At 41.1% G+C, this 144,179-nt stretch overlaps 1 protein-coding gene and 1 pseudogene across 1 annotated transcript; both read left to right on the forward strand.

Annotated features, from left to right (window-relative positions):
* The first annotated feature begins 16,433 nt into the window (after positions 1 to 16,433).
* On the forward strand, positions 16,434 to 17,724 carry LOC115803313 (uncharacterized; annotated as a pseudogene).
* Positions 17,725 to 28,043: 10,319 nt separating this feature from the next.
* Positions 28,044 to 102,684, forward strand: SNCAIP (synuclein alpha interacting protein). Its single transcript, XM_089909227.1, is given in 13 exon segments — positions 28,044 to 28,257; position 29,119; positions 39,679 to 39,818; positions 42,491 to 42,563; positions 62,008 to 62,876; positions 64,537 to 64,716; positions 70,319 to 70,432; positions 77,938 to 78,063; positions 83,033 to 83,202; positions 88,177 to 88,269; positions 88,906 to 89,974; positions 91,231 to 91,301; positions 102,055 to 102,684. Coding segments are annotated over 13 exon segments (3,051 nt in total). The 5' UTR covers positions 28,044 to 28,197; the 3' UTR covers positions 102,140 to 102,684.
* The last annotated feature ends 41,495 nt before the right edge of the window (positions 102,685 to 144,179 follow it).

Raw genomic sequence — 144,179 nt, forward strand, 5'->3', positions numbered from 1 at the left:
AAAGACATTATCAGACTTCCAGGAGAAAAGCACACTTTTCCTGGCCTCTGTCTAACACGATAAACCATTTTCCTCCCTTTATCTCTAGGATGTATGCACAATGTTTTTTTTTTTCTCTAAGGCTGCACTTTCCAAAAGTTAGAAATATGGAATGTGTGTACCTGCAGGTTATTTGTGTAACCTTTCTGCATTTGCCCTGTGGAAACCACACTTTTTAGAAGTGTCTTGGCAGTGTAAGAACTCACAGCACTCTACATCACACAGATTGGAGAGATGTTTTAGCATAAGGATTATAGCTGAGTGTTGATTAAAACCAGCACTTTCCTTCTGGCTTGCTTCAGAGCTAAGACCCTTATAAGTTGTCGCTGTGAACTTTTGAACTCCGAGAAACTTCTAGATATATGTAATAAGAAGTAAGGTAATCCCGAGCTAAGAATTTGTGTCTTCCTTGTAACAACTCACATCTATTAAAAATAAGTCTGATTCTTGGCTTTTTAAAGTTTTCTTCTAACTTAATATTTTAAAAATTATCTGAAACCTTTAAATACACTCTCTAAAGGGTTTTTAAGAAACAGTTCTTAATATACAATTGTCTAGATAGGAAATCATTCCATGTAGTTGATATGAAAATTATTTTCAAATAAGAATGGTTTTAAAAACAGTGATTTGTCACTTTTGTTTGGTTTTAAGCCAGAGAAATATATCATTTAAGCCCAGAATAATTTACTAAATTACGTTCTGAAGTCTAGATTCTAGGAACTCATTAGATTTGAACTATCAAAATAATGTCAGAACATTTAAATTTTGGAATAGCTTTCATGTTGAATGTTCTGTTGCCGTGAGTAACAACGTAGGACGTTTAAATCTTGAACAAAACAAATACACTTTGCAGATTCACTATGCCTTCCTCCAGAAAGCTTAATGAATTAGTGAATACCTTTATTTAATAAGATCTTATGAGAGAACTATAATAGCTATTAGCGGAAAGTCATACTAATTTTTATTGGAAAAAAGTAGAACATAATATGTCCTTAAAAGCTAAGTGCTCAGCGCCCCATGAATCTGTAGTTTTAGAGATAAAGATCTAGGTTTCTAGCATGCGTTGCTATTATTTGTTTTTGTTATTTGTAGCCACAAATAATAATGTCTTCAGCTTCTCAAGAGGAGGATCTATACTGCAAGAATTCCTGTGTATGGAACATGCTACATCTTGGAAAACCTACTGGATTTTAAGGACCTCTTTATGCAGTCAAGGTTGATTATTTGTACTTGCGGCCAGGCTGTTTCATGCAGAAGTGGGAAAACATTGTTCCCGGGAGCACCTGTAACCACTTTCCCACAGTTCTTTTTGGATTTTAACATTTTGGTGTCAGAATTGCTTTTGGCTCCTTGAGACTAAATATTTAGTAACATAGCCAGCTTTTCCCCTCAAAAGAGTATCCCACAACAAGCAAATACGTAAGAATGCCTGGAAGCGCTTCAGCTGTCTATAGCAGCACCAGTTGAACAGAATTCCTGGAGCCACTTTGGAACTCTGGATCTTCTGTCTTCCTGACAGGCTGGATGTACACCCATCCCCAGCAACTACATCGCAGTTTCCTTCTTGTGAAGACTGGTAATGAATAGGGTTGCATTAGCGACTGAACTGGAAACTACTGGTTCCCACCAACTCCAGCATCCAGCCCCCTGTATACTGTCTCCTCAGAACATTAGGAATCTTATTCACTGTGGATTGCAATCCTTTCTCCACCAATGACCTGCTCTGTGAACTAATGACTGGTACTTACCCCGTGTCTCAGTTTTCCTTTCTCTAAAATGGGGATGGTTATAACAACTTTGCAGGGTGGTTGTAAGTTTTAGAAGTTAGGCATGTAAAGTGCCTGGCATGTGGTAGCTGCTTAAAGAGCAGTACTGTCTCTTTAGCTTCATGAAATTCATTAGCTGGAACTCTACTTGGAGAAGAGAAATGTTTTTTTGGATAGCTTTCACTTAGCACTTAAGTTTTATTTTGTAATGTCTCCAAGTATTCTCCATGAAAAAAAGTATGATTATGTGTACCAGAGGTCCTCATTATCTGAGAGTAATCAGGAGAGGAATAAAAGCCTGCTTAAAGGGCTTCCCTGGTGGCGCAGTGGTTGAGAGTCTGCCTGCCGATGCAGGGGACACGGGTTCGTGCCCCGGTCCGGGAAGATCCCACATGCCACGGAGTGGCTGGGCCCGTGAGCCATGGCCGCTGAGCCTGCACGTCTGGAGCCTGTACTCTGCAACGGGAGAGGCCACAGCAGTGAGAGGCCTGCGTACAGAAAAAAAAAAAAAAAAAAAAGCCTGCTTAAAAAGTCAAGTCACTAAACACTAGAACATGTTTTCATAGTAGACAGTAAAACACACAAACAAAATTCATGTCATTGGAATTTGTCTTGAAAAGTTAAATTGAAATTATGAAAATAAGTGCATCTATGCCTATATTTAATGAGATTTAGGTTAGATCTTTAGAATGAATTGGCCGTTAATTCTCTCAACAAAAGTATACATTCATACGACATCCTTTATTTTGTGTTCGTCTTTGCAGTACATAATGATGGTCATTTTTGCAAAAAAAACAAATGTCCTTGTGCTTCATCAAGTTATCTAAAGCCTTGTCTTTTTCCTTTAATAGTCAAGTCATTCTCTTATGAAACATCTGTTACACCATCATCCTTGTTGATATGTTTCTGAAATTACTAACTGCTCCAACTTTTTCCAGTGACCTGATCTGTATTTTAAGCAGTTAATCAACATCACTATTTCTGACTTCATGGATCCTGCATCTTTTGCAAGCTTTGCAATTTTGCTTCCAATCCACTTGCATTGTATTTGTGTTGCATTGAAGGAAGATTTGAAACATCCCACAGTCAGTGTGGGACTCATTTCCACAGATGTTGATTTAATGGATACAGAGAGATGCTACTTGTAAGCAGGGTGGGATGTTGGGGGCCGAGGGGCTAAAACAGCCAATTCATGAAAATTTTCATATTATGATGACTTTTCTATCCCTATGCAACCTTGAAACTGTGGGAAGTTGGATAACCGGGCCTCCCTGAGTAGAATTATTTTCATCCCTTGATGAAGAGCTGTACCACTGACCTTAAGGTCCTCAGCATGATCTTTTTCAGCATGTTTGCTCATGCTGTCCCCTGGGTTTTCCACATCAGCTTTTCCATCAGTATCATTTGATCTTCTGCTTCCACATAATCAGTTTCTAATGACAAACTGGACACAGAAAAGGGGGGGGGGGGAAGATCTTTCATGCTTCCTCAGACCTGTGTCAGCACAATCAACTTTTAACCATCCATAAAACTGGCCAGTAATGATTTTGAAAGAGTGACCCTTGTAATTTTCTACTACTGGAATATGGATGCAGTTTGGGAACAACTAAAAATGGAAGAAAACGTGTGAATGTTTTAAATTCCAGCTGCAGAGTCCTGATTCCCTAATCGTCACTGACCTTGGTACATTGAGTAATTTTTGATTATCATTGGGGATATTGTAGTAGATATGTAGTGAAAATAATAATAAAAGCAGTAACAACTAACATCTATTGAGCGCTCTTCTAAGGACTTTGCCTACATGAACTCATTTAATCTCCATAAAACCCTCAGGGTTACCATATGATCCAGCAGTCCCACTCCTGGGCATGTATCTGGAGAAAACTCTAATCTGAAAAGATGCACGCACCCCAGTGTTCATAGCAGCACTGATTACAATAGCCAAGACATGGAAGCAGCCTAAACGTCCATGAATAGATGAATGGATAAAGGAGATGTGGCACATATATTCATATATACAATGGAATATTACTCCGCCATGAAAGGAGTGAAATAATGCCATTTGCGGCAACATGGATGGACCTAGAGATTACCATACTAAGTGAAGTAAGTCAGGCAGAGAAAGAAAAATATCATATGACATCACTTACATGTGGAATATTCAAAAAAAGATACAAACGAACTTATAAACCAGAAATAGACGCACAGATTTCGAGTTACTAAACAAATTTACGGTTACCAAAGCGGGAAGGGGGGAGGGATAAATTAGGAGTTTGGGATTAAGATGTACACACTACTATATATAAAATAGATAAACAGCAAGGACCTACTATATAGTGCAGGGAACTATATTCAATATTTTGTAATAACCTATAATAGAAAAGAATCTGAAAAGGAATATCTCTGTATATTCAGATACAGGTATATAGAACTGAATCACTTTGCTGTACACCTAAATCAATTATACTTCAATAAAAAAAAATTTTAAACAACACTCAGAGGTCAAATGTTCCTATTTGATAGATGAAGATTCTGAGTCTCTATCACTTAAATGCCTGTGATCATTGGATGATAGAGATTTGTCAGGAGTGTGAGATGAATACAGATATCATTGCCCACTGAGGTACAAAGATCACCAGTATAAATCACCACCGGGTGTGTGTTGGAAATTCAGGAATCTGGGTGTTTTTTGACCCCAGGAATGGAGCAAATGAAAAGAATAATGGTGGAGAGCCAGGTTTGTCCTCTTTTAAGCTCAAAGATGTGCAGGAAAACTACAGTATTGACTTGAAGAGAACTATAGTGGATTAGAACAGAGAAATTTTAAGGCTTATCAGTAGAAATGGAATGTTTGAAGTCAGAGCACTCATAGGAATGTGTACTGGTTAGCAAGCGCAAGATCAGATTAAATGGAGGAGGAAACTGGAGAATGTCTACATTTCACTAGATAACAAGAGTGGAGTAAGCCAAGAACTCAATTGGAGTTTGACAAATGAAGCAGAGGGCCAACTGAGGCTGAACTGAGCATGAGCCACACTCAGAGGCCTTGACAATGCCCATCCCGCCCAATAATGATATAATGATAACAAACACATGCAAGTGAATTGAATAATGTAGCAACATGTGCTCCAGCTAGCTTCCCCTTGGAGGATGGAGTTTGAAAAGTTTGATAAGGTTTGAGGCACAGACGAAACATATGGTCAAAAGGGAAAGAATCTATGTTTAAAACATTGAGTTTCCAGGCACCGTGGCTTCTGCTGTCTCACTGACTTTGTTGCACTTAATGCCGAGAGTTCAAGGAGTTGAACTCCTGTTCTACAAGTTGGCATTGCTTCCCAGGAGGGACTTGGTCTGAAGTGACAGAGTTCCTTCTCTGGGAAACCCTGTGTAAGGTGGCTGAGATTGACCAGGGCCCCGATGGTTGAGATTTGCTCCCTTTGCCATACATCATCTGAAACAGTTAGGTCCAGGAAAAGGGGAAATGAATGTAGAACTAGAAGTAAACCTGAGTGTTTAAAATGTGGACCCAACATGACTTAAATACAAAGGGAAAAAGGAAGAAAGAAAACATAATCCCCATTTGCCCTAGCACCTAGAACAGTGCTAGAAACTGGTGAGGACTTGTAAAGCATCTCTTGGTTGATTTTAAATGGTTCAAAGCTGAAAAATATCTTAAAACAAGCCACCACACGTAATTCCTCTGAAAAAATAAGCGTCTGTGTTCAGCTGCTTATTCAGTTATTTGACATAGTTGTGAGACTCATTTTTTTCATTGAAGTATTGGTGACTTACAATGTTGTGTTAGTTTCTGGTGTACAGACTTTGGTGCATATTCTTAAAATGTTGTATTTAAGACAGATGTATCATTTGTACCACCATGACCTTTGCCTGCTTACAGTAAAAGTGTGGCACCCTGTGTTTATGCATGTCTCACTAGTGAAGTCATTTGGACTGGGTGCTTCGGTATGAATGCGTAGGCAGTGGCCCACCCGAGGTCAAGTTGCCTTCATGTCAAAAAAAAAAGTATTTTTTCACTAATTTCATTTATTTTTAGTACTATTATTTATTTATATTTTTTATTTTTTAACAAATTTGAAAAGTGTCGCAGACAGAACAACTCAGGAGACTTGTGTCCTCTTCCCAGCTCTGCAGTTGGAAAACCATGCAGCCTTAAGCAAGTCACTTGTCCCCCCTAGATTTAATTTCCTTAATTTGCACACAGATAGGATTTTGCTAGATAATCAGTATTTTTTAAGGACTTTATTTTAATAGGAAGTTTTAGGTTCACAGCAAAATTGAGAGGAAAGTACAGAGACTTCCTGTAGACCTCCTGTCCCCACATGTGCACAGCCTCCCCCATTATCAAGATCCCCCAGCAGAGTGGTACATTTGTTACAGCTGATGCGTCTACATTTGCACATCATTATCACTCAAAGCCCATAGTTTACTTTAGGGTTCACTCTTGGTGTTGTATAGTTTATGGTTTCGGACAAATGTATAATGACACATATCCAACATTATAGTATTGTACAGAGTATTTTCACTGCCCTGTAAATCATCTATGTTATGCCTATTCATCCCTCTCCCTCCTCCTCCAAACCCCTGGCAACCACTGATCCCATTTTACTCTTCCTCTAGTTCTGCCTTTCCCAGAATGTCACGTAGTTGGAATCACTACAGTATGTAGCCTTTTCAGATTGACTTCTTTCATTTAGTAATATGACTTGAAGGTTCTCATATCTTTTGATGGTTTTATAGCTGATTTCTTTTTAGCGCTGAATTATACTCCATTATCTGGATGTACTCCAGCTTATTTTTATCCATTCACCTACTGAAGGTCATCTTCACTGCTTCCAAGGTTGGGCAGTTATGAATAAAGCTGCTGTAAACATGTGTGTGCAGATTTTCATGTGGGTGTAAGTTTTCAGCTCCTTTTGGTAAATACCAAGAAGCACAATTTCTGGATTGCATGCTAAGTGTATGTTTACTTCTGTAAGGAGCTGCCAAACTGTCTTCCAGTACGGCTGTCCCATTTTACATTCCCAGTGGCAGTGAGTGAAAGTTCCTTCCGCTCCACATTTTTGTCAGCATTTGGTGTTGTCAGTGTTCTGGATTTTGGTCATTCTAGTAGATGTGTGGTGGTATCTTATTGTTTTAATATCAATTTCTATCAGTTTCTCTGATAACATATGATATGGAACATCTTTTCATATGCTTATTCGCCACTTGTATTTCTTATTTGGTGAGGTGTCTGTTAAGATCTTTGGTTCATTTTTCTAATCGGTTGTTCACTTTTTTATTGTTGAGTTTTAAGAGTTCTTTGTATATTTTGGATGACAGTCTTTGAGCATATGTGTCTTTCATAACTATTTTCTCACAGCCTATGGCTTGTCTTCTCATTCTTTTGACATTGCCTTTCACAGAGTAGAAGTTTTTGATTTTAATGAAGTCCAGTTTATCAATTATTTATTTCACGATTGTGCCTTTGGTGTTAGCTAAAAAGTCATCACCATACCCAAGGTCATCTAGGTTTCCCCTATGCTATCATCTAGGGGTTTTATAGTTTTGCATTTTACATTTAGATCTATGATCAATTTTGCATTAATTTTTATGAAGGGTGTACGGTCTATATCAAGATTGGTTTTTTTTGCATGTGGATGTTCCGGCTCCATCTGTTGAAAAGACTGTCTTTGCTCCATTGTCAAATATCAGGTGAGTATATTTAGATGAACCTGTTTCTGAGCTCCCTATTCTGTTCCATTGATCTGTTTATTTTTTCACCAATACTCCTCTGTCTTATTACTATAGCTTTATAGTACGTATTAGGTAGTCCTCCAACTTTGCTGTTCTTTTCAATATTGTATTGGCTATTCTGGGTCTTTTGCCTTTCCATATAAATTTTAGAATCAGTTTGTTAGTATCCATGAAATAACTTGTTGGGGCTTTAGGACTGCATTGAATCTATAGATCAAGTTGGGAAGAACTGCTATCTTGGCAATATTGAGTTTTCCTAGCCATGAAAATGAAATCGCTCTCCATTTATCTAGTTCTTCCTTAATTTAATTCATCAGAGTTTTGTAATTTTCCTCATATAGATATTGTACATATTTTGTTAGATTTATATCTAAGCATTTCATTTTTTGGAGTATTAATGTAAATCATGGGCTTTTAGTATCAAACTCCACTTGTTAATTGCTGGTATATATGAAAGCAATTGATTTTTGTATATTAACGTTGTATCCTGGCAACCTTGCTGTAATCACTTACTAGTTCCAGGAGATTTTTGTCAATTTTTCAGATTTTCTAAATAGACAATCATGTCCTCTACAAACAAAGAGAGTTTTATTTCTTCTTTCTCAATATGTGTACCTTTTATTTCCATTTGTCTAACTGCATTATCTAAGACTTCCAGTACAATGTTGAAAATGAGCAGTGAGAGGGGACATCCTTTCCTTGTTTTTGATCTTAGTGGGAAGGCTTTGAGTTTCTCACCCTTAATTATGGTACTAGCTATAAGATTTTGTAAATATTCTCTATTTAGTTGAGGAAGTTCCCTTCTATTCAATAAGTTTTTAAATAGTAGCCTTCAATGGCTCTCCCTAGTGAAAGGAAACACAGAGGAGAATAGCAGTAAAAAGAGGTACATATAAGACATTTGGGTAAGGCTAGAGTTTGAACATGAAATCAGTTTGAACATAAAATCAATCTCAGAAGAACCTGTCATTTGTATTAGTGGTGGGTTTTTTTCCCCTTGGGTTCCTTCCTGCCTGCTTTGTTGCCCTCCCTGACCCTTGGTCAGTCTCGTTTGGAGTGTTCATGTTGTCAGATGTCCATCTTTTTCTAACTTTCCCCAATTCCCTGTCTGAACTTTTTGGAACTATGAACCCTAAATTTTATGGAGTTATGACTTTGATTTTATGATACACATCATTCCCCCAAATGCAGTATGTCCTATATTTATTTTAAAATATAAAAGTATGATTTGTTTTGTGGTAAGACTTTTCTACAGTACCAGTGTGGAAAATTTTGGATACCTTTTGTGGCTAAGCTGAAGTTAACTTCTTATAAAAAATCTTTGTTTGGTTCTCTTGTTTCATTCAGTGAGCTTTTTCATTCATTCAACAAATTCTTGAGTGCCTTCCATATGCCAGACTCTGCTGAGCACTGTGGATTATGGTGAACAAGACAAAGGATCTTATCATGGGGGAGGCAGATGTGTGAGCAGATAATAATATTAAGTTATGCTGTGTACACTGAATGTGATTTGCTCAGAAACTTTGCAGAGAAGGAAGGGGCAGGAAATAATCTAAACTCGAAGTCAGGTGTAGGTTTGAATGCTTCCTTAGGAGTTACTTCCTAAGTAACCCCTCAGTTGAGTCTTTAAAGAATAAGCTTAAAGAGTAAACAGAGTGAACTAGTCAGGGTCAAGTCAGAATAAACAGAAACCACTGTAGGTACTTCAAACAGTGGGAAATTAAAATAGGGCACTAGTTACTCTGGTGCTGGAAGAGTTGAGACACCAGACTAAGCACAATAAGGCAATCCTGAGATTAGCAAAAGCAGGAATGCCACTACCACCCCAAGGGCTGAGAGGATAAAGGAAAGAGGTCCATTACCACCCACAAATTAGGGCCTTCTAGCACAATTGAGAATAATAAGAATGATGCTAGTGGTGCTGCCTTGTGGGAGCTGATGATACGCAGGAGACACCGCCTGTAGCAGGGCAAGGGTGTGTGTGTGTGAGAAAGAGAAAGGGAGAGAGAGAGAGAGAGAGTGCTGCCCTCTAATCTTCTGCCCGAATCTGCCCTTAGCAAGACCTACCAGGAAGCCAGTCAGCTGGCAACGGTGCTTAGGAAGTCCAGTTACCTGAGAGAGTGGATCTATGGTAAATAGGCAAGTGATCGCACCACTGATTGGTAAATGAATAGCCAAAGGTAGGGGGTTGGAGGGTTTGGGGTGGTGGTCATGAGAGGAAAAGGGTGTAGACAGAGACATCGGCCTAAGCTGAAACCCGGGACAAGGAACAGCATGGAGTGTGCACAGGACGCCAGTGTCATGTCAGTTTCTGGTGTGAGTCAGACATCGGAGGAGCTGAACAGTAGGCAGGCACCCCCCACCCCCCACCCCGTGAGGGCCTTCAGTGTGCCTGGTGGAGGAACTGGCTCTCTGCCCTGTGGACTTTGGAAAGCACCAGAGCGTCTTCAGTAGGAAAGTGTCAAGGCCATTTTTGTGTTACAAGTTGTGTAGACTCAGAGAGTGATTTTGAAGAAGCCAAAATGTACCAGTTTCCCTGCCTTTAGTTTTGTCCTTCTCAAATTCATTCAAGCAAGAAACAATGGGAAGCTGTAAGTTAAAAAATGGTAAGAAGAATGGAAGGATAAAATTTTACTTGATGGGATGTTTGAATGTGCAGGCGAGGGAGAGGGGATGAGGGAGAGGGAAGGCTCAGGAATAATACCCAAGAGTGGAGGATGATGGTGTTGCCAAGTAAGGTCAAGTTTGAGGTGGGGAGCCTGCGGGCATCCAGGTAGTGATATCAAGGAACAGGTGGATACCTGTACAGGTGACCCCTGTGCAGGGGTCAGTGGTTGAATGGGAAGAGCAGTGGACCAAGACCTTTGACCTATAGGGAGGAAAAAATTAGACTCTTAAAGGAAAAAGAGAAAGAATGTCGGACAGGTTCAGGTGTTATTGGATTTAGTGGTAGGAGCTGATCTTGTTCTAAATAATTTTTAAAGGATACAGAAGTAGAAAATTGTGGTGGGTTAAGAAGTAAAAGGAGACATGAAAATGGCAACAGTGAATGTACGTAGATGTCCCTCTTGAGATGTTTGGGTAGAAGGAGAGAAAAGATGGGATGGAATCCAAAGCTGGGATGGGTTTTATTTGTAGGGTTGGTGAGACTTGAGGATGTGTGTGGTCAGGTGCAAAAAGCCAGAGATGGGTTTAATCTTTAGGGGATAGAGTAGAGATGGAGACCAAGGGGCTCAGGGCTGGAGTCAGGCCTGCAGAAGGCTGGGGGAATTTTCCACAACTGCCTGCCAAGGAACTGAGCTTATGCTGCAAAGACGGTGCGTTTAGAATTCCAGCCTTTGGCAAAGAGCCACGTAGCACCTTCCAGTTACAAGCAGAAAACACCTCTATGACTGTCTTACGATTTTAGGAACCAGTCACAGAAAACTAGCAGTTATATAACACTTTGCAGTCTTCCGACTGGGTTCACGATTTCGTTTGACCTGTGATCACCTTGTTACACACACCTTACATACACCTCACTGTGAGTGGATAAACATAAACATATACATGCATACAAACATATATGTGTGTACATATGTGTGTGCTTGTTTATACACACACACACACACACACACACACACACGTACATACATGCCTATATATATTTCATTGTCTCTGGGAAACCCCTTATTAGGCATCTGAGGCTCAGAGCAGATATGACCTGACAAACCTTTCACAATCCATACATGATTTAACCCAGGTCTTCTGGCTTCGGGTTCCTAGGGACAGACTTTGTCATTCTCATAGATTGGCCTAGAGAGTGTCATGTATAGGTACTGCCCTCTACTTTACTTCCTGGTTCCCCGGCCTTTCAGCCTCAGACATCCAGGGGCCACTCTTCTTCTTCCAGTGGCAGGTCTTTCCCTTCTGCCCTCCTGTATTCTAATGGAGAGGCTTCCCCAAATTCTGCCCACAAATCTACCCCATCCTGGGCCCTTCCTTTCCACATACAGCAAGGAAAGACACCACCAGGGCCCTCAAACTTGCAGACTTTTTCTTCATGGCCTCGTTGTCAGATTCTCTCAGCTTTCTCTGCTACCACATTTTTTCCAGTTTTGAATCCAGTATTTCTCCCCATTCTCGCTCAAGGCCCTGCCAACCCACTGCTCTTTGGAGCCACATAACCCTGGTGGGCCTCCTGATTCAGTCACGTACGACTGGAACCAGTGGGCAAGTTACTCAGCTTTATTGAAGCTAATAATTCCTCATAGCTTACTGTGAGGATTTCAGGAGAGAACGCGTATGTGAAGGGTCCAGCTCAGTGCCAGGCTTAATCAATCTTAGTTCCCTTTCCCCACCAGAGTGGCCTGGAGCTCTTATCCACATTTCCCAGCACTCAGCACACTAATATAATTAGCAACATTAGTATATCTAGAAGGCAATTACCGTTTAATTGCTCTGGCCGCAGCCAGCCTGACGTTCCTCGCTATTCACTTCTAATTTGGAGCTAGGGGGTTTTCAGTCCTACCCAGGCCAGTCACAAAATCACTGCCTTAAGGGAGAATTGAAAAAAACCTTCAGACAGCCATTGATTACAAGAGAAAAGATTTGGTAATTCCCTCCCTTTTGTTATATATAAAAATGCAAATATCAGTTTGTTCCTGGCCAGTGAACAAATCAGACAATTTCAAGCAGCATCTTTCTGTGACTTAGTGAATTATCCTGCTTGGTTAGAGCAGCGCTGCTCTCCAGAAGGCATGCCCTCCCCGATACGAGCTATACTGATCATTAAAATAAACTAGTGCCCTCGTGTAGATTCAGACTTAGAATCAAGTTTCAAGCATCTCTTCTTAAAAGATATTTATTTATATTACATACTCAATTTAAAGGAGTAAATGCCCTTCCCTCAGCCCGCAAGATTTGTTTATCTTAGCGCTACTGTGAGAACTTAATGCCCAAAGGAAGGCAGTGTGTTTTATTTCTTCTCCTCCGACCCAACGTTGCATAAAGTAACAGCAGCCTCTAATCAAGAGGAACCCGAAGTACTTTGAGATTTCGAATCCAAATCTTTACTATTAGAACTGCACACGTGCACTTGAGGAAACCTAGATTGCCTTAAGCCACACGGAAAGCATTTACATCTGTACCACTTGTGATTGCGAGTTAAAGTAAATTCTAAATAACTTTAGCTGTTTGCGACTTGGAAAACAGCCTGGGCCATATAAATTCTCCCTTAGTTCTTTTTCTGTCAAATCCTATGCCAAAGTAAATGGAAGCCATGGAGAACCTTTGAACGCCTCAGTTCTCAAATGACCCCAGTGAAGTTGGATTGGCAGAACCAAAGTTTAGTTTCCAAAGGAAGAATTTTTTTCTTTCCTTCTTGAAGTGTACACGTGACAGTTACCTTCCTTGGGGGAGGATGCAGTCCTTGGAGGAGGAGGACGCAGGAGGGCTTCCTGGGTCCCCCTGCCCTGGGCCGTGTTTGTGCCTCTCAGAAATGAGATTTCTGCCATCGGGAGCTCAGCACTGCCCTTCCTGGGGAGGCTTGGAGTCGGCATCCAGGTTTCTTAGCACCTCTGCTTCACAAGTCAGTCAGCTTCACTTTTCCCCTTCCCTTTCCCTTTCAAAAAGAGTTGTCGAAAGCAAGAGGTCTGGAGTTCAGTGCCACCTCTTCCTGCTGGTGAGGGCAAGTGGCTTAACTTCTCCAAGCTTCAGTTTCCTTTCCTGTGAACTGGAGGTTAAAAATAGTTCTGCCCACATGGGTCCCTCTTTTCTCTGAGTGTTTTATTCTTGTACTCGTGACCACACAGTTTATTACATTACATTGTATTCTTCACGATTGATTGATTATTAGGAAATAATTTATTTAAATATATCTTATAAGAAATGATATATACGTGTATGTATACATACATGTTACATAATATAATATATATAACATATGTATTATGCATCACTGTGTTCTTACAACTAGACCACACGCCTCTTGAAAGCAGGGACAGTGGCTGCCACCCCTGTGCATCATCCTTGGAGTCCAGTGCTGTGCTGAGCGCAAGATAGGTTCTCAGTAGACAACCAGTTGAGGCAGTCTTATGAAGGTTCATCTTTAGCCATACTGCGCCTTAGTTAACAAAAGTAGTATCCATCAGTCAAGCCAACATTCAGAAAAATTAATTTTACTCCCCTTATATTTTAATGTGTGCTGTTTTTCTAGTATATAAATAACCCTGAAGGAAAAGAGCGACATTTATATTTTACACTTTTGCTCTAATGCAAAGGAACATATTACATGTTTGCTAATCCTCTGAAAAACAAACGTTTATGTAAGCCTTTAGAGAGGGAAGTTTAACAAACGTTTTTTACCCTTAGCCGTCAGCTCTAAGTCAGTAGTATTTGCCACAAATTGTTACACTTAGGGCATGTTTAAGAAATAGCATCACATAATTTCTTAATTCATTACCCCGAATTAAATCTCACATTAAGGTGGGCTGTATGTTGTCTGCTATTTAGGGTTGTGTTTCACTCATCTACCCACTCACTCCAGGCAGTCACCGTGCCTCTGCTTAAACATAGTCAGGAATGGGGGTCTCACTACTGCTGCGAACAGCCCTTTCCTGTTTCAAGTAAGGCATCTTGAACTGGTATACAGAATCTTTAAAGATCTTTCTGAGATGCAGAAGTGTAAATGCCCATAATGGGTATTATTATTATTGAAGGAGAATGGAGAAGACTAATTGCTATCCAAAAATCTGCATGACTTGTGTATTATAAACCCGAGAAAACATTTCTCAAGAGAAGTGTATTATAGGCTCTATAGCCTCTACAATTGGGTGTACCAATTGTAAATGATTAGGGAAAGATCGAGAACGGTCAACAGAAAATCCACCATCTCCACAGCGTGGAGAGGCAGTAGTTTCGGAATCACTCATACCTGGCTTTGATTCCTGTCTCCATTACTTAGCAGCTTTGAGCAATTTACTTTTGTCTCTGGTCTTGTTTTCTCAGCAGTGACATAAAAATGATATTAAGGATTAAATGAGGTTACATTTATTAAAGAAAAACACCAACACAATGTCTGGTTCAAACTGGTGTTAAACAGTAACCAGTATGAGCATTATTATTGTGTTATCACTATATTATTATTACTGTTATTAGTATAAACTCAGGGGTGCCTGTTTGACTGACTGCAGCTGACAGTGAGGTAATGGATGTTTCTTAGGGAAGAAAAATGTGGTGTGGGGACTCTGAGTTGGCTACCTGTCTTAAGAGGCAACTGGGGATAAGGGGGTTAATAGGAAGTGTCAGCCCCCAAACTCCACCTCCCCTCAGTGGAATTGTAAGGTCCAGCTATCCTACTTGTTAACACTGCTGTAAACCTCTTACCCATACCCTTATTAAAAGGGCTGGTGGGTACCTAATACTGATCTCATCCTTATGTAGGTAAAATACCAGCTAATTTCTTATCACTCTAATCTGTATTTTTTGGTCAGGCCAGTATTGTCCAATTAAAACAACTCTTGCCCCACCAAAAGCCCTGAGGTGCAGCGTTTGCTAATTTCCATGGTATAAGTACTCTCAGCGTACCCAATTTCAAGCTTCCAACGTGCGGTCACTAAGCACAGAGTTGGGGAGAGATGTGCACAGTCGCTCAAGTCAGGGCAAGCTGGCTCCAGAGCACCACTGGGTCAGAGTGAAGCATGTGTTGTGACAGTACAGGATACGATGATTGACAGAGAAACTTACAAGCAAATAGAGTAGAGGGAAAATTGTTTGTCTTCAGAATGGGCAACAGAATTCATCCAGAAAGTGATTACTTGAGCAGCGTGTTTCAATGACGTTTTTCTGTCCTTGCTCTGTACTCTGCAGTCATACTTAGGACAGAAATCTTTTCCTAGCCTCTTGTGCCCAGCTGGCGGTTGGGTGGGGTCTCCCTAATGACTTCCAAATCATCAGACTGTTTCTTTAACCAGTAGTTTAAAGATTTGGTCTTGGGGCTTCCCTGGTGGCGCAGTGGTTGAGAGTCCGCCTGCCGATGCAGGGAATACGGGTTAGTGCCCCGGTCCGGGAAGATCCCACATGCCACGGAGCGGCTGGGCTCGTGAGCCATGGCCGCTGAGCCTGCGCGTCCGGAGCCTGTGCCCCGCAACGGGAGAGGCCACAACAGTGAGAGGCCCGTGTACCACAAAAAAAAAAAAAAAAAAAAAGATTTGGTCTTGGACGTAATGCCCATGTTTATAAAAATGTCTTCCTTCCCCCTTCCCTTTTCCCTCCCTTGCTTGCTTCCTTCCTTCTTTCCTTCCTCCCTCTCTCCCTCCCTGTCTTCTTTATTCCCTTCCCTGTGGTAGCACAGTATTTTCTATCATCTCTTTTGTAATCCTAACCCCAAGAGATCATCAGAACAGGTCATAGTATATCTGCTTTGCAAAAATGGTAGAGGAATTAGAAAACTGCTATACTTCATAAATCTCTATCATGTTATTAATGTCAAAATATATAATTTTGACATTAAAGAATGTCATATATAATAACAAAATATATTATAATAACAAAATATGTAATTTTGTTATTCGGAAATCTTCATTGTTATTCAGACACCCTCACTTCTTTAATATTTTTTATGAGTGGAGAGGGTCATTTCAGCCTCTGGCTACCTTTCTTTTGCTGTCACAAATTTAATTTTGTTCTCTCCCTCATTACAGTGCTATAAATACATTTCTGAGAACTTTTAATGAAGTGATGATACCTAGCACTTTCTCGTTATAGTTACATCCCCAGAGATGATAAAACAGAATCCTCTTGAGAAGCTGTTTTGTTTCCAGCAGCTCAGCACTGGAGCAAGCAGAATTCTGTTACAGACCATCTCCGAACTCTTAAGGTGAGGGTTGTGTCAACGTAGTGAATTACAAAAACCCAGGTCTTCTCACTAAAGTCTTCTTAAAAGTGTTTCAAGTGCCTAATGACTCAAACTGAAGAAGAAGACGTCTGAGCTCACTGATTTGCCATTTACCATGAAGCCCTCTGCAGATGTGCTTGAGATCATTGCTTGCCCCCTTCTAATCCTTGTGAGCTTTGCTGGAAACATGTGTTTATTTTATTCTACAAGGAAATGTATGACTGGGCGTTTAGAGACATCCTTTCTTCTGATTTTCAGTCTTATATTTGTCCACCTCGTTAAAAACTTGGTGGTGAATGTCATAAAAATACTTTATTCTTCTGGTTTCATGTCGGATTCAGCTGGCTGCCAAGTTCTACACTTCATGGCAGCCCTGATGACTTCCTGGCCATCTAGTTCATGTTACACTTTGCATTGCTCTACCACCAGAAGCTTTACCAGACTGTCCAGCCCTTTAGTGAGCCTCCAAACCCGGACCATCAGAAGCATTCCTTGAAGGTGGTTTCTGCACTTTGGATGGCTGGCATGGCAGTGTACCTCCCAGTTTTACCTTATACTAGAAAATCAGAATACCTGAATGTGGGAAATGATACAGACCCCTTGTCTACTAACAGGATTCACATGGATTGCCTAATTGACTTTGGAAACAAGCAAGTAGAGTTTTACTGTGGGAAAGTATTTTGGGTTCTGATTGATAGTCTTCCTTTAGCCGTCTTAGTCTTTGTTTCTGGATGTCTTTTCTGCTTTCGGAAAGAAAGGATGACATATGGTGACATCTGGATTGGAGATGGTGGTTCAGAAATTGAAATCCTAAGAGGGGCCAAGTTTAGTATTTTAGTAATGTGGCTGATCACTCCACTTTGGATTTCTCACTTTGTCTTAGTCTATTTCTTGAAAGACTTTGGCAGCCTGTGCCCTTTTTCCAGCCGTTCTCACAGCCCTCTCTTCAGGCTTCTCTGCTCTCAGTCCTTTCCTGCTTATGCTGGTGAATTACAAAATGAAGTTGATGTCCTTCTGTGATGCCAAAGAGGAAAAACCCACACCACAGCCTGCAAATGTTATTCTCTCTCCATATGCTTACTGGGAAAAAACTCTGTTTTAGTCTTTGGGAAACAGACCCTATCAATGGAAGGTTCAGCTGATGTCTACATAGGCCTCATCAATAGATATTATAGTTTCTGAAAGAGGGACTAGATGATTGACACCTCCTCAAAAAAAACTTCTGAGGGAAACTGCAAGAAGAAGATATATGAACACAAGGTTATCGTAAGTGGAAGAAAAAACAGTCATCTCAACGTTTGTTATTCTAGACAATACCACAGTTTTTAGTGTAGAAATTCTTGACTGACTCAACAGTGATCACAGTCTGGAAGTGAACTCAACAAACAATTGATTAAGTATTTACTCTGTGTAAGATACTGTGTTAAAAAATAGCATATTGTGGAAACTGAGGATCACACGTCCCAGCTGAATTCCTAAAGGTACTTAACAGTAATCTTGTGTTTTCATCTTATGTTTTTCTTGAAATGCTTTGACGCATATTGGAAATGTATTAGTTAAGTATACAATGTTCAGTTTTTGCACTGTCAATTGTGGTACCTCATCTAAGCCAGAAATAGATTTTGATCATTTTCCTTCCTCTAAGTATCTTTAGTAAATTCGGGCTAGATAAAAGAATTGGATGAAAGAATTAGTGCTTGCCAAATCATACCTGTGTGTATGTACAGATGTGCAAATATTTGGTTACTACAGACATTTAGCCTACGCTTCTTACTTAATCACCTAAATATCAAGCTATACTCCTCTTCAGAAAAAAAGGGATATTTATTTTACAGAGAGTTTGTTTCCTGTTTTGGTTATTAAATTGGTACATTTTAATTGGAAGAATTGATAAAATATCCATAATAATCTGTTTTCTGAATTTGGTTTTAATAAAAATAAGCACATTATAATTTAAAACACATGACCAGGATTTTATTTTTTAGTTAGCCAGTGTAGCCATTTGAACTGCTTCAAATTCAATGATTAATAAGTTTAAATATCTCATGATGCATACATATTGTATAAGCATTGGATTTTTAAGCTAATTCTTATTCAATTCTTGTATTTTTTCATTTTCCTTTTATTAGTAGACATAGGATTTACTATGTTGTAGTTCTAGTGAATGGATACTCCTAAATAGAGATTCTTGCTCTGAAAATGCTGCATCTAAAATTATAAACCTGGATCTCATTAACAGGAGAAACTTAGAACATCCATGTTGCCATGAAGTGCTACCGAGAAGGGAATTTTTAAAGTAACCAAGGCCCAAATTTTGTAGGGTTTGGTAGGCCAATGTCTGTCCCTTGTATAGCACTGGGAATCAAAATACACACGCACACACACACACACACACACACACACACACAGACTTAAGACCTGAGGTTTCTGGGTGGTCTTCATGGGAAATGCTTAGTTGAGTCCACTGAGGAAGTTTAATCAGAAGGGCACTAGGCATGGATCCTGTATAATGAAGTTAACATCTGTGGAGATGGAGGATGTGGGGAAGAGGTCACCATCTTTTAATTAAGTGCAGATGTAGCCAGGGCTGGGATCAGCCATTGATCTTAGGTAGTAGTTCTCAAATGGGGTTCTGAGACCAGCAGAATCAGCATCATCTGGGAACTTGTTAGACATGTAAATTCTCAGGCCCCAACCCATACCTACTGAACCAGAAACTCTCGGGGTTGGACCCAGCAATTTGTTTTAATAAGCCTTCTGGTTGATTCTTTTGCAGGCTGAACTTTGAGAACAACTGGTCTAGGTTACTCAGAAGTTTAATGCTCACAAACGATGAGAGGTATGAGAACGAAGCCAAGACAACTGACTCCTGATGTAGTCTTTAATGCTCCCATGCACAGTGCTGTTTTGTCTACTTCTCTCTAAAATGAGAATCAGGATTGTCATCTGTGCTGCATACATTCTCAATAATAATTGCCAAACAAATCCACTGTAGAAATCAAGCAATCTTTGCAAAATCAAGAGTAAAGCATGACCACTTCAGGTGCGCCAAAAATCTGGAACTTGAATTTGGAGAGTTTCCGGTACATAACTGGGTAAGGGATCCAGTTCCATAGTTCCTTTCCAGAAGCCAGTGCAGGACACGGTTGGCATACGCCCAGGCTCAACTTCCCAGTGCTAAAAATGTTTCCTTTTCCTTCCCAGATATTTTCTTTTTGCTTGGGCCTCATTAGGTCATAGTTTTGTCCTTGTGGAATTGATAAGTTTTCATCTACAACAGAGAGTAAATTGTATTCTCACTGAATGAACAACATTCCAGTTCGCTTTTTAAAATTATTCTCCCTTTAACTCTCTGGCTCTCTCTCTCTCTCTTTTCCTCTCCCTTAACCTCCATATTTCATTCGCATTCCTGGTGGGATCAGGATGGCAGCTGAAATAGGATAAAGGAAGTTCTACAAAGGTTGTCATGGTAGCACCTTGGAGAGGGGTCAGAGTTGGTCAGGATGGTCCTAAGGTCCTGGATCAGGACCGCACAGAATCTCTGACTTAGAAGGTCATCTGTTCCTCCTTTCCAATGCAGGATTCTCATCTTTCTCCCTCAGAATATCTCTCCAAACCTCTAAAGGAACAGTTTCTTGCTGGGGTGGTTGTGATCTTACCAAGGAGCCCATTCCATTTATGCCATTATTAAGAAGTATTTGCTGAGACTGGCATCCCTGAAACTTCCTCCAAAAAGTTTCCTACCTTGAAGGCAAATCCTCCTTTTACCTGATGGCTTTTTAGATTCTTAGAGAGGAGTGCTTTTCTCCAAGTTAGATATTTCCTTAGCTATGTCACATGAGGCAGAGTTTGCCAGCCACTGGCTGTCTTGACTTCCTTGCTCTGTCTCGGTATATTCTGGTTTGCCTGTGGCCTTCTTAAGTCGAGGCATCCAGAACTGAACACAATACATATTTCCTTGTATTTACATGTGTTTATATTTTTCTTCCATTCTACATTCTTTTATCTTCTTTTGTTCAGGTACTATGAGGAATCTTCGCTTCCTCTTCCAAAAAGAATTTTAAATATTAAACTCAGTTTAAATCACTCACACACACACACACACACACACACACACACACAAATACAAATTTAAAAGTACCTCTGCCTCAGAGCTTAAAAACTAAGGTCCTTTCAGTCTCTAAAGTTCTGGTATAAGTTAGTTCATTCTCAGTGACAGATTTTAGAAATAATGAAATAACCCCAAATCATTTGCAAGAATTTTAAACTACAAGCTAGGGCTCACAACGAAAAGGACCATATTTTAAACCAAATATACTTCAATTTTTTGGAAAACTACAAAAAGACCAACCTTTATAGGGTTTTGTCAGAACAATCCTCTAGAATGAGGCTCCCTAGTACAGTGGTATTTTACTTGCCTTTTCAATAAGACATAAGGAAAGATGGTCATAATCAAATTTTCTTTGAAGATGAAGTTGAGGTATTAAATCAATTGACTGTGGAATACAATGCTTTACTGGCCAGTTCAGGGACACCTGTGGATAAGGTATGTTAGGTTCACAAAGGTCTATACACTTTTCTTTAATGATCCTCATGCCTATACCATTCTCTTTAGACTCTGCTGGAGAGAGGAAAGAGCAATTTGGAGTTATGGTCTGTGAACACCCAAAACAGTACAATTCAGGACTGATGATGCCTATGGAATTCTGGCCTAGATGGTTCGGAGCCACGGCCATGTTTCAGAACAGTCTAGGGGGTAAATCAGAAGAGCTCTGGACTTGCTATCGGGAAGTGGTTTGTCTGAGCTGGCTTTGCCCCTATTTAGGAGTACATAACCTTGGCCGACACATTCCTGAGTTTTGATGTCTTCAAAATAGGAAAGATATGATTGCAAACTGTGATAGACACCCTCTGCCTCCCTCTCACAGAGTTGTACTCAAGAAAGGTAAAAAAAATATTTAAGGTGATTTGAAAAAAATAAAATGTTTGATACGGGCGAAGTGTTACCTTACCCCTGCGGTTTTGGCAAGCTGAAATAAGGGAGCAAGACAGACGTATCACCAGAAGCCCCGTGTGTGAGGCGATCACAGAACCTCACTGAGCCTTGGTTTCCTTACCTCCACAAAGGAGATTGTAAAGATATTTGTCTCCCAGTCTTCGTGAGACGCACAGGAGAGAGTATACGTAAAGGCGCCCAGACCTAGCCCCTGCTAAGAAGTTTTGCTTCACAAATGTTTGTGAGCATTCAAACAGGAAATGCAGCTCCCCTTGCCCCCAAGCTGGAGCAAGCTCAATATATTACTGTACATTGAAGTCTCCTGTTTGATAGCAAATACTCGCTTGTACTTTCTCCAAACATGCCAGAAAAGTTGGTATTCCAACACGTGCTCTGTTTACACTCTGGCTTTGGAAATACCTTCCTGACTGCTGTCCTTACCCATCCACCCTGGCCATCACCCTTTAAGACCCCTTTTTTGAAGCAAAAACAGCAACAGGTGTTAAATCAATGTTACCCATTCTTCTGGAAATCCTGCTTCAGAATTCTCCCCTCCAGGCCTTTGCCCGTGCTGTAACTCTACCTAGAACACTTCGTCCTGCCCCTTTGACTCCCTCACCATTTGTATCCTCACCCTTCAGCTTTCAGCTTAGACCTCACCTGTACCAGTCACACTTCCCTCCTCTCCAAGGTCTAGGTTAAGTGACTCAGGTTCCTGTGTATTTATTTGTCTCAGCAGGGACCACAGTATACATTTTTTTTTGAATTCCTAGAAAACATACATTGTATCTTTTATTATTTAAATATTGATTTCATTTTTCTCTTCACGGAGGCATTTTTTTAAACATCTTTATTGGTGTATAATTGCTTTACACTGTTGTGTTACTTGCTGCTGTATAGCAAAGTGAGTCAGCTATCCGTATACATATATCCCCATATCCCCTCCCTCTTGCATCTCCCTCCCACCCTCCCTATCCCACCCCTCTAGGTAGGACCACAGTATATTGTAACGGCTTGTTTTCTTGTCTATTTCCCCCTTGTACTGAATGCCGCATACTGGCGTGGAGAGTAGTGTTGGTCTTACCCAGCACGTACATGCGGGAATATTCCATAAATGAAGAAGGGGATGAAATCTACACAGCTTGTGCTTTTCCCTTTTCTCCTCATATGTACTTGTTGGCTCTCCTTCAGTTACCTCTTTCCAGTAGAAATTTCTTGCCTCTATCATTTTTCTGCTTCAAGACTAGGCATTTAGTGACTGCCATGCTTCTGGCCACTGTTGAATCAAAGAGTGAAAGAAACTGAGTCCAACATTTGGAATGAGTTGCTTTCTTGCCAGCCAAGCTACCGAGCCAACTGGGGACAACATTTCATATATTCCACTTTTTTCCACCCAAGCCTTCCAGTACGTAGTTTGTGATTTTTTTTTTTTTTTGAACTCTTGTTATATGAAAGGAAGTTCAGTATCTATGTGTAGGCTTCCAAACTGAAAATGTATCCCAGTACAAATCTGGCCAAGTGTGTGTGTGTGAGGGTGTAGGCAGCTGTTGTGTTTTCCCAAGTATTGGTGAATTAAAGAGTAAAGAAAGAAGTTGTAATGCAAATCAACCGAGGTTACCTCATCACCGAATGTACCCTGCTCATTTATTTTGACAAGCCCAACTTACTTTTAATTACCAGGCCTCCTAGTACACTGGTAAATGTAGCAATAGTGACTTTGGCAGAAGAGGAGAAATCTGTGTAACATGAGCCTTCAGAATGAGTCCATGCTGACTCTTTATAAATTGGAGTGAGGCAATTCATTTTAAGAAGAATTTCAGTAGAGCAATTTATGTGATCTGTGACTGTAGTTACAAATCAGTGAGCCTTTTATGAGCCAAGCACACCAGACTGTGTACATTAAACGAGGGCAGTTTCTCAAAGAAATTCTGTCGGCCACTCCAAGCCATTACCCAACAGATTTTTGTAAGTCTTCATTTGGAATTATTTTCAGAGTCAGTTTTCAAGTCACTATAAAATAAATTTTTAAATGTCGCCTGAAAATCCTAACACTAGAGGGGGGAGGCTATTTTTTAAATCGATGCCTACTTTTTATTATTCAGTTGGACTCCTAGTTACTTGGAGTTTTTCCCTAAATTGAATCTTCTCTTGAAGGAAGCAGTTGGGCCATCACTGAGGTCACCCATGAGAAGGTGACATGGTGTTGATAGACCTATTAGGGCCAGGGCCTCTACTGTACATTTTAATAGGCACTAGAGGAACTTCTGTTCTTGGCAATTTATCAAAACTCTGTGAGAGTAGGAAAAATCCTACAGGCATTATGCACAGTTGACGCTCGTTACTTCTTTGGTCTTTTCCTGCTCTAGCTGACCTCAATTTGGAGTTTGGGTAAAGTTTCTCCCAGTGCCTTGGGCACATCAAGAGAAGGGGTGTGATGTGTCAGCAATAGCTTCTACATGGCATTTGGGTCCTAGCCACCTAGGCCTGTGTCCTCACATTCTAATTTTTGTATTCTTTTCCTCCCTATAAGTTTTCCGACCCAAAGTAGTAGAGCTAAGCCATTGGAAAATGTTTCCTTTCCCTTTCTCTGCTTTCCCACCTCCTGCCCAATCTCTACCGTCACCTCTCCCCGCACTTAAAAACAGCTTAAACGCATGACATACCTACTCCAGTGCATAACACATTAAAACTTGCCAATGTCAATGAAGAGAAATTAAAAGCCCAACTGAGCTTGAAATGGAATGATTTCAACCAGTCAGCAGTACCTGAGGTGGACAGCTCTGTAAGAGGTGTGCTGAGGGGAGAGGTGTGGCAATACGGGAGAAAGTCCTCGGAGAACCTGGGACCAGTGACTGCAGCTTGCAGGCACAGGGCTGGTGGGATGAGGCTGCAGTACAAATTTATAAATGACTGTGCTCTGAGGTCCCAGAGGGGTCCAGGGCAACTATGATGTGTAGCAGTAAAAATCTCATGTAAAGGCTTTTAAGCTGGACTGCCCTTTCTGGGGAGGCTGAAAACTATTTTCCACTGAGGTGTCAACCCACTCTCACCGGCCTTGAGCAGGGTTGGCCTTCTTACATCCAAGCTTTCGGGCTGGCCACATGGAGGATGGTCTCGGTCTTTTTCTGGGCTTGTCATTGGCACAGCTTCCGCCCTCCCCCCAGTCACAATAGTGAAGTGGCACCGTGTAACTGCACAACGCCAATGACAACAAGGCAAGGACCTCTTCTTCCTCAGGCTGTAAAGTGAAGGAAATGTAATCCCCGCCTCGTAGCATTTTATTATGTTTGTGAAGGTTTTCTTTTTCTCATACTAAGAGATAAAATGGAGGTTGTAGAAAAGCACAAATTGTAACATGCTGGTAGTTTACTGGTAAGAAATTTCGTTTTACTGCTGTTGTGGTATGAGAATTTAAAACAATTGTAGAATACAAATCCAACGTTAGAATACAAATGAAGGAAATAGCATTTGGCAGAAGGCACCAATAAGGAAAGGGAGGAGGGTGGCACTTCATGTTTCATACTGGATTCCTTTGAAGGGTCAAAGACTCAAATGCCCCCAGAGCCAGGCAGGATGTGTGGATGAGGAGAGCCGATGGGGGGTGGGAGTGTGGGGGGAGCTGGGGAGCACATGCCCCGTAGACAGGGCAGCTACAGCTCAGCTATAGCCCATTGTTATCATGGGGAATGCAGACCTGTGCCCCCAGACCTCCAGATATTTTTTAAGTGAAGCCAGAAATCGAGACTCTTATGTGAAAGCACCAAAGGGCTACAAGTTGGCAACAGTCAATTTTTTGGAAACACTGCTAGGGCCAAACACATCACATCTGTGGACCAGACTTGGCCCCTGGGCCTCTGGTCTGTGCCCTCTGTAGCTGTGCATTCCATCGGTGCCTGTGTGTCAGTCAGAAATGGGGGCTCGCTGGGTCCCACTCGCTGGGTCCCACTGGGTGTGTGGGGTGAGGCAGTGCCTGACGAGCACAATGAGAAAAGCACCCACAGCCCAGCTCAGTTTCCTTATCATGTTGGATTATTTGCAACAGCTGCTCTAAACCTGACCTCATCCCCTCCAGTCACATCCCAATTCCTCAGAAGGGAGTGCTCGAGGGTGCTATGTGCTCAGTGGAAGGGCAGTTGGGGAAGGAAGAGGCAATATAATGATCCCTGGGACAACCATGGACTCACCCTCCAGTGAAAAGAAGCAATTGATGTTGGGAATGTGGCCAGGATCGGTGAACCACAGGGATTTCTGTACCTTATAAACGAGGATGTATTACTTTCCAAGTGGCACCTTGAAAGAAAGAAGCATTGAAACTAGACAAATGGAATTGTGTTGTAGATAGAATAAGGCATGTTAAAGGAGATGGCCACATATGGGAGTCCATCGGAAAGTAAAGGAGAATCCTGTATGCCTTGGACCACTTAGTCTGAGGCAGGACCATCCAACCCACTGAGATAAATATGACCTTCCTATAATGGGCTGGCACGGCTATAACTCTTATATGCTGTTCTGTAGAATAAACAATCTCACTACCAACCTCCAAATCCAAATATAAAGACTCTGTGCCTTGGTGTCATGATTTATATTATCCACTGGATATGTTCCATTAGAATGTCTATGCTCAAAGGGAAATTGCTCTTCATGTTGTTAAACACACCTCAAACAGGGACTCAACGATTACTTGTTAATATGCTTAGTTAAGATATGTCCATTTGCATTTTGTATTTAGTTTTGTATTTCTATATATTTAGAGATCCGCTTGGTCCCCAGATTTGACTTATGTTTTTCTACTTCATCTCGCGTTTCCATGTTTGTGGTGATACTGCACTTGTCTGTACCCCATCCCGACACCCAGAATCATCTTTGTGTTCACCAAAGCCTGGGGAACAGTCTGTAAATCAACAGTTCAATGTGGAGTACAGACTTAGTGCAAAGAAATTGGATTGGGAGAAAGTCTGTTAGTTGACAAGTTGGAATCCAGAGTCTGGATTGTCTCAGAATCTACCAGAATGGAAGAGAAAGTTATTCTGAGTAATTTGCAAGTATGAGTGTGTACGTTTTTCTCTGAAAAGCTTTGTGAGGCTTAGAGGAAAAGTGATATATTTTTGCACCAAGAAATTTGTTTAAGAACCAATTTTTATATTTCTATAAATAATAAAATTTAATTTAGGTATCAAAGACAAATTGGTTTTCATTTTATTTTAAACTTTACTGTGATTTCAGAAGAACGTTTAATATTTATTCTAAATGGATAATCACATTTGTACATGGTAGTAGCATCCTAATTGGTTTTATTTTAAACTTTACTGTGATTTCAGAAGAACGTTTAATATTTATTCTAAATGGATAATCACATTTGTATATGGTAGTAGCATCCTAATTCTTTTTTGGATCAACTCCGTATCCACTATAATTAAAAATATGTAAAAATGGTATATGCGTGTGGGAAGGGAAGGAAGGGGGAAGCACTGAAAATTGAGTCAAGTCATGGGTTTGAGGTATGGAACGGAGAGTGGTTCCCCCCTTTGCCGCAATTATGCTATTTCTGTAAATTTTTTAAAAACCTCAAAATGAGAAATCAGTGCCTTCAGAGTTAGTTTCCTTTTAAAAACTAGGTATTTTTACATTCTTGATCTTATATCGATAAGCTCATTTTCATCAGCCTAGATTTATTTTCCCTTTCCAATAATGTACTCCTTACTCTTTGGCAAGGTACGCCTTCCCCTTTGGCAAGGTACCCCTTCATTAGAGATCCGAAAGAGAAAAAAGTAAATTATTTCGGATACTCAAGTCTGAGTACATAAGACAGTTTTTATAATAAGAAAGACAAGTTACGGGAAATGGAATCTTTTTCGTTATCTGAGAGTTTGCTCTGCGGAAGATAACTGCACCCCAAGGCACTGCCAGGAGATCTATATTTCTGTTCCTGACATCTGTAGGTACCACTGCCACTGCCAATGGTGATGAGGATAAGTGGTGGGAAAATGAACTGGGAGGTGATATATCTTCCTTGACAGATTTAAAGAACTGCCACAGGCAGCCCCAAGGCAAGTGCTGACTGAGGACATTCTGGCGCCTGTGTCGGGTCACTCTGGCATCGGCAGGCAAAGCTGTTAGAAGCAGGGGGCGATGCAATAACTCTGTGGTTTAAATCTCTGCTTAGATCCTTTTTCTGAGGGGCTGAACTGGAGGTTGTACTACAAATTCTGAAATATCCATTATTGTTGGTAAGTTAGTATCTGCCTTGTCCTTGTGTTATTACCGTGGAGATCCAGTATTCATTACTCCATGCCCAGGATCCAAAGATATGCCCACATAAACATTTGAATATGGTTGTCCTAAGATTTCAAGGTTTGCTCCCCATCCTCGAAGCCCCTGCATTCACCCAAGGTGTAGTGGTGGATGTGGGCTGAGTCAATCTTAATATTGATCACAAGGGGAGAATCTGACCTGAGTTACTGCTCTGGCAAAGACAAACAGGCACAAATGCAATATGGCGAAGGACCATGGCTGCTCCCTAGGGAGCCTCCTGGGGAGCCTGGAGGAGCTGTGCTTACTGCTTCTGGAGAGCCAAGCTGGGGACATTCAAAGGGAGGAAGTGTGCTCAAAGGCAGCCCTTGCACCCAGTGACTTTTCTCACTTTGTTTGTCTAAATATAAATGTGCTTTTTGGTTATAAAACAGCTAACCGTTTTGCTTTTCTTTTGTGCTTCTGTCGGGTCCAGGACTTTATAAGGATTTGACCTTACTCAAAATGTGCAAAGAAGAATGATGGAAGCCCCTGAATACCTTGATTTGGATGAAATTGACTTCAGTGATGACATCTCTGTAAGTATTGCTACTTGCAAGCAATGCTTTCAGGAGATTCTGCCTTCATCTATATGGGCTCCTTTCTCTGTTGTAGTCTGTATATCCTAAACTCTTCCAACCACGTTTAGAAATTGACAGCAAAAATCCTGCCGTGGCAGACAAAGTGTGGCTTGGGGGCCTCCTGGACCAGGAGTGACTCCCACTTAATTTTGTGTGAGCTTGGGTGAGAAAGACATTTAACCTCACTGGGCCTCCCCTTCCTAATCTGTTTCATTGTTGTCAAAATTATTCATTGAGTAAATTTATAAAGTGCCTGCATATGGTAGGCACCTTCATAAATTTACTTATGTACATAATTAACCCTATCGATGTTAATCTCTTTTATATGACTGGCTGTGGCACAGCCAGCATGCTGTAGCGTTCACAAGGACACAGACTGAAGGATGGCCAAGTTATTAATTTATGAACAATAAGAGCTTCCAGTCACTGGAGCTTTCAAAACACAGGTTGGACACCTGTGGGTGGGAATACTGAGGAAGAGTCATGTGTTGATAAAGGACAGGACGGGCTGACCACTGAGGCCCTGCTTAATACTGTAATGCTGTGGGCTGATGAGCTTCTTAGTTCCCACAACACTCACAGACTTCCTGCTGCCTCCAGCCTAACTCCTGGCAGCTGTGAGTGGATGGTCTGCCTGCCCTTTGCTCAGAACTGCTTGTGACTTACCCTGGGCCATGTGATCTCTTCTGCCAAAGGCCAACCAGCAAACCTACTGGCCTCTCAAACCCTAGCCCAATTGCGCTGACTCACAAGACTATGTGATGAGAAGGTTGCTGTTTCTGAGCTAGCTATGTAACTTTTCTTCCCAGGACCTCCAAGGGTACGCTTTCTGACCTTACTTTCCATTGATTTCTCAGTTTTTGGTCACCACTGGCAATTGTCTCAAAAATATAAGCTTTAAGGCACCTCTGGCAGCAGTGTTATTCTCCTAATTTACTCCTTACCTTGAAGTAAAATATGCATACTCTATGCAAGAATTGGATTCCTGGGATGCATTTGAAGAATCACCTATTTAATGGATGAATCTTCCTACCTTTCCCTATTTGTGAATTCAGCCTTTCCCTCCTTCAGCTTCCAGACAACTTTTATTAGTCCTCATTAAGGCTAATGTGAAGTGAGTGTCATTAAGACTAATGTGAAATGAGTGGTATCTCCCTCTCTCTCTCCTTCTCTCTCTCTCTCTCTCTCTCTCCCCCTCCCTTTTTAAATCACTGTGCTTGGCTTAAATGTGGATCAGAGCATGGTTCTTTTATAACCACTCCCCTCCAGGTATTTTGAGCTGGCTGGGGAAAAGCAAGAAAAGTGAATGATGATGTGAGAGGTGGGGGTAGGGTGGAATGTGTTTCAGAAAGGGGCATATGTTATGATTATCAATTCAGGGTAGCTCTGTGAGCCTTGATAATGAAGTTGCATTTTAAGAGCATAGGCTGTGAAGGCACCAGTCCGGGCTCCAACCTCGTTCTGACCTTTGCTGGCTGGAACACAGTAACTTCGTCTCTCTGAGATACCCACCTCATTTTTAAGATTGTTTTGAGGATTGAGTGAAATAATAATATATGGAAAGCACTTATCTTGGCACACAGTAAGTTGCTCTTAAAAATGGTAGCTTTTGTTATTATTTCAATGAATACTACAATAATATTTATGTGACCAATGGTGAAGGAAGAACTCCAGGGAAAAGACCAGGCATCACGTCAAGACTTTCAGAACACACAATAGAGCAGTTATATTTACAGAAGAGTCATCTGGCAGCAGCCCTTAATTTAGATGAATTAGGAATCTCCACTTGCAAGATAATAAAATATGTTAAGCAATAACTGAAGCTGTTTAGCAAATTGGGATTCAAAATTATGCAATACTTGAGCTTCTATAACCTGACCACTCAAACATAAGTAAAGATCTCCATCTGTAATTGTGTAACTGCACTCAAACGTCCCCCCTTTAAATAGGTTCCCATTGTTTGTATCTTTAACCTGCATTGAAACTGAAATCAGAAAGGAAAAAAAATGAAATTGCATAGAATTGTTAAAATAATGATAATGGTTAACATTGAGCTCTTCCCAGGGGATAGGCATTATCTTATTTAATCCTGTGAAGTAGGGAATATTATTATCTTCCTTTTACAGATGAGGAAACTGAGGTGTGGAGATGTTACATAACTTGTCCGGGCTCACCCACCTACTTAGAAGCACTGTCTTCGGAATATCAACTTTTAGCCCCAGCACTTGGGTCGGCTTTACCCATCGCTGGGGAACATTTGGCAATACCTGGAGACATTTTTGATTGTCATACCTGGGGAGGTATTCCTGGCATCTGGTGGGTAGGGAGCAGAGATGCATCTAAACATCCTGCAATGCCCAAGAAAATCCCCTACAGCGAAGAATTATCTGGCCTAAAATGTGGGCAGTACTGAGGATGGGCAATCCTGGTCTGTTTTAATCCACTTAAAACTAAAGAAACTCTACTTTACCTGGCAACCTCTGTGACATGGTAGATTATTTTATAATAGTTCCACTTCATCCAGGTCCAACACCTTAAATGTGCCAGAATCATATTGCTCTACATAATGTCTTCATGGGAAAAGCAGTAGGGATAACCTCTGAAATATTGAAATGATTGGTCTCAGTCTGTTTAGGTAACCTAGGAACAATAAATTTACAACTGCTTTAGGGGCTAAACGGAGACAATTCAGATGCTAACACGGCGGAAAAAAAAAACCCACGCCATTATGTGTTCAGTTTTGCTAATTCACTGGCATAACAAGAAATGTAGTCTCCCATAAACATGCCTGTATTGTTAGGATTCTGTAAACCTCCTTTTCTGACAGCACTTAAGCTTCTTTCCTGGTTTAGTGGCAGGAAGGGGGAAGGAAAATGCACAATACATTTGAACAAGATGTTTACAAAAAAGATGCCCGAGTTTAAAACTCCTCTTCTTACTCTCCAGTGATAGCCTTTTTACATATTACAGGGTTTCCGTTTCATGATTCTCCCCTCTGGTCGTGAGCCTGGCTCTTCTTTTAATTTAAACACAAGCTGTATATTGGTACAGAAAACAGCTAGAACTGTTTTTTTGCCTTTACCTAATGAAACAAAACACAGAAGGCAATCAAATTATTTTGAAGTTTCCCAGACTCAAAAATAATGCTCATCTTTTGCAAAATGCAGAGTTTAAACTATACATTCTTGTAACCCTGCCATCTAAAAGGACAGAACATTGTGCAATAACTGAGGATCAGTGAAGGAGAGATGACAACACACATAAACATACGAGTTCAAAGTTGGGCTTTTCTGTCACTGCAAATGTGTTTACAGATTTCCTTCTTTATTCCTATGGAAGCCATCTCTCTGTCTTAAAAAAGAGAAATGCTCTGGAATATTATTTTAACATAGGGTTCTTGGTAGACATGATGTATTTTTTTCTAATTTGTTTATTTATTTATATTTATTTTTGGCTGCATTGGGTCTTCATTGCTGCACTAACTAGAGAAAGCCTGCAAGCTTTCTTGCAGCAAGCAGGGGCTACTCTTCGTTGTGGAGCGTGGGCTCTAGGCACGCGGGCTTCAGTAGTTGTGGCTCGCGGGGTCTAGAGCACAGGCTCAGTAGTAGTGGCGCATGGGCTTAATTGCTCTGCGGCATGTGGTATCTTCCCGGACCAAGGCTCGAACCCGTGTCCCCTGCATTGACAGGCAGATTCTTAACCACTGTGCCACCAGGGAAGTGTCCCCCGTGATGTATTTATTTTATGAAGAGAGGCCAATTTGCTGTCCTCAAAAATAGGATTATACACAGGACTGAATAAAGCAGAGGCCAAACCACAGATCCACTGCAGCGAGCGCTCCACTCGTGAGCCATCAAATGTTGGCCATGCCATGCACCGACTGAACTCTTTAAACACTGGTCCTGTTTAAGCCTCACATCAAGTCTGCGAGGCAAGCCCTATTTTTATCCCCTCTTTGGCCGATGAAAAAATGAGGCTTAGAGAGAGAGTCTGACTTTCACAAGGTTACAGGTAGGTAAGTGGCCGGGCCAAGATTTCGATACAGAACTGTTTGACTGTGTTACTCTTTCTCTTCTGAGCAACTTGGTTGAGTAGAATCATCTCTGGACCAGTCATCTCACCCATCACTATCCCCAACTGTCATTGAAGCAATTGCAAAGTGCTTTTTGGAAGTAAGGGAGTTGGTATATAGTGTAAATAAATAAAATGAAAACAAGCTAAGAGAACTTAAGCAAGTCTCTTAATTTTATTGTTCCTCAACTTTTCCATCTGTAAAACGATAATAATCCATCTCTACCTAGCATCCTGGATTTTATGGAGAAGGTATGAAAATTTATATATATGTACATATGTAAACACACACACCCATATTTATATACAGACACAAATACATGTATATATATATGTGCGTCTGTATACAAATACCTACATGTACATATAAACATGTACAGGTAAATAGACACACACACATATGTGCACACACACATAAATAGAATTAAGTGCAATGCTGTATTCCTCAACACAGGAAATTTTGTTGCCTTTCTGTGTCACCATGACTGCGGCTTTGGTGAAAGTTGACAGTTTCGGAAATTGCATAGCCTATGTTTTGTGCAAATCAAATGAGATCAAGATAAATAAGTGTCCTTCCACTTTATTATCCCCTTTGACCCAAGCCCTTGCAACCCAGAATAATAGCACAGACTTATGTGGATTCATTTTCCTAAGGTGCTTAAATCACTGGTAGAAAAATAACTTCTTACAGCAAATAAATCTCACTCTCAGTGAGTTACATTTTCCCATCCCACAGACTGGGCATCTCTTGCACTAAAATACCTGACCCACTCTGTTTTGTGTGCACTACCTTTTGCTCAAGTCATTCCACTAACGCTTCCCAGATTTCATTACATTCTGACCAAGAGCTGCTTCACAGCAGTGGGAGACCTTGAGAAAGGGTGTGTAGGGCTTATCACAGTGGACTTAGACGCTGAGTTAGGGAGGGTAAAGAATACAGCTTTTGTTCCAGTTTTAGGTGTGAAAAAGACTAGAAGGATATTCAAGGTGCAGAGAACCTGGCTTGCCCCTCCTCTCTAGCAAGGGATCGGTCTAAGATCCTATTATCCTTTCCTCTTTGCTTCCTAGAATGTGAACAAGACGTTTAGGTGGCCTCTGACTGCCTCCATCCCTTCTTCGCTTCGTCCCCGTCAATCAGCCCTGCCCTTCCAAGCCATCACCGTGCTTACTTTAAACTTACTTATATTTAAACTTTTCTTAGTGCTTCTCAGTAGGATCTAGTTTCATCAGCTTTTCAAAATGACCCAACATTTTTCAGTATTCTTTTTGCAATATCTTGTATTCAAGTCTCAGTTAACCTCTCATTGGTCCCCTCTCCAGCCTCCCCACTATCCAAAACCTCACACTTGTTCTAATATTATATATGTGTTACCATTTTCTTAATAGCTGCCAGGAAAGGAATTAGGAATAATCTAATCCAGGCAAAATGAATTGTGAATTCATGTCCCATAACTACTCTTAGAGTCCAGGTCTAGAACCCAGGTCCTCAGACTCCGAATCTTGGACCTGACTGATATCTCTACCTGAGGTGGTAGAGAGCAACCTTATGGATAGAGTGATTTCCAAGAAGAATGAGCAGCTGCCAGATTTTTTAATTTGCTGTTCTCTCACTTTGCAGATAGCCCTGAACGTTCTCATCTTGCCCAATAGTCATGGCATTTATTAGATTGACTCTGCAGGTTATTTATACAAACTATTTACCATTTATGAACAACTAGATTTTATGTCAGTCTACTCAACAGGCATGTATTCAACATTTACAGTGCACCAGGCATGGTTCTAGGCTTGGCGTGAATGACACAGACTTGTTCTGTGCTCTCACAGAGTTTACAATACCCTATGATAACAATTGAGCATATTATGAAATGCCAGATTAACTTAATAGTAGGTTACATTTAATCACAATATCAAACTCCATTCTTGACAGTCAGTCTTTGTATTTTGGTAGTGATGAATTATTGGCTCACATTTAAAACCAGGCAATCATTGAGGTCAAACAAGATGTAAAGCCAGCCATCTATCTGCCTTACTGTGAGATAACTTTCTTTTCTAAGTCTTTTGTAATTTTTGCCTCAATAGTTACCATTATTTTGGCTTCATTTCTAAATGCTCATTTTTGATACTTCTTAATTAAATGATAATAGTAACTAACATTTATTGAACACATACTATGCATCAGACACTATTCCTGATGTTTCACATTATTAGCTGAAAATCTTCACGGCCACATTCTCATGTAGATGCCATGAGTACCTGTTTACAGATGAAGAAACTGATGACAGACAGAGATGGAGTAACTAAGTTTAATTAGCTAGAGAATGGTGAAGCCAGGCTATAACGTGCAGTCTAGCTCTGGAATCCATGCATGTAACCACGGTGTTGAAAATGACTTCTGCCCAGTCCCTCGGTCACCTGTGGCCACCCTCATTCACCCCCGTCTTTTCCCATCCATGACCACTTCTCACAGCAGGTGAGGATCATTCAGTACTATGCTCTCATCACCTTCACCAATGTGGACCTTAATCTTTTGGCTGACTACACACATTACAATATATGTAGCATTACAGTAGAGTCATTCCTGGCATACTCTTAATATGGTCAGAACGAATTACTGAATCTTCCCAAATACCAACCACAAGCAATGTTTTAGCATAAGAGAATTTGATGATTATTAATTTTTTAAGTACCTCTTGGCACATAGGATAAAAACAAGGAACAAGAGCAAAAATCAAATGCATTTGAAAAGAGTATTATTCACAATAATTTTCTTTAATAGAGCCTGAATGGTGGAAAGAAATATATTTAAATCAGACTGGGATACTTATATGAACATGTAGATCACCAGTATCTGTACTATGTAAAGGTGGCAGTTGAAACTGTGGGAGTCCGTAAGGTCACCTGTGAAACATGGAATGTGGAAAGGGAAGAATGTTCCAAGGAAGGAACTATGCAGATGTATGTCCTATGAGATGAGAGGAAAAAGAGGCTTCTACAAAAGAGACTGGAAAGAAGTTTTCAAAGATACAGGAAGAAAACTAAGGGAGATTAAAAAGAGGGGGAGGGATGATTTAAAGAATTTAAAAAAGGAAGTGGTCCAGAGTGGGAGATAGGTCATTAGAAAGAGAAGGGTTTGAAAAGTGCCACTGGATTTTCCAGTTAAAACTCTTTGGTGGCCATAAGAAGAGCAGTGCCTGTGGGTGATAGCACAGATGGCGGGTCGTCGTGGCTGGAGGAGTGAATGCAGGGGTGAGGAAGTGGAGACAAGAACCAAGGCAGGGGCTTCCCTGGTGGCGCAGTGGTTGAGAGTCCGCCTGCCGATGCAGGGGACGCGGGTTCATGCCCCGGTCTGGGAAGATTCCACATGCTGCAGAGCAGCTGGGCTCGCGAGCCATGGCCGCTGAGCCTGCGCGTCCGGAGCCTGTGCTCCGCAACGGGAGAGGCCACAGCAGTGAGAGGCCCGCGTACCACAAAAAAAAAAAAAAAAAAAAAAAAAGAACCAAGGCAGTTCTTTCAAAACAGATGGCTGTGAACCCAGGAGCAGGAAACTCCACCCACGGCCAACTGAGGAGGCAGCATGTCTTGAGGTGGCAGGGGTGCTTCTTTAATTTTATGGGATCAGAGGAGAGAGCTGAAGTTGAGAGAGTAGCTGAAGAGAAGAAAAGGGCAGAGCCTGAGTCTGAGATGGGAGAGGAGGGGATCTGAGCACAAGCTGCGAGCTAGCGTGATGAAGGCGTGCCCTGTGAGTACCACATCCTCAGAGAAGGGAAAACAGAGCCTGATCTGTTAGGGAGGGCATGAAGTCAGGACCCCCCTTTCCTGAATTGGGAGGTCAGGCCACTGGAGAGGAGGTCACAATTTTAGGAAAGTATTGTGCTTCTGAAAAACTCACTTGAGCTGCGTGTCTTTGCTTTCACTACCAGCTTTGCGTGGACACATTTCTGTCATTTTATTGTGTGACTGTGGAGAGGCCTGCTTGAATTTTGGAAAGCTACGTGAGAAACAATGAATTTTAGTATAGCTGTTCGGATGACTGGCCTAATTGTTTCTTTTGGAAACTTAATGCGACCTAAGTTGTTTAAAAGTCTCTAGCTTGAAAAGGTGTCGGGATTCTAGTTCTTTCATTTTCTGTGGCTCACGACCGTTTGAGTAATGCCCGCTTGTTCACCCAACTGGCTGCACTTCTCAGGAGCAAGGGCCAAAGCTTTTCAGTCCCGAATAGTACGTAGGGTGGTCAGAGATCCCCAAAGCCCAATGTAGAAATCACAGTCTGTTATTATGAATCCCACGCATATTCAAACTGTTTTGCATGGCAGAGTGACAACGTCGATGTAAGCTGGGACGTGTCGGACTGTCTTACGTCATAGCAGCTCTGTGTAGTTTGTGAAGCTAAGTTTCAATGCCTGCTCTTGGCCGTGGGTTCTCTTGGATGAGGAAAGACCAAAGAAGCCAAATAAGGTGCTGAGACAGGCTGGCTGTCCTTCCTTTTTTCCTTTCCAGTCCGAACCTGGCTCACCTCTTCCTACCTCATCAGTTCTCACATCTTGATGTACTGAGCTGCAAATCATGAGAGGCACGAAGATAAGGAACACCCATGAAAAATGAGTCGAGAGAAGAGACCAGAACATTTAACATCGTTTTACAGCTTGCAAATTGACTTCACTTACATTATCTCTTATGATTATCTGTGTTTTCTAGATAAAGAAACTGAGCTCCAAAGATAGGAAATGATTTATTTGTCCAGAACTACAGAGTTAATAAATGTCAGAAGTAGGACTCGAATCCAGAGCTTCTGGCTCCAAATCCATTGTCTTTATACACAAAGCTAAGGCATCAGCCAGCATTCATGCTGTTAATATATGAGAAGTGTTTATTCTTTTAAATATAGCATGATTACATTGCTAGACTGGTAGTTATGGAATTTTCTAAGATTAGTGCTTTATAAATATTAAGTACTACCATTATTAGTATTAATATTGCCACCCAAATTATGGGCTACATAGGAGAATTCATTCAGTTCAACAAGTACCTAGTTTCTTTGGTAAATAAAATATTGTCCACACCCTCAGGAAGCAGAGAAAGAAATTATGTAAACATATAGATGAAATGTCACATGATGGATTCTTTAATGGACATATGCCCAAGATAAGGAAATAAAGAGCAGTGGTTCTTGAACTTAGCTATGCATCAGAATCACCTGAACGGTTTGTGAAAAAACAGATTCCTGGGCCCTGCCCTTAAAGTTTCTAGGATGAGGCCCAAGAATGTGAATTCCTAACAAAGTTCTTAGATGGTGTTAATGCCACTCGTCTGGACACCACACTTTGGAAGCTGAGATAAGTTCCATCCGGGAGGCTCAGAGAAGATATAGTGGGGGAGCCACAAGAAATTTACTGTTACTAAAGTACCCTGAGGATGGAAAAATGTCATGGAGAAGTAGAGAAGAGGAATTACAAGGAAGCACAAGGAAATTGTTGGAATTGATAGATAGGTTCATTATATTGATTGTGATAATTTTATAGGTGTATACATATGCTGACACATTAAACTGTACACTTTAAATATGTGAAGTTTCTTTAAAGTTTATCAGTTATACTTGGATAAAGATTTTTAAATAGATGAAGAACAGCAGATTCAAAAAAAAAGAGAAGACGACCATGGGGAGAGATGTCTGAGCTCGTGGAGGGCTGCACGTGCCATGCTAAGGCATGTGGCCTTTCTTCTACAGGCAGTGCAGAGCCACTGAAAGATCTGAAATAGAGAAGCACCCTAGTCAAATTTGCATTTTAGAAAGCTAATTAATTTTAGAGCAAGTATGGAAGCGTGGAAGAAATTGCCACTTACGACCTGTATATGAAAGAACTCCTTTGACCGTCTATAATATTATGCCCAGGGATTAATCAAATGTGTGTACAGCTTAGTATTTCAGGTGAGTAGTTAGTAAGTCATTGTGTGCCATGCATATGTATAAGTCAAGGATATCATCCTTTCCGTTAGGCACTTGTGGAAGCCAGCAGAGCCCAAGGGAACAGCAGCCCAGCCCAAGGGAACAACACCTTGCCTTGTCTTTCACAAGGCAAGGTGCTTTTTTATCAAGGGCAGAAAAGAGTCTTTCTCTTTCTGACTTACTTCACTTAGCATGATAATCTCTAGTTGCATCCATCTAAAATGTGACACAAATGAACCTATCTATGAAACAGAAACAGAATCATGGACCTAGGGAACAGACTGGTGGTTGCCAAGGGGATGGGAGGTGGGAGAGGGAGGGAGTGGGAGTTTGGGGTTAGCAGATGCAAACTGGCGTATAGAGAATGGATAAACAACAAGGTCCTACTGTACAGCACAGGGAACTGTATTTAATATCCTGTGATAAACCATCATGGAAAAGAATATGATAGCACAGGGAACTCTTCTCAATGCTCTGTGGTGACCTAAATGGGAAGGAAATCCGAGGAAGAGGGGATATATGTATGTGTGTGGCGATTCACTTTGCTGCACAGCAAAAACTAACGCAACATTGTAAGCAACTATACTCCAATTAAAAAAAAAAAAAGAGGAAAATCTAGACACAGATACCCAGGGAGAATGCCATGTGATGATAGAGGCAGAGATTGGACTGGTGTGTCTACAAGTCAAGGAAAACCAAGGATTGCTGACAACCACCCAAAGCTAGAAGAGGCAAGGAAACCTTCTTCCCTAGTGCCCTCAGAGGGAGAATGGCCCTATAGACACTTTGACTTTGGAGTTCTAGCCTCCAGAATTGTGAGGGAATAAATTTCTTTTCTCTTAAAAAAAAAAAGGAATATGAAAAAGAATGTGTGTGTGTATATATATATATATATATATATATATAACTGAGTCACTTTGCTGTAAGCAGTAATTAACACATTGTAAATCAACTATACTTCAATTAAAATTTAATTAATTAATTTTAAAAAGAGGTGAGTAAGGGCTGAAGCAGTCAGCCAGGGTTTCACAGAAAATGCAGAACTCAAGCTGGCCTTGCAGAGCAGTGGCATTTGCCTGGCCGGAGGAAGGCATTGCAGTCAAGGAGGCCCCCGGAGTAAAGGAACTGAAGGGGAACTGAACTTTGAATGCACAGGGGCATTGAAGAAGCGGAGACAACTGTTCAACCTTTGGCAGGGGCTTTTCTTGAGGCATGATGGAGGAGTGGAAAAGAAGTTTGGATCAAAAAGGGTGTTTCCACTGAAAGATGTTTGGAAAAAGAATAAATTAGAGAGCAACATAGAGGGAGGAAATATAATACTTCTCAGCCATCTGCAAGCCCCTCTCCTCTCTTATCACCCAAAGATAACAGGAATCAAGGGAACAGAATATAAAGGCTTGGGTTGGGATCAAGAGACAGGGAAGGTACATGGGTCTTTGGTTCTGTTAAGGCTAAAATAACAGTAGTTGCTACCCTGGGAGCTGGCCATTGTCCTGAGAATGCAGTGGGCTGGCGACCTAACAGCTCCTTATAAAAGGCCATCTGTCCTGTGAACTGGGATGAAGGCCTGGGAAGTCTTCCCTTTCAGCTCCCAGATGGTATCACAATGCACTTGTGAAAGAGACTTCCTGGGTCATTTGCTTATTCCCAGATTTGCAGATATGAAATTTTTTTTGCGTGTTCGTTTTGTGAATTGTGTGTTTCCACTGTATCGCTTCATATCACAACTTAACCATCTATACAGCACTCTCTTAAGCTTTATCTTCTATGCAAAGAGCAGTGTACTTGCTGAAAGAAATCTACAAATTGATTTTTTTTTTCATGTGTGTCCTTGTAAAGAATGGTAGATTTGTTCACAGTGTAGACTGGAGTCATTGCTGAATTTGACATTCCATATACCCTTACAGTTATCCAAAACTGATTTTCTGGCCTACACATCATCTTTTTCTTAGATTATTATACTTTTTATTTCCCTGACCAGGAGCAGCACCTGACTTTTTCTTCAATGGCATTATTCCCAAATTACTGACATGAATGCCCGCACAAAAGTGGCTTCCTGTGTGACCATGGATCAAGAGGCAGAGCTGCCAGGTGTGATGCAGGTTGAGGCAGCGGATGGGGCTCAGCCAGGCTAGTCTCTGCCTGGAGCTCAGTCCCTACACCAACCAGGCAGCCTGGGTTGTTCAAATTTAAACCTCATCAAATTAAAAGCGATTGCATACTGTGGACCTTTGAGGTCACATTGGAGGAGCTGAAGGTGAAGCTAATAAATTGTAGATTGTGACATGTCTGACTTTGGGCTGGGAGGTGACAGGATGCATGTGGCTGGAAATGCAGATAGCAGCGTACCCGGTTTAGCCAAGTACATATCATTAAGCCCACTGAGCAACTTATTGAACTTATCATTAACTATATTTAAGCACAATCAATCTGAAATTTCCTCTTTCTAAAATTTTGCCTTGGAAGAAAAGGAAAAAAAAAAAGGAACGAGGGTAAGACTTTGCCAAAGGGTGCTTTCATGGGGCACATGGCAACCAAAACAAAAGGCCCAATTTTAATTGAATTACAAACTGTGTAATTATTTAACCTGTACCAGCTGGTCTCAAGAAGCTACCAGATTTCCTTAGAGAGTTTGTACTTGGCCAGAAACATAAGGTAACTTATTAGGAACAAGAAAAATGCCTTCTATACCTATGTTACCCGCCCCCCACTCCCAAAGAGCATAATATAAAAGGGGAATAAAATCCTTGGAGTTCATTTTTGGCTTAAGAGGCAGTTCTCCCGCCCTCGAGTATGTGAATGCGTTTTGCTAAAGCACCTGTAGTCTCTGAGGAATGGCTGACATAAACAGGATGTTATTGCATCAGACAGGTAAGAGTAATTTCTCTAATTAGTCATCTGAGATTTCATTTTTCACTTGGAAGTACTGGAAATTTAATTTGTTTGTGATATGCAATTGGTGAACTGACAGTAGGTCCAACTGCACCTCCCTCTGTCTAGCTGTCCTGATGCTGGGTGGAAAGCACGGGGGTGGGGCATGTGGGATGGTCTCAGTGTGGACACTTCGCTTCATTTGTCAACATCAAGTTAACTAAAGCACCTTCGTATTGACAAATGTGTCCTATTTACACATTCCTCATTTGTAATGCTAGAATAATCCTAATGAGTTTCCCATGATCATTTTTCTTTTAGATTAAATGTTCTTTCTCAATCCCCTTTCCACTTTTGTAACAGTGAAGTCATTCGGAATCCATGCTCATTTACATAAGAGCATTGTTTCATAAAGGTACAGAGCAAACTATTTTTAGAAAGCTGTATTTTATGAATTAAAGTATGATCGAAGACAGAGCCTGACTTGGCCTTTGATTAAAGACAGAGTTCATCCTATTTATTTTGTTTTAAAACACGCTTCTCCAAAGAATCAAACTTCGTCCCCATACATCATAGTTATTGATTTTAAATTTGTTGTCGCTCTGCTGATTTTATGCCCCTTTATGTCATAATTTGTTATCCTGATAGCCGGCCCCTGAGTTGGTGCTGGGATTGAGCCTGCAAGGTGGTTTCTTTCAATTCAGACTAATCTATCCATGAAACAGATGAGCTTTCAAACACAGAACCATGCTCTTCTCACTTTTCATAGCATTATCCTGGTATTTCCCATGGAGATTACAGTAAAATTTGTGGCAAGTAGCAACATTAGGGACATTTCTGTAGTCCAGGAGATATAGCTCCTGGCTGCCCTGGATGCTGCAGGAAGCTGGGGGCTCCTCTTGGCTTTTTTTTTTTTTTTTTTCCACACATAGATTCACTCTTAGGATTCAGAATGCAAATATTATGGCCATCTTCTGGAAAATGTCAAGGACAGAAAATCCTTCCATCTTGTACAAGTAGCAGAAGAGATAGAATGTCTGCTGGATACACCCCACCTTATTTGTTAAAGGACTGTCCAGCCCTCTTTTTAATCTGCATCTCCTTACATGCTTATAGGTAGAGTCTGGGATGCTGCCAGATCACCAAGCAGCCCATTTAGGGTAAAATTAGATAGACTTTCTAGAGATATGTGTTGTACTCAAGTATCCCTTCTTGTGTTTTGATTTTCTGGCCAATTGAGTGAATGTAATGCTCTTATTTTGAATTGCTACTTTACACTTTTTCCTCCTCTGGCTTCCCATTCAGTATTCAGTCACGTCACTCAAGACCATCCCGGAACTGTGCCGAAGATGTGATTCGCAAAACGAAGACAGATCAGGTAAGTTTTGCTCCCCGCCTCTTCTCCTTATCCTGCCTTTTAGAGTGTGGGGGGGACTCCTCCTGGCATCCCTTCCCCCTCACATTGGTTGCTCCTGCTTTCTGTTTTCTTTTTCTTTTATGGCTTCTCCACTTACCCCCGACCCTCAACAAACAGATGTTAGGTCATCCTCACTAACTGGACAGGGAGGCCCTAATGAGGACTCAGCTGTTTACAAATAAATGTAGGCGATCATCGCGGCAGCTCCAAACCACAGTATACGCAGCAATTTACTGCAAACCCGAGAAACCATTGGTGACAAAACATAATGATGCAGGCGCCAATGAAAAAATGTTGGATGCATTTACTACCCATATGGCAAGAACCAGCTTGGGGGATGGTGCTTTGCCAAAGTCTGAAACCCTATCAGGGATGCGACATGATAGAATCTGCAGTAAGGCATACTGTAACAGTTAAGATTAAAGCAAAGCTTTGGAGTTTAATCGTGTAAACTAAACAGAGAATTATGGCGTATAGATGAAAACCAGCTGGCTGACCTTTTCTCCCTGCACACCCCCGACCCTTGACAAAAAAAGTACATTCAGGGTTGTTTTTCCCTCTGTAAATCAAATTAAGCCTCTCTGCTTTTCTCTCTGTGATGGGCAAAAGTGAAAATAAAAAAGGATATTGATGGGAATGATACCATAGCATTAAACTGTGAAATGATGTTTATTATTTTTCCAAGTAATTACTCTAAGGCATCACCATTAACCTTGCCAAAGCTGGACCTCTGATAGTAACTAGAATCTTGAGAACCACGGATGATGGAAGACTTAAGATAACCCTAGAATTATGTGTATTGTGTTTGAAAATAAATAGATCGTCCTTACCTATGCAGCTGCTAGAACTCTAGACCTTTCGAACTGAAAGGATTGTGCAAAGCTAATTTACTTTTCTCTTGGGACGTTTGTTTTCTTTCAACATTTTGTTTCGATGAGATGGGGAAAATAATTAGTCTATCTAGGTTTGTTTATCTCTGTTTTTTTGGTTTTTTTTTTTTGTATGAGTGAAAGTAATGCTTCAATGTTTGGGTCAGAAACATCACAGAAGATAGTTTGAAGTTCAAATAAAAGTTTTCATTTACCTCCATTTAAACAAAATTTTTCTTATTTCAAATGCACTCAAGTATCTATGGGGTTAACAGAGGCTTTGGCCATAAGGCTTATCAGGATGTGCCTCCTTAAAAGGCATCACCAGGTTCAAAGTTAAACCTCTGTGATCAGTGACAAGGGCAGCAGACGCAGTGGACGGGCCCCCGGCCTCAGAGTCGGAAGACCTCCGTCTGAGTCAGCATTCAGACATCTATCGGTTATACGACCCTGAGCCTGTGACTCATTATCTATAAAATAAAAAAGAAACTTGTTCTGCCAATGTTGCCAGGCTACTGTTAGGATCAAAATTAGGTGGTGTATCCAAAGGTATTTTGTAGATACAAGATTTTCTTTCTTCTTTTTTTTTTTTTTTTTTAAATTGGAGATGGGGCAAGAGAGAAAGAAGACATAATAGCAAACACTTCAGTAGTGCTTAACATGCTAGGTATTGCTGTAAGCCCTTTACTCGTATTAACTCAATTAATCCTAAAATCCTTGTGAGCTAAGTATTGTACTCTTAAGATGTTTATATTATATAGATGGGCAAACTGAGGCACAGAGCAGAGAGGTAAATTATCTCGCCCAGTGTCACACAGCAGTTACATTACAGAGCTGGGATCCAAACCCCAGGAAGTTTGCCTCTGGAGTCTGTTGTCTTATCCATTACATATACTGTCATATAGCTAGACTTAGGGATAGTAATTTAATTTTAAGATATTTTCCTTTTAAAACTTTAAAAGCTAGCATTTTCCCTCACCGATGAAGTAGAACATTTTTTTTCTCTGTTAAATAGCTTCTCTTGCTTACCAAGTTAAGTGAATTAACTGAAGCTTTTAAAAAGAATTTTCCTGGGGCTGGTTTATTCCATTTTCTCCAGGTCTTGTGACTTGTAGTCACTTCCACAGTAGGTGATGTTAGACATTTCTTCTGTGGTTGAGAAGGAGGCCAATTTCAAGTTCAGAAGCCTTTAAACTCACCCAGAGCAAATATCCAGTGCTCAAGGTAATCACCAATAATTAGACCTGACAGGAAATGGATATATGAGGGAAAGACTCAGGCCTCTTTTAATGGAATCACATGTACACCTCCAATTTGATGGACCATTTGGAGGTTGGTAAACCACTTTCTAATAGAGCAAGAGGGATCCTAGAAAAAGGAACACATGAAAAATCAATCTCTCCAAAGCACCGCTGTAGAATTATCTGTGAGCCGCTTTGAAAGAAATCTCAACATAGTAAAGTTTTCACCCTCCATTTCTGAAAGAATTGAGGCAATCTCAGTCAGTTTCATGGGCATGCAGATGTGGAAATAACCCTCCACCCCCAACGCATCCCCTTAGTCTTTCCTGTTTCAACAACCTAGGAGGAGTTTGCTCCAGGATCACTTGCACAGTTTCCATCTTTATGGTAGTCTTTTCGAACAGGTGGTGGCACAAGACACATTGGCTTCTGAGAAGGGTCCACATCTTCTTCTGGATGGGGCACCCTCTGGGGGAACTTTTCCCTAAACCTCCTGTGACTTAGAACATACTCCACCAGGTAAAGATGTGTCTCTTTACCTTTCTAAAGTTTGTTAGGCACTTTCTGTCTTGTGTAGGTTGTCAAATGTTAACACCCATCCTGTACTAACATGTCTTTGACTAGATAGATGTTCTTGGACCCAGTTGTTCTTTTATTTATTCATTCCTCAAATAACTTTTGTGTTTTCTGTCTATGCACGCACTGAAGACAGGGTAACAAGCAAGGTGTAGACAAGGCCCTGTTCTCAATGGCACTTACATTCTGCGGGGTGACAGACAAAAGGCAGGCAAATGAAGATGTAAACCAGGTTTTTCCACGTAGTGATAAGAGGTGACATGAGGCATGTGATAGAGTAACTCACAGTGGTTGGGGAGGGAGGGGGGTTTGGGGGATCAGGGAGCATTCTTAGGGCCCAGCCATGGGAAAGCCAGTGAGGAACAGTGAAGGCAAGCGCAGCGCCCCTGAGTCAGAAATGAGCTTAGCATGGATGAGGAAGAAAAGGAAAACCAATGTGGCTGCATGGGGCAATCAAAATGAGGATGAGGCCAGGGGGCCGGTCAGGGTCAGACTCTACAGGGCCCTGAGGGTCATGGTACGCAGAGTTCAGATTTTACTCTAAGTTCTGTGAAGAGCGCTCACGGCACGACCCCAATTTTTCTAAAATCCCATTACCTGGAAAGAAGCCGAAAATCATAACTCTCAGTAGAAGAAGGGACCCTAAAAATCATCTAGTTTAAGAGGGAGAGAAAGTGAGAAAGTGCAAATAATAAAAGCAGAAGGGTACGGTGTTGACAGGGGATGAATGTGGGTAAAGGGTATACAGGTGTTCTTTGTACTGTTTTCATTCTTTCAACTATTCTATACATTTAAATGAAAATGTTTTAATTGTAAGTGAATTTTTAAAGGCCAATAATAATAATAATGTAGTCCAAAGTCCATCAGACCTTGGAGTGACTCTTATTATCCTGATGGGGTCATCAGCCTGTACTTTGTCACGTGAGTGACAGGGAGCTCACAGTCTCACAAAGCTGCCTATTCATAAAGGTTAATTTTTGTTCGGCCAAAATCAGTGTCCCTCAAATGTCCATCCCTTACAACTGGCTTTTTCCTAAGGAACCTTAGAGAAGGACCGTTCCTCCTGGGCAAGGGTGCCACTGAGTGTTTGGAGATGGCAGTCACCCTGGGTTTTGTCTTCTCCAAACTAAAACTTCCCTCCACAGTTTTGAGTGTATCCCGCTCATGCTTCTTGCTTTCTTGCGGCTGTCGCATTTACCAGCATCCCTCTTAAAAGTGGCGCACCCAGAACTCCACCCGAGGTTGCTCCCCGTATGGTCTGATCAGAACCTGTCAACCACACAGATCCACCTCAGGACTTAGCACACACCTTTCCTGCCTTCGCTCTTGGGCTACAAAGACAAGACTGGTGCCTCCCCTTCCTGCCTGTTATTTTTAAAGTGTTCTGAGAGGAACAGGAGTGCAAATGAGCCCAGTTGTTGGCCCTTGGGAGCCTCTCTATGAGACATAGAGCCTAGGGCTCACCCACTTCACCCCTGGGCCCTGGGTCAGCTCCACAGTGGGCTCTGAGAAAGGCAGATGATGGCAGGGTGTTTTGTCAGAGGCCTGGGGCAGCATTCCTGCACCTTCCACGCGCTCACCGACGCCCACGAGTCTGCCCTGGGAGTGCCCTTCCTTTAGCCAAAAGCACGGATTCCTGTTAAAATCTGTATTTCCCCTGACAAGGATAATATTTTAAACTCTTTGCCATCAATTACACTACACTATGCCTAAACTGAATTTTTGTGAGAAAAAGAAGTTTTGAACACAAGTGTGAAGGACGTGCAGATACCATAGGAAGGCAGGAGAGAGGGGAAGAACTAGGAATTAGAAGCTTGAGAACAAACTTTGCTGGTGCTTAGAGCTGCACAGGTGCTACTGAGAACTCCCAGTTATTTCTTACGTGCTCAGCATACCAGGCATTAGGCCAGGTCTTCTGTGCACAGCTTATTTGTCCTCAAAATAATTCTCTGAGGGAGGACCATTATTATACCCATTTTATGGATGAGGAAACTGAGGCCCACAGAAGGCAAATAATTTGTCCAGAGTTCTGCATTTGAAACCAGTTCTGCTGACCACAGAGTCCCTATGAAGTTGAGCAACTGAAGAGCAGTTGTAGTCCGAGGAACCACGCACAGCTAGTGGAGTGGGGCAAGGATTAGTATTAGGGAAGTTACGGGTGAAAAATTTGCACCTCTAAAAGGGTGTTATTTATGAAATGTTGGCATGTTTTCTCTGCTTAATCCCTGCTCCTCATGTAGGAAAGGAGGACAGCATGAGGCAGGGCGTGTTAACTCTGCTCTATATTTTCTCCGTATGAGGACTAAATACGTATGAGGACTAATACTAAATCGACATATGGTATTCAAATCAAACATATTCAATTTCATTGACTTCGAGCTTCTTTTAATTAATTGGACATTCAGATACACATTTGTTTCAATTCATGGTGCTTTAAATGTCTTGTGATTCTTTCAGAATATGTATCTGCTCAGCTCATTGTATAATTTTCTTATGAAAGAAAGCATATAAATATTAATGCAGCTTTGCATCTAAGAACTTAGACGTGTTGAGGTTGGGAAACTCGGTTATGTAACAGTTATAAATGGCCCTGGAGTGTGTTTGAGAAGAGATCCTGAAGGGTCTTCAATACCTAAACAGTAGAGAAGATCACTTGTCTGACAGTGAGTAAAGGAAAATCATACTTTTTAAACTCAGTATCTGGTAAAAGCTGTTTTGGATGTATATTTAGAAACATTGCAGATCTGCTATACTTTTAGCCCTGTGCCTGCAAATTTTGTGATAAACTCTGAAAATGTATGGTTTTCTAAGATTTTCAAGGATTTTGGCCAACACCGAAAATAATACACTGACATGAAATTTATCCTGTTGACGCTGCTGTGACATAGCTGGTGATACTAAATATACAAACCTCCTGTTTCCAATTTTATTAAGGTTTCATGCCAAAAGCATGAAAGGTGGTATAGCAGTTTAAACTGAAAAGCCTGCTGATTAATCCATTTCACGTGATCTAATAGAAAATGGACTCAAAGATTCGGGAAACACATTTGCTAAGATCTCAATCAAGAAAATGAACACTTCACCCTGATGCAGCAAAGAATCTAACATTTATGACAAAAATCTATTTAACTGAAGTAAAAATTTACATACAGTAAAGCATGTAGATGAGAATGTTAGTCAAATAAGTATTTTTGCTTTTTCTTTAACAAAATTATAATTATAAAGGTGACATAATTCATTTTTTTAAAATAGTAAAAACTACAATTAACCATGCTACCAAAACAAAATTGCTGTATTTCTTTCTAGTATTTTTTTCATGAGGCATATTTTTTGTACAGTTGTCATCATAACATAAGGGCAAATTTTTTTTTAATTTATTTTTTTAACATCTTTATTGGGGTATAATTGCTTTACAATGGTGTGTTAGTTTCTGCTTTATAACAAAGTGAATCAGTTATACATATACATATATTCCCATATCTCTTCTCTCTTGCATCTCCCTCCCTCCCACTCTCCCTATCCCACCCCTCCAGGCGGTCACAAAGCACTGGGCTGATATCCCTGTGCTATGCAGCTGCTTCCCACTAGCTATCTACCTTACATTTGGTAGTGTATATATGTCCATGCCTCTCTCTCGCTTTGTCACAGCTCACCCTTCCCCCTCCCCATATCCTCAAGTCCGTTCTCCAGTAGGTCTGTGTCTTTATTCCTGTCTTAGGGCAATTTTTTTTTTAAACATCTTTATTGGAGTATAATTGCTTTACAATGGTGTGTTAGTTTCTGCTGTATAACAAAGTGAATCAGCTATACATATACATATATCCCCGTATCTCCTCCCTCTTGCGTCTCCCTCTCACCCTCCCTGTCCCACCCCTCTAGGTGGTCACAAAGCACAGAGCTGATCTCCCTGTGCTATGCGGTTGCTTCCCACTAGCTAGCTATTTTACATTTGGTAGTGTATATATGTCCATGCCACTCTCTCGCTTCGTCTGCTTACCCTTCCCGCTCCCCATGTCCTCAAGTCCATTCTCTATATCTGCGTCTTTATTCCTATCCTGCCCCTAGGTTCTTCATAACCACTTTTTTTTTTCTTCTTCTTAGATTCCATATATATGTGTTAGCATACGGTATTTGTTTTTCTCTTTCTGACTTACTTCACTCTGTACGACAGACTCTAGGTCCAGCCGCCTCACTACAAATAACTCAATTTCGTTTCTTTTTATGGCTGAGTAATATTCCATTGTATATATGTGCCACATCTTCTTTATCCATTCATCTGTCGATGGACACTTAGGTTGCTTCCGTGTCCTGACTATTGTAACTAGAGCTGCAATGAACATTGTGGTACGTGACTCTTTTTGAATTATGGTTTTCTCAGGGTGTATGCCCAGTAGTGGGATTGCAGGGTCATAGGGTAGTTCTATTTTTCGTTTTCATAAGGGCAGTTTTATCCACTGCTTTTTTCTGCCATTGCAGAATGTGTATGGCCAACGCTTTGAATGAACCACAGAACTTAGGAAAGCGGATCTGCCCCCTCTGTCTGCTTTTAATCCATTAACATTTTGCTTATGTCTCTGAAAGAAAGGATATGAAGTCAATGCGGGGAAAGATAGGAGCAGGGGGTGATAGAAAAATTAAAAATAAAACTCTAGTAGTGTCAAAAATAATGTAAAGGGCTGGCAGTGGCAGAGCTTAAATACAGTGCATCTTTGTCCCCTCTTCTCTCCTTGAACATTTTTTCTTTTTTTTTTTTTTAACATCTTTATTGGAGTATAATTGCTTTACAATGGTGTGTTAGTTTCTTCTTTATAACAAAGTGAATCAGTTATAAATATACACATGTCCCCATATCTCTTCCCTCTTGCGTCTCCCTCCCTCCTACCCTCCCTTATCCCACCCCTCTAGGTGGTCACAAAGCACTGAGCTGATCTAAGTCCCCTAGCTCCCTGACTTTCTGGATGGTTGTAGAGTTAACAAAGTCAGGAATGAGGCAGTACTAGAGGGAGAGCAAAGTCTGGGGAAGAGACCCAGTCTCCTTTCCCATGTTTTGGTTTTATTGGACTCTAAGAAACATACCTCCCCCGTCAAAACTGGTGGGGAAATCTCTTGGTAGAAATGAGTTCAAGGGAATCGGCAGTAAGGAAGCATGAGAACTCAGAAGTAGAGAGAAAAGCATCGTGGAGGCAGGAAGGGGAAGAAATGAAGCACAGGGACAAGGAAAAACCGGTACGGAAGCAAAGTGCCTTTCACCTTGTGCGGCCCCACAGTGACTTCCTTCTCAGAAGTCAATCCTGTCATTAGGGAGAAGCAGTTTTCCCTGCCCCATGTTCCCAATCAAGGCAACAGTAGGATTAGAGAGAGAGAGGGTGGTTACTGGCTTTGGATCTTCATAGAGTCTCTGAGAGCACCCCACTTCCTGCTGAAAGTGTATCCTTTTTCTTTTGTCTCCCAGTGGGCAGTTTCTTCCCTTTTAAAATGAGCACGCTTTGTCCACATACCTTCTTTGCCCTGACTCTTCCCCTAAAAAAAAAAAAATCACTAAAAAACTCAAGTAATAGAAACAGAATCCTAGAATCTCATAGTTGAAGGATCCTCGGAGAGAGTAAAGAATCATCTCCAAAAGTCCAGACCCTTCTGTGGCATCGATTGCTCAGGCCCTTGCATCTCACAGTGCATTCCGAGACCGCAGCCAGCACCACCAGCATCACTGGGAAGCCTGTTAGAAATGCAGACCCTGAGGCCTTACTCCAGACTCCAGAATCAGAATCTGTATCTTGACAAGCTCTCCAGGTGACTCATTTGTGTATATTCGAGTTTGAGAAGTGCTGACTTAGGCCACCTTTGGTGCTAATCCATCGTCCCTGATGAGGTATCATGTCACTCTGTGCTCAGAATCAAGCAATAGTTCCCCGAGATGGTTCTCAGGATACACAGTGGGAAACTCTCTTAGTGGGAAACTCTTACGTAGTCTTCAAGCACTCTTCTCCTGGGTGAGCAAGCTTCCTCGCATGCCGCTCTCCTCCTGCTTTCTGCCTGCCAGTCTCATCAAGGGACCTCCTTCGGTTCCTCAGATGTGCTGTGTTCTTTCACGTGACATGTCCTTCCTTCTCTCCTTTTGCCTCCAAGGTCACCTCCTCACAGCCCTTCACCCTACTCCCGCTGTTCAGTAGAAATGTAGTGTAGGCCGTTTCCATAATTTAAACTTCTTCTAGTAGTCATATGAAAAAATATAAGTAGATGAGATTAATTTAATAATACCTTATATTTATCCCAATAAATCAATTTGCACTTTGATATGTACCACCAGCCACATTTTAAGTGCCGAATAGCCACAGGTGTCTAGTGGCTCCTATTTGGACAGTGCAAGCCTAGATTATATTAGAACCCCTCTCCCAACTTACTATATTATCTCCCAGCTCCCTGTACTTTTCCACCTCTTTAAATATCTGTGTTTTAAAAATTATTGGTAATGTAGTTTAATATCAGTTTTCTCTAGTAGACTAAATAAAATCTCTTTTGGGTAATTTTGTTCATTATGGTATCTCCAGTGCCTACTGCTGGTGCTACATACACATCTGAGGTAGGATGGATGATTGAATGTGTAAAGAGGTGAAAAGGAAGCCGACTTCTTTGGGTTTTGTATCATAATTGAGCTTTGGGACAGCTGCTTTGCTTCTCTTCATTTGGTTTGACACTTTGATATTCTCTGGATATTTGATTCCTCTTTTATCTGCACCATACAAACACTCTCTAATTATTTCCTGTCTTAAAAAACGAGCAGACAGTACTGCTCTGGTGGCTCCACCCTAATTCTCTGCTCCTTTTTCTTCCCACCCCAGGCCCCACTTATAGCCAACATGCTTTAGAGAGTTAACGGAACCTCGATCTGTAGTCCTCCACCTCCTGTTCACCTTAAATATCTCCAGTATGGCTTCCACCTCTTTTGGGAAGGTCAGAACTTCCAGTTGGTCAAATCCATTGACACTGATGTTCTCATCTTGCTTGGCATTGCTGTGTTATTTGAGGCTATTGGCCGTGCCTTTCTGGAAACGTTCTCCTCCCATGGCTTTGTGATACCACCTCACTCCTTGTTTTTCTTCTAACACTCTGACATCTCCTTAGTCTCTTTTGCAACTCCTCTCCTTTCTCTACTTGACCTTTACGTATCCAAGTGGTATGGAAGTATTCAGTAGGATCCTTTCTCCTCTCAATCTCTAAGTCTCTCTGGGTTGATAGCTCATTCGTTCTCATGGCTTCAGATGCCCCCTACTTGCTGCTGCTACTCACCTCATCACTCTAGCCTCCTAATTAATGACCCACTCGATATCTCCATTGGATGCCTTGTGGAATTATGAAGAGGAATTCTTGAATCCCCATCCCCAACCTGTTCCTCCTCAGAGCCCCCTCAGCTATCAGCACTCAGTTTACTGAAACATCCACTCTGTGGCCGAAGCCAGGATTCTGCCTCTCCCTCATTTCCAACTCCATCTATCAGCAGGTCCTGAGTCGTCTGTGCTCAAAGGCTATCCCCATCTGTCCACTTATCTCCATCTCAACAGCCCCCAGCCAGGTCGGGCCACCTTTATGTTTCATTGGGTTAACAACCATGAACTAATACTTTGACTTCTTTCTTCACCATCAATCCTTGCCACCCCGTATTTCCCCCAGAGGAGGCACAAGGATGTATTTTTAAATGTAAAGCAGAGCATTTCATTCTCTGTGAAGCCCCCCTAAGAATACCCCATTTCACTTAAAATATAACCCAAACTCCTTTCTGTGGTCCATAAAACCCTCAAGTGAGTTGGCCCCTGACAGCCTCCCCCAACTTCATCTTTGATCTCCTTCACCCTAGCTCACTCTGCTCTAGATAGAAGAACTATGGAACCTGCCAGATTCTCTCCTGCGTTAGGCATTTGAGAATGGGCTTCCTTCTACCCATATCTTCACAGAATCGTCTTTTCTCTTGTATTTTCCCCCAGATCCTCATAACTGTCTTCTTCTCACCCTCAGGTCTTGGCTTACATGTCATCTCCATGATAAGGCTTCTCAGCTGTTCTCTATTCCAGGACCCTACTTGTTTCCACCAAAGCGCGCTCTGCATTTTGTAATTTCTCATTCATCTGTATACTTGCTTGACTGTCTGCTTGCCCCATAAGGACGGTGATTATGTCTATTTCATTCCCCTCTGTACCCCTACAGCCATGTGCACAGAGAACAGATGTTTGTGGAATGAGTGGACCCTGTAAGAGTCTTTTAGCATTCTGCCAATGACTTTAGCACTTCTGAACAAGCTCTGTTGTATTCCTATATGTCTTGCTTATATTGGAAAGAAATTGCCACCTTTAGCCAGTTGAAAGAATTGGCAGCTGAAATCAGAACAAATTTTCTGTGATAAGATGACTCTACATTTAGGCTGATGCCGCTAAAGATGAACAAAGTAGGGAAATTCTTCCACTCAACTGTTTCTAAGAAAAGTTGTTATTAAAAACCATTTTCCTAATGTTACTGCATAGCCAGTGGTTACCAAAATCTCGGCAGAGAGTACAGTTTGGGATTTAGCTTAAAATGAATCTGAAATGAGTACAACCAGGTTTTACTACTGGTTTCTGGAATTCCATTGCCTACATGTGACCCAAATAGAGAAAATGTGAATTGCACGTTTAGGGAATAATTTTAATTTTGATAAGGCAGTTCTGCGGTGTTATGGAGAGAAAGTTGGAGTCAGGGAACCTCAGTCCTGGTTGAGCAGTCAGCATAGTATGTAATTTTCCACATAACACTTGAAACTCCCTCAGTTCGCATTTATTTTCAAGTGAGAATACGGAAGCACTGCTCATCCATCCTCCGGAGTTGTAAAAACGTCTAGTGACATCATACACTTGACTTGTGGTCAGAAACATAGGAAGTTTTATACAAATATATTGTATTCATAATTTTAATGATGGAGGACATTTTAGGAAAATTCTAATTAATAAATAGCATTTGGAGGAACTTTTAAAACACACGTAAGTGTTTTGGTTTTTTTCATTGTTTGTAACAGTGCCTGAGAAGTGCGTACCAAATGGCAGTAGGAAAGGAGGCAATGCGGCTCTGCCAGGCTCTGTCCTGCAGGGGCCTCTATCTGCACTTTGCTGCGTCCCTGCACCTTCCCTGTCCTCTCTGCAGCCTATAACGGAGAACTCCACCCGGCCACCAGCTTGCTTGGGTGGACCCCACGGGGCTGCCCAGAGGAAGAGGAGGCTGCAGGCTGGGCTAGTTCTTCCTCCCATTTCTCCTCCCCTCCAGACCTTGAGGCGCGTCCCTCTCAAAGTGGGACTAGGTTTCATACACTTACCACTTTGTTTCTGGAAAATAGAATTCATTTAATGTTTCGTAAAAAAATAAAACACTCATGCACCCTAAAGATATATACCCCCTTTACTCTTCTTGTATCTAAAGTTGTATTCCTAATTTGGATACATGACTTCACATCGAGGAGGAAAAGAAACATTTTACTGACAGCATTCTGGGAGCCATCTGTTGGAGCTGGCTAGTAGAGGGTAGAGGATAGGGATTTTTCAAACCTCCCCCATCTGCCTCTTGTTCCCTTAGCAAGGAGCAGTATCTTGGTGTTTCCTGCCCTTGACAGATCAGCATTGTAGAACATTGCCACCTTCAGTTAAAACTGGTAAGCGTGGTTCTGCACTTTCCAGAAACCACACTGAGCAAGTTCTCCCCTGTTTCCACACTTCTGTGCTTGATGAGCCTCTGCACCATCCTTGGATGTGTATCTCTCTCTCTAATTCAGCACTGAGAGAGGAAAAAACAGAAAGGAAATCTGGTAATGGGCCTGGAGTGGATGTGAGACTTAATCCACTCAAGAGGTTTTGCTGATGTCAGAGTGGAGGTCAGCATGCTTTTTAGGTGACAAAATAACTTTGAAACCATGTGCTTTCTTCACAATCACTCATTTGTCTTCTATGGGAACCATACTTTCAAGGCCCAAAGGTTTAAAGTTGTCAAAATATTGAGTCTGATTTCATGATAGAACATGCGTCTTTGGTGAAGAAGTATCTTTTCCTACCCAAGGTAGTAAGGGCTTTTGAGTATTTCTGTGAGTTTTTACACAATAAAGAAATGGGTGCAGATGGGGTACAAAGTGATGTGAGCAGGTCTTGACATTTCTGGGTTGGGCTGGGAATTAGGAAACTTGGGAAATTATGAAATTGGGAAACTGGGAAATCTGACTTTCTACAGCTGCTTTATATCAGTAGCCACTTAGGAAGTTTAGAACCACATCAATGAATCTTTTCCAGTAATATTTTAACATCTCAATGTGAATAAATCATTGGTTGATATTTTTATAAGAAAGTCCTCTGTACTTGCCCTTCAGCCTCACAACACCGTCAATAAAGGGTCTGTGACACCAATGAAAGGGATGAGCAAACAACTCCATGGGAACATTTCTCACACCCACTGGCTCTTCCCAACATCATGGCCTGACACAGTACCCCAGATTCAGAGTTAACCCAACCCTTTCTTGGATCAGGTTCCAATCTAGTCTCCAAGGGTGGTACAGAAGAGCACCCAGCAAGTAGTCTTCACCCAGGCTCCATACCCGTCTTCTTGTTGTCATGAGATAAGTATACCTGTCACCACGCCTTAGAACCTGAAGTGTTTGTGATGAGTAAGCCCACGATGGATTTCATTTACATCGGATTAAGGAAACTCTTGACTCTAGCATTGACCCTCCTAATCTTTCACAACGTCCCTCTCTTAGGTATAAAACTGGAAGGAAATGGAATCCTGGAGAACTTAGAAGTCATGCCCTTGAAGGTGCCTGGGTTTCCAGCAGCTGTAGATGTGAAGTTCACTGTTGTGTACATTTTAAGGCAATTACAGCTAAAGCTGACCGTTTTGTTTCTCAAGGAAAATAGTATTCCTTTCACTTCTAACAATAAATAGTAGGAAAACAGTATTTTATCCTAAAGACACATCCTTTTCTTCCTCTTCTTGATGTCTAAAGCTAATTTTCTAATATGGACACAAAACTCCATATTTAGAAGTAAAATAGGCATTTTGGGAGCCAGCACTGACGTTCAGTCTTGAAAATTGGATCCACCGTTGCAATAGCAAACTGTACATTATCTTCCTAAGAAAATACTAATGTATCAGTCCCAAGAGCCAAAGAGTTGTTCTGTGTCAGCAATCAGCTTAGCCTCATAATTATAAATTTGTGAGGATCTGTTGAAATACATGGATCCAGAAGAATTATAGTGTTTCATAGTGAGTCATTCAGAATAAAGAGCCCTGTTATTTGTAGACATTCCATACAGTCATAGAAATTTAGAGGTGGGTCAGGTCTTAGCAATCATGTGTCTAACCCCTTTATTTTACAGATGAAGAAGTTTTGGCTTAGAACTTAGGAAATACATGAAAATCCTTTAATATGCAGCACATCTTCAATAGCTTTACCAAGACTGTCTTTGAAATATTCAACACACTCAGTGTGTCCAAAATGTGGCGAGAGTGACTCATTGTGACAAGACTCATATGTATTTAGTATACGTTGCATCTTTGGTCTAGCATATTCCTTTGTTCCTTCTTCCCCCCTCTTGCTCCCTCCCTCCCCCTTCATTCATTTATTCTTTAAAAGGTTTAGCCCTTGAGCCCCAATATCTGTGAGATGCTGTGCTAGACAGAGGGCTGGTTATAAACACAAGGAGGTTCACGAGCCATCTTTGCCCTTGAGGGACTCTCAAGAGAGAAGGTGAGACAGATGCACGAGTGAATTGTTGAAACAGAGCTTTATAAATGCGTGACTCTAGGTATGGGCAGATGTATCTCAGGACACTGAGAAGCAAAGGACAACGATTCCCTGGGAAAGTCAGAGGAAATGCACCAAGGAGGAACACCTGAGGGGAATCCTGGCAGATGAGCTTCCACCTCAGGGAGAGAAGGCAGCAAAGGTGTCGTAGGAGAGGGCGAACTTGCCCAAAGGCAGGAGAAGAGAAGGAAGGACCTGGGGTATCCAGAAGCGGGTGAGTTTAGCGATGGAAATGCAGAGAAAAATTAGTGACGTGGGAATGGTGGTGCTGAGACGAGAAGATAAATTAGAAAATAAATAAAAGAGCTGATAGCTACCATGATAAAGAATTTAGCTACTATCCTGAAAGTCAGGGTTTCCCAAAGCTTAGTTGTTTAAGTGTTATTTCCACAACCTCTCTTATTTTTGTTTGACCTGTAAACCACTTGTACTATTATTTTTAACTTATTTTTCTAAAGCCATTTACTTTTAAGCATATTTGTTTTTGGAAGAAACTTTATGTCAGTGTTGTAAGTAAAAAATCAATGTCACTTGCAGTAAATTCAAGGACATCATTAAAATGAATGTGATGAAAATAAAGCATTTCTGCTAACTCTTTGCTTATGAAAGTCTCTGAGCTAAAGACCCACAGTTTCATTATTCTGAAGGGAGTTTGTAAGTTTGGGAGAATAGTTAAAGTCACTGTAGCACCAAACTGAGAGTCCTTAAATTAATTAAGAAGAAGAAAGAGTTGAAAGGTATATAGCTTGCTTACTCTCTGAGTCAGGGGGATTTATGGTTCCTGTGCACCACCTTAGATACTGCAGGGGTATGTGTCCCACATAGGGGGAAATATTGTTTTAGGCAGTACAAGGCCTCTTTAAGGTTTTTGAACTAAGAAGTGACAAAATCAGACTTATCTGAAGAGGGGATGACTCAGGATCAAAAGGGAAACCAAAGAAGAAAAGAAACCCTGCAGGGGCTGTGGAAGGGTCTAGTCAGTATAATAAGATGAATAGAGGGACCAGATTAAAGAAGGATTTAGGATCAGGCTACGTAGGAGTTGGTACCTAAGGGATGAGGGACAGGGATGCCTTGGAGATGGATTGCTTGGGAGGCTGCATACATGGTCATGTGATTCAGGCCAGGTATATGAGGAATACGTTTAAGGAAGACAGAGTAGAGTGTGTGTGCGCATATGCGTGTGTGTGTGTGTTTTGGATGAGGAGGGGGAAGGCAAGAAGCAGGTGATGGTAGGGGTGATAAGACCCCTCGATCAGAACATGCTACCTGTTACACATAACGTGCACATCCCAGGCTCACATTAAATGCTTGTTGAATAAATGGTGACCTGTGGATGGTCAGCAGGCAACTGGAAATACCCTGCTGGAGATCAGAGACATTCCAAATGCCAGTTAGATTGGAAGAGGGAACTGTGGTCTACCAATCAGCCTCGAATGCATTGCCATTTGCCTACTGACCATTTTAGAAACTTTGTGCCATAATCAGGTAGACAGGTTTAAGGTATATTGGGCCTGTTTATGTTCATAAGATGTTAAAAATGAATCCACTCACCCAAAAAAGTCACTGAGAACCTACTCATGTAAAGCAATTTGCTGGGTGCTTTGAGGGATAGAGAGGTAAATTAGACACAGACTCTTCTCACAGAGCTTGTCAAGATCTCATAAAATAATCGATAAAATTTTCTGGGATTTAAAGTTTAACATGTGAAGTATTTATTCATGATTTCCAGGAAACAACTTTAGCCTCAGAATCTTCCTATAAGCCCTAGTTAGTCTGATCTTTGTTTCCATGCATTATAAGAAGTGTTTCATGGGGTCGGGGTAGAACAACAGTATAAGTGGAATTTTTGGTAGACTTACAGAATCGGAAGTGAAAATCTTGCCTGTCATTAAGGACCCTTTTACTTGTGTTGTACTTAAAATACCCATTTTCCCAGCTTAGGAGAAATAAACTAATTGCGTTTTATCTTATATATATTTATATATATATATATATATATATATATATATATATATAAAATTGTCCTTCTCCTCAGACAGGTATATGATATAGTAATAAATTAGAACATTCTCACAAAAAACTGTTATCTAATCCACTTTTCATAACTGGGATTTTTTTCCAGGTAGTCAAGACACAGACTGGAAAGCACAGATTTCCCTCTCAGCCTAAAAAAGAGTGATAGGTTTGAATAAGGAGGACAACAAGCCTAATGTTGATGCCCCTTCTTCAGTTTCTAGGCTCTTCTGTGGAAAGAAGTGTTTTCATAAGACTCAGACAGAATTCATTTCCATAGAGCATTCTTAATGGCTCCTGTCAGAACAAAACAGCTGGGAAACATATGGTATCCATTTCCCTGTATCACTTGGAAAAAATTTCACATGTAAATAAAGCCAACATAAAAGAGTAGCCCTTTGAACCCACGACCTTATACGATACATAAATATATTGGTACAATGCTCTCGTTGTATTGGCCCACTAAGTTATGTGGCTTTAAATTTTTTTATTGCATTCTGAGATGCACATTATCAAGAAGTTTTCAAAAAATGAAGGTAATTGGAAAATACCAGCAAATACTATCCCTAATAATATATATGTATCTCAGAAATGTTAAGAAATATATATATTTTTTTCCTACTCTATTTTAAGGTTTTCAGAAAATTGATGGATAAAATTTAAGGCATATTTACATTTATAAACTCTGTGTCCACTATTTTTCTGTTGGTTTAAATAAGTAAGTAACCATATATTCTTGAAAGGAAGAGAGAAAGACTTGGCAAAAATTTCTGGCAGGCCTTAATGTTTTTTAGCTTTACATTTTGAGGGAGAAAGGGACATATAAAGGATAGAAAGACTTTTAAATTTATAATGGAACAACAGAAATTAGTGTTTGCCTTTGCCTATTTACATTTCATAAATAACTAGAAAATCTAGCTCTCATTGGTGATTACCACTCCTCTGAGTTTATTAACAGGACTTTTGTCCCCTGTGAAATTAAGCCGTAAATCCCTGAGAAGGATACTCTTTGGGCATTTAAAAAGAAATGTAATGCGTTGGACAAAGTGAGATTCAAATTCAAATACTAGCACTTGTTAATTGTCTGCTCTGTGCCAAGTACTGTATACAACTGAGAACCAGAGCCAGCAGAAGGCAAGAGAAGCAGCAGCTTAAGAGCATCTAGACACCTTCCTTCCCTTCTGGAACATTCTCTGTTAATACCTGTTTCTTACTGGACAGAATCCAGGCCTCCCTCCACAGCTCACAGTATTCTCTTAGATTCCCAAAAGCCCTCAGAGAAGGACCGCTTCGTGCAGACCCTCTGAAACCACAAGCAAAATTGTGGTCCATTTGGAGTAAAGAACTCACCCACCAATAAATAGGTACATAGCATCTAGGCTTAGAACACTCACTCTCACCTCCTTATTTTGGTTCCAGAACTTGTATGAATCCTTTTGGAACACATAGCAGTAGGATGAAGAATGACCAAGGGTCTAAATTTGGGGAACGTTTCATAATTGATATCCTGCTTTCACCCCAAGAATCAATGGTAGCCAGGGACTGTTGCAGAAGTTACAGACCTGAGTACACCCTCGTCTTAGCTCCTTTACTTTTTGGTTGTGCTCCATAGCAAAGAACAGACGCAAACACATGCTTTGGGGTTAAATACTTCCCACCTGCTGTTGTTGCAGAAGAGGAGAGAGCAATGGGAGATGCCTAGTTAGAGGGCATGTCCTGAAACCTCACCCCTTTGATGGGGGATGGTGTAACCTCAGTGAGAAGGGAGTAGGAATCTGTAAACTGGTGGGCTGCAAGCTACCAAGAGTGTGGGGTCATCTTCGCAGTCAATGGAGTGCCCCAGAGAGGAGGTGGTGTCATCGAGGCTGAGGGAGGAAGGGGCAGCCGGTCACATGAGGCCGCTGCACTGCAGGAGGAGGTGGTGCTTACCTTTCACCTCCCGTTACACTCCGTCTCAGCCAGGCACTCGGACGCAGACTATACAGTCTTCATCTAAACTTTGCAAGAAATGAGAAGAAAAACAAATAGTCTGCCTACTTCACCCTCCCTTTGCACCTTCCTTCTCCTCTTTCCAAATGACCGAGGGCAGCAGTGACTCTTAAAGAGCACGTTCCCGTGTGAAGCTAGTGCATTATGTTGCTGTGTCATATGCCAGAAAGTACTGTCAAATGCCCGTGAGTGATGGTTGACTGGAATACTCAGCCTGTGGTGGGATGTACTCAACCACGGCTTATCTCCCATGGTCCAGTCAGTCCTGACCACTTCATTCCTTCCTGTTCTTTCCCTAATCCACCTAACAAATCACCTAGGGAATCACCCAATAGGTATCAGTTTAAGTTTGCCCAGTATTAAACCATTTATCCCTTCTTTCTCTGAGACGTCGTCGTAAGCTTTCAGAGTATACCCGTGCACGTGTGCACATATGCACGTACATCCCTTCTCTCCCTGGATTAGTTTGGAAGTTCGTTTAACACAAAGGATCCTATCCTCCAATTCTCTTTTTCAGGGTGATGGCAAGTATCAAAATACTATCAAGGAGGTGCCACCACCCAGGGAATAAACCTGAGTATCTGTCTGGGTTTGTTTTCTTTAGCTGTCTGCCTTCACTATTATTACTACTTGAATTAATTTTGAGCCAATATGTCATAAGTTTCTTTTATCATTGACTGCTTTTCAATGGTAAGTATGAACCGTTTGTTTTATGATATGCGTTCTCTCTTAATTCATCCCCTTTGAGCTTCGTCCTTAATTTGTCCGGGGCTTCCTTTGAGCATTACTTGAGTGGACCATGTCTGCCTGCATGGCCACGCTATTTTCAGTGTTTCAGATAGTCCCCTATTTTAATTTATTTTAAAAGAGTTTTTAATAGTCCCCTCTTTTAATTTATTTTAAAACAGTTTCTAGCTCTAGCTGGAATTGCAGTGTCTCAACTCTTATTACAAACACACAGAAGCCCACGGGAATCGCCGATGTATACAGTAAGTTCCGCCCAGTGAAGCGAGTGTCCCCACTGAAACATCAGCCAGAGACTCTGGAGAACAATGAAAGCGATGACCAAAAGAACCAGAAGGCAGAGTACCAGAAAGGGGGTGATTCTGACCCAGGCCCCCAACCTGAGGAGCTCAGCCCCAGAGATGGAGAGAGCAGCCCTCAAAGTAAGAGCACGGAGCCCAGCCCCTTGCTGGGCGAACTGGAGCATTATGACCTCGACATGGATGAGATTCTGGATGTGCCTTACATTAAATCCAGTCAACAGCTTGCCTCTTTTGCCAAGGTGACTTCAGAAAAAAGAATTTTGGGTTTATGCACAAGCATCAATGGCCTTTCTAGCAAAGCCTGTTCTACAGGAAATGCTGAGAACTCACTGTCCAACATGACACCATTTTGTGTTCTCTCTCCTGTGAAAAGCCCTCACTTGAGAAAAACATCCTCTGTCGTCCGTGACCAGCAGAAGCTCTCCACTGAAGAATCCGAGAGTTCTCCTCCTCTGGTTAAATGTGGCTCTGCATATGAGCCTGAAAACCAGAGTAAGGACTTCCCAAATAAGACCTTTAGTGAGCCTCATGGTCGGAAAGTTGACAAGGCAATGCCAGACTGCCAGCTCAGGGCCTTCCATCTGCAGTCCTCAGCACCAGACCCCAAACTAGAGGAGCAGATCGGTGGCATGAACTGGACCAGCTCCCAAGGCCCAGAAGAAAGGAGTGAGTACCTGAAAAAAGTAAAAAGCATCCTGAACATCGTTAAAGAAGGGCAAATATCTCTCCTGGTAAGTATGAATTAATTCCGTATACATACTAACAATCTAGAGACTCCAGTTTTATCAGCTCCATTCATTAGTTAACAGAATGATGATGCTTCTGTTCTAATTTTTGTTCAATCTCTACTTGTGGCTTTGGTTGGGAGATGTGACTTTTGAGTTTTAAAATTATAAGTTAGGTGGTTAGCACAAGGAAAAACAATTGGCTATTGAGGGGAGTGTTATTTCACTTGAACTTTGCCTGAATTCAACTGGAATAAGGACACAGAGTCTAAAACAAAAACAAAACGAAGAAAGCCCAGCACTTTCTTTAATATGAATCTTAACGTCTTTCTTTTTTGCTTTTCAAATGGTTCCCAACGCTCTCACTCAGTTATTTGTGGGGATGTCAGTTCCTTGCTGATGGGGGACCTGCCAGAGACATGAACAGAGGGTCTTCTGTTTTATCCTGATCATTATTCAGAAGACTTGGACCAGGATGTTTGAAAGCATTTGCAGATAGAAACTTACCCTAGAGCTTGACTGCCCTCTGACCCACATGGAGTTTTTTTTAGTTCCAGGTCTGCACGTCTAGGGAGAATGAAGAAGCTTTTCCAAAGACTCTAGACACAGAGTTATATGATGTAAGAAAAGTCTGTTCTGCTTAGGCTCAGAGAAAACTAAACTGCAGTCACATTCCATCTGCCTACGTTGTTCTTTCCTGGCTTCCAAACTTGGGTCAAACAGTAGTAAGCCTGAGCTGACACTGTGGTGTTAATTAAAGTCTCATTCAAGAAAATCATCACATCTTGGCAGTGTGATTCTACTTAGGGTAGAGCCGTGAGTAGATAAGTATAATGCGCTTGGTCTGTTATCACACATCTTAGTGTTATAATAGGATGATATGATTGAACAATTTTACAAAGTAAGGTAATATGTTTTTCATCTCCTGAAGATGTCTTTTCCATTTCTCCTGGCTCTTCCTCTCTATTTCTCCTTGGTTCATTCCTTTCTTTTGTCTTTCCCGTGTTTTTATGTTTCCCAAGTGATAAGACCTCTCAGTTTTACCCAGTCTTTATCAACGAGTTTATACTCAGGGGACTGAACTTCACTAGAGGTGAGGGAACCAAAGGCCAGGTAGCCTCCAGATGCCCCAGGAGTTTGTTTAGGGATGAAAGTGTCTAGAGGTACCCGTGGGAGCATTGTCTGCAGCACTCATCACGTAGCTTGCCGTCAAAGCCAGCTCTCCATAGTTCAAGGCAATGCAGATGGTTAAGACAGGTAGTTCATTCATTTAACGAACCTACAACAGGGAATAAAACACAGCCTGGCCCTCAGAACTTAGCAGGAGTAGAGGAGACAGACAGGGAAGCTGCCAGTTACTGTTAAGTGTCATCGCAGTTGTTAGAAAGCCAGCTTGGAACTGCTACAGACTTGCTGACTCCTGTCTGTCACATGTCTCCCATGAAGATAAGGCACTTGAGCATTCATGTTCTAAAGTGCAGTATAACAAAAATGTCATTGAAAATCATTAGAATTAATTGCAAGGAGTTCTGACTTATTAGATCCCCATGGCTGCCACCAGAGCTTCTGGAAGCTCATCTCTTCTTCCCAGTGCCCAGAGCAAAACCTCCATAGCATCTCCTTGTGATTTATTGACTTAAGTTTTCTCCTCTCACTCTGTGTTCAGCCACACCTAGCCGCCGACAATCTAGACAAAATTCATGATGAAAGCGGAAACAATCTCTTACACGTTGCCGCAGCGCAGGGACATGCAGAATGTCTGCAGCATCTCACGTCTTTGATGGGAGAAGATTGCCTCAACGAGCGAAATGTGGAGAAGCTGACTCCAGCGGGCCTGGCCATCAAGGTGACTGGTTGGGGGCCGGGCCCTCCACAGCTAAAAGTTGGGTTTCTATCTTTGAAGATTCCTAGGAAGTTTCAGTGTTAGAATGGTGGGAGAGAAGAGTGATATACCAAGCAAACAGCAAATGAACCTGTTGTGTTTAAAAGGTTAATCATTTCAGTCACTAGCTGCTTTGGGATTTTGAGACTATATTCCAATTCAGGGTAAGCTTCAAATCACTAATAAAGAGAAAGGAAAATGATCTGTTGCCATTCTGAGAATTTTTGTTACTCTTAACCACCCCTGGATCTGTGTGAGGCTGTTTCATTTTTTCCTAATGTGAGTATAATGATCAAGACAAATGAGGAAAAGGTGTATTATAAGGGATGCTAGCACTCAGAAGTATTTCAGACAATAAAGTGGACTTCTAATGGATTACATCTCAAGTTTAAACGTCTGCAGTGTCAGGAGTTGTTTAGAATATCAGTGCCGAGTTTGCGTTTGGCTCTTGCAGAGTACAGTATGTTATCTGTCAAAAACTCCACAAATTAATGCCGACTGGGATAGAGTTAAAACCTAGAAACTGTGGTACAGGAAAACATGGTCTTTTATAGCACTGCAGTGAGTGCCTCTGTAAAATATAACACATCACTAGAAGGTTAACTATTAAACTAAAATTACTTTTAAGATCTTTGGTAAATAAATGTGGAATTCAGTCACGTTTATTAATAAGCCAGAAGTGAAGTTTAGGGAAATATAATACATCTTGTGCTTCTGCATATGTACTTTACTTTACTTAATAGTTACGTCTTCTAAAAGCTGAATAATCATAATTTTTATAAATGGAATTATACTGAAATTTACTAGGGGAACTTGCTAGTTAAAGAAGTCTACTTGTGAATTCACTGAAGAACGTGTTATATTTGAAAAACAAGCAGTTTCCTTCCCCAGTATACCTCTTATGCAGATCTGAATTTTTGTGTCTTCCATTTATTTATCATTCAGCAAAGATTAAAAAGTTGTTTTCTGTTTTATTTAATGTTACTCAGTGATTAGCTTTTTTGATCAAATAAGAAATCCATGACCCCAGTGAATATCATTTTCCTTTAGTTGTAAATGATGCTATGTCAGATTAAGAGCTGAACTGCAGGCAGCTATCAAGAAGAAAGAGAAATGAAATGTGAAGTCAAAGTCAAGCATAGTGGAGTTCAGCAGTGTGTACGAGTCCACCAGGTACTGTGTTAAGCTGCTGGCAAAACAAATTTAAATGAGACATAGTCCCTTTTCTTAAGGAACTGATAGCCTGGTGGATAAGGCAGGTAAATTATCAGTAATACAAGTGCAGGATGGCGAATTCAGGATCTAGTCCCATGTCGGAATCCTGTAGGAAGGCAGGAGTTGGGTTTGGTAATCAGTGGGCATGTGTCAGTTATGACTAAAATATTCTTGCAATGCCAGTGATTGTTGACATTCGCCTTGCCGTTTTAGTATTTATAAAATACAGTTCTCATTAGTTTTCCTGATTAATGGTGCATTTTGAATGTATTCTAACTACATACATAGTTGGATGAAATGTTTTTGTTAATTTATATGCCCGAGTCCTTGTTCTGATAGGGTAAGGATCTTCAGAGTAGGAAGATACATAAGAAATTTAGTGGTCATTAAGCCAACCCTGGGTAAACTCCTTCTATGGTATCCCTATTAAGTGTTAATTCATTCTTAAACTGCTCCAGTCAACATAGGATCCCCATCATACAATCAGCATGCAAACTTAAACAATAAAATTTTTTTTGCTTCAATGAAGCCCACAGGACTCAAAAGCTCTTATAGTTTTGCAGTCTCAGGCTTTTCATACTTTACTTCTGGACAATGATCTGAGAACTGGAAGTATTCTTTTACTCCTTTGTTTAATCTAGAATTTACAAAAGCAGTAAATACAAATATTTTATAATATATGCCACCCTCTTTGGCCGTCTGTCCTGACACATGTCCTGCCTCAGTCCATTAGTGTATTGTGATGGACATTGATGAAATTGAGGGAGTGCTAAGAAGTCATCATTCTTCCATTTTAGGACCTTGTGTTGAACACTAGTAACTAACTGGTGGTATTTCACCTCCTTAAGCACAGTTCTGAGAACCCTGCTGTCATTAAAGAAAACAAACTGGGTACAAATGGGCAGAAGTTGCTCAGATAATATGTGTTGGCTGACAGGAAGCAGAGTCAGAGACAAGGTATCAAATAAAAAGATTACATTAGAAAAGGGGCTCTGAAGTCATACCAAGGCTTAAGAACATCTCCCCACACTGTTAAACTCCTTAAATATGGAACATCATAAGTTCTTGCCAGCTACATGCAGACTTTATTGAGTGCTTTCTGGGGACCCAACACTAGATACTGTGGGAGTTCAACAGGCATTATTAAGTGCTCTTTGGCAACAGTTAAGCAAAATAATTGTAAAGAAAGATTTCTAAAAGGTGAGAACAGTCTGTTTTCTAAAATGGAGCCAGCACAAGAAATTACTTTAGAATCTAAACGGATTTGGAATGAAATAACCTTGATTCTCTTTTTATTTCTGAGTAAGCCCAAAGACAAAATGCTGGTCTGGTGAGAAAACATGTAACCTACTGATATTCCTTTTTAACATACAGTGAGTGACCCAAGGCTCAGGGACTTCAGCAGGCAAAAATCTCCCACTAGAATCTACTAACATTTTTTGTTTTCTTGGTATTTCTAATAATGGCAAGTGATACTGCTTTCAAACTCATAGTAGTGATATAGTATTTCCTTTTCCCTCTCTAGCAACTTTTTATTTGTTTAAACGTTTCCTTGAGTAACTAAACCTAACACACATCTAACAGAACATTCTCCCCAACAGCAGCAGAATATGCATTTTTCTCAAGTGCACATGAAATAGTCTCCATGATAGACCATATGTTAGGTCATAAGACAGATCTCAATAAATTTAAAAGGATTAAAATCATACAAAGTATGTCCTTCCACCATAATGAAATACAATTAGGTATTAATAACAGAAGGGAATTTAAGATATTCACAAGTATATAGAATTACACCTCAAAATAATAATTGTATCAAAAGAGAAATTACAACAGAAATTGTAAGATATTTAGAGATGAATGAACATGCAACATACCAACATTTAAGCATGAAGCTAAAGCAATGCTTAGAGGGAAATTTATAGTTGTAAATGCATATGTTTAAAAAAGAAGGAGGAGGGGCTTCCCTGGTGGCACAGTGGTTGAGAGTCTGCCTGCCGGTGCAGGGGACACGGGTTCGTGCTCCGGTCCGGGAGGATCCCGCATGCCGCGGAGCGGCTGGGCCCGTGAGCCATGGCCGCTGAGCCTGCGCGTCCAGAGCCTGTGCTCCGCAACGGGAGAGGCCACAGCAGTGAGAGGCCCGCGTACTGCAAAAAAAAAATAAAAATAAAAAATAAATTAAAAAAAGGAGGAGGAAGATCTCAAATTATTGGCCTAATCTACCTCAAGAAACTAGAAAAATAAAGCAAACTAAATTCAAAGCAAGCAGAAGGAAGAAAATTAAATTTTTTTCAAGCAAAAATAAATGAAATAGAGAATAGAAAAATAATAGAGAAAATCAGCAAAACTAAATTTGGTCTCATAAAAAGATTTTTAAAAATTAGCAAGCCTTTAGTTAGACTGACCAAAAAAGAGAGAGAGGGAAAGAAAGAGAGAGAAGACTCAAATTACTAAAGTCAGAACTATTGCCTCATATTTTTGTGTTCTGTGTAAATATCCATTGATGTAAATTGTCTTGCCTCATGGACGCTCAGTATGGTTCCTACACCTTTCTTTATTCAAAGGGAATGAAGCACGTTGTGTCAGTGGGGTTTTTTAAATTCTCGTAAGAAACACTGCATGCTCAAATTGTGTAATTTAAGGAAAGTCTGTAATGAATGATTTATATACAAAAGGAGGGTGGGTGGACAGGGTGTAGGGAGCCCGTGAAGGAAAGTGCAGTATATTGGGGTCAGTAACAACCAGAGCACAGTTACCAACCCAGAGCCTGAAAGGGCAGGGGAAGGACCTTGAGATAGAGAGGGTTGAGTAGAACTGCTGACTTTTGACCCTTGACTGGTGGCAGGACTCAGCAGACCAGTGGCACCTCCATAAAGGGGGAGTTGAGAACAAGGGGGACCTCAAACACTCTCTTTTCCTGGTCTCCTGTTACTGCTTTCCATTAGCCAAACCCAGTCAGAAGCCAGGGGGCAAGGGAGCCAACACATACAGATCAGCCTCCCTGGGCAGAAAGGAGGGCAGAAACAGGAGGAGATAGATCTGAATGGGGCACCTGGAAGCTATTCAGCACACACCTGATCACGCTAGATGCCCCAGTCAGAGAGAACTATTCTGCGTGTGAATAGTTGGAAGTTGACTACTTGAAATTCCATTATCCAAATAGGAGTAAATGAAGAATGAGCAGATTACCCGCCCTGTCTTGTTTTTAGAATAGGCTTCCCTGACTTCATGCCCACAGTAGTTCTTTTCTCCTATGCTAAGGTCCCATACCATGCAAACCAGGAAGGCAGTTGAATGTCTCATTTGTCTTATGGAGTTATTGTGAGGATCTAAGAGAGCGTTCTAATACAGTGTAAGGTGACGTATTATGTGCTTAGTAAGCTGACATGCATCGCCTCATTTGATCTTTACAGTAACTCCATGAGGTAGCTGCTACTAACCCCTGCTATTTCATAGATGAGAAAATTGAGTATCAGAGAGATGAGGTAAGCTGTTCAAAGTCTCGTAACTAAGTGGTGGATTAAGGGTTTAAATCCATTCCAAAGTCTGGGTCTTAATCACTAGGTTACATATGTCACGACTGCCTTCCTGGTTTGCACAGTGTGGGATCCGAGCACAGGAGAACAGGGCTACCGTGGGCAGGAAATCAGAGAAGGCTTCAGTGAAAGTAGCATTTGAGCCAGTGTAATGGGATTATTTTCCTTTTCTTTATTTTGGACTCCTAACATGCTAACTTATCAAGAGAAAAAGCAGAGTTAATGGATAAACAAATTGTGGTATATTTATACAATGGAATACTTCTCAGCAATAAAAAGGAATAAATTATCTCCAAGCACTAGCTTGGGTGAATCTCAGAAGGATTATGTTGGGTGAAAGAAGCCAGATGCAAAAGAGTACATACTCTATTCTGCTGTGATAGGAATCATAGTGGTCGCCTGGGCAAAGGGGAGGGGTATGAGAGCAAAGGAGTACTAGAAACGTGGGTGTGCGGTGGAAATGTTCTACATCTTGACTGGAGTTGTAGTTAACAAGAGAATATATTTGTCAAAATTCATGAAACTGTACTTTAAAAAGAGTATATTTTATAGTTTGCAAATTATACCTCAATAAATTGATTTTAAAATAACTGATGAAATTACGAAAATGTATTAAGTAAAAATTATGCAGTTGATTTAGAGTCAAAATTACTGTTCAGAAATATAATAGGTGATATACATTTATTGTAAATGAATTAAGCCAGACATAAAAGCCAAAATTCATGTGATTTTTCCCTTGGTAAAATTACCACCTGTGAGGTATTTTTTCAAACCTGAATTACCTTAAATTTCTTTTTTTTTTCTTTTTAATCTAGAATGGTCAATTGGAGTGCGTACGCTGGATGGTGAGTGAAACAGAAGCCATTGCTGAATTGAGTTGTTCTAAGGATTATCCAAGCCTTATTCATTACGCAGGTTGCTTTGGCCAGGTATGAAGAAATTTTTAATTATCTTCTATTTGCATGCTATGTAATCTATCTCTCTTTAAATTTTTAGTCCATCAAAATCCAAACATAAAAAATCATCAAAAATGTATTCAAAGATTTATAAGCAGTGATATTCATTGCAGCATTTTTTATATGAAAGAAATGTTTTAAACAACCTAAATATTCCAGATAGGATATTGGATAAATAATGAAGCAACATCCGTATGATGGAATTTTACAGAAAAATATTCATTATATAATATTGAATTAAAATGTATGATACAAAACTGTTCCTGTAATTTGGTACCAACTTTGAATTTTGGAGAGAGAGAAAGAGAAATAGATAATAAAACTAGAAAAAACTATGTCACAACTTGTTTTTATAGTAATTATCACTCAGGGTAGAATTATAAGTGACTTTTATTTTCTTTCTTATATTTTTCACTTTTTTCCAAATTTCCTACAATAAACAAATTTAACTCTTGTCAAAAGGAAAAATGATAGATTTTCTTGAAACCAAAATTAAGAAGAAAATCTTTGGTATGGCATTAATCGAGGAAGTCTCCGTCCATTAAAGATAAGCAATCACACTAACTAAAAGAGTCTCAGTTACAACCAGTTTCTGCGTTAGGAAATCCCAGTGTGAGTAACTGATGTGCACAGATCACAGTCCAGTGTATGCAGTAAAAAATCATCACTAACTCCCTTTGAGAAGGGTGAGTATAAATTATCTTTTTAAAAAAAATTGGAACCACAAAATGCCAATCTCCGTCTTAAAAAAATATGAATAAAGTCAGCACTGTATTAAAATAGATTTAATCACATTTGTTTGTGGCAAAGAAAATTGCTTCTCATGCATATAACCTTATCCCTTTGGCTTTATACACTTTCCCAGTGGCAGTAAATTGTGGTATTGTCAACAAGAGATTATGCTTTTTCAAGCATGACAATCTCAAATTTTAAAAATAGACTCCTAGAATATTACCACAGCCTTTCTTCAGGGGGAGTCATGTTAAGTGATAGTTTATTTTGTGCCATGGTAACTTCAATTAATATATATGTAATGTTTCCTATATGTACCAAGCACCATGCCGTTGGCTTTTGTGTACATTATCTGCCTTATGCCTTAAAACAACCTTATTGGATTCTGTTGTTTTTATCCCCATTCTATAGATGAGGAGACTGAAAAAAGAAATCTTAAGTGGCTTGCATGTGGTCTAATGGCTAGTAAGAGCAAAGGCTGGATCTCAACTCAGGTCCTTTGGCTTTGGGACCAGATTCTGGTTTTCCTCCATTTGTGTAGATAATTTGTATAGCTTGTTTACAGTGGCACGGATACAGCTGCAGAAGTCCTTTTTTACAATTTTATCTCACAATACGTTGTGATATTTGGAGTATCTTAACACAGCTCGTATGAAATTCATGGAATGAAGAAAGGAGCAGGAAGAACATTTAAAATTTGTAAAAGCCAATGTCTTTGAAATAATTACTCCGTTTTCTTTGTGTATTGTATTTATGAGCCCCAGTCATGGTGCTCTACAAACAAATGTAAGAATTAATAAGATTTGTTAAGATGCCCTTTTTTTGCTTAGACTGGCAAAGGGGAGAATAGTGTTTTCAAATGACCAAAAGAATCATTAAGACAATAGTCTTCATAAATCATTCTCAGTATAAAACAAAATTTTATTTATTCTCAAATTGTCTGAGTAATTGTTTCATACCCCTGATTTCATTTGCTTATGTAAAGCCTAAAGAGAAATTTCAGATATCAGTGAAAAGGCTGACTGCACTTTTGGAAGAGCTTGCCAAAGAAAAGGAGGAAAGGATTGCACTGCTGTTCTGAGACTTTAAGTCAATAATTGGGCATCCGGCCTTCTTTGTCCTGAGCAATGTTGCTTATATGTGCCAGTTTCTCTCTTCAGCTCTCACAGCAGGCTTCTCATAATTTTGAAGCTATTGGGACAGAACAAAAGAAAGTGCCATTTCTGGGACTGGTTGGGTGATAGTGTAGTTTGCTTGGCTGGACTAGAGGAAAATATGGAAATTAGTGACCTATGTGAAGAGCCATGTCAAACATTTGCTTCATGTTAGTATCAGTCTTCAGATTGTTATTTCAAGCTGATAAGCATTTTTAATGACCTCAAGTACAGCAAGGCATTCCAGCAGTGCCTTCAGGAGAGCATTCCTAACTACGTAGAAAATGTAGAAGCCCATTAGGACTGCAAATTCTGCCCAGCCATCCTACATCCGCCGCGACCACTTATGTAACAGATAACCTGTGGAGATGCTGAACTTGGAACCATTACAAGGCTAATATTTTCACAAGGAAGACTGTTATTGAACAGTTTTCTAATGGATTCAGCACATGCAGGTTTTTCTACATCAAGCAGGCACTTGAGTGTGTTCTGGTTTTGTTTCTTCAGTAAATACCTTTGGAAAGGATAGTACAGAGGAAAATTCCTCTCTTGGTTTATTTTAGTTGCCCTCTGCCCCTCCTATAGATTCTTAAAGAATGAGCTCCATTTGACTCGCAATTTGTGTCCTTTTACTGGTTAAAATTACCTTTAAGGGCTCCAGAACCGCAGGGTAGCCAGCAGTTTTTAGTGGTCTTCTGGAGTGATAGATCTTTGGGTGATAGGAATTGATTTTCCTCCTCTTGACACACCAGGTCTCGGAGGGAGCAGCTATTTCATTCCCTGATTGTACCTAGCAGAACCGGCCACAGGGAGCATGAAGGTGAAAGCATGAGGGACGCTCAGGGAATGAGCAGGGGCGTCCTCAGATGGGCCTGCTTTGCTGTCCCTTGAGAGAGATGCTTGCTGGGGAAACAATTGAGACAGAATTGTCTCAAGTCAAAGTCACCGCCTGTGTAACTTGGGCAGTTTTATTCGAACATGAAGGTTCAGATGGTCTCGTCCAGGATCCCAGCAAAGTTCTTGCCCTCAGGTGCTTGGGGGCTCCGGCCTGTTTTGCATTGGTCACTGGTTCAGTGGGCTCTCTGATACTTTCAACATCAAACTTATCATTTTGTTTCTGAATCTTTCATGTGACTTTTGGTCAAGGAGTTTTGCTACGGAAACAACAGGAATCATAGCATTAAGCATTTACCAAGAAAGAGCACATTTGCCTACGCTATGTTCATTCTCCATTTTAAATGTTTGCCCTGATACAGATCAAAAAAAAAACAAAAAGCACTTTTTCAAAAAAGAAAAAGCTCAGCAGTTCCTACGAATGGTCATGAATAGGCATGCTGGTGAGGGGGTTCCTTCCACAGGCTGTGTTATCGTTTTTCCACGGTTTACTTTAAAAAGGGGAAATATTCTGTTGACTTTATTGTTTCATTGTCATGGGGTAGAAAAAAGTAAGCAACACTGAAAGGGTTATGATTGCAGATGAAAGCAAACTGAAAAATCTTTGAATGGCACAAGCATTCATCTGCTCTCCAAGGACCTTTGAAAAAGCTTAACCAACACAGAGCTCCACAACCCACAGACGGACAGTTAATGTGATTTCTGTGACCCAAAGGTTGGAAAGGGAGTGTGTCCTTTATGGAGTCAGGGGTCATGGGGCAACGAGCCATGGTGGATATTCATACTCAGAAGACAGAGAACATTAGCTCCTGAGTCTGAGTTTAAATCCTAGCCCTACCCTTACTAGCTCAGTAACCTTGCATACGTTTACATTTTTTAAAAAAAGAAAAGATCTCCCTGGACCTCAGTTTCCTCATCTTTAAAATGGAGATAATAGAACCTTCTTTACAGGGTTACTCTGAGGTCCAAATGAGAAAAGCCACATGAAGCACTGCCCACTGCCAGCACATATTAGACACTAGGTAAATGTTGGCTATTATGGTTATTGGATACCTTCCACTTTATTATTTTTATTTCTATAAATATTATTTAATATATTTATTTCACTATGAGTGAAGTATCAGAGAAATTGGGCAAAGAATTATTTGGGCCTTAACCTATTTAATCAATTCTTAGATGTATTTTTTTTTCACATTTTACTATCTCTAGATTCAACATTTATCTTACAGTAAATGACAATATGAGATTATTGCTGGCCATCCTTTTACATTTGAATGTGTCAAAAACTGGAGTGAATCTTATAATTGATGGCACGTTAGATTTGATAACCTATGATCACAGGCAAAGCTGCTTCCTTTAGAACTTATGGTTGTAACAAAACTGTAGACATTTTATTGATACCAGTAATAAACCGGTGGCATAGTTTTCAATTACATTTTTAATTAGACTGTCCAGCAAATCTCATAAATTACATGCATTAATTGCCGCTTTAAATAAATTGCATTGCCTTTAAGAACGTGCAAAATACAACATTAAAACAGGTCGCCAAAAGAGCAGAAAATCTCGAGAAGAGGAAACGAGTACATGAAGTAGGTTTCAAGTCGTTAGATGTAAGTTGAATGGGTAGGTGGGTGTGTGGGTGATTGGGTGGAATGTCAGTTGCAGAGGCATTCTGTAAAACAGAAATAATACAGAAGAGCCAGCCCATCCGTAGGACTGCATTGGATGTTCTCTGAAAGCAATGCCTATGGGAAAATGAACATCTGAAGTTACATTCTTCCTTTAACATCTTCCTGATACACACACACACATACACACACATACACACCACGCACACACTGGTGGGGGGCAGAGGAAAGAACCCGTGGAATGTCTAAAAGATAAAAGAAGAGGTGGTCATCATTGCATATATATCTATAACATGTATGCATTTACAAGGGCCTTCTTAGTTGGAGAAAATAGCTGTATTTGTTCTGTTCTCCTTACTAGGTATTTGTCAAATAAGTCACTGTTTAAATTGTAGGACTGTGGATCTCTGCTGGAATGTTCTCCAGAATCAGAGCAGAAAGCATTTCTCAGAGACTGGATGCTAAACATGCTTTTACCCAAACCAAGGGATTCTAGCCATCTCCATGTCCCTCTCAGAAATCCTAAGTGGACAGCCAGCCCATCCCTTTGAGCAGTGCTTCTGTGCACTGTATCGTAGGGGAGATTGTCATTTCCATCGATTTCTCAGTGAACAGGCCAGTTGCATAGCTTCTTATTAAAGTAAATTGTCCACTGCAGAACACAAAACTGAATTGGAGGGGCTGGGCAAAGACGTGCCTTGTTCTGAACAATAGGATAAACATTCTTCCTTTATGTAAGTCTTGCATGTTGAATTGGGTAAGAGCCTTAATTATAGGAAAGAATTATCCATGACATCGTAAGAAAAGCAGGCAGGTTGTCATAACAGTATGGACTGCACCTGACTGGGAGAGTCAGGGGCCAAGGCAACTCCTGCCTCACATAGACCTTGCCCTGTTCTCCCAGGTCATCAAGCCCCTGCAAAGTCCAGGTCTCTAGATTCTTCCCAGATTTCTACAAAGGGAAAATTCCTAGTCTTAGGAATAGTATTCTATTTCCTATAACTCCATTACTATAAGTTATTCAGTTATATTCAGTTATTCGAAACACTGAATTATAATAAAGGGCATTTTCTGTGCATGTGGAATAGACATATCCACTATAATATTTAATCGAGTCTGAAAAACATGAAAGTATGCCTGACAAGAAGGTACATATAAAACATTTCTGAGTATCTTGAACTCCTCTGAACTTTACTTGCTAAAGAGAGAAGCTGCTAGAGTATCAGAGAATATCCAGTTGTCTTCTTCAGTTTTCTGATTTGTAAAATAATTGAATTGGATAATTCCCTAAAATCTCTGCCACTTCGCATTTTTAACATTTAATATCATGGGGGTCACCACAAGCTTGACAATGACATTGAAGATGGCAGCACTGTCCTTTTCACCAGTAGGGGCCCAGCAACCTGCCCGCTTGATGTTTCTGTGTCTTAGGCATTGACTTCTAACCAGTTGGTCATGTCATTGACCTTGAGGTACACCCACTCATCCAGATCTTTTCAGGAGTTAAGATCACATGGTTTGATCATCTCCAGATAAAAATATTTTGGTTTTTTCCCTACCTAATTAGGAAAAATAAAGGAAGTTGTTGTACCTTATGCATTCGAAACATCACCTGCTCTGGTACAAATGTCACTCCCAGCTTCCTCCAAGTTTGCCTCTGAAGAAGAGTGCCTATCTTATCGCACTCCTACCTCCCAACCCTAGCCTCCAGGCTTTGCTCCACCTCATTCTCTAGGGACGTGGAGGGTTTTACTTCCTACAAGGTCTGTCTGCTTTTGCAGCTAACACTCACCATGCTTTCCCAGGGTGCATTCTTGGTCGGTTGTAGGTATTGATTACATTTTCTCTCCTTGCTCTTTAGAGGGGTTACTCCCTGCTTGCTCGTGTAAAAAAGGTGTGGTACAAATATTCAGTCTCTCCCTGATGTCATTGATGCCTTTATAAACAGTGCCCTGTTCCCCACATGAGGGGAGAAACATGAAAGGAGCTGGCTGTTTTTATCCAGCATTCCTTTAGCAGATTAGTTGGCATGTTCAGAAGGTGAAGGCAAATTTAATCCAGAAAAATATAAAAGTTCATGACCAGTCCAAGCAAATAACTGGAAAAGAAAATCCTTTAAAAGGCTAAGGAGAGGTTCAAGGCTATTTCAAACGCATGATCATCTTTTTAAATGTCAAATTCCACCCACTAAACTTCATGCTGTTGTTTTTACCACTCTCATATTTTTTTAACATTATATTTAATTTTTCTATTTTAAAACAGTGAATTCCCATCCCCGTGCTTTCTCCTGAGGCCAAACGTAACATGTAAATACCACAAAAGACTCAGTCGGTAAAATGCAAACAGATTATGACAACACACACTGACTGTTCTATGTCTTTGCTTTTGAAAGGTTGTGTTCGAAGCTTTGAGTCCCCTTCCTTTAACATAGAAGAAGAGAAAGATTTATCTGTTAAAACAAACAAACAAAAAAAAACACCAACATTTGGTCAGAAAAATCAAGAGGGTCCCAGTTTTATTTCAGTGTGGTTATCTTATACTTAGCAACTTAAGATGTTGCCTCTTTCTTGTAAGCCTATTGATTGTACGGTATGGGATTAGGAAGGCATGGTTGAAGCATGATAAACTTAAAGTAGAAGCTAGGTATCTCAATAGTCCAAGGTTTTACAATAATATTCTTGAAGCCTCCAGATAATATAACAAAGTAACAAAAACATTGCCTTGGACTCAAAAGACTGGACTGGTTCCAACATTGACTGTCTCACTGTGTGACTGAGGAGGTACTCAAACTTTCTGTGAATCAGTTTTCCCACCTGTAGAATAAGTAAGCAAAACAAGAGCGTTTCTGAGATAACTTTCTGCTCTTCAAATTCTCAGAGCATTCTTCTTTCATTAACTTTAGTCAGAGATGCAAGAATTTTCAGTTCATACTGAATGGAAATGTCCTCCTCGTAAGGTAAGCTTGGCTATATCTAAGCTTCACATGTTGGAGTTTTGTTTTCCTCTGTCCTTATATTAGACTTCACTACGTGACAGTCTATTAATTCCAGCCTGTCCTTGTGTTTAATAGGAAAAGATTCTGCTGTGGCTTCTTCAGTTCATGCAAGAGCAGGGCATCTCACTGGATGAAGTAGACCAGGAAGGCAACAGTGCCGTTCATGTGGCTTCCCAGCATGGCTACCTCGGGTGCATACAGGTACACAGGCCCTGCTGCTCTGGAGAGAGAAATGAGTGCATCAAGTAACAAAACAAAACATGGGAATTTTGTTCACTGGGAGAATGTCTGGATTAAATCAGCTTTTCCTCTTATAGTGGATCATGAGGAGTCAAATTGTTACATTTGTATTTCCAGAAATGCACACAAACACTGGCATCAGTAGCTGTCTGGGTTTCTCCTGGAGTGTCACAGGATGTTCAAGGGGACACTTCTTGCCCTTGCAGCATTACCTTAAAACCCCAATGCTGAGGACAATGAAGTACCCCCATGTTCTCAAGACAGCAGGAAACCACTACCAGACTGACATCGCTGAGTCCGTCACATGGAGGGTGCGCCCTTCCTGCTGTCATTAGCACACTTCGCCTTCCCAAATGTCTGAAACACAGGACCGAATTTTTAAGAAAGAATGAGAAGAATTCCTCAGAGTAGCAAGCAGGAGGCTTAGGAGAGAGAGTGGTGTGGTTTTCTTCTCCCGTTCTTTGTAGTAGGACTGAGCTTCCCCAAAGCATTCAAAAAGTCCCAGAACTGATTCCAGGAGGCCCTCGATATTGGTCCCCTCTGCCCGAGGGCAGGCTCAGCAGGGCCTCAGTTGGCCAGCCGCTCCACTCAAGAGCCTCCGGTGGCCTCATCCTTTTAGCCCAACATACCTTGCGAATATTACCATGTCCTTTGTGTGCAGTGCTGTAGAGAGGTTGGGGAGCAGAGCCACAGGAGGTGGGGAGGCCCTTCCCCCTGCCCCAGGCCACCTGGAGGTACATCCAGGAGGGCTGCTTAGAGAGCACAGGGTTCCTACAGGAAGAGGGGTTGACCTCTCGTCCCACAGCTGAATGCAGAGCTGCACAAAGCTGAGCCACACCCAGTGTCGCCATCCTAACAGCACATAGTGGGAGGCCCTGCGAGAGTCCTCAGAAGCTTGGGGCACACGTGAATGTGAAAACTGGGTATTTATTATATACAATAGTTTACATCTGCTAATCCCAAACTCCCAGTCCTTCCTTCTCCCACCCCCCTGTATAGCACAGGGAAATATTCAATATCCTATGATAAACCATAATCGAAAAGAATATTAAATAAAAAATGTCTCTGTGTATAACTGAGTCACTTTGCTGTACAGCAGAGATTAGTACAGCATTGTAAATCAGCCATACTTCAATTTTAAAAAAATTTTTAAAAAACTGGATAGGCTTTTTTACCTAGAAAATGTAAGGCCCTGACTGACAAAACGAAGAGAGAAGAGAGCTGAAGAGAAGGAGGGAGAGTGACAGTGTGAGGAGAGGAAAAGCTTTGAATTGGAAACAGAGTTTAGAATTGACCTGGAATTTAATTTATGAACATAAATCATAATTACCAGAGTCCAACCAGTCACACCATTCTCATCATTGAAAATGACCCAGCATCTATGGATTTGTTCCCACATCTGCCTGAGATGTAGGAAAGGGCGATTGACAACGTATGGCTGAAGGCCATGATTAAAGAAAATACTTTTACCTCACCAGATTTATACAGTTCAAAGTATGTGTATGTAAGAACTCTAAGAAAACAACACTCTTTTTCAGCCTTATTAGGTATTGTTTCTTTTATTCCAAACTCAGCGGGTACTTACTGAGGTCCTACTGTGAGCAAGGTAGACTGTATCTCAGAGAGAAAACTGGGAAGTGAGAACTTGCTCGGGACGGTAGAGAGGACTCAGGGAATTCAGACGATGTGGAAAAGCAGTAAACGTAAGAGGCAAGAGATTCATAAAACCGGAAAGCAGAGGTCACAGCAAAAAGCCCTCTGCAGAGTCTCCTCACATGCAACCACTCTGTGGAAAGCCACGCTGATAGGAAATATTTCAAGTGTCTGGGAAGTTTCCCCACTGTTGTTGGCAAAGCGTGCATCTTCTAATTTAAGACACCAAGTTGTAAAAGGAGTGATGAGAAAAGAGAGAAATTTAAATTTTTACCAGGATCTGCAGAAAGATGAAAGGAGTAGCATTACTTTTTATGGAGGAAAAATAATTAAATGAAGACTGAAAACTTCATTTTTCCATGTGACAAAACACTATATATTTAATAGTATTGAAGTAGACTGTTTTTATCAGCCAGTAAATGACTGCAACCCAATGAAAACAGCTGATATCACTAATTCTGTTTGAGATCTTACTTATTTTCCTTCTTAATATGTGAGGAGAGGCAGTCTGTCTTTTCAGAGTGTTCGTCTCTCCACTTAACACAAATGATATTTTTGGCACTAGACACCATGGATGTGGAAACTTGAATAATCTTGGAAGCGGGTCTATCCACTGGGTGTGAGAATAAAAAAAAAATAGGTACAAAGAGATTGAAAGTAGAAAAGGGGGTGAGCGAGGACATTTATGAAGTGAAGAGGGGAACTAAGTATGGAAAACATTGGAAAGATAACTGCAGAGGCCAGAGTCAAGGGAAGTGATAATAGTGTGTTTATGCTGAGTCTCTGAGAGCTCAGGGTGAGGTGATCTCTGGGACACCCTGTGACGTGGGTGGCATTGGCCTTATGGCACCTTTTGTGGTGAGTGATCCTAAACCAAGAGGAAAATGAAGCTCCTTAATGACTTCTGAGTCTAAGTAGTCTAGGAATTTAAAAATCACAAGTATTTCTTGTGGAAATAACATTTTCTATTACTAAAATAAATCCAGAGGTCTACAGACTGATCTTGATAGCGTCAAAAAATACGGCAGACTCTGACAGTTGATTAATATTGATGTAACAGCTTTTTGTGGGGTCTGTTGTCATCACAGCATAAAAACAAGAGAGTTTTGATTTTTTTTAAATTAACAATGTCAGGGAATTCCCCGGCGGTCCAATGGTTAGGACTCCGGGCTTTCATTGCCAAGGGCAAGGATTCAGCCCCCCGTCAGGGAACTAAGATCCCACAAGCCGAGGTGCAGACAAAAAAAAAAAAATTAACGATGTCAACCATGCTCCATCAAATCTCTCTCCCCTCTACTAATGGTACCCTGGCCAGATTCCTTAACTTTTTGCTTTCGTTTGACTATTAACAAATTTATTTCAAACCAGTTTAAAAATCTCAGTCTTATTTCTGGTTCAAAGCATTGTCCTCCCCAACCCAGATCAGACTCATGGTGAAAGGGACTTGGTACGGGACGGAGGCATGACTGGTTTTTTACACACCACCTTAGCTCCTATTCCCCTCTCTCTTCTGGGCTCCGGTGTTGGAGACAAAGGGGAGGTATGGAGAGAAAAAGTCAGCTGTCTCTTTGCTTTACTGCCAGAGGTCATGGCATCTCCCTGAAAGTTGTCTTGCTTCTTTAGCTCACTATGGTTGGCCACTGATGCCCTCTGGGGAAGCCTTCAGAGGCTGAATCTCTGGTGGGCACGGTGGGTGGGGACTTCAGAGGGTCCTCTAGAGCCTTCCCACTGATACCTGAGACAGGAGATCTGGCCCCGACCTCACGCCCTCCTCCGCCATACAGTCCCCTCCACCTGTGTTGCACCCCACCACCTCCTGTTGCTAAAGAGCCCTTTCCTTTTTTTTCTTTTTAATTTTTTAATTTATTTTATTTATTTATTCTTTTGGTTGCATTGGGTCTTCGTTCCCGTGCACGGGCTTTCTCTAGTTGCATCGAGCGGGGGCTACTCTTTATTGTGGTGCGCAGGCTTCTCATTGTGGTGGCTTCTTTTGTTGCAGAGCATGGGCTCCAGGTGTGTGGGCTTCAGTAGTTGGGGCACGTGGACTCAGTAGTTGTGGCTTGCGAGTTCTAGAGCACAGACTCTGTAGTTGTGGTGCACGGCCTTAGTTGCTCTGCAGCATGTGGGATCTTCCCGGACCAGGCAATCGAACCCATGCCCCCTGCATTGGCAGGCGGATTCTTAACCACTGCGCCACCAGGGAAGTCACCCAAGAACCCTCTCCTTTTTAATTGGGTGATAACAAGCTCACAGCAAGCTCCCTTCTACAACGTCTGCTCAATATATGGGACATACCCTTGCCATGGCACGTGGTGGGAATGTGGGCCCTGCCATGGCAATTCTGTCCTGTTCTTTTTATTCCTGATTGGGTAGGTTCAGCAACAGATCATGTGCGCTGCCCAAGTAAATAGGAAAAAGTAAACAAAATTCCTTCTTTTTCTTATGGGCATCCCCAACTTCAAGGGCCCACCCACTGAAAGGGACAAAGCCTCTCACCACAGACACTGCCCTGCACACCTCATAATGGAAAGGACTCTAAGGAAGAAGGAGCCTCCACCCCTTCCCAGTCTCCTTCCGAGGCTGTTGTGAGATTGATAGTAGTGGGATTGGTTGGCTGCATCGTTGTAGGCTCCAAAAAGAGGCATCTGATACTGACCACTGAAAGCTCACCAGAGGCTGTCCTTCGTGTGTGATGGTACTCCTCAACCCAACCGTGTCCCGCTATGGGCTCTGGTGACTGGTTTTGGAACAACAGGAAAAGTTCCATTCAACCTTCTGTTACAGTCATTAAAAAATACGGATGTTTACGGATGGACCTAGAGAATATCATACTAAGTAAGTCGGACAGAGAAAGACAAATACTATATGGTATCACTCGTATGTGGAATGTGAAAAATAATACAAATGAATCTATATACAAAACAGAAACAGACTCACAGACATAGCAAACAAATTTATGGTTACCAAAGGGGAGAGGGAGGCAGGGGGAGGAATAAATTAGGAGCATGGGGTTAACAGATACTAACTACTACGCATCAAATAGATAAACAACAAAGACCTGCTGTATAGCATGGGGAACTATATTCAGTATCTTATAATAACCCATGATGAAAAAGAGCTGAAAAAAAATGTATATAAATATAACCGAATCACTTTGCTGCACACCTGAAACTAGCAATATTGTAAATCAGCTGTACTTCAATTCAAAAAAATAATAAATAAATAATGTTTAGAGGGAGGTTCTGATACGATCACATGTCTCCGCATTCTCTGACAGACCCTGGTTGAATATGGAGCAAATGTCACCATGCAGAACCACGCGGGGGAAAAGCCCTCCCAGAGCGCTGAGCGCCACGGACACACCCTGTGCTCCCGGTACCTGGTGGTGGTGGAGACCTGCATGTCGCTGGCCTCCCAGGTGGTGAAGCTAACCAAGCAGCTGAAGGAGTGAGTGACCTGTTCGTTCCATGAGAACCAAGTCTGGCTGCTCATCGTTGTGCTTAGGTTTTAGCCAGGTCTTTGGAAGGCTCCCTCCTGCTGGTCTTACAGGAATTCCCTAGTATCCTCCTCATCTTCTTTTCTTCCTCCATCCCAAGTCCTCATGGCCAGCATTCATGCCATTTCTGCAGAGGCAAAATGATATTTAAACAAAAAAAATGCAGAGCTAGCTTCCTAAGCAGAGAACTTAAGCCACGGTGGACAAGGGGAAGGAGCCTCTCTCTGTGCTCACATCTCAGGGTCAGATGACGTGGCAGGCGCGGAAAGCACACGTGGGCATCATCCCAAGCTTCTGTCCTTAACAGTCTAGCAAATCATCAAAAGCAAGAGAGAGAGAGAAGGGCTAGAGATGGGCCAGTTTCTCAGTTTTCTCAAAAAGAAAAAATGTATATTTGGGAAATTGCAGACAGGTCACCTGGTAAATATCACTGGCAAATTTATTATAAAAATTAAGCCGATGATTCATGAATCCTCAGAATTTAAAATCCTCAGAATGTAAACTTAGCGTGATGTTACTTAAAACACTCTTTGTCTAGCTAAAATCAGTTCTTTTCTGATGAGATGATTCAGCTGGTACACACTGCATACCTAGATGCCAGGGAAGCATTTCTGGAAGGCTGCCATGATATGCTTGAAGAAAGGAGGACCAGAGGAGAGGCCATCCGAGGGGTATCCAGCAGGTTGGAGGATTAAAGAGCTGATGCTCGTCTGAGGGGACCAAGGTCAGCCCTTGGAAAACACATCAGCCAAGTGACAGCTGCCATACTAGGAAGGGAATCACTGAACATCAAAAACACTACTCAAAGTAATGGTGACAGATTAGGAGGACAAATCTTAAAAATGAAATTTTAAGGAAAAAAATGAAGTTTTGCTTTAAAATTATAAAAAGTATTTTTTTTTCTTCTTTCCTTGTGAAAAAAGACCTGTGGTTGGTAGGAGGCCTTAACTGAGTAGAAGTGTAATTCATGCAACAATATGACAAGTCCTGAGATCCTCTGGTTCCTCGCTAAGCTCGGGGAATTGTTTTCTCTCTCTGCTTCTATTCCCTTGCCTTAGAGGTAAGAGCCTCTGTGCTCCTCTGCTTCTCCCCCTGCCAGTACCTAGAATACTCTCTTTAATGAATTTAGGCTTTTACTAGGAAAAAAAATAAAATTTAAACTTAAAAATTAGAACGGTTCCTTTCCCTCCAAGAATCCTCTGCCCAGTTACACAAGACTCCCCCGGGGCAGATGAGCTAAGCGAGCCTGAACGTCTGGGGAAAATGCACACAGATTCATAACTCAGTAAGTTATCTTGCTACAGCGAACATACTTGTACACGTCTTTATGTACATGTACTGGTGTTTCTGAAAAGTTCCTAGAAGGGGAATCGCCAGAACAAAGTGCATATGTATTTAAAATGTGGATAGATGTCGCCACTGTCCTCCAGAACTGTTGTACCAGTGGACACTCCCCCCAGTAGTATATGGACATATCCATCAAGAGGAACTTTAAAATGGTCCAATGGAATGTTTTTTCTTAAGGTTTGTACTCAGAGAAAAGATCACAAAACCTTCCACTGTCTCTTACCACAGAGTCGGAGAAGCTTTCATGAGTTATAGTATCTGTTTTATTGGTAGAACTCTTCAAGGTCAGGGTCTTGGCTGCTCTCTCTGTTGATGATCCTGGGGTAAAACACATGTATGCTAATAGACAGCAGTTCTTCCACCGTCTCCAAACTGAATGCTGTAGACAGTTGTAGTTAGGCCAATGACAGATGAAATATGAGAAGTTACGTTGTAGACCCTAGTCGTGTACTTACTCTGCATCTCAGTGAGGTTGGCAAAACTAGAAGTGAACAGAGAAATTCACTTAGTCTATCCTCAGTACACTGTACCCTTCAGGTTCTAGGGCATCAATAACATCAAAAGGTGCAGGACAAAGGACGGAAAACACTAGTTTTTCAGCCCAAAATTGTTGAGTGGGAGACAGTCTTGAGTGCCTTTTCCTACTAGAATATTTTTACCAACCGTTTGCAGTTAATAAACATAGCTATTATTTAGAAATGGCAACCTTCAGCTCTCTTAGAGATCCTGATCTACAGGCGTAGGTATTATGGGTTGAATTGTGGCCGCATAAAATGATGTGTTGGGGTCCTAACCCCTAGTACCTTGGAATGTGAGCTTATTTGGAGATAGGGTCTTTATAAAAGTAATCAAGTTAAAATGAAGTCTCACACACACACACACACACACACAGTGTATTTTACTTAAGTAAAAACAGAAAGTTACAAAATACAGTGTGCAGTATAATCTCATTTCTAAGAAATCCCTCTCTCTCCGACCCCCGCTCTCCCTGCTGCCCCAGGCTGGTATGATACACTCCAAAATGTTACTCACTCTTTCTAAATGGTTTGAATTTTTAAAGTAATTGTATTAATTTAGCCATCAGAAAAAAACTAAGTTAAACAAAGCTAGCAAACTCTTTCCATGTTGGGTAAAAACAATGAAATAACTTGGTATTTTTTCAATAAAGAGAAAACAATGTATGGTAACACTCGATTTACTCTGGACATAGAAGCGTATTATCAGAATGTGCATTAAAGTTAAGAAAACAGGTCAAAAGCCATAGGTTACAGAAAGTGAAATCTGTTTAGAAAACACATTAATTATTACAGAACTTGGAAAAAGGAAAACTGATTCTGATTTTAGAGGAGTAAACAGTATTTACCGAACTCTGCAGTATTAGTGTGGTACCCGCCCCCCACCTCCCACCGCAAACTGTCCCCCAAAGATGTCTATCACATCCTAATCCCTGGAAGGTATGAATATGTTACCTTACATGACAAAAAGGGAATTAAGGTTGCAGATGGAGTTAAGGTCACCCTGGATTATTGGGGTTGGTCCAATCTCATCACATGAGTAACAGTAAAGAGAAGGCAGAAAAGGAGATCAGAGAGACTCAAAGTGTGAGAAGGACTCAATCTGCTCTTGCAGACTTTGATGAGGGAGGAAGGGGCTGTGAGCCAAGAAGTGCAGTAACCTCTAGGAGCTGGCAATGACCCTCAACTGACAGTCAGCAAGAAAACAGAGACCTCAGTCCTACAACTGCAAGGAACCGATTCTGCGCCTGATTTGAATAAGCAGGACATAGACTTTCATCCTAGAGCCTCCAGAAAGGAATGCAGACTGTGGATACCTCGATTTTAATCTGGAGAGACCCATTCTGGTCTTCTGACCTACAGAACTGTAAGATACACATGTGTTGTTTTAAATCACTAAGCATGTAATAATTTGTTAACAGAAGTAGAAAACTAATACACTTAGCATCAAAACTGGTAGCAGCTCTCGTGAGCAGGGATGAGGAACTAAACAAATGAGTTACAAGTGTTCTTAAAAGGACTGCCGAGTCTTAGATACTGGCTTGAGGAAGCCCAGTCTTCTCCTTGCCAAATGTCACTGCACGTACTCAACAGCTGTCGGCTGCCTAAATTTAATTCTGTGAGAACAGATTTGGATAATAACCTTCCATCAGCCCCAAATACTCTCCTTTTCTCAGAAGTGGTCAGTCTTAGTCCTAACATTTCATCCCTAAGACCTAAGAAGTCTGTGATCTCATTTTTCTCACTCATTCTGTGACTCACATACTGAAAACTTAATTGTCTAAAGGAGGAGCCGGCAATCTTTTCCCTAAAGAGTCAGATAGTAAATATTTTAGGCTTGTGCACCACATGTTCTGTGTCATAATTACTCAACTCTGCTTTTGTAGTGTGAAATCAGCACTCGATAATATGTAAATGAATGTGTATGCCTCTGTTTCAATAAAACTTTATTTACAAAAACAGGTGATGGGCTGGATTTGGCCCATAGTCTATAGTTTGCTGACCCTAGTCTCAAGAATAAATACAAAATAAAAATACGTAAGAGCACTCTACTTTTCCCACTTTGAAATTTGGAACTGCATGTCAAGTTTTTTAGAAAAACATTTAGTGAGGGGTTAAAACAGATGAAGAAAGATTAAAAGGAGGTTAAACTCCTTTTATAGGGTTCTTAGGTGTCAGAGTGAATTATGACACAGTCAAGAAAACTATTTGGAGGCAGTTAGATGGACTGATGACAGAAATCACAAGTATGAATGGAGAAAGAAAGGACTGTATTCTCTAGATTCTAAAAAAGCCTTCAGAAAGGACTAATCAACTTTTAAGTATAATATATGAGCATGTGAAATATGAATATATAAAAATATGTGAGCATATGTCTAGTATACTAGTCTGCTAGGGCTGCTGTAACAAAGTACCACAAACTGCCTGGCTTAAACAATAGAAATTTATTTTCTCACAGTTCTGGAGGCTAGAAGTCTGAAATCAAGGTGTTGACAGGGTTGGTTCCTTCTGAGGGCTGTGAGGGAGAATCTGTTCTGTGCCTCCCTCCTAGTTTTTGGTGGTGTGCTGCCAATCTTTGGCGTTCTTTGGCTTGTAAATGAATCACCCTAATCTTTGCCTTCATGTTCACGTGATGCTCTCGCTGTGTGTGTCTGTCTCTGTGTCCAAATTTTCCCTTTTCTAAAGGACACTTCATACTGTATACTTTCTACATATATACACATATATTAGGGAAACTTTTTCTATGCCATAGATATTCAAATATATTATCATTCTTAATAGCTGCCTTCACAGAAATAATTATAAATTATTTACTCAGTCTTATTGATGATCATTTAGGTTATAGTTGTTTTACTCATGTGAATAATGAATATCTTTTTGGGTACTTTTGATTGCCTCCTCAGGAAAATTTCTGAATTATAAGGATGAAGATTATGCACATTTGTAAGATTTTTAGATTTATTGCAACTTATCGAAAATCATCATGAAAAAAACGTATACCTGTTAATTTATGATAGTAGCAGTGTGTCAGAGAGCTTATATATTTTGGTTTGTTTTTCCCAGACAGACAATGCAACGTGTCACACTGCAGAACCAGCTCCAACAACTTCTGGAAGCCCAGAAATCAGAGGGCAAATCTCTCCTTTCTTCGCCCAGGTAATACCAGGAACGTTGGTGGTTAGAATTCTTAACTGTCTTTAATGTGTGAGCCTTCTTTTGGACTTTCTTTTAATATCTTTTAAGAAGATAACAGAAAACATTTTATTCTTATAAAGAGGAATAAAAATGAGCTATCACATGGAGAAAGGCACTGGACCTAGTGTCAGAAGACTTGAATTTATCTCTGGCTGTGCCATTTCTTCTTTCCAGGACTATAAACAAGTCACTTACTCTTTCAGAGTCTTTTATTTCTTCATCTATGGAATGGAAATAAAGATATGTAGGTTCATAAGGTTGTTGAAGATGGGATCAATTGAGAAAATGTGTGCAAAATTAATATATAAACAATAAAACAGTAGTTTATTGTAGTTTTGTAAAACTATTTATTGTAGTTTTGTAAAACTACAAAAGAATACATTTTGTAGTCAAAGCAAAAGGTATGAGGCATACTATACTGGTTCTGGTTGCCACCATGGAATGTTTGTAGATTGCTTGAAACACATATTCATTATTCTTATTTCAGTCTTAGTGATTTGTAAGTTATTAGTGGCCTTTAAGCCATGCAGTGATTTGTGGCTGAGTTATTTTTAACCCAGTAGGAAGTCATCTCATATGTCCTTCATCCTCTTTCAGTTCACCATCCTCCCCAGCTTCCAGAAAGTCCCAGTGGAAATCCCCAGATGAAGATCATGAGCCTATAGGCAAAAGCAAACCAGGAATCCAAGAGGGGATTCAAGTTCTTGGAAGCCTGTCCGTGTCCAGCCGGGCTAGGGCCAAAGCTAAAGACGAAGATTCGGATAAAATCCTACGCCAGTTATTAGGAAAAGATATTTCAGAGAATGTCTGCACCCAGGAAAAGCTGTCCTTGGAATTCCAGGATGCTCAGGCTTCTTCTAGAAATTCAAAAAAGACCCCACTGGAGAAGAGGGAACTGAAGTTAGCCAGGCTGAAGCAGCTGATGCAGCGGCCACTGAGTGAGCCTGACCCAGACTCCAACAACGCTGAGGACCCCAAGGGCACGCCTGTGAGAAAGGCTGACAGGCCCAGACCACAGCCTGTCGTGGAAAGCGTGGAGAGTATGGACAGCGCAGAGAGCTTACACCTGATGATAAAGAAACACAGCTTGGCATCAGGACGCAGGTTTCCTTTTAGTATCAAGGCCTCCAAATCTCTGGAGGGCCACAGCCCGTCCCCCACCTCAGAGAGCAGCGAGCCAGACTTGGAATCCCAGGGTCCAGGCTCAGGAACCGCGCCCCCAAGCCAGCCCTCTGGAGAACTCCCTCAGCCCAGCCCTGACAGCACAGCTGCCCAGAAGGTGGCCACGAGTCCCAAGAGCGCCCTCAAGTCCCCATCTTCCAAGCGCCGAACGTCGCAGAACTTGAAACTCAGAGTTACCTTTGAGGAGCCTGTGGTGCAGATGGAGCAAACAAGCCTTGAACTAAACGGAGAGAAGGACCGAGATAAGGGCAGAACCCTCCAGCGGACCTCCGCGAGCAGTGAACCAGGGGATCAACTGAAAAGGCCTTTTGGAACCTTCCGATCCATCATGGAGACGCTAAGTGGCAACCAGAACAATAATAATAACTATCAGGCATCCAACCAGCTGAAGACCTCCACTCTGCCCTTAACCTCACTTGGGAGGAAGACCACAGACGGTAAGGGAAATCCAGGGAGCTCTGCTAGCAAAGGAAAGAATAAGGCGGTGAGTGCTATTTGGAGAATATCCTTTTTATTCCTTTAAATTAATTATATTGTTCCGAACACTACAGATTGTTGCCCTTGGCCACCTTGAGGGCATCCCCAGGAGAATTCCAAAGGATTCATGAAAAGCCAAATTCATGTGTTTCTAATGAGATATGTCATGTTAGAGTACATTTTGGAAATACTCTAAGAGAGAAAGGTTAAACAAATCACGGGAGATTGTATTCTGGTCCCTAAATTTCCCTAAGTAGTTTTGATCCTTGAGAATTAGGAGTCATAGACAGGGAGGCATTTCTACAAGATTAGACTACTAATTGATGTGAAATCAGGCCCTTCTTTGGCACTGACTCTGCCGCAGGAAGCCTTAGTTCTCCTCACGTGACTGGACAGTTTATTCTCGAGCCCAATTAAACAGCACATAAATAGAAACTCTGTTTCTAAACTACTCAACTTTGGAAGGACCTTCAGAATGAATACACCACAGGGACCCCCTCGTTGGCGTTTTACGACACAAGCCCCTAAGGAAGCTCTAGTGGCCTGAAGTGCTTGCCAGCGCGCAGGGGACAGCAGAGTATGCCATGAACTACATTGTGTAATTGCATTCGTTGTAAAACGATGCACTATAATCTGGATTTAAATCCAGTGAATAGGAGATACAATCATCTTTTTAGGCAACATTTCCTACATGCTCTGTGCATGCCATGCCCTTAAAAAACGTGGTATAGCAGCCAAAATGTGAAACTCTTTGAGGGATAGAAGGATCCAGAATATCCATCCTGCTAACCAGAGTCACACCTGCATCATTTATTATTTGCCATAAGGTAAAATCCCATTCCAGTGAGGTCTAAGAACTGTGCAAATTCTTTTTTGCAATACCAAAATCAAGTTTTAGTTAATATCACTCGAATTAACTGAACACAAATTTTAATTACACTGATTTCCACCGAGTTGTCTTCATTATTAAAAGACTTTAGCATGTATTTGCTTCAGCTAGAAAAGTCACACTTGTGCCCCAAACACCAGAGCCTTTTGGATTAAATATGTCGAAACTTACATTGCTGGAATAAAACTTTTCCAGGTGACTTAAGGGTTCCTCTCGCTCAAGTCAGAGATCTCAGCAGTTCCCCAGGCTCCTTAAAGTATGTCTGAAGCTTCTACCCTTTAATCTGTCTCCTGTATGCCTCGTGTTTATTGAGACTTGTGCATGTGCTGAGCTTGTCGCATGTGTTCAGATGACTTTTAATCGCACCTCTCTAGGAGATGTACGACAGCTGCATCAATCTTTCCTCTAACACGCTGATTGAAGAGCATCTGTGTGACTATGCACAGTACGTGGTGCTAGGGGTATTGCTCAGCAGTGCCATGCCTTCACTTTGAACTGCATGATCTTTTACATGCCAGTCCTGGAGCACCTTTCCCAGGGGCTGACACCAAGCAAGTAGAAAATTACAACTCTTTCCCCAAATAGAAGAAGGCAGACTTGTAACTGGGCCCTAGAAAGGGAGCAAGTACCCTGTTGGAGGGGCTTCAGTCCAGCAGCAGAGGGCAGAGGAATCTACTCAGATCACAAACATGCTGTGCTTCCCAACTGACCTTGGCTTTCAGTCTTTGTTTTAATGGAGTAAGGTACCAAAGTAAGTATAGAAATGAAATTTCCTGCCGTGGGTAGAATGAGTCAACCTCCGATCAGAATTAGAACTTTGAAACAGAGCTGAGGTTTTCCTTCATTGCTGGTTATAGACTGAAAGCTCCTTTAGTCAGCAGTCTGCTGCCCTCAGGAGAAGTGAGGTCCTGCCATGCTCTACCTCAGTGTTTGGAACCGCAATGCTGGTCCATAAGCCCGTCTCTGAGCTCCCACCAACAAAACAATGGCCTTTCTCAAACAGAATGTTTGTGATTCAAAATGTATGCATGGCGTATATAAAAGGATCATCTCCAAGGTCCCCAGCGGCTCAGTCTCCTCTTTGAGCAAAGTCCTTCTTCAGCACAGCTTTCCTTCGTCCCCCAGTGACACATACAACTCCCTAACAGAGCAGGAAAGAGGAGAGGGCTAAGAAGAGAGCAGTTGACGGACAGTTAAGTCAGTGAGTGCCTCTTGACAGGTTTATTTCAGAAGAGTTAAACCCCCAACACCCTTTTAAAAGAGACTAATCATTTAAATTAAAAGAAAGCTGTGGCACACCTTTCAGCACCCTTCCAAAATCCTCCAGAACATTTGTGTGGATGTGTGTGTGTATGTATATAATAATTACAGGTACACAAATACAAGTGAATGTGTTGTGAGTGTAAATGTTAGTTCAGAATTCTAAGGTGTAAGGAATGTCACTCTCCTTTTTTTCCCCTCTAAATCACATTTAATCTTCTCCAGGTCTCCATTCAAGCTAGAGGAAAAGTAAATCTCAGTCATTTTAGGGGGTTCCCCTAGGGGTCTCATTCATTCCATAAGTTGAAGGAAGCACCTTGGAACTTCAGTATTTACTGGTCACCAGCATTCTGCTTGGGTCAGGCTCAACATGCTGCCTAAGTCTGGGCTGTTTCTGGCCACACTAGGGCAGGGCAGTTTGGCCAGTGCTAAAAGCCCAATGCCTGGGGTGGGGAGGAGATAGAAAAAAATACCCTTTGCCTTCCCAGACACTGGTATTGGTCCACTTCTGTTTCTTCCAACCTATCTTCCCCACCCCTCTGCGTCCCCATCTTAGGTTCTGTCTTCTGGTGCCTGGAAAATTCTGCTTTTGTCCTTAAGCAGAAGTCACCAGAAATACCCTGAGGCAAGGAAGCACAAAGGCTTGGCAAACTCCTTGGGAGCGGGAAGGAGAAAACCTCTCATTTCTTCCAGGTTCCTACAGCACCTAGAAACAAGACAATTAGTATCCCAGTAGATTCTCCTGCCAGATATATTTCATCCTGTCTTCTTACAAGTAAGAGAACAAAGCTGACAATCTACTGTAATAGGATTACAAAAATCAGAACACAAAAGGAGGTTATGAGGTTACTCAGACATCCCACAACTGGGTTAACACTTTCCTACTCAGTTTAAGGAACAGTCCTTCTGAAGGCTCAGTTTTGAACCTGTCAGATTCACTGGCTTTATGTATTAACAGAGTTTTCCTTCAGTGATAAACAGAAACCCCAAAATTATAATATTCAATGTAGTTAAATAAACATCCAGACCCCTTCCCCTCCCTACCTTATAAATTAACTTATCCCTTATCGTGGCTGTCGTTTGGCATGTGTTCTGTGGAAAGTGAAAACCCACTAGTTTGTCCATGGCATATGGGGGAAGGTTTCTCTGATTCATCATCACACAGAGGCAGGGAGAACCAGCCCAGTCCGTTCCTTAGATAAAGCAAGGGTAGATGTATCTAGTTGAGATAAAGATTCCTCAGAGAGATGAACTGGCATGGGAGCGTAGACATGAAAAATACCTAAGTGATTCTGGTGCCTGCTTCATTTTGCCTGTGGGACCCATAGAAAGGGCATCCCCCAGAAAGATGCAAGAAAGAAAGGAACCCAAGTGTCCATCTGTCAGTGATGCCTTTAAATCTTGGCCCAAGAATTTGCTTGAAGGCCACATGGTTCCTCTTGGGAGCAGGGACTGCCCGGGATCATATAACTTTGGAAAGCAATGGCAGTCATTGGGTTGGAGTTGGCTCTAAGCATTATGCTGCTGGTGGCCGTCTCAGTATAGCCCTGGGAGAAAGAGTCGGGCAGTGGACCCTTGTTCCAGGCCTATACTGGAATCACATTTTAGTTCCTAAGATTTTTTTTTCCCCTAGTAAAGGAAAAATAGAGACAATAAATACAACACTTTAAAGAATGTCAGCTCTGTGAGGGGGTTCTGTTTGCTATTTATTTTTCAAAATTGGTCACAGCTTGATAGCAAAGAATCTAAATTTCTTTTCATTGCCCTTTAAAATTAGATTCAACTCTATTACTCTGAATAGCTGTTCCAGTGTGTTTCAACTGTGGAGGATGACTTGGTTTATAACAAGCAGATTTATCTTTACTTTTTCTTATAAAGGACAAGTTGGTCTTGAATTATTACAACTCCAAGGGAATGTTTGCAGTTACTTATTTTAAAATGCCAGTAAGACATTCATTTCCCAGAGCTTAAGTCTATCCAAGATCTGTAACACTTGAGGTGAGCATTGATTCTAGTTACTGATGGGCAGAGGGCATTAACCCCTGGCCACCAGTGGTCACATCCCCTTTGACCACAGAGGCACTGTAGCCTGAGGGGTTAGCATCAGGAAACCCCTAATCCTAGCACCAACATGAGAGTAGACTCCTTAAAAAGACATTAAACCATAAACACCATTAGTGTGGGTTTTACTGCCAAGGAATTAGCCACACTGGGAATTATACATCCGGACCCAAGAGCTAGTAGCCCATATTCTACATAGATGTCAAGATTGTTCAACAGCTACTTCAAAGAGAGTGGTAGGTTTGGCCTGAGTTGATGTGAGGGTATGTCAGTGGTCATCTGCTGTGCCCAATAGGAGGTCAGAGTTCAGGGTACCCCTACCACCAGCGTGCACACACACACACACACACACACACACACACACACATACACATATTTCTGTCCTTATTGTCAGTACATATTACTAAACACAAAAATGAGCAAAGACATGGAAGACGTTGGGAAGGTAGAGGTGAGGCCCTGGCTGAAACCTGTCCCGAGTCAAGCATACCCTCAGCGCCACTGAACAGCATTTCCAGAATCATGATGGAAAATGCAGTCAGCACAAAAAGGAATCCCTGGTAAACAAAGGCATCTTTGCCATAATTTCTCTGGATATAATCAAATAACCACATTTTAATCTTAAATTTTTGATCTTAAAGTATTTTCATAGGCTTTTTAAGGATCTTGAAGGGATAATTATATAATTACCTAGTCATAGGTATGTTACCAAGCTAGCTAAGAGTAGGTTGATTGCATAGTTCTAGAGTGAATCCCCTGGAGCAGTCTGAATCTTACCAATGTAACAGTTCAGAAAAGTTTGTTAGAATGCTAGTACTAAAAGGGCACTGAGTAACGCTATAGACATTAGAGTTTCTGCCCCAAAACTGTACTTTCAAGTTCTAATCTCTGATCTAAAGTATGTTTTTCTGTGTTTTCATGTCTAATATAGAGCTAGTATACTAGCTCTGGGGTCCAGAGCCAATGAGCCAGGAGGAGTACCATGGTGTACCTGGGGTGACCACCTCTACTCCAGAAACCCCTAGAGCCTGTCTGGTCTCCTTCGCCTGCACCCCTCCCCATGTTTCCCCGGTGTTCTCTGTTTCTCCTGCCCAACTCTTGTCCCGCCCACCCCACCTCTGCCTCCCTAGGGTTCACATTCATTTCAGAGAGAAAACCCTTATTTCATATGGAAGCTTTGTCCCTATGACGTGGGGGAAGGAGATCCGAATCTTGAACCATTTCTCCAGATTACGTTCATTAAGTGACAGCTTCTCCTTTGAAATGGATCACAATTTTGCATTGTCCTTGGCTGTTGCATAGGAGGATCTTGTGTGTGGAGGAAAATGCCCATGTTATGGGGGATTGTTAAAATATTCAGATATCTCCAGTGTCTGGGCACAGCTTAGCAAACTTTATAAAAGCTGCCAGAGTTTGCAAGATTCATGAGAGCATGACTCACAAATGGAGTTTCTATTCATAAGGTCCTTATACCCTCTGGGAAAAGGAGAAAGGGTGTTCCATCACAGGAAGACAGTAGAACAAGGTTTAGTATCAAAATATAATGAGTTGAGACATAGAAAAAGCTATTGCAACTAAGACCCCATGTTCTATCTTAAAGCACTGCCCTTGGAAGGCAAGAAATAAACATGTAGAACACCCATGAGCTATAGGTAGGAGGGTACGGGGGGAGATCTGCCTTGGAAACCAAAATTATCCCACTAGAAATACATTCTTTCAGCATGCTAATCCTGGTTTAAGTGTAGTCCCAAAAGTTATGAACAAACAACTCCCTTCTTCCACCTCCAGCTTCCTTTCCTCGCCCTCCCCAGTCTGGTTTTGAATTGTGTAATTCCAAAGGGGATGAATATAGAACCCATGTCATATTTTCACCACATGTCTGCCACCACTAGAGTGCCTGCACATTAAAAGAGCTGGGCCTGTCTATAAACTTTCTTAAGGCTGGACTTTTAAAGAAGCAGCAAGTCATTGAGGTTTAAAAGTATCAGGTAGAGACTTTACTCAAATGCCTTCCAGTACCTTCACTGAGAATCTCTGCTCCAACCACAGCCAGTTGGGATTTTCCTTCCCATGCTGAGAACAGAGCAGCTATATGACTCTCCTGGATGTCAGATCCCTGGATTGCCAGTGCCCTTGTTTCAGTGATGTCCTTAGCAATAAGCCATGCATTTTGCTGTGCCAAAATAAGGCATGTCCCTTCATTCAGTAAGATCATAATCAAGAGAAAACTAAGAGAGGATATAGTTAAAACATGGTCAACTCGATGAAAGGTATAACTTCCTGACACCAGTGACCCTTGGTGGCACCGTCATATCCAAGTCTGTACCCCAATGTCTTAGCTTGGTGCCTGGCACATGGTAAGGATTTCAGAATATTTGGAGAGAGAGGGAGAGCTAGAGAGAGGAAAAGGAGGAAAAACAAGGAAAAGAAAACTAAAAAGGACCAAGCCTGTCATCCCACAGAAAGGATGGTATGCTCTGTAGAAATCTAGGCCTTTTGATTACAAGTCTGCCCTCCTACAGTGAGTTTCATATTGGGTATTTCAAGTATATGTTTTTATTCTTTGAACCAGAATCTCATTTTTTTTAGTAGATGGGATTTATACATATGCTCTCAGTGAAGCTCTGAAGGAGATCACAAAAGTAGCTAAGTAAGTCTACCTGTTTTGTCTATCACTGGAAAATGTAATGCCTACTCGTGGGCCATTTTGGGCAGAGTCTCTAAAATAACTTGCCATCTGGTCACCCTGGGCTGTAGAAATATGGAATCCATGCCTAGATGAGTCAGCAAGTTAGATTACTTGAAAAACTGTTATTTAAATTTAAGCCTTCTTTCCAATTTTGGTCACAGAGAATGTGATTTCATATCCAAAAATGAAATCAAGGAGCACCAAATTATCTGAATAATTCATGCCAGAATTACCCAAACACTTTTGCCTTTTTTCTTTCTTTTTTTTTGAATACTGGTAATTCAGGACTAAGTAATTGAAGGGTTCAGGGAGACTTGAGTCATCCTGATATTATTCAGATAAATGCCTCAAATTAACATTTTACTTGGTATTGACTCAACTCTAATCATGCTGGGTTTTGTCCTGCAGAAAGTGTTTTTAGTGTTTTTGAGCAGAGCACCCCTTATATTAAAGTAGAAATACTCCATCCATGTCTAAATGATGATGATATTCTTAGACTACAACCTAAGATTTTTAAAGTTTTATTTATTTTTAGTTTAATTTTGGCCGTCCCTGTGCCCAACCTACTCCATTCTCTATTCCTAGTCCCCTGAGTCAACCGCTTGCTTGTCTTTAGGTGTTTTCTCTAGTATTCTGTTATTTCTTTTTTTTTTTTTTTTAATTTTTGGCTGTGATGGGCGTTTGTTGCTGCATGTGGGCTTTCTCTAGTTGCAGCGAGCGGGGGCTCCTCTTCATCACGGTGCACGCGCTTCTCATTGAGGTGGCTTCTCTTGTTGTGGAGCACGGGCTCTAGGCACGCAGGCTTCAGTAGTTGTGGCATGAGGGCTCAGTAGTTGTGGCTCACAGGCTTTAGAGCACAGGCTCAGTAGTTGTGGCGCGTGGGCTTAGTTGCTCCACGGCACATGGGATCTTCCCGGACCAGGGCTCAAACCCGTGTCCCCTGCGTTGGCAGGCAGATTCTCAACCACTGTGCCACCAGGCAATTCCCTGTATTTCTAAATAACATGCTCATACAGACTTTAAATTTTAGATATTATCTCTACTGTCTATTGGCATCCTAGTATAGAAGATAAAAATTATAGCTACCACTTATAAAGCACTTATCATGTACCAAAGAATATTCCAGGTTCTTCATGCATATTGACTGTTTTAATCTTCACAATGAATGACACAATATGGTAGATACTATTATTATCCAAATTTTGCAGATTGGAAACCAAGGCACAGAGAGATTATATATCTTGCCCAAGGTTACACAGTAACAGTGGTAATAAATTATGTAGCCAGGGTTTCAACTCAGTCAGTTTGGTTCCAAAATCCATGTTCTCAACAATGAACCAAATTTATCCAGCTCGGTTTTGGCAACCAACACTGCCCCCCACTCCAACACACACACACACACACACACACACACACACACACACACAAACACGCACCTGCTTCGTCTTCCCACCATCAATATAGTATCACTTTGGGGGGTTATAAATTAGTATTTGGTGTTTATTATTATTATGACTATCTAAACATTAATCACAGTGGATCCATGCAGCATACTATTTTTACATTTCCTTATTCATGTAACTTTATGTTTTCCTTGGAGATGACAATTTTGATTTTTAAGTTTACAGTTTATTTCCAAACACTCTGCTGGAGACAGAACCCTTCTTTTGGTGCATTCAGACAAATCAGGTACCTCTCGTGTTTCAGTCTGTTCACAGAGACACCGTCTTTCCTCTTATCCAAGTCTGTACTGCGGCTATCTGGCAATGCCACACAGCTGTCATCTGCAGTTTCCCACATACATCATTCTGGGAATTCCTTTTGCTTCTCTCCTGTGTAGAGCCCTATTTCCTGAATCTATCTTTTCCTCTTTTTTTTGGTTTATTCTCTTACTTTGGTAAATATATCTTCCCATCCTATGGAGGTGAAGGGGGTGCTAAAATTTTTGAGGCCTTGCCTGGCTTAAATATCTTTGGTTTGCCGTCATATGGATTAGGAATATTTGGCTGGGTATAGAATTCTGGGTAGGAAACTATTTTCCCTTAGAATCTTGAACACATTATTTCATTTTCCTCAATGTGTCTGTCAAGAAGCTCAATTCCTCTGTAATTGTTAATCCCTTGAAAGCTTTTACGATTTTCTCTTTATCCCCACTGTTTTGATTTCATGATATTTTGCCATGATTCCATTCTCATTCCTGGCATGTGGGCACTCAGCCCGCTTTTTAAATCTGGAAACGTACACACTTCAATTCTTGGAAGTGTTTGGTACAATATCTTTGAAAATTTTATCCCCTCCAATTTCTCTGTTCACTTTTCTGGAAATACTATTATTCTAATGTTCAACACATTGGACTAATCCTTTTCTAACTATTTTTTTCTACTTTTCTAACTACTTTCTAACCATTCTTCTGTACTTATCCATACTTTGGCTTTCTCTAAAAGTTCTTTCTGGAATATTTACTGAACTTTACCTTCCAACCTTTCGAATTTTTTATTTCGGCTATTATAGTGTTAATTTCTAATAGGACTTTGTTGGTTTTCTCTTTGTTCCTTTTTCATGGCATTATATATGCAGAATTTATTTAAATTTTACAATCAAATACAAATGTATATTTTTATCTTTTCTTCCTTTTTACAGTAAAGGTGGCATACTGTACACACAGTCTGTCTTCTTGCTTTTTTCCACCTAACACATTGGAGGTCTTTATGTATTAGTATAGAGAAAGCTTCTTTATTCTTTTACATAGCTACATATTATTTCATTGTATGAATGTACTAATTTTTTTTTAATTAATGAATTAATTTATTTATTTTTGGCTGTGTTGGGTCTTCGTTTCTGTGCGAGGGCTTTCTCTAGTTGCAGCGAGCAGGGGCCACTCTTCATCACAGTGCGCGGGCCTCTCACTATTGTGGCCTCTCTTGTTGCAGAGCACAGGCTCCAGACGCGCAGGCTCAGTAGTTGTGGTACACGGGCTCTAGTTGCTCTGCGGCATGTGGGATCTTCCCAGACCAGGGCTCGAACCCATGTCTCCTGCATTGGCAGGCAGATTCTCAACCACTGTGCCACAAAGGAAGCCCTGAATGTACTATTTTTAATCCTTTCTACATTTTTATTGAGAGTCTGGTCTCTTGTTGATTTGTAGCAGCTCTTTATATATTACACATTATAAAAACTGACCATTTGTGATATGAATTGCAAACATTTTCCCTGGTTTTTCTTTTCTTCTTGTTACAATTTTTTGAAGTTCTCATCACCTCCCTATATTACCTCTATTCACTTTGAATTCTGTTTCTCTGTTTATTTTGGTTTTTGTCTGTCATAGTAGCACTTCCCTCAAAAGTCTGGTGATCCCTGACTCATTCATATTTAGAAACAAGACACTAAAGTGCAATTAGAAGCTCTGGCTTTATGGGTGAGGCTTGTAGACTGGTAGATGTTTCTTCACACAGACTGGTTAAGTACTAGGCTCTTTTGTTGGGAAACTCACTAATTGTCAGTATTTGTAGGACTTTTCTTTTGGCAGTTGATTTCTCAAGATAAGGAAACTCCAGTCTCCTTCTAGGGCCTATTAACCTGATTGCCAGGAATCTGTAGGTCAAACTAGCAGGAGATGTGTTAATAATTGTGTTCTATAGGGACTCTCACTTAATCCCATGGTTTCCAGCCCCTTTAGCTGAAATCAGAGTCTCTCTGGTCCATGCCTTGCAAACTGTAACCTCCAGTCTTTCTTCACATTGGGAAAGGGACAGTCACCTGGCTGCACTGGGTCAGGAAGGTAATCTGAGGTATGAACTGCTACTTCCAAAAAGTTTCAAATAATCTTCCCATTTTCAGCACTCACACAGCACCCACTGTCACTTTCAGAAAATTCATGGTACTTCTAGTTCCCGAGTCATGCAGTGCACATCAGTTTCCTGGCTTCCCTGACTATAGGCTTAGATTTCTGCTTTTCCTGCCTGCTCTGCTAAGTCAGTTCCACATATCGATCCATCCTTCTGTTTCTGAAATATTATTGGCATTTCGTGTGTTATCATCTCCTCTCTCATTTCCCTTTATTCATTTAGGTTGATGCTTTTTTATTTCTTTACTTTCATTTCAGTGTTGTTTTGTAAGAAAGAGATGATAAATCTATGTTTTTATTAATCCATCGTGTTTAATTGGAAGTTCCTAAAACATTTTTTAACCAACCAGGTTTTTCTTCCACCCTCTTCCCTTCCTTGCCCATGAACAACTCTCTGAAGTTCTATTCAGATGAATAAATAAAAGTAAGAATTAGTAGACTACATGGTCTTTGTAAGCAAGTACGATTTTGAGGCCATAAAAACCCCAAGCCACTTGGGGTTCTCCATCCAAATGTGTCTTCATGTGAGCGAGTACCATTCCCAGAAATAGTTTGTTTTTGTCTGGTATAGCAACAAGAAGGAATTTAGTAATATGTAGCCTTGCTCAAACTCAGAAGATAACTCCTCCCTGGAAGATTTTATACTCAGAATGGGACTAATATCTCATGAAAATGAATGCTTCTACCCAGAGGGAAATTCACTTAAAAAGCAAAACTAAAACTGTTCCCAAGCTTGAGCTGGCACTTCTTTCCATAGGCTTATGAGGTATCAAGTATTGAGGGGAAAACAGCATTATTTTTCCCTAGGTTCTTCTTTTTCCCATAGATTTACCTACTTGTGGTCATCCAACATGCTACTACTCAGTAATCACACACCCAAAGAAAAAGCATTTCCTTTACATGACTAACACTCAAGCTTACTGGAGAATAAAAGGTGTCACCAGTGAATCCAGTGAATAAAATATAAAAATCTCTTTGTTTCCACTCAACCAGCAGTACTATGCTTCCTATTTTGTTTGACTCTGATAAAATTCACTTGACTGTAGAATTTTGCCTGGACTCCAATCAGCATAATTGAGAAATTACTTCCAGGGCCAAATTTAAAGGTGTCCACAAAGTATGTTATTAAGTAATAACATACTTATTAATAAGTATGTTATTACTATTTATTGTTTAAAGAGTGGTTTATATGAAAAGAGAATAATTTGATTACCGGAATGAAGTACTCTTCAGTGCGGTTTGTGTGAGGATAATTTCCATTTTTGGTGAGCTGTTTAGTGGCGTTGTATTGTAACTTGACCACAGTTTTATCTAATTTTGGCCTATGGTTTTTCTTCCGCTTAGGCATAATGACATCAATAGAAAAATGAAGAAATCCTACAGCATAAAGCACGTCGCTGAGCTAGAGTCAAAAGAATTCTTCTTATAAATCACTTGTTTATTATCTCTCATTGCTGCCCTTTGGATACCATTGGAAATGCCTGGACTGTCCTCTGTGGAAATAGAATCATGAGAACAGTGCCTCACCAGCAGAAGAATAGACTATCGGGATGCCTTAAATTTATAGCACTAGAGTATATAAGACACATTTTTGGGTGATATTTGTATATATAACTTGTTTTTAAAGAGATGCTGTTTAAAAGCATGGTTGGGCAAATGTATGTTTTTTAAGATTGATTCAACCTCCCCACAGGACATTCACCAAGCCACTGTCACCGTTTTGTATTTCATCAACTGCATGGGTGTTTGCTGATGTTGGTTGAACTTCCCTTTCCCCATAACATGGGCAGTTTGGGCTCAGCTTCTCAATGAGACCAGGTCAGTGCTATTGTTTTCTGTTAAGAGTGTTTTTTTCTGTCATTTCTACTTTTTGTGTAAAGGAAATAAAACAATGTTAACAGCCACGTATAAGCTTGGGGCACTTACCTTCTAATAAATCTGTGATGTTCTAATTTCTAAGGGGCTTTAAGAGTATTTTGACGGCTGATATTTTATTTCAGGAACAAACTGCCCAGTTGAGCTGCTTTCCCATAGGGGTCAAATAAAACATTCTCGTTTTCACGAAGTGCTAGAGGATCAGACAAGTATATAAAGTCAGTCAGTTCCTTCTGTCTTCTCAGATCGCAGTGTTGACATGAGAAAATACTAATGACAGCTAAGGATTTAGCCCCTTTCCTGGGTCACTTTTTTCTGCCTCTAACACATGACGAGGCCTGTCTAATTCCTTTAGGAGACAGTGTGGAGCCTGAGTTCATAACAGCTCTATTGTTGATGCAGCTCTTTGAATCCATGTAAGAGTAAGTTCCGGATGGTTTTGTCCTATCATGTAAACATATATTTCTGTTGCAACTTCAAGAGTTTTATTTTCAAAGGGTTGCCATGGCCTGTAGGGGGCCCATCAAATTTTAGTTTGAAAGTAGAATGTATTCTTATCAGTAGGAGGGAGCAGTGTATGCTATTAACAGTTACTAGCAATGTTACTGCAGTCAAACGTGGGCCATTCTGTATCCTCGTGGACAAAATAGGCCAAGGTACTGAATTAGGAGGCGATCTTGCATAGGTGGATCATTTGACAAACTTAGGCTTGATGAGATGCAGTGACGTATAGACGAAGGAGCTAATATTAAAGTGCCTTTTATGTACCAGCCATGCTTATTTGTAGGTATTATTACTTCCATTGTATAGATTAGAAAATTAAACTTCAGAAAGTGTAAATCCTGTGTCCAAGGTGCTACCACTAGCAATAGCAGAATTGGCTTTGGTACAAGTTTTCTCATTATCCTCACGACACTATCCGTGTGTCCTGCACTACACTATCTCCTTAGTGTATTGACTAGCACACAGGAAGGGAGGGTTGTGGTGTTGGCTCTACTCCTGGGCAACTCTTTGGTCTTAGGCAAGGGACACTGCCTCTTTGATAAATCTGGGAAAGGGGAAGCCTGGCTTACCTACACATCTAGGAGGTAGGTTCCTTCCAATTTATAGAACAACATGTCTATGAATTTCGGCCACGTTGCTCTGTCCTCGCTCAGGTCCTGTGAGTTCCTGTCATCAGAGCCTAGTGCCGTGTGTGGTTCTGCGTTTCTCACATTGTCTTTTCCTCAAATGAGGTGCCCTATTCTGATTGTGGCCCCTTGGCTTCCTATGCCCTCTTTGATTGCCTCCTCACATTTCACTGCTCTGTCCTAGTGTTTGAGATTCTACTAGAGAATATATGGCAAGCATATGTGAAATGTGGATTCCTGTGTTTCCTGCTTGGTGCGGAGGAAGTTACACGGGAGTCACATGTGAGCCAGCCTTTGGGACTTAGCCCTAGAATGGGGTCTGCAAAGAACGGAGGCCCAGAGAGCGCTCTCTCTGTCCCCCAGAGGCCCCAGTTTTGTTCTTCGACAGGCTGTGTTTTTAAACTTGAAAGTTGAAGGGGTCTGGGCATTCTGCAGGGATTTTATGAGCCAGACACAGAGTTCCCAATTAAACACAGCAAAGAAAATGTGAAGAGTTTGAAAGAAAGAGATGCTGCCTTGACCTAGAAAACTCGCAATTTGTTTATTGACACTATCATTTTAGATACCACAGTACTAAGCACAGAAGAACAAAGAATTTTTTAAAAAGGTAAAATAGGGAAGTCGAGCAGATTCAGAAGAGCCAGACCACATGACAATGCATTCTATGTTTAATGATGTTGCTAGGACACTAAAAATGCTGGTTCTGGGCTTCCCTTGTGGCGCAGTGGTTGAGAGTCCACCTGCCGATGTAGGGGACACGGGTTCGAGCCCCGGTCCAGGAAGATCCCACATGCTGCGGAGCGGCTGCGCCCGTGAGCCATGGCTGCTGAGCCTGCGCGTCCGGAGCCTGTGCTCCGCAATGGGAGAGGTCACAACAGTGAGAGACCCGCGTACCACAAAAAAAAAAAAAAAATTGCTGGTTCTTAAATCACACATGTACAACTTTACCATCCAAGTTCCTTATGACATGGATGAATTATATGTGCTTGAAATTAATAGAAATGATGTTTTCCTTACCACAAACTTAGTTTTGGGCAGAATTTTAAAAATGAAAACACAAACTCTTACTTCTTTATAGAAATCAAGACTCATTTACATGTTACAGAAAGAGTATGTTTCCTTTTAGTAAGCCCAGCTTTGGGGTCCCGGCCCTCACTCCCTCCCATCGGGCTAGTAAAACGAGTGAAGCTCTATCTGCATGCCTAATTACATGCAGCAGAGCAGGGAACTCAGCTCCGCTACAAAAAACTATCACAACATCTGTCAGCATCTTTTAAAGTCTGGCTGTTTTTATGTCACTAAAGGGACTTGTATTGCCAAAGTTCAACACATCAAATTAAGAATGTTTCTTAAAAAAGATAACAAGATACCAAACCTTCACCGCTTTGAATGGTTTTAATTCCCATTATTAGTATCAAGACCTCAACCCTAATAAGAAAGTTCTAGATGTACATCATGGGGTCAGGAGTGTGGATGAGACTCTGAAAGGTATCTTCAAGAAGCAAATTTTTACAAGTTGTTTTTTTTTTTCCCTCAAAGTGTACATTCATAAGCCACATACTGAAAGGTACAGGCTGGAGGAAATGACCATAAAAGAAATATTTAAATAATTCCCTGAAAGACTCCTTGATACAAAATGGGTTAAATGTTATTTCTTCAATAGCCTCCTATGTGCTTAATGTTAAGTTGATAAAGCAAAGTACGAATAAGGAATTCATTACAACAGGGTTGATACCATTTCCCCAGATAAAAATGGACTTCGTGCTGTCTATTGCCCATAACTCTGATTTGTTGATCTGTGTCCTGTGTTATCTCTGGTAACACATTATTCTTTAACTATTGCATAGTGTTATATAACTTTTCAAGCACTTGATTTGTGTCTCCTAATGAGACCATAAGTTTGTTGATCTCAACAGTCATTGTTGTTGATCTCAACAGAACCACCTCTCATAGATGGTGGTTAGTGAATATCTACTAGCAATTTTTTCAGCATTCTTATATCCATCTCATTGTCTTCTCATTTCTTCCCCATTCATCTTCTTCCACCCCTTCCTCTTCCTCTTTTTCTCTCCGTTTCTTCCCTTGCTCTCTCTCCTTCCTGTTTGCTGTCATCTTCTCTCCCTTTTCTTCTCTCTTCTCTACTCTCAATTCTCAAGATCTCTAAGTCCTTTATATGGATCTGCCTTAGAAGAAACCTGGCAAAGGAATTGCAGTAAGTAGAAATGTGTTGGACCCATGTTTTCAATGAAAAGTAAATCACCTCTCCCTTCTTGCCAAAGCATGTCGATAGAACACTGATTGTTCTATAAGCTGATGTGGTCAATAACCCATGATTGATCCATGCCAAGAATCAAGCCCTGTGCTAGGCACTCTCCTTGAAAAAAAGGGACCCAGAAGTCAGTATCAACGGTAGAGGGGCATACAAAGAGAGAGAAGTCTACCAAATTGTGTATTTGGAGGGACTTATGGGGAAAAAAGTCTTCTAATTGGTTTATAGCAGTGGTTCTCAAATTTTGCTGCACATTAGAATCCCCTGGGGAAGCTTTTCCAAATCTGATGCCCAAGCCAAACCTCATAACAAATAAATCCAACTTTCTGGATAAAACCAACATAAGCATTTATAAAAACTGCCCCTGGACTCCAATGTGCAGTCAAGTTTTAAAACCAGTGCCTCAAAGTGTGTTCGGGCACTGTCAGCATTGGCCTCAGCTGGGAGTGTATTAGAAATGCAAAATCTTCCTTCTGGCATTTACCGTAGCCTCTATTTTTAGTTTTGTGATGCTGTGATCTATTGAGACAGTATTTGAGAAGATAGCGTGACAGAAAAACTCCCTTCCTTAAGGATAGGGGAAGAATGATGTACCCCCTAAACCTGGGATAGGGTATGGAGAAAAGACTACTAGGTGTTCTAGGGAAGTGTCATTGGGAAGTGTCGCATAATACTCTTATGTATAATGTGCCTATAAACTGAAAATCAATACTATAGTTTCATATGTAGGAAATTTACAAATCATATAATTATAGAAAGTGAGGCTTCTTTTCTGGATGGGATAGAAGACAGAACAATAATTTTTCCGTAAAGGATGGGGTCACTGCACTTTTATGTTTAATCATAATGGGGCTAGCTTTTCAATTGTTATTGCCCCAAGTTTCCTAAAATCTATAGAAGCCAAGTCATCAGAAATCTACCCATCAGTCAATGGCAATAACCAAGATAAAGCACGCTGAAACAAAGACTAAAACTCACTCCCCAACCACTGCTGCAGGGGCTCCCCATAATATGCCAGCAAGAGGCACGATGTATTTTATGACCTCATTACACAGCACAGTGCTATATTGTATGCCAGATATGTTCCTTTGTTTACACGACATACACACACACACACACACACAGAGTGAATGCCTATCATGTGCACAGCTGTCCCTAGTGGAAATACAACTGTAAATCTACGGTAATGAAAGCATAGTGCTTTTGATGGAATGTGGAAAGTGTGAGTTAAAATAAATTTGAAAAGTGTAGCAATCTGTTGTGATGTTGTGGTCTTACTTATATTTGTATTTTATAAATATATTTTATCTCTTCTTTCTGTGGAATGCATTCTTGGAGTTGTTCAGCCGGTTAGGAACAAGGAAGGCAGGAGTTAAATTCTATTATTTGTGGTAGGCAGTGCTATTCCCTTCTCAATACCCTTTCTTCCTAATTGAGAGAAGTCAGTTAAGTGTTCTCAGGTAAAACTACTTTCCCAGATGCTCTTGAAATCAGGAATGCCCATGTGACTCAGTTCTGGCCAATGAAAAGTCAGTTGAAATCATGACGTGGTGCTTTAGAGAATTTTGTGGAGGAAGAAGCTTACCTAGCACTTGTCTTTGCCTCTGTACTTTTCCCTCTGGGGTAGAGCAGCGCCTCTTGCAGCCATGAGAACAAAGTCACATGATGAAAAAGGAAGAAAAGGAAAGAGAATGCACTTGGTTCCATGAGCAGCTGCTGTGTAAGCCCTGGACTGTCCTGCATATTATCTAAGTGAGTAAAATAAGTTCTTTTCATTGACCAAGTCACTGATACCCAGCTTCTGGTAGGAGTAGCCAAACATAAAACCTAATTGATGTACTTACCATACAGAATAAGTAGTATACATCCGATAGCTCATTGGGATAAAAGTACATTTCACAAATTGTGTTCCATCCACAAGTAGCTCTAGATGTTTGGCCGTGCTTTACGATTAAAGTAGGTTTTGCTAGTTTGGTAAACAGTGCATACAGAATCCCATAACGCATTGTGATGTACCACCTTCAGAAACAAAGGACTCACTCTCCCAGCTGTTGGCGGTGCTACTAGCCCCGGAGCCTTCTCCAAGAATTAGCCTTCCCCAAGAATTGCCCTTGGCTGGAGAGAGGTGCCTTGCCTAAGAGCATGCCCCTTCCCAGGGCAGCCTGTATCCAACGACTGGTCAGTGTAAGGGGTTGACCCACTCAGCCCCTCACCCAACTGGAGACAACTCCAGAAAGCCATCCTAGCTCCAGAGCTCCCTGTGGGCTTGGCCCAACTTCTTCCTCTGCCTTATCCTGTTTCCCTCCCCTGTTGATCCCAGGAACCATTTATAATAAACTTCCTGTACACTAATCTCCAGGTCAGAGTCCACTTACCAGGGAACTCAAACTAGGACAGCATATTAGCATGCTCGAGTCTTGAACAATCTCAGAGTACGAAAGAAACCTTTAATTGTGTTAGGTGTTTAAACTGATTTGTAAACCAGAGGACTTTTAGAACACTTTTCACATTCCCCCAGAGTGGTTTCCCTTAATATGAGTTTGGGAGCTACTGGAATCAATTTTAGATCATTGTACAAATATGGAATTTAGACTATTATGACAAAGGTTCAGTGTCAAATCAAAATGCATGTGGCCACGGCAGAACTATTTAGCCAAACTTCAAAGAAATGCAACCAAAGTTATACTCTATTGGAATACAACTTTGTTTGCTAATAATGTCAAATTGATACTTAATGTAGTAGCCTGTGGTCATTATTATTGTAACATACCTTTCTCAGGGTCCTTCCATAGGCTATGGACCCATATGTAATCCATCAACCTCATTTCACTGCTGATGGCTGAACTACATCCTAAGTCCCCAAAGAAATGTCATCTCTGAACTATGGAATTTCTCAAAAATCAATATAAGAAATAGCCATAAAGAAAAAAGTTTCTATATATTTTTTTATCAAACTCTTATTGAAACCATCATATGTTTAAAAAGCCAATGGCTCTATTAGGAGCCATAAAATAAATTCTTCTTAGAGTTAGTGCTAGGAAAAAATCTGCTTCTATAGAAAAACTGGCATGCTTCTTTTTATTAGCTAATAAGAACCTCATATAACTTGTGTTTTCCTTTTTGTCTTGCCTGCTAGGAAAAGGTCAAAAGTAAAGTTTGCATTCCATCTCAGTAGCAATCCTTAGCTTAGTTCTTTCTAGTACATTCTTTCGTGGGTATCCATGTAGGATTGGTTACTGGACCCGCCATGGATACCAAAGTCCAAAGATGCTAAAGCCCCATAGTTGGCCCTCTATGTGTCCTTGGGCTTCACATTCGCAGATTCGTTCAACCGTGATGGTAACAGAATACATGAGCTGCAGTTGATAGGATCCGCCTATACGGAGGGCTGGCTGTATACCAGTCTTTCTCACCTTCACCCCCTTTCTTTATTCCTACTTCTTTATGCTTTTTCAATAGTTGTGGCCCATCTGTATTATAAGCCACCCCTAGACCTTCTGAAAATAAGTAGGCTGAAATAAATATAAAGGATCCTATTATCTTTTCCCCACTTTACCCCCTGCCTCTCCAATCCTGTCCATTCATTTTATCTAACTGATGTTGAAACCCACAACAACCGTGTGTGCAAGGCAATGCTGATTCAAAGTGTAAAAGAACTGTTACCTCGAGTTGCTCACTGTCTATCCAGGATGGGAGAGATCACATACACACTTATGTGAAGTGCAAGACGAGGAGCAGTGTGTGTGGTACGGGCTCCAGGGCCAATGTTGTTGACAGGAGGGGGAACTCACTCTTGGTCTGGCTGAGGCCAGGCATGTGCCCTGTGAGTTTCCCATTTAATAGAGGCAAAGAAATACCCTCAGACACAGTGATTGGCTACCCAGTCCCCACGGAGTGTAATCCAGTGTCAAAGTGAGGGTCACATCTGAACACGGCACTGCGTGTCCACAGCCAAATGGCCTTACTGGTAGTTTGTCCAACTCACAGACTCTTGGCAAATGTTCAGTCAGCCTTAACTTGGCCAAGTAATGCGTATTCTCCAACACAGAGACAGGTAGGAAGAGATTCAGAAATGGGTTCTCTATTCACCTGCCAGGGCCTTCATCCTAGCCTCTCAGAGCCTTCATTGCAAGCCCTCCTGGGCCAGCCCCATGGACTCCCGCTGGTGGTGACCATGCAGTTAACCCTGCCCGGCTCCACTCAAGATGCCCTGCAGAGGGGAGCACCTTCAGCTCTGCTGTGGCCCACTTCTCTGAGCTTTCTTAGCTGGTGACTGAGCACAGCAGAGGCATCAGAGTCGGCATATCCTCCTGCCAGGGAACTCCTCTAAGGGCAGGTGGTGGCCCAGGACTCCCCTCACCTGGCCGAATCTTTCTCCAAAAGGTGCTGCAGTCTGAGACTCTTCCCCCCACCTCCCTGCACAGGTGTCCGCCCTGTGTGCCAGTCTGAAGGCTCTTCATGCTACTCCTGTTCCCTCCCCCTTCATCCTTCCCAAGGCCTGTCCCTCAATCACTCTCTTGCACCTCTAGTCCCATTTTGATGGCTGCCTGTCAGATGACCTTAACCGACACACCACTCCTTGACCTTCATCTTTGGACCCACCTCCTTTTAGTCTTTCACCCTCTTCAAGGTTCAGCCTCCTCTTGGAGTAAGCATTCAACATGGGTTATCCTTTTCTCTCTACTTACCTTAGAAAGTAGAGGCTGGGTGGGAGGCTTTACTTCCCACCCAGCCTTCCCCCGAGCTGGGAGGCTGGGGTCAGGATGGTGCTTAGGACCCTGTGGGTGGAGGTGGGTAGGGGTATGGGTCTTCTCCTGGCAAAGAGGAACTTGGTGCTAGTATGTATGTCTCCTGTAGCTTGTGCCAAAAGAAACTATTTCCTTCCCCGCCTTGAGCTATATCACAGAAAGCCATATTCTGTTCGCTTAAGCTGGTGGGGCAGGGAGAGGCAGTATGTGATCGAGGAAAACTCACCCTGTAACACAGGCAAAACATGCCACCTGAGTTCAAAGAAAAACATGCCCAATAAGAGATGGAAAGGAGCTTTCATTCTGCATTAAGCTCCACCCACCCCCTCCCTTTTTTTGCATTTCTTGTCCCTTATGCAAAAATTTTGCTGCTCACAGGTGAATAAGTCACACTTCCCTTCTCTCACCCCAGGTCTGCCCTTCACATTTTCCATATTTGACTTAATAAATTAAGAACATGCTAATAAATTACTCAAGTTATCTCTTGTTATTTGTAGCATTTATTTCCCTTATATTCATCTTTTTTAAAAGAGATGTACTTTTAAATATATTTTACATTTTCATAAATTTGTTACAGGCAATGAGTAGCAGGTACAGGGAATAAATAACAAGTTAGATTGAAAGTTACTTGTCATTATGTTATTAATGGTGGTTGCCTTTGTGGAGGCCCACCTTTTTTGTGCAGGATTTATTGTCACAGCCAATTTCTAAAACCTGTAAAGACTTCAAGGAGAAAGGAACCATTCCATTGTAGCCTGTCTGAATGGATTCCTGACATCATGGCTGCAAACCTCCCTGTTTATCTGGATCTGCAGACACATCTGCAAGAAGAATCCCATGATTTCATATTCCGAACAACTGCTGGGTTGTAATGATGTCCCCAGGAGGAAGCAATTCATCCTTAAGCTTCAGAGTGATCAGAAGGGAATGGAAAGTGCTTCTTTCTGCCTGTATGTCCAAAAGCAGCATTCCAAGTGAATCCCTGGCCATTGTTTCTTCCCAGACTTAAACTCTGACAGCGAAGCAAAATCACACCTCTGATTTTAGGATCATTTTACCAGACTATATCTTGGCACTTAAAATTCTTACTTTATTTGCATATCCTTCAGCCTCCTCCTAGACATTTTAAATGGCTGAGCATCCCCTTGTGTGCCCCTTTTGTTTTCCATACACACCACAAACCATAAGGACCACATGGACTGCAGGATACTAAGTGCTCAGTCACAGGGTTTCTTGATTGGCTACCTAATTAAGTAAATCTCCTTGCCTGGAGGAAACTAAGTTAAAATAACATTGAGGTCCATCCCTAAGCCCGCAAGAGAGAAGAAAATTTAAAACCAGGGCTGAAAATTTCCTCTGTTGTGCAATGAATATTGCAGAATGGCTGTCAGATGGAGTTTCAAATACGTATTAACATTTTCCTAAACATGAGTTCAGACCCCACAGTCTCCTAAATGTTGCAGGTTTGGCTGACATTAGTTCCTGGAGGATTACCCTGTTGGAAACCGTCAGCCATGAAGTGACTCTACCCACTCTGCCTGCTCTTAGATCTTCTTATTGTAAGGTAAGAGACCACTTTCTCCTGCTCTTCAGTAATAAACCCATCAAAAAGAAAAGCATGGTATGCTGGGCAGAGACCTGAGAGATCTATTGCCTCTCATTGCTTGCAAGAAGTAGCACATGGGTACCATTCCAGATAGAGGAAAGCATGTACTTTCTTTAATAAACCTCCAGAGAATGAGAGTCCACATTTTTTAGGTTGGGACGACCATTAATGCCAGGCCTTTCTTCCTCCAGGCCTAGTCGTTTCTGTGGGCCCACCTTCTCAGAAATGCTCGTTTTAGGACTAACCCTGTTGACCATGACAAGAATCCAATCCAGTACAAACATAGAAAGAGGGCAGAGGAGTCAGCTCCCGAAGCAGATAATAGTAAGAGAGGGATTAGATAGCACTTCAAGTGCTAAGAGCAAGAATTGGCACTTTCTTTTTTAACCATATGGTATGAATGTGGTTTAATAAGACGAGAACCACTTTAAAGGTAATAAATTGCTCATATTTCCCTTGACCTACGGAATAAAGACTCATGAAGGACAGACTTCCTGGGGTTATATCATCTTGTTGGTGTATTTGGAATAATTCGATGTTTAAGGTATCACACCAACATAGCCAATTCTTAATGACAAATTCATACCTGACAGCCAGCACTATCAGACCGCTGGTGACAGAAAGCCCAGAATGAATTTACTACAGTACATCTAAAATCTAGTTTAGGTACACCTCTCTTCCCCACAGCCTCTGCAAAAATCTGTTATTACCTTGGAACTACCTGGTTTATTTCCATGTTAGTGTGTGATACCTAATACGGCTTGTTAACATGGCTTACCATAGTTTCTGGGCATTAGTGTTTATGAGAAAAACTTCAGATTTATACAAGGTTTTGGACATGTGACTCATATAAACTGGAATAAGAGCATTGTTGCTAAAACCTGGGGCTTGCTTTGAAGCCTCATCGCACTGTTCTTGTGAAACCATTAAGCAGAATGCCCTGAAGTGTAGAAAAATTGCACCGGGCAATAAAATGTCAACAAACTGCAGAATGTGAACATAAGCACTTTCATCTAAACATGCCCTTCTCTCCTTTCACTTGGCAGGGGTTTTGTTTTTAAAAAGTAATAAACTCTAGCACTCTAGTTGACCTGGGATGTGTTTAAGAAATTAAACCCTAGAGCCAGAAGCATTATGACCTTTAATGTGGACTCTCTACCTCAGAAAAACCATAGAATGAGAAATATAAACAGAAAAGGAGAACAGAAATTTATGTCTCAATTGTCTTGGTCTTGGATTATTTTTAAAGAGAGTACACAACAAAACTATTGGCCAGAAGGAACAATCTTAAATCTGTTTAAACAGGTGTCCAGTACTTACCATCTCATGAACAGCAAATTAATACAATCATACCACAATTTTAGAAGCATATGAACAAGGAAAACCTACTCATAAGCCTGTATAACCTTTATAAACCTGGAGCAGACACAGTTTGGTCTCAGAGCAGGGTTGCAGTCAAGAAATATATTCCCACAGCCAAAAGTAATTTCGAAAGAACTCAAACCCTTATGTTTCTTAAAAACCGTAGAGTATCCAAATTCAAAGACCATGACAATAGTTATTAAAACTCCCTTTCGTCTTCTACCCCTCCCCCTCATACTTGCTGCCAATCCAGAGCATTTCAATCCACAATTCCCCATAAAGTCTCTCAACACTTCATTCTCCTTTCTCTGGCTTTCCTCACCCTCGCTTTTCTGCATCACTTTATGATGTAGATTGACCTTACCTCTCTCCTAGCAGAAAAGAATCCCTATTTGTAGGAATAAAAGAATAGGGAAATTGATCTGGTAATTACAGAATTCTCTTTGGCTGGGTAGGGTATGGAAATAGAGAACATCCCACGTTAATCATTTGATCCTAATATAATTGTATCATGAGTGAAAAAGTGAGAAGTGAGAGCTGTATCTTCAATATACCCTTAAAACTGAGACCTAAAAAATCTGAGCGACATTATATAGATACATTATGTTTGTATAGTTCTAGAGAAACTAGAAGAACCTAGAAAAACTTGTTTCTTAAAGCACAGAGAAAATCTCTGTTCTGTATCTCAGAAGAGTGGAGTTTCCTTTTGGAAGAATAAATCTGATAGGTTACCAGATGGAGGTCTAGAATTTCTTGGAGAAGGAAGCAGGAGACAAAATATTAGTCATAGACACTGGGAAATTTCAATGTCTGCATGCAGACACCATGTGACAATGGTTTGGGGTAGTAAATCAGGTTATGCCTATACATGGCTAGCATTAGTTTTCTAATAGGTTCTATCCTACCAAATCAGGGGTTGTGAATCCAAATACCTATAAGAGTCAAGCTGTGTCCTAATCAAGTGACACTGGCTGAGTGAGAACTATGACAAAATGGAAAGGGGATGTTCTATCTAAAGTAATTACCCCCTTCCCACTAATTCCTATCATGTAGGAATGCTGGCCCAAATTCCCAGTTTTCCAAGAGAGCCTGAAAATCCATATGCTATCTGGGATACCCCCCAGATTTTAGATGTTGGCAGTTTAATATTTTTCATCACTATGAATGCCAAATAGCCATGCATATGGGCTGATGCAGCCCACAGACCACATCAACTCTGAAAAACAAATTAACCAAGAAGCAACAAATATACCAACAAATATAATATTTGGTGTCTTTGCCTGATTCAATATGAATATTTAATAGAATTTTCTGCAGAATATATCCACCAACAGATTAAAAAAACTTAGAGGAAATCAAACAAGTGGCAATTTTGCCAAATAAATTGGTTCAACCATGTAAAAACCTGTAGGCTTAGGCCCAAGAAGAAGTCATTATGAAAACAGGAAGCTGTCTTGAAAGAGGACACCCTTGCCCAACAGTTCCACTTGTAGAAAATTATACAAAGAAAAAAATTCTTAGTTGCACAAAGATTAATATATGAGAATATCACAGCAATTTTTAATGAAAAATGTGAAACAACCAAGTTATCCAATAATAGGAGCTTGGTTTAAATAAATTTTGTATGATATATCCATAATGTGCAAAACTATGCACATTAAAAGTAATTTAAGGGACTTCCCTGGTAGCGCAGTGGTTAAGAATCTGCCTGCCAATGCAGGGGACATGGGTTCAAGACCTTGTCTGGGAAGATCCCACATGCCGCGGAGCAACTAAGCCTGTGCACCACAACTACTGAGCCTGCGCTCTAGAGCCCATGAGCCACAACTACTGAAGCCCACGAACCTAGAGCCCATGCTCCACAACAAGAGAAGCCACCTCAATGAGAAGCCCGTGCACCGCAACAAAGAGTAACCTCTGCTCACCACAACTAGAGAAAGCCCATTCACAGCAGCAAAGACCCAACACAGCCAAAAATAAATAAATTTAATTTAAAAAATTAATTTAAAAAATAATGCTGCAGGAATTATTTAATAGAAAGATGTTCTTGATATTTTTGTTAAAAAGCAGGTAATGTATGCAAATAAAGTATAATTCCATTTTCTTATGTTATTACTCAGAGAAATAGAAGACCTAAAAAACAGAGAAGTAAACCATTTTTATGGATTGAAAAATTCAATATTGTTAAGATGTCACTTGTCCCAAATTCACCTGTAGCTTCAATACAATCCCAGTCAAATTCCTGACAGGATTTTATTTTTTAGGACAGTAGCATGCTGATTTGAAAATGTATATAGAAGTGCAAAGGATCTTAAAAAGCCAAAATAATTTTTAAAAAGAAAATAATTGGAAGATTTACATCTCTTGAGTTCATAATTTGCTGCAAAACTACAGAAATCAAGACAGTTGTATTGGTTTAAGGATAGATTTATGGATCAATGGAGCAGAATAGAGTCCAAAAATAGACCCCCACACATATATGGCCAATTGATTTTTGACAAATTTCCCAAAGTAATTCAGTGGGAAAAGAATAGTATTTTCAACAAGTGGCCCTAAAACAACTGGATATCTGTGTGGATGTAATGGTTATTTTTATGTGTTAACTTGGCTGGGCCATGGTACCCAGGTATGTGGTCAAACATTATTCTAGATGTTTCTGTGAGGGTGTTTTTTGCATGAGAATAGGATTTAAATCCATGGAATTTTAGTGAAGCACATTGCCCTCCATAATGTAGGTGGGCCTCATCCAATCAGTTGAAGGCCTTAATAGAATGAAGACTGACCTCCCCTGAGCAAGAAGAATTCAGCCAGCAGTCTTTGGACTTGAACTGCAATTCTTCTCTGAGCCTCCAGCCTGCCAGCCTCCCCCATCAGATTTTTAACTAACCAAGCCTCCACAATCACATGAGCCATTTCTTAAAATAAATCTAGATCTAGATATATAGATATAGATTTAGATAGAGATATAGATAAAGGTATAGATATCCCGTTTGTTCTATTTCTCTGGAGAATCCGGACTAAAACTGTGGATAAAAGAAATTTGCTAGATCATAATAAAAGTTAATTCAAGATGGATCATAGACCTATATGTAAAAGTCTAATATATGAAACTTCTAGAATAAAGCTTATGATAAAAATATTTGTGACCTTGGATTGTAAGCAAAGATTTTTGTAGTTAGGACACAAAATTCCCAAACACTAAAAGGAAAAAAGATAACTTAGATTTAAGCAAAAATCTTTTTCTCTTAAAAAAGATAACATTAAGAAAACAAAAGGCAAGCCACAGACAGCATAAAATATTCACAGCAGGTATTTCTGACAAGGAATTTATATCCTGAATATATAAAGGACTCTACTCAATTATAAGAAGGCAAACAACCCCAAAAATAAATAGGCAAAATGTTTGAACCAGTATTTCACAAGAGAAGATATACACATGGCAGACACTTGAAAATAAATCCTCAACACCATTAGTCATTAGGGAAATACAAATTACAACAAAACGAGATACCGTATAGTCACTAGAAAGGCTAAAATTAAAAAGGATGACAATACCAAGTGTTGTCAAGAACGTCAAGCATCTGAAACTCTCTTACACTGCTGGTGGGAATGCAAAAAGGTACAGAAAATTTCTTACAATTTCTTACAAAATTTCTTACAATTTCTTACAATGTTAAACATGTACCAATTGCATGATCCAGCAGTTCTACTGTTAGGTATCTACTCAAGAGAAATGGAAACATGTGTCCACAAAAAGCTTGAAAAAGCATATAAAATATTTATAGAAACTTTATTCATAATAGCACAAAACTGGAAAATTCCCACATGTCCATCCACACTCACAATGGAATACTACTCAGATATAGAAAGGAACAAACTGCTCATGGATGCAACATAGTTTAATTTCAAAAACATTATGCTGAGGAAAAAGAGCCTGACACAAAAGAATATATACTGTGAATATATACAGATTTCAAGAACAGGCAAAACTAATCCAAACTGATGCAAGCAAGAATAGTGGTTGCCTGGAGTGCGGATCCACTTGGTAAGGGGATTGACTGCATAGTAGCATGTAGGAAATTTTACATGTGTTGGAACTGTTCCAGAGCATCATTAGGGTAGTTGTTATACAGATGAATATAAATATTTTTTTCAAAACTCACCAAACTGTATAGTAAAATTTATGTATTTTATTGCATGTAAATTACACCTCAATAAATTCAATAAGCTGATTTTTAAAAAACATTTTCTAAAGACGGTCCCACTTCTGCCCCACAGCTATGCAAGACCTCTTGTGTACTATAATCCCCTGCTGCAAACTCATGCAGAGCCTTTCCCTATTTTCTTTTTTTTTTTTTTTTTTTTGCGGTACGCGGGCCTCTCACTGTCATGGCCTCTCCCGTTGCGGAGCACAGGCTCCGGACGCGCAGGCTCAGCGGCCATGGCTCAGCGGCCATGGCTCACGGACCCAGCCGCTCCGCGGCACGTGGGATCCTCTCGGACCGGGGCACGAACCAGCGTCCCCCGCATTAGCAGGCGGACTCTCAACCACTGCGCCACCAGGGAAGCCCCCTTTCCCTATTTTCTAGGGATCATATTCCCTATGATTCTAGGAATCAGTACACATATTCCCCAGCCTTTGTCTGCTCCACTAGAAGAGGTCCTTACAGGAAGTAATCTTAGATCTGACTGTGCATCACAGTCACCTGGGGTGTTCATTAAAAATATAGATTTCTGGGCCTTTTCCCTAGAAATTCTGATCTTAGGTCTACTTTAAATCCAAGGGAAATGCCATAGTGCTTTGTCCTGTGTTCACTGCTCACACCCCAAATGCACTTGACTTTGAGTCACTGCTACAGGGCTCTGTACTGAAACTCAATTCCCACTCATGTCCAGGGCTGCCACTGGACACTGGCCTCACTTTTTAAATAACTGCCTTTTTCAAATGTAAGCATCTTGAGAGAAAAAGCGACGTCACTTTCATCATTTATACACCAAATTATGAGGGCCCTGAGACAAATTAAAAGCCCAGTCTTATTGTAGGCCCTCTCCCCTCGGTCATCTCAAAACTCTCCAGGAAAGGTTACATAGATGCTGAAATATGTCCTATTCATCATCACCACTTGTCCATGGGATCCAGGATTAGGGATAAAATCCTTTAATGACAAAGAGAGAATGAGGGTCTCTTCTCTGGCTTCATGTCAAGATGACTTCTAAGGGATTGTTACTAAATTATTTTGTTAAATCACAGAGTACATTTTTCTGTAGTCTGTTCCATAAGACCATAAAAATTGCAATGGTTAAGAAATCCCTTTTTCTGAAAACAATTATTTGCTAGTTTGGTCTGATTAGAAAAATGTCAAAGATTATACCTTCAAACCCAGGAATATCAGGATACACGTGAGCATGCATATTCTACTCTTAGCATGTAGACAGCCATGACTGCTCACTTAGGCTTTCTACCAAGGCGAGCCTTTGTTTGTTGTTGCCTCGCCTGCAGGGTAACTTTAACAGCGGAATAGGATGTTTGTGTGTGTGTGTGTGTGTGTGTTTAAGCATGTACGTCAGATTGGCAATCCTAATTCCATGAATTTCAGGTCCTAGAAGACCAGTAAGACATTGGACCATTTGTTCAAACTGCAAATTTTCTTTAGGTCCAATTGACGCTTTAATATAAATGTTTTTAATCAACCGGGCTACCATGGGAATCAGGGGATTGGAACTATAGCTGGGTGAGAAAGAAACAAAATAAATCTCTGTGCAGAGCAGTAGAGCAGTCAGGGAGGGGAAAGATTTAGAAGGCAAATGCAGCACAAGGAAATTCAATAGCTAGAGTACAATAAATGGGGAGAAAAGTGGACTCAGAAAGAAAAAGGTGGGTTGGAATGCAGAACACAAGCCTGACCTTCTCTGCAACTCTGCCTGGGGCCCTGGTGACAGCTGTTAACTCTCAAACTTCTCTACGTGTTTGCCAACACGGGCACTTTGAAGAGTATAGAGCACACCTTCTATGTTTTAGCCCAGTTTCCACTATTAAAACACTCTATTTTTTATGTCTTCCTGACTCTTTTTTTATGTCTTTCTGGAAAAGAAAAGAAGAGACACAAGCTTATTACTTCCCTAAGCATTCTCTCTTGTCAATATGAAATTGATGGAATTCCTCTAGTCTAGGATCTCATAGGAATTCCAAAGACATCCTAAATTCACTAAATAGATGACACTTCTAAGATTTTTAAAGACACATAAAATTTTAGAATTAGAGAAGACATTAGAAATTATCTAGTTCCAACTCTTAATTTGAAATATTTAATCATTTATGCGAAAATAGATATTGTTAAGCGCCTACTGTAAGCCAGGAATCAGAAAGAGCCAGAAACCACCCCTGAAATACCGCAGTCTCCTTTGTTTACCTACTCTAAGCTGGTGGCCATAAATTTTTCTCATTGTGAGGTTGTAAGTTCTTTAGGTAACTACCTACTATATTCTTTATATTAATTCCTTAAATTGTTCCTAACTTTACCTCTCCTGGCTTCTAGAGATATAATACTAGAGACACAGTAGTAGGTAAAACAGATAAAAATCCTGCCCCAGGTGAGATTATATTCTAGAAGAGAAAACAGTCAACAAAAATAAATATATACTATAACAACAAATAGTGATAATGAAAGAAGAAAAGGTCAAGATGATATTTCAGGTCCTAGAAGACCAGTAAGACACTGGACCAGTGAATGAGTGTGAGGCTGGTGACTTGCTTAGACAGAGTGGTTAGGAAAGGCTTCTCTGAGGTGATGATAGCTAAATAGACATCTAAATGAAGTAAGAGAATGAACAAGGTAGAAATCTGGGAACAGTGTTCCAGACCAAAAAAAAAAAGAAAACCCTGAGTTGAAAATGAGCTTGCCATTTTTAAGGAATGGAAAGAAAACCCCTTTGGTTAACATAGAGTGAATGAGGCAGAGTGATGGGACAAGATGTCAAAGATAAACAGGGGACAAATCATGTAGAGTTATAAGGCTTTGAATGGAATGTAGGAGCAATTTAAGTGATTTTTCCAAGGGCAGAGGTATAATTTGTCCTGCCCCCACCAGACTCCACAGAAGGTTTTAAAGGTCACTTAGAATCACCCTAAGTTTCTGAAGTCAAAGACTGTGTTTATTACATCCTATTGTCCCAGTATCAAACATTATAAAGTAGACCACCAGAGTAAAAGCAGATGGTGGGCAGGATGAGTAATCCCCAAAATGAATAGGATGACTAATACAATTTGAAGGGAAAAGTACACGATGAGAGAAGTAACTTGAATTTTTAAAACCATGGAAGATGTGATAGGGTCACAATGGAATTATCCATCATTGGGAGGGGCCAGTCACTTGTGAGCAATTCCCAAATAGTGAGCCCTCAAGGAATGGCCAGAGAGGAGCCCAGAGTAACTGACACTGGGACCGCCAGAGTCCGGCCTAGTTGGTCATCCAGAGCTGGGTCCAGTGCCAGGCCAACTGGGCAGAAGACGTTGAAAACATGGCACCTATTAATTTGGATTGCTGTCTAGATCCCAGATCACGTTGGTAAAATATAAATAGGTCCTGCTTCCCACAAAGTACACAACTTCTCAAGCAGAACTATAAATACCACTCCTCCCAAAGGGCTATATGCCCATCACAACTGCACCAGAGAGCTGTTTACTGAGAATACGTGATTATTTTATTATTTAAAGTTTAGATAACATGCTTCCCAAGAAATTGGTCCAGAAAAGGGAAATTCCAAGGCAATTACAAATAATTAAAAAGAAAATAAGTAATTTTACATACTTCGCATATAATCAGGTCTTAATTTTGAGCACTAAAGAAAGGTATACAACTTTTATTAATTAAAAAAATCAATATTTCCTCACCCTTCTAAGTAAAGGTCAAATAAACACACGAAGAATATATCAGTTGAAGGAATTCCAAATTACTGACCTCACACAGGGCCTCATATTGCTGGGTTCAGGCTTGCTATCATCTCATTTTCTCAAATGTGCCAAGGTCTAGGAACATCCTCCTTCCTCTTGCCCTAAATAGAAATGAAGACTTGATCCCAGTTGATTCTAAAAACATATTTGGGCAAGAAGCAACCATTCCAGCCCATAGGGAAATGAAAGACTTGGAGATATTTTTCTTTATATGGGAACTGGAATGTTTAGGGATTCAGATATGAATCTGAGAGTCCAAACGAGGTAAACTTAGGAACAATATAAGGAGCTACTACTTACACAGCAGGTAGTGACTTAAAGAACTTACAACCCTACACGAGAGAAATTCATGGCCACCAGCTTAGGGTGGGTAAATAAGGGCATGTCTCAGCTCTTTTTGGTTGCCTTTAGGGAAGATAGCTGTGCCCCTTTCCTACACATGCCTTGGTCTTTCCATCAGACATGGAATACTCACTACGTAGGCAAATCTTATGCCTGTGTTCTAAAAATACACAGTTTAAGACACTAAGAGGCAGTGGTTTTTATTGTCCTTCATTAGCTTGATAGTTCAAGGAGCTCAGAAGAGAATTGTAGCAATTCAAAAGAATTCATGTTTAGTAGAATATTTCCTGATGAGGGTTTATCTCTTAGAAATATTTAAGTTGTTGGCTAAACTGAGATCTCTGTTTCGACTCACTACTTGACATTTCGTATGTCTCTCCATGTTTGCCTCAAGGAGCTTTCTTTGAATAACCCATGCCCTGGAGTTTTCTCTAAATTCCTAAAGAATTACCTATGCCCCTCATTTGTCATTTAATGTATACTAATGTATAGGATCCTTGCTTCCTTCCTCCCTCCCTTCCTTCCTTCCCCCTCTGCTTCCACTTCTCCTTCTCCTAAAATCTATCAACCACTTACTCTGTGTGATCACTGTTCTAATCTCTTTTCAGTCAATTTTCTAATTTAATCTTATCAGTAACTCTATTATTTATTCTCTCCCAATTAGTTTCTCTACTTCTTGGGTACCCAGATTGTCTTATTCCTGTTTGGGTCCTAGGTACCTCACACTCATGTTCTTCCAAAGAAATAAAACTTTAACCAAAATCTGTGTGCAACTGGAGTGTACACTTATGGTTGACATGTGGCTCACTCCAATGTAATTGAGTAATTGCTTTCGCTATTCTTATTTAGTTCAGTTATTATGTCCTAGGTCTGTACATATCATTATGCATGGCCTGTCATAGAGCAAATAAAAAGGTGTTTATAGAAAGGACAAGGGTGGGTGGGAAGAAAGAGAAGAGGGAGGAGAATTTCTCACATGTTACCTCATACTTTCGATGAACCACAAAATAGGTCTCCTCTTTCTATGCCTCTTCCCCTTTTCCTTTTCTTATAAATCAGCCAAGAGAAGAACATTAATTTCTTGAAGAATGCTTTTCAATGTAATTGTATAAAAATGTTCATAATCTCAGAATGAGAGAGAAAGAGAAGAGAATATGGGATGGAGTGGTGGAGGGAAAGGGGGAACATTCCTTAAACCCTGATCAGCAACGCTAAATGGTCATTCTCCCAAAACTATAACTTATTCCAAGAAATAGTTCCCTCTTCACAAACCCTTTACAAATGCTACTACTAAATCAGTTTGCGTCTGTCCTAAGCCCTGAATCCCAAAGGCTGGGGATTCAGACCTTGGCTTCAGGAACCATCAGTGACCTATATGCTCATAATGGGAAGTGAAGGAGGCAGTTCAAATCCTAGAGCCAGCAGTAACAAGGCCAAAGTCTCTTTATACTCACAGGGCTGCTGATAACATTCTACAGGAATGTTGAAAACAGCAGCTTTCCCAGAGAGAGACCCCAAACTATACTTTTAGGTGATGCAATCCAAGCCAAGCTTCTTTACACGGCCAGGGACAGAGCCAAGGAAATTTCTGTCAGTTCCACGGTTCTTCTTGAACACTTTGGTCATCAGAAATCTAGAATTACAGCAAAATAAAATTAGGAAAATTCATAGAGTACTGAAATGGTAATAATAGCTGCCTTTGGAAGATATTCCGCATGCCAGGAATTAATCAACCTTAGAGTTTTCCAGTTATTATAACAACCATAGAAGATATTTTATGGACAAGGATATTGGGATTCAGAGAGGCGAGGAAACTTAACAAGTGGCAGAGCCGGGATTATAACTCGGGTCTGAGTGTTTCTCAACAAGGGGCAATTTTGCCCCCTAGGGACACATTTGATAATAATTTGATAATCTGGAGTCATTTTTGGTTGCTATAACTAGAGGGAATGCTACTGTCATCCAGTGGGTAGAGGTCAGGGACGCTGCTCAACCTCCTGTAATGCACAGGACAGCCCTCAGGCAGAATTACCCAGCCCCAAATGTCAAGAGTGCCGAGGCTGAGAATCTGCACATCCCTACGCCCCACTCCCCATCTGTCTGACTCTAAGGCTGACTTCATGCTTTGCAAAGCATCCAGCATCTAGATATACAGGGCAACACAGATGAAATTGCAAAGCTGTGGCTGGGGGCAAAAGAGGATGAAAGCAAGTCATAGGCTTGGGGTGGAGATTTCCACTCATGCGTAATGGAGAGATGGGGAGTGAGCAGGCAACAGAATCCGAGCCAATAAACTTCCCGTCATTTAAAGTAACTGTCCCCTTTGTCAGCTGATGAACACTACCCAGCATGGTGGAAGATACCAAAGACCCTGCCAATGGCTCTGGACAAAAACAAGCACTCCAGTCCAGGGAACCTTTAACTCTGGCTGCCTTCTGACCTTTGTCTGCCTGCCTTGAGATTGTTAGAGTAACCAAGGCAGCCCATTAGGCCCTCTTATCTCAGCACCCCCATGGCTGGCTGGGAGTGAACCCTGCCAATGTCTGCTTCATCACGGGCCCAGAGTCTCAGGCTATCAGCACCTGGAGCTGGGCCAGCAGGCGGCTGGGCAGGGCGGCTGGTACCAGACACCCAGGTCTGTTCTCGGTCCTCCCCCTACTAATAAATGGCTTTCCGGACTCTGCCAGGGCATGGATCGTGGGCTCCCTGTCGGCAAGACAGCCATTTTTCTATGCCAGATTGGAGCATGAAAAACAGAAGCTTTCTTGGATTGTAGTTTAGTGGAAATGCTCTCTCACACATTTTCTCACACATATTAACCAGTCATAAATGAATCTACTAAGCAATGTCTATACCTCTCAGTGAAGATTTCCTCAACCCCACCAGAACTGGGCTGTGCTGGACGAATTGCACAAGGAATTCAGTAAGAGCCTTTATGCCTTCCCCAGCACACCCTCCCTTCGGCTCCCGGCATGAGATGTAGCTCTGTCCAGGCCCCAGGCTCTTCCCACAGATCTCCGCCCTTCCCCAGCACGGCACTTGCCTCTCTGTATCTAGTCACTCCCTGGCTGGCGTCTGAGCTTGCTCCGGACTCTCCTGCCCACAGTTACATTCTGGTGGATCAGATTCTATTAGTTAAGTGAATAAATGAGATGCTATCTGCATAGATATCCTTTACAGCAGTTTATTTTATTTACTGCATTGTCACTTTTAGATATCTGGCTTATCTAAAAACAGAAAGCCGTGGCCATGTCTGTGCTTCTTTATATTCCCAATGCCTTGTCCATTTGAGGAGCTAACTGATTGTATGAGAGAAAAGAATTAATTGAATCAATTAATGAATCAAGGTTTCAGACTGTCTTTTTTTTGAAGTATAGTTGATTTACAGTGTTGTGTTAATTTCTGCTGTATAGCAAAGTGATTCGGTCATACAGATGTATACATTCTTTTTTATATTCTTTTTCATTATGGTTTATCACAGGGTATTGAATATAGTTCCCTCTGCTATACAGTAGGACCTTGTTGTTTATCCATTCTATATGTAACAGTTTGCATCTGCTAACCCCAAACTCCCACTCCAGCCCTCCCCTACTACCCCCAACCTTGGCAACCACAAGTCTGTTCTCTTTGTCTGTGAATCTGTTTCTGTTTTGTAGATAGGTTCATTTGTGTCATATTTTAGATTCCACATATACGTGATACTATATAGTATTTGTCTTTCTTTTTTTGACTTACTCCACTCAGTATGACAATCTCTAGGCCCATCCATGTTGCTGCAAATGGCAAAGTTTCATTCTTTTTTATGGCTGAGTTGTATTCCATTGTGTATACGTACCACATCATCTTTATTCGTTCATCTGTCGATGGACATTTAGGTTGCTTCCATGTCTTGGCTATCATGAATAGTGCTGATGTGAACATAGGGGTGCACGTATCTTTTTGAATTATAGTTTTATCTGGATATATGCCCAAGAGTGGGATTGCTGGATCATATGGCAAGTCTATTTTTAGTTTTCTTGAGGAACCTCCATACTATTTTCCATAGTGGCTACACCAGCTTACATTCCCACCAGCAGTGTAGGAGGGTTCCCTTTTCTCCACATCCTCTCCAGCATTTGTTATTTGTAGACATTTTAGTGATGGCCGTTCTGTCTGGTGTGAGGTGGTATCTCGTAGTTTCGATTTGCATTTCTCTAATAATTAATGATGTTGAGCATCTTTTCATGTGCCTGTTGGCCATCTGTATGTGAGACTGTCTTTATATTTGACTTATGACATCAAAATGGCACCAGAGGTTACATAGCTATGTGTGTTTATCAGAACTCATAGAGCTATACACAAAACAGGGTGAATTTTACTCTGTATAAATTGTTTTTAGTGAAAAATAAAATTTAAAATATACCACAGAAAATGAATCCCTTTGTCTAGTATGTAATTATGACCGTTATAAAAATTTTAAAGCAGCTTTCTCCCTTCAAAATATTATACAAAAAGAAAGATGGAGGTTATTATAGAAGTATGACTTCATCATTGTATAAAAGAACATTTCATAACTACCTTTGGAATGTCAATGTAATCTTATTTCACATACAAAATCTTGGTAAAAATGAGGCATTTCCAGTTCCTTAAGGCAACATTCAGCTACAGATACGTCTTCAGAGAGTAAATGTTCTTTTAGCAGTTGTCACTCTAGCAGAGTTTTTAAATGATATGTGCTAAAATTCCTGAGTTTTAAAAATTATGCTTTGCCTCATGGATTTGTTTACCTCTGTCCCAACATATTACAGCATAAAGTAGCATGCAGGAACTGCCAGGAACAGCTTTCTAGGAACAGAGACTTAATAAGGCACTATATTAACAGAATATTTTCAAAATTACAAATATTTCATAATTTTCAAAAAATCCCCAACTTAAGAATGGGCAAAGTGAATAATAAACAGAACACCAGGGACTTCCCTGGTGGCACAGTGGTTAAGAATCCACCTGCCAATGCAGGGGCCACGGGTTCGAGCCCTGGTCCAGGAAGATCCCACGTGCCACAGAGCAACTAAGCCTATGCACCACAACTACTGAGCCTATGCTCTAGGGCCCGCGAGCCACAACTACTGAGCCCACGTGCCACAACTACTGAAGCCCGTGCACCTAGAGCCCGTGCTTCACAACAAGAGAAGCCAGTGCAATGAGAAGCCCGCTCACTGCAACGAAGAGTAGCCCCCGCTCGCCACAATTAGAGAAAGCCCGAGCACAGCAACAAAGACCCAATGCAGCCAAAAATAAATAAATATATAAAGTAAAAAAAAACAAAAAAACCCTATGTTTTCTTTAAAAAAACAAAACAGAACACCAGAGATCATGTACAAAGCAACAAGATTATCATGGTCCTTCTTCTTCCATGATTCTCCCAGCTTACGTCAAAATCACCCATGTCTAAATTCTGTTGGCACTTTCTGTTTGTGTCTGTTGAGACTGGGATCATCAGCCCAAGGCAGATTCCATCTGGGCCACACAGAGAATGAATACGGTACGAGTTTTGTGTGTGTGTTCTTTTGTTTGACTTGTGGTTTTTGAAAGTTTTGAATTTGTTGTGAACATTTCCAAAATTGGCAAATTTCCTGTATAAATCCAGTGTTCCAATTTCTCTTGAGAAATCAGAAAGGTCTGGCAATGCTCAATCCACATTTCCATGTGGTTGGAGCTGAGTGGTGGCTTCTTTCTATAGAAGGAGCCTGTGCCCTGTGGTTTGCCAGTGTCTCCACAATCACTTGTCTCTAGTCCTGGTGGACTTTGAATACGCCTGGCCTAAAGAATGGCCAGGTGTATGTGACACTGTACAAACCCACTCAATGTGGGTAAGCAGGCAGAGGTCATTGGAGCAAAGAATCTGCTTGTGAATGTGGTCAAAGCCATGAAGCTGGAGGAAAGGTCCACAGGCTTAGAGGATCAGGGTGTTGCTATGGAGATTGCAGATGGTTATAGGTTGCTTTGGTTGACAGTAGACGGGGATTCCCCAAGAGGGGACAATGGCAATTACTGTATTTAACAACATGCTGGTATCATCTGGGACCCACATGTCATGACTGTGACATGTCTATGCCATGGCGATTTCCTTCTATAAAGGGGCCAGAACCACATGGAAGCAGGGATCCCACAGGAGTTCTACCTTTCTTCAAGGTCTACAAGTTCTCATCAGTGTCACTGCTATCTTCCAAGGCAGAGGCAGGGGCTCTGGCTTCGGAAACCTCACAATGGCCTCATTTTGACCAGCTACTCCTATCCTATCTTGTATTGGCTTTCAGTATCTGCTTTATTTCTTCAGTAAGATAGGTACTTTCTGTGGACAAGGGAAATACTTTACATCTCCCTTGTTACCTTCTAGGACGAACTACTATGTGTTAGCCAAACAGCTCATACTCTTTATTTGTTCTAAATTGAATCAGCAGACTGTCTTCAGTGCCTAAGTAAGATCATAAAGACAAAATGGCTGAGCAATCATGGCAGGAACTACACTGGGGTCATATGACAGTCAGCTTGGCCCCTGCCTTGGTCTCCACGATAGCCTGGACCTGTTTGGCCCCTGCCAGGCTGGAGGGTCCACAGAGAGAAGAGACCCCTTAAGATGCATATCTAGAAGCATTCCAAAGTACTGTTAGATAGTAATGGGAATGGTACGAGCTCTCACCTGATCACACCTGAGAACAGGTATTGCATGGCTGCAATATTCTCCATGGGATTTTGAGGCTAAAAGACTTCAGAGGGCGAGTCTCCTCTCTGAAGACCGTATGGTTTCAAACAACGACCAGCCAACTGTCCAAAGGGATTTGTACCTACACTCGCATAGGATTCTAGTAGAAATGAGTTCAAGCATCTATGAGAAGGAAGGTTCTTCTGTTGCTGTCAGCACTGCCTTATCAGCCTTGCCGCACTTTAGTATATACCCTGCCTTCTAATTATGCCCTAATTTGGACAGTGCAAACATATAACAGTTCCTCCACCAACAGCTTTTCCAATTAGTAAGAAAATCAGTGGCAGATGTGAAATCCGTGGGATGCTGAATGTAAAATGTTGATTAATTTAAAAAACCTATAAAGCCTCTGGGAAAACCTTTTCTGAGAAAACTTCATGTGATGTCCTCATTAACACAGACCCTGAAATAGCTTTTTCTTTTATCATGCTACCTTTTGAACCTGATTCTTACCATTGCTGGGCTTTTCTCTGGACTTAAGTTGTTTGAGGAATTTATTAACTCTTAAATCTTGGCCAAGTGGACCAGGAATCGGTTACTCTGGCATCTTTGACCAAATGTCTACTGTCCTGACTCTGGTGAGCAACAGGGACCTCCCCACCACCACTCCCATCCCCACTCCCCCAGAACAATGTAAGGAAAAGCCATAGAGTCTGTGGGTTTGTCACAGTAAATGATGAGGGCCTGGGTCTCTCCTTAGGGGTTTTATCTTATCTATGATCCAAAAGTTCTCAAGATCTCTGGAGTTGCCCTTTAGAATCTGTGCAGCAGAATTGCCCCCGAAGATGGTATAATGGGAGCAATCTCTCTGCCTCCAGGTTTAATGGGTCTCATACTTCAGGGACCATCTGGAGACAAGCTGGTCGGTAAGTCAGGTCCATCTAAGTGGAAAAAGGAGTTACAAGACCTAACAATGGAGACAGTCATTTTTAGTCACCCCTACAACAAAATTGCTAGAAGTTAATTCCTATCCCTGGAACCCAGGGTGGCTGAGGCGTTCACCTTATGGCACATAAAGTTCTCCTCTGAGGCAGAAAGCTTGCAACTCTGCAGGCATTTTTCCCCCTGCTATCACTTAAGAGGACACCGGCTGGCTTTGGCCTGACTTGGCATTCTTTTCCTAGCTTGATCTCAGCCACTGCATCCTTCCAACATTTCTACTGCTGAAATTAAAGGAAGGGTCCTCACTGCAGGAGTATAAGAGCTCTCCCAAACCAAAGATCACTCTCTTCATTTTTTTGTACAACCCCTTTTGATTCTAGCCACTTTTGTTTTAATTAAATTTTACTTTTTTTGAGACCTAAAAATGTCTCTTCAGAACTGGATCAGAAATAATAAAAATATTAACACTGAATATGTTCCTCAGTGAGTCTCAAACACTAATTCAAAGCCCTTGACATTGATTACTGTTTTTAAGCCTCTCAACAACTCTGTGAAATGAGCGCTATCTGTTATCATTGCCATTTTACAGATGGGAAAACAGAGGCATTGACCATTTGAGTCACAAAGTCACATAGTAAGTGGCAAAGCTGGGATTCAATCTCGGGTCATCTGGCTCCAGAGTCCATGCTCTGGACTAAAACATGAGACAAGTGACGCTGCAGGTTATAGTCAAAAGCTTCCCTCCATCTAATTGCTAATTGCTGTCCCTAGACTCGCTAGATACGTTCTCCCTCTCTCCTGTTAGGATGACGTCTCTGTGTGCCTGCACCTCCACAGTTGGCAAGGGAGCCCTGGCTTGCTGTACTCCCCTCACCATCCCCAAACCCCCGCTACCCGGAGACGCTCATCCCCAAGGTCTAGCCAATGGCCACTGCCTGACCCTTTTATCCCCAGATGGGCTCTGGGCCTTGAACAAACAGAGCACAAGTGGCTTCCCACTAAAGTCCTTTGCCACAAATAAAGAGGCAGATTCTTCCCAGTGACCCCCACCGCACCTCTTCCCTATGAGTTGCTTCATATATTTCACAAAGACTCTTCCCTTTTAAAGCTTCCCTTGATGTTGGCTGTTGACTTGGGTTCAAGTGTGTACATGTGTGTACAACTGACCCCAGGTTTTGGATCTCTGAGGGATGGCAGGGAACTTCTGCCCTCTTTGTAAGCGAAGGGGGTTTCATTGAGAATGGAGGCAGGTTTAGGGTCCTGACGAGCATCACAATTGACAAAAACACTTGGTGGGACTTAAAAGTCCTTTCCCATTGTTTTCCTGATCCTTGAAATTCAGTCAAGCTGCTCTGATTTCAGACATTATTGGTTCTTAAATTGCTTTTTAGCTTGTACACCTTAGAGGTGCAAAAACAAAGAAAAGAAAAATCCAACATCATGCAGGTGTGTAGAGATACTCTTAAGGCAGTGGCTCCCAGCCTTGGCTGCACACTGCCATCATCTGGGGAGCTTTTATAAACCTCAGTATCAAGCCACACCCCAGGTCCATTACATCAGGACCTCAAAGGGTGGAGCCCAGGTTTTGACATTTTTTAAATCTCCCCAAGCAATTCCAATATGCAGCTAATTCTGAAAACCACGTTTTTGTAAGGAAAGCGGGCTTCCTTTCTGCTAATCCCCATTGCTTCTGAGATTACTCCATAGTTAGCAAGCTTTCTCCCTTGATGCTGGGCTCAATCTTCCTCTGAGGATGAAAAGCTCAGCTTGGACTGGAATTGATAATATGTAACATAGGCTGAGGGCTTCCTCTGCATAAGCATTTACTAGGTGCTTCCTGCTGATGGTCCCATTTAATAGTCCCAAGAACACAGTTGCAGGGGAGAGTGATCTAACTCCTTTTTTTACAGAAGAGGAGACTAAGGCTCAGAAAAGTCAAATAATTTGCCCAAAGTCAAGCAAACTGAAAAGTGATGGAATCAGGATTTGACCCAAAGAGTCAGAGTCCAAAATTTCTAAATTCTTCTAGTGACTAAGATCTGGGGAATTTTTTATATGTTTTTTGTATGCTTTGTGCCACCCAGGATCTGACTTTAAAATATGTGCTGTGAATTCTTACAAGGAAACTGACTCCTAATATACACACCCTCATCCTTTCATAGCTAATGTCTCCTTTGCAGATGCCTTTGGCTTGTCGGGAAAGCCATCTCCCTCATTAGTCCCAGTCCAGTGTCCTCTGACCAGAACTTCAGCAGCATATACGGTCTCCGTGCCAGGCACAGTGCAAGTGCTGATGGGGAGTGTCTCATCCACTCCTCATAAGGACCTCTGGTTCATGCAGCTCTCACCCTCATGGTACAGACAAGGAAACAGGCACAGTTTCAGTGATGCACGGGATGCTTCACAGTAGAGCGTGGAGCTGACATTCAACCCGAGGTGTGTGCCATTCATTAAGGGTGTTCCACGGCTGCTGCAGCTGAAGCTCCCGTCTGAGTCTTCGAAGGGAAAGTGTGAGCGTTTTAATCAATGGAGGTTCAGCTTCTCAGAAAAATAGGGATGGCCACAGCCTTTGCAGGAATCTGGAGATAGTTAAGAGTGGTCACCAGGGGGAGACAGAGCTTGAGACATAACGGGCTTTTCTATTTCAGCACTGAACTCAGCAAAGTGCGGAACAGGGAGGAAAACAGCTTCTGATGGAACTCTTTGTTTGGGCTTTAATTTCTTCTTCTGCAGCCGCTTCCTTTTTTTCCCCTCCTCCCCCCTCTCCATTTCCTCTTCTGTTTCTAAGTGGTAAGAAACAGCTTTACCAGAGTGTACAATCCAAGTAGGTCAATCTCTCCCCTCTGCCCAGAGCCTCAGCACCTGATGTCTGAGAAAATACACTGCTTTCTGAGTTAAAAGGCACCAGTATACAGAGTTTCCATAGCTCCTGTGTCAGATCCTGGGGGCTCTTGACAGAAAAACAAAAGCAACACTAGATAATTCTTTTTGAGGAAAGAAATTGAATACTTCCAAGGCAAAGGAAAGTTTGATGTGTAATTAATCTGTAGGAATTTTTTTTTTGCCATTAAACTTTAAGTTGGATTTTCAAATATCCGAACATTCTATATAAATAACAGGTATGTGAAACTATACCCATAACATCAGAAATCTTCTTTTTAAAGATATGATTATCTAATTTCTAAATTTTAAACTTTCTTAAGGCTTCTCTCTATTTGCCATACAATAGAAAGGAAAAATTTTTTTCATTGATAGAATGAAAATAAAATTTACTCTTGATTCACAGATCTGATTAAAGAAGATATTTAGCATATTGACCCCAAACTCCTAGAAAAGGGAGACATGGTTTTATTCCCTAGACATCTGCAGAGCATTTCCAAGTGTGCTAGCATGAGTAAGGTGCTCTCTAAATATTTATGCAATTGATGAATGAAGGAAAGAGTCATGATTACCTGGTTTCTTCAGCACAGACCCCACACCTAAAAAGAAAGGCTGATCCCTGCCTCGCCACCAGGTGGCCCACCTGAGAAGACAGGTTTGCGAGAGCAGGACTCAGTCAGAGGCCGCAATAAAGAACCCAGAGAGTAGCCGGCGCAGTAGTTCTTCCTCTCACCATGTTTACCTACCCACTTGTCCTAGTCAAGTGTTACTTGGTTAAATATAGCAAAAAACCCACTCAACCTAGGCTAAGGGGGAGGAAGGAGATTACCCTGGAAGGACTCAAGGATCTTTCACAGACTCAAGGGCAGGAAGTAGGGACAACAAAGCAGTTAGGAACCAAAGCAACCTCAAACTGTCCCCTGCTTCTCACCCTCCTGCCAAATGATCTGTCTTCTCGTGATACATCTGCTTCTCTCTTTTCTTCTCTCTTTCCCTTCCCTTTCCTAAAGTGAAGCTTTATGTGCTTCACTGTATTTGTAGAAAAACAACTGCCCTAAACAATCCTACATGTCCCCTGAAATCAAGGTCCTGACTGTCACTGTGTCCCCAAACAGAGAATCTGGCCCAGGTTGGATCATGTGCTCACCTTTGATCTAAACAGCCGTGGCCCTATGAGTGAGATTATTTCCCCTTCTACGCATTCAGGGGCACCACCCCCCATCTTAAGGACAGCTGACCATGTCCATGGGCCTCCCATGAGGAGACACGGCTAGTCCATGGACCTAAAGGCTACACTTCACTCTGGCCTAGTGAACCTTGATGGAATAGTGTTAAAACACTAAGGAAAAGGGTTCAATGATTCTAAGTGTCTCCGATGGAAGCTCCTGTATTTAAATTACAAGGGTGGCTCAAAAATTCATTCCTGTAAACAGATGGTTTGGTTGATGCTAATTTTGCTGTGTGAAATTCAATTGCATATGCACATATTTGGCAACATCTGGAGGCATGTTTCAAGTTGCCTGTGACTCTGTATCTCTTGTGCATATTTCATTTCTGCAGCATCCGGAATGTGTGATCACAAAATTACCATTTCGGAAGGTGTGCATTTCTTCTGGGGGTGGGAAGTCTTGAGTGAGAAAGCAACAGTTGTAAAATACGTGAAGTGCAGCAAAGCCAAACAAAACAGATCTTTGATGGCGGTTTGATGAGATCCAGGTTCAAGGTGATGGCGTACTTTTGGTTAACACTGAATGGGTTCTGCACTGTAAACCTCCTCTACGTGGTTATGCACAAATGTCATGATGAACCCCAGAGAACTAGAGCACACGGAGTCCTAAAGCACTGTCACCCAATTTGGTGAACATACAAGTCCAATGACAATGACCTAGATCACTGAAAATTTGACCGAGGTGAACATTCAGGAATAAAATAAAGGCCAAATTTCTGTAGCCCGTCTTATAGCCTAGACCTTATGTCAGTGGTATGTTGTCTTATGGCCACTTTTCTGTGTGAATGGTGTTTCAAGGCAGGATTTTACAAGTCCTTCGTCACCAAACCCAAGGGTAGGGTACCGTTACAAGATTCAAATGCCTGTGGCAAAGTAGTTCATAATCATCAAAAATCATGAGTTATAATTTGCATAAAATCTTGTTTCATTGTTGTTTTATTTATCACCCAATAAGGCATAATATTATGTGAAACAAGTTTTGAGACATCTCAATAATTTTTATTTTATTTAATAAATATTTATATTTCTCGGCATTTAAAAAACAATAACAATCTTCACAACAGCCTTATTAGATGGGTAATATTATTAATCCTATTTAGCAGATGAGAAAAACTGAGGTCCAGAAAGTCTGAGTAACATGCCCAAGGTTACAAGCTAGTGGATGGTTTAATAAATAATGGAAGTAGACAATATTTTTGAAGGTTCTCCTCCCCGAACAGTCCTCTTTAATATCATATTACAAATTCTAAAGTCCTTTCCCATTGTCCTCTTCGATTCTCAACATTCCATCAGGCTGGCCTTAGGTAACCTCATCCTTTTACAGATAAAGAGATGGGACCCCGGATGTTAAATGGCTTCCCAAGGCTCTGAGAGTTAGTAAGAGACATAGTTAGGGCCCCACTTGGCTTTCTGACTCCTCCTGGTTCAGTGTTCTTGCTCCTAATCCAAAATCTAATATGACCTTCTGGTTGTCAGCTTGCTAAAAGTGACAAGGCCCTCCTAAGCTGAAGATGTCCTAGTGTCAATAAATACATGTGTTGCTACATAGAAAACACTTACTTGGTGTCTTGAGCTAATTCCTGTTGGGAAGAAGAGGCTCTGTCTATCAGCAGTTGAATTATTTTTCTGGCAGAGACAACACTACGCATTAAAACAATAACTCATTTTCTTTGATGATCAGAGATGCTGGCTGAGCTCTGATCCCCTTCCCTTTCATCACCACAGCCCACCAAGTGAACCACCAAATCCCAAAGCAGGCTCATCCCACTAATGAGATGTGTGACTGCCCTAAGCTCTGAAGTACTAAACCATGTTGTGCTCAGGAAGGGAGCAAGATGAAAGTGGTAGGAGCTTCTTGGTTTGCTTTTGTTTTGTGGTGGTTTTTGCTTATTTGTTTGCTTGTTTCTTTTGCTCTTTCTCCAGTTTGGCATCAGGAATCTTGTCTAGCCTCGCAGAATGAAGTGAGAAGCTTTCCATTTTTTTCTTTTTCTCTAGCATCATTGTAAAAATCCATGTTTGGTTATAAGATTTCTCCTATAAAACTACTAGGGCTTTCACTACGTTTTCATCTGTTTCCCAAATTATTTGTTGATTCACATGTTTACTTCTTAATTTTAGTCTTTTATATTTTTCAGATGTATTCTCTAAGTCAAAAACCTAGAGCTTATTATAAAAGGCTTTGTGATGGAAATACTTTTGCAGATTCATAGTTCAGAAAGTAGAGAAAACCACATGCCAACAGTGGGGAATGATATATGTATGTAAGACTATGAACTTCAGGCTCTAGATAGCAAGGAGTTTGAACAAAAAGTGATGGCCATCTAACCATAGTTTGGCAGATGGTTGGAGAAGGGGGATTTATAATCAGGAAAGGTATTGAGGTTTTAGCTTCACTTGTCCCCCCTCAGATGCTCTCTGTTAGAAAGGTGGAACCCAATATCGAGGTAAAAAGAAAAGCCACCCAATACTGCTGAAGGGTTTCAGGCTAGACATTCCATCTTCAAACTGGGCCCTGCCTTCCCCTTGCTGCATGATCCTCGTCAACTGACAATCTCACTGAGTTTCAGGATGCTCATCTGAACATTTTTTATGCCCCAGTTACTAAGATATCTACAGAACAATCTCTCTGTGGCCACAACTAGCTTTTGCCCCTGTGTCTGGAGGGATGGCAAGTATGTACCTTCTCATGCCACCAAATGGTGTAGCTATACTCTGCTGTATTGAAGAGTATTCTGGGTCATGCCCAGGCCCAACAGAAGTGAGTTCTGTGATTGACTAACAATGATCTGCCATGAAGGAGTCATTTATTTGCCATCTCTGTCCCAGACCAAGAAAACACGTGTAGCAGTTCAGTTTTCCATTTTGTAAAGTGGTAGCTTTCTCCTTCAGCAGCCACATGAGAATCCGTAGATAATGCTTTAAGACTTTGAAACAGAAATAGACTTACAGACATAGAAAAAAAAAAACGTATGGTTACCAAAGAGGAGAGAAGTGGGGGAGGGATAAATTAGGAGTTTGAGATGAACAGATACACATTACTATATATAAAATAGTTAAACAACAAGGACCTACTGTATAGCCCAGGGAACTATATTTAATATCTTGTCATAACCTATAATGGCAAAGAATCTTAAAAAGAATATATATATATATGAGGAATATATATAAAAAGATTATATATGTATATATATTTACACATATATATATGTATATAAAATGGAATGGTAGTAAGATAGCTCTAGCCATGGCCATGACATTGTGCTTTGGGAAAGTGCTCACGTGCCAATAACACCATAGATACTTATAGGCTATCCTTTTAAAATGATCTCACACTCAATCTTTTCCTCCTCAGCCAGGACATCCTGCTCATGACAATATTACAAATGTTCTTCAACAATGAAGACTTCCGAACATACTAGGTTAAACAGGATAAGCTAGATAAATGTTTATATCTTGTTGAGTTTATTGGGCTCTGATTATTTTTCTCAAGTCATGACAAAAGATAAAAATAACGCTGGGTAACAGCTGGATGGATGGGTGGGCAGCCTCTGTCTCTCTGCTCTGTCTGCTCACCCTGTCATGAAAATGCTAGGTTGGAAACCCCACCCCAGCAGAGAAGCGTAGATAGAAAAAGTGAATTAAGGAGATGGGGTAGAAACAGAAGTACTAGATTCAAGATGATGGTAGCAGCTTTAGAGTAGAGTTCCTATCCAAGGGGGACTCACTTCAGTTCACATTGTAGATGGTGGTTCTCTGGGATGAAGTGAAGGTCCAGTGAGACCATTTCCTGATGAGGGATTATGGCATTGTCTTCACACAGGTCCTCCTTCAGCTCCTTCACTTTATTATTTATTTGTTCAGCTAAAGATTTTGATCATCTACTATGTGCCAGGAATTGGGCTCTTTGGGGATTAAAAAAAGTGATCTAGACTGCTCTCAGAGGGTTCATAGTTTGGAAAGGAAAAGGATATATTATAAAGCAGTAAATGCTCTAGGGAAGTTATGGAGGTCTGTCTGTTAAGGAATAAATCCTCAATGCTGAGATACTCACAAGGTATGTGTACGTATATCACAGACTAAGAGCTGAAACTAGAGATAAACAAATATTTACTATGAGCTCTGGTTTTCCATAGTTATTAGATCCTTTTTCCAAAGAATTTTTATGACTCTGAAAACAAGTTTTAAAGACATTCTACCCAACATATCTGATTTAATTCTAGTCTCATTTGCTTTCTGACTCTTCAGATAAGCCTTAGCAATGTTGCATTTGCATTTAGCTAACTAAATATCATTTGCAGATATCCAGGTCTCTTTATGCCAGCGGTGCTCACGATAGTGTCAGAGCTTCTTATTTTGGGTTATTTATATGTTTATCTGAGGCCCTTTTTCCTCCATAAACAGAGCTATTTGCTTTGCTGCCATTTCAGTGTTTCTGGGGATATTTTTTGTTTTATCTCCAGCTCTGTATCGATAGGTAGGCAAGTGCCTGCCCTGGAGTAAACCTTTCTCTATAGTCTCATATAGCTACTTAGCTCTGGAATCTTAAAGAACATTTATAACTCCTTTGCACCTGGTGGAATTTTTCAGGTAAATGAAAGGAATGATTTCTGCATCCTTATTTTGCTTCAGATCCATACTCTAGACCCAATTCATGGTTTATCATCCTGCTTATCTGACTTTTTGTAAGAGCAAAGGCCAGTACTGGAACTGATGAAGTTTTGATCCAAACTGGAAAACCTTTCCTAGAGGGAATCAGGAACTTTCTCCAGGCCTGTGAGATGGTGGTGTTAGCTCTATGGAAATAACAGGTAGTGATGACTGTGAACCTGACTGCAAGCTACTGGTGGCAGGGATATATGCTACCATCTTGCACCCTCTGCACCTGGGCCCCAAGACTGGCGTGTGGTATACATGCCACTGTGTGCTGAACTGGCTATATTCTTCGATTATGTCTTAGTATATTTCAGAGGGGTGAATAATAGTGGAGAGAATTTTAAAGCATTTGTTTTATTATTTCAGTTCAAAAGGCTTTGACTGTTTCCTTGCTTTACAGTTTCTATAGTAAAAAAAAAAAAAACCTAGTCCTTTAGTCTTTGAGTTTACATGTCTGGGGTCATTAAGTAAACCTAGTGCTTTTAGTAAGAATTTTATGCCTAAAGTATTTCTTTGAACCAGTATATAGAGGAAAAGATTAAAAAAAGTTTCTTCTATGAGCGACGGATTAGTTCTCTATCACTGAATAACTTAATGACTTAAAACAGCGAATCTTATCTCACAGGTTCTGTGGGTCAGGAATCCAGGCACAGCCCCCCTGGTTGCTTCTGGCTCATCGTCCCTCACTAGACTGAAATCAAGCTGTGGGCTGAGACATTAGCCACCTCAAGGCTTGAGTGGGGGAGGGTCAGCTTCCAAGCTCACTCAAGGCACCTCAGATCCTGGCTGACTGTTGGCTGAAGACATTGGTTCCTTACCACGTGGGCCTCTCCATAGGGCAGCTCACAACATGGCAGCTGGCTTCCCTCAGAGGAACCCTCAGAGAGAACAAGAAAGAGAATGAGATAGAAGGAGAGAATGACACAGGACAGAAGCCACAGTCTTTTTGGAAACCAATCTCAGAAGCGACATCTCCTTACTTTTCTGCTTGTTAGAGTCAAGTCACTAGGTCTAGCTCACCCTGAAGAGGAGGGAATTTACACAAGGGCAAGAATTCTGGGGAAGGGGTTCATTGGGAACCCATCATAAAGGCTGCCTACCACAGGTTAGATGTAGGTGTGTGTGAGTGTGTGTATATACATATACATATATATACACATATCTATACATATATACACATACACACATATGTGTGTATATATATGTGTGTGTGTATATATATATATATATATATATATATATATATATATATGCCTACACACACACACACACACGCAGACACAGGGGTTAGATTTAAATATCCTCCAAAACAAGACTCCACCTCTGATACAAGAAGATGATCCCTGTAACTTCATCAGTCTGTTAGATGTCATCAAACACATTCTTGATAGACAGGTTTATGTTTTTTTGTTTGTGTTTTGTTTTGTTTTGTTGCAGTACGCGGGCCTCTCACTGTGTGGCCTCTCCCGTGGCGGAGCACAGGCTCCGGACGTGCAGGCTCAGCGGCCATGGCTCACGGGTCTAGCCGCTCCGCGGCACGTGGGATCTTCCCGGACCGGGGCACAGACACGTCCCCTGCATTGGCAGGTGGACTCTCAACCACTGCGCCACCATGGAAGCCCAGGTTTATGTTTTTAAGAGGACTTTCTGATTTGAGATTTTTCTCAAGTTTGAAAATAAGATATCTACTTCTGTGTACTGAAGGAAACAGGCAATCAATAACTTTAGTTTCTGTTCCTGGGAAAGATGAAATGCGACCTTCATATTTGTTAGATAAGCAAACAATCTGGGTTCATTTTCTCCAAGTCTAAACAGTGAGTTTTTCAAGTGAATAATTATAAAACCTTGCTGGGCAGTAAAGAAAACAAGCTGCTCTTAGGAAGTACTTAATATTAATAATATATTAATAGTACTGAATGGAGAAGGCAGAATGAGTGCTGGGTTGGAATTTATTCAAATGCCTTCTCTCAACCAGGTATCCCAAGTTTCAGTTCCCCTGAGTCTTAAGTTTTCCAGAATCAAGGAGAGGGCAATCGATGGTCATGAAATGGAATGATTTTCAAGGCTGCTACTGGATACAGGTGCCAAGCAGGGCTAAGGAGAAGAGCCGAGGAGGAGAAAACTGGTTCTTCCCGCTGCACAGCTTCCCCACTCATTGACTGGTCCTTCTGATGCCTTGCAGTCCCAACACACGCGTTGGCTCCCAGACACTTCGGACTCCTGGCCGCACCCACACTCCAGTCTCGCCTGCCACTGCTCCAAAGTCCAAGTGCGCTCAAAGCCTGGTGCTCACTGATCCTCCTGTTTAGAACACTCTTCCTGTGGTATCCCAAGGCTCATCTCCTGTACTTCACTCAGGTCTCCTCCCGAATGCCATTTTCCTGGAGAAGACTTCCCTGTCAAAAAGAAAAAGAGAGGGTGGGAGGGAAGGAGACGCAAGAGGGAAGAGATATGGGAACATATGTATATGTATAACTGATTCACTTTGTTTTAAAGCAGAAACTAACACACCATTGTAAAGCAATTATACCCCAATAAAGATGTTAAAAAAAAAAAAAGAAAAAGAGAAGCTTGCCCTCTGGTAAAAACAGTGCCCCTGTCACTGTCTCGAAGTGCTTACTCTGCTTTGTCTTCACAGCACATCCCTCCAGATATATTATATCTTACAAGTGTAGCATCTGTCTTTCCCAACTAGACTGTGGGCTCTCTGAGAGCTGGAAGCTCTTTCATTCGATACTGAATCCCCAGAACGTGGATAAGTGCCTGGCACATAGTAGGTGTGTGATTGATTTTTGTTAAATAAGTGAGCACTTTAATTGCTTATTCTGTGCCAGACACAGTGACCAGCAGTTTCCATACAATATCTTCTATAACCCTCACAAGAGTTGGCAGGAGAGATCTGGTTATCATTATCCCTATTTTAGGGTTGAAGAACTCAAAGAAGTTAACAAATTATCTAACGCTGCCTAGCAAGTAAGTGACTCCTGGGGATGTTCCTGTCTCAGTCCGTGCCCTTAACCAATTGACCTCTTTGAATGAAATGATTATACAAATTCAGTCAGCCTTGAGGTAGTTCCAGAAACTCCTGTCCAAATGTATATATCAGTAGGACTTTGCCTGGTCCCCATTGGTGAGAATTCCACCTAAATAAGATAGAAAACCACATCCAGGCCAGTACTGGCAGATCCTGTCAGGCCTGTAATTGAGTTCCTCTCCTCTCTGGAGCCCTATCTTCTCTCCTTTTCAGGAAGAGAGCTATCAAGGAAAAGTTTTGGTGAATTTTCTCTAATTTGAAAATAAAGGGCAGAAAAGCAAACTCTCTTGGTAATTGCAAGAGGATTGATGGGAAAAATATTTTAAATGACAGGCTTGTTTCTGATGCCAGGAGAAGGCTGATGATCCCAGCATTACCAAGGGCAGGTGATTGGCACAGGGGATGAAATGCTGGGCAATCAGATTCTCACGACAAAAAGCCTGCCAATGCCTAATCTGTGGAAGCAAGTTAGGAGATTAGAGAGTTTGTAATGGTTCTGAGAACATAATGGCTTAGTTTTGGTTTTTGTTCTAACAACTCTTTATTACTTGCTGTCTGAGTGGCAGGTACCATGCAGTGCACATTACGTGTGATGTCTCCTTAAACCCTCAGCAAGGGCAGGGATTTGACTATCAATGTGTTCATCATTTAGAAACACCAACATTTGCTCATAATATTAGACACTGAATATGTAGTGGTCACCGAACCCTGTCTATTTGACTTCTGGAATTAGATGCCAAGAGCTGCTGGGTTTCTCCCCTAGAGAATACATCTGGTTACCATGGTATATGTAGAAACACAAAGCTTAGGTGGGGTCAGATGTGGTGTCAAGAGCTCCAATTGACTCCAGCAGAGCTGAGATGAGGGGAACTCACACCGGAAAGATCTCTGTGTATGTGCTCATACCCCTTTCACCCTCCCATTCACTAGCACCCCCAAAGCGTATGGCCTGGGCTACAGTACTGACAGAGGTAGTGATTCTCAGTAAGGGGGAGCCTGGGGAAGAACATGCTAGAACCCCCTAAGTCTGGGTCTACCCCTGTCTTACCCTGGGTAGTGTCACAAGGTTTTCCAAGACCAAGGATGACTTTCTAATAAAATGTAAGTGAGAGACATAAAGACACAAGGGTGCCCTTTTCTTTCTTTTTTTTAAATAAAGGAGGAGGAGGTGGGTAATCAAACTCTGCTGATATAGAAAGTCTAACAGTAAAGAAACCTTTAGCAACTGCCAGGTGGCCGCTTTCAGTTCTTTTTGAGGCCAGCAGAGAGAGCTGTTGTCATGCACATGTGACGATTCATGTCCAACCTATCTAAAGCTTCAAGTTTAGTCTTCCTAGAAAAAGATTTGATACAGTGAGGACAGTTTAGGTTAACGGAAAAAGCACTAGACTCAGAATCAGGAGGTTTAAGTTTCAACCCCACCCTGCCCCTTGGCAAGTCACTCTCTGTGAATCCATTTGGGGTCTATCAAATAAGGGATGGGCTAGACTAGTACATTTCCATTTCTGAGTACTGCCAGCATGCCAGACCCCTGCTAGACCTTTCCATCAGCAGAGGTTCAAATCCTGCCTCTGCAGCACATTTAGTATCTGGACGATTTGGGACAAGTTACTTAATCTCTTTAAACCTCAGTTTCCTTACCTACAAATTAGGGATAACAAATTGTCATAGGATTATTCTGAGGATTAAATTAAGTAAATGTGTGTAAAGCACTTAGCACAGCATCTGACACATACCTGTCAATAAATGGCAGCTATCATGATTTACTAATTTCATTTCATCTTCACAGCAGTCCTGCCAGGTACTTAGTACATTTTCTTTTAATATATCAGTAAGGAAACTGAGGCTCAGAGAGGTTCAGAATGTAACTGTGTTGACCCAGCTGAAAAGTAGCATCACCTGGATCTAAATCCAGCTGTGCTCTTTCTATTACACTATGCCAAGCATTCTCAGATATTACACGCTGTATTTCTGCTGTTCCATCTTTTGGAGTATGAGTCAGTGGTGGAAATAGCCTAGATGGAAGCAGAGACTGACTGGCATTCACAAGATGTCCAAAGCTGAGCAAGCCTCGCCACCCGCCAGGATCAGACAGGCTTATGATGGAAGGATTGGGGTTGGTGCTGAAACAAATCGCAAGTTTACCAGCTGCTGTAAACTGAGCTCTTAGCAGCTTTTTCTTGTTTTGGCCACTTTCTTCCACCCTTACAAGTCTGCGTTGAAACTAACTCTCAAAGAGGATATAAGCCACCTTCTTCCTAAAGATCTCTGAAGGAGCTGTGTTAACTCGAGGACTATTGGATAAAGTCTGACAAAATGCCATTCAGGAAGTTTCTGCTCCCCTAGTGGACTTGCCATTTGCTCTTCACCCACCGAGGTAGATGGAACCTCCCACAAGGGCAGGACCTCCCCACTGTTGGATGGAGTCGTGCCTGGACTCCCCACCTCAGGAACAATGAAGGCCACCATTTATGTCTGCTGCCATGTTCCAACTTCTGTGTTCAGCACCCAACACATATTGTTTTGAATTCTCCCAACAACCAACCCTGCAATGTTTATATTTTCACCCCTGTTTGATAGTTGAGGAAACAGAAGTTGGGAAAAGTAGTGAGTCCTGTAAGTAAGCGACTGAATCGGAGATTTGAACTCTAGATGCTGGACTCCATAATTTACTGCCCTTCCAACCCTCAATTTCACTTCCTGACTTGACTTTGGAGGTGAAGTCTATTCTGCACCTCCAGCTGCCCTGTTCCTTTGGACAGTCATT

The sequence above is a fragment of the Delphinapterus leucas genome, chromosome 3 (genome assembly GCF_059928025.1).
Source record: "Delphinapterus leucas isolate spDelLeu-1000000601 "Yukka" chromosome 3, BTC_Dleu_Yukka2, whole genome shotgun sequence".
Taxonomy (NCBI): Eukaryota; Metazoa; Chordata; class Mammalia; order Artiodactyla; family Monodontidae; genus Delphinapterus; species Delphinapterus leucas.